The sequence below is a fragment of the Podarcis tiliguerta genome (genome assembly GCF_965153285.1).
Source record: "Podarcis tiliguerta genome assembly, chromosome: Z".
In the NCBI taxonomy this organism is placed as follows: Eukaryota; Metazoa; Chordata; class Lepidosauria; order Squamata; family Lacertidae; genus Podarcis; species Podarcis tiliguerta.
Window position 1 is genome coordinate 30458292 of NC_139553.1, and position 101895 is coordinate 30560186.

At 44.1% G+C, this 101895-nt stretch overlaps 3 protein-coding genes across 4 annotated transcripts; 2 read left to right on the top strand and 1 right to left on the bottom strand.

The window, feature by feature from the left end:
- Positions 1-526: 526 nt before the first annotated feature.
- Positions 527-7936, bottom strand: CETN2 (centrin 2). Its single transcript, XM_083424286.1, has 5 exons — positions 7712-7936; positions 5429-5587; positions 3407-3535; positions 2699-2836; positions 527-1376 (listed from the first exon to the last, which is right to left on the bottom strand). The coding sequence occupies exons 1-5, from the start codon at positions 7712-7714 to the stop codon at positions 1287-1289; spliced, it is 519 nt and encodes a 172-aa protein (XP_083280412.1). The 5' UTR covers positions 7715-7936; the 3' UTR covers positions 527-1286.
- Positions 7937-8114: 178 nt separating this feature from the next.
- Positions 8115-18599, top strand: NSDHL (NAD(P) dependent 3-beta-hydroxysteroid dehydrogenase NSDHL). Of its 2 annotated transcripts, none has more exons than XM_083424260.1 (8): positions 8115-8246; positions 8863-8961; positions 9296-9457; positions 10504-10650; positions 12973-13101; positions 13728-13870; positions 15393-15495; positions 16990-18599. In XM_083424260.1, the coding sequence occupies exons 2-8, from the start codon at positions 8941-8943 to the stop codon at positions 17320-17322; spliced, it is 1038 nt and encodes a 345-aa protein (XP_083280386.1). In that variant the 5' UTR covers positions 8115-8246; positions 8863-8940; the 3' UTR covers positions 17323-18599. The 2 variants fall into 2 exon arrangements, with proteins under 2 accessions (XP_083280386.1, XP_083280387.1); XM_083424261.1 differs by having other exon boundaries at positions 8157-8178.
- A 6742-nt stretch (positions 18600-25341) lies between these two features.
- ZNF185 (zinc finger protein 185 with LIM domain) lies at positions 25342-99065 on the top strand. Its single transcript, XM_083424210.1, has 30 exons — positions 25342-25438; positions 26600-27536; positions 53235-53312; positions 53906-54041; positions 55233-55307; positions 56440-56502; positions 57082-57120; positions 57990-58058; positions 59386-59454; positions 66337-66417; positions 67934-68017; positions 69752-69835; positions 71608-71688; positions 73544-73627; positions 74002-74085; positions 74239-74310; positions 76276-76359; positions 76680-76787; positions 79276-79374; positions 81784-81879; positions 82742-82840; positions 84250-84333; positions 87378-87632; positions 88919-89017; positions 89398-89484; positions 91001-91069; positions 92477-92557; positions 93063-93165; positions 93812-93910; positions 95974-99065. The coding sequence occupies exons 3-29, from the start codon at positions 53288-53290 to the stop codon at positions 93908-93910; spliced, it is 2409 nt and encodes an 802-aa protein (XP_083280336.1). The 5' UTR covers positions 25342-25438; positions 26600-27536; positions 53235-53287; the 3' UTR covers positions 95974-99065.
- Positions 99066-101895: the final 2830 nt, after the last annotated feature.

Sequence of the window (101895 nt, forward strand, 5' to 3'; positions counted from 1 at the left end):
TTGACTTCAAACGTATGAGTTCCTACCTTAATATTGTATTAAATTAATAAATTAATAGTGGCCCAGATGTTTGAGCTGCTGGCTGAGATAGCACTTTGTGGGACCTGGGAGTACAAGCTGTGCAGTCAGCACAGGCAGTGCAAAATGGGCTTTCTTTCCCTCCATGATCTGCTGAATAGTTGTACCAAAAAAAAACACACAAAAAAACCACACCCACCCACACCAAAAAATCCCAACCACCCAATGCATAGTGGTGAGATGGGCTTAGCATAGCCTTTACCTCTTAGATTCCAGAGTGTGAGCCACTAATGAGTTTTTAGTTGAGGGTACAGAAAGTAAAGACTTATGACAAGAGAAACAGGGCAGGAAACTCCATAGGAAATCCATTTCCTGCTCTTGCAATGATTGGATGTACAATCCAACACTGGGTGAGAGCCATCCCACTGCAGCATCAGCAATAGGATAATTAAATGGAGGTGCCCCCTGCCATCTGCCAATGTAATGTGTAAAAAAGAATACAGACAACTTTGCTGTCATGAACTATTTTATGTCATCTTTTAAATTTCAGCAGCACAAACCATAAGCATTTGGAAGAACTGTTACAGGCTCTTTCCAGCCAATTCAGGGATTCAAAACACACCAATTTTACATTCAATGCTTTTTGAAAAAGTGTAAAGGCTAATAAGTAAGTACACTGTTTTCTTTTAAATCAAGGCTTAAATACTGCAGGCACTGCATTTTAACCTCAACATCCAGAATCAAGTCACCTCCTAGAAGGCAGGGAACGATAAATGTGGAGTAGGTGCAGAAGCAGAACTGGAGCTATCCACTCTTTGGCATCTTTTCACTTTGGCAAGTACCAAGAGCCATACAATGCAAGCTTCAGATAATTAAAACAAGTTTTTAAAAAGAAACATCCTTGTTTCTGAGAATACCTAAATTGTCTCTACCAAAAATAAAATAAAAAAATACTTCCTTGCATGTAAGTCCAGTGTCCAAGTACACAACCTCCTTCAAAAGGCAGCTCAACCAAGGAAGCCACTTCACATTACTGTTGGAAATATAAAAGATGGATCTGAAGCACAACATTAGGAGATGGTGGTGATGGAGTCATTAGAGAAGGACATGGGCATAAAAAATGTGAGGGGTATCTCACAAAGCTAGTGAGATCTGGGCTGCTGCTGATCCCTTCCAGAACAAGCACCACGGAGGTCAAACTCAGGTAACAAAACCATGATGAGATTAAAAAACAAAACAAAAACCGCACACGCAAGATGCCAAGCATCTCAGTAGAGGCTGGTCTTCTTCATGATTCGTAAGAACTCTTGCTCATTGACCTCTCCATCTCCATCCCGATCAGCTTCATCAATCATTTCCTGAAACATGACAAAGAATCAAAGGCCAAACCCAGTGAGTTAAATGATGGTTGTGGAAGGGAAGGAAGAGGCATCTTCTTCTTGCAATAGGTTTCCAAAGGGGACTGAAAATACACTTTTGCCTTTGGCACTCATTCTGCCTCAAAATACATCAGTTTGTTCACCAGCAGCTTTTCATCTAACATACTGTTACCTAAGCATCCTAGTCATTCAGTTTGGGGAGATCCCTTTAGAACACTTGACAGTTTGCCTGGGAGTGTAGCATCCTGAATAAATTGTTAGACAAACTTCACTACATTAATCATAATTAACTTCAGTTCATTTACAAATAAGCTGAACTTCACCAATACTAGTAGTTGCAGAACACTATAGTTTCTTTCTCTTGAAAGCAAAAACACCCATTTATTCCTAATAATAATAATAATAATAATTTGTAAATAGGGTTTCCATCATATGCATTAGTTCAACACTTATCCTTTTAACAGCAGCATAAAACATGGAGATTAAACAGATAGTTTTTCCTGACATGGTGATAGTGGGAAAATATTCATCAGTTATTTTCAGCACGTCAGGCTGTTGTTAAAGGCACAGGATTGGGTCAGTACAAAAAGTGACATCCTTATCAGATTTTTATGCCAACCTTCTTTCAAGGACATATCCCACACACCCCTCAAAAAAATCTTCATATGCTTTAGTCTTCAAGACAATGACTGGATGAAAATCACACTGTAAGCTTTGTGAATGAGTGGGTTTCCCCAGTCAAAGTCCAACACTAACTAACTGCTATACCACAAAGGCTCTCAATAAAAAGGACATGTCCTTCTTCCTTTTAGGTAGACAAGGTGTTGAATACTCTACTTAGGTGAATCAGTCATGCCAGGGGAATTCCTCAGACTGCTTGTTGCAGGTAACTGTAACAATTCTTTTGAAAGTCCCCAAAGTATTGCAAGAGCTGATGGGGAAAGCAGCACCCCACCTCTTTCAAATATTAACATCATAAGAAGACCACTCCTGGATCAGAACAAGGTCCATCCAGTTCAATTTCCCCAAAGCAGCAAATCAGGTGTTCCCATGAAACCTACAAAAAGGACATGAACGTGATAGCCCTTCCCCTACTGTTGCCTGCCTGCAGGTTTTAAGAATCGTACTACCATTGAAAGCGAAGGTTCCATTTAGCTCCAACTTAAGTACAAATTTGCGATGCTTGACAGGCTACAGAATTTGAATGCAGGTGATTCGGAGCACTCTTAGTAAATGCAAGCTTGCTAAATCACTACATTGAGTGGCTTAAGCATGCATGCAAACAGACACACAGTCCAAACCTGTAGCTCCTCGTCTGTAAGATTCTCCCCCAGTTCTTTGGCCACACGTTTGAGGTTTTTGAAAGAGATTTTGCCAGTTTCGTCATCATCAAACAGCTTGAAGGCTTTCAGAATCTCTTCTTTTGAATCTTTTTCAGCCTTATTTTTTTGATAAAGATAAGTAAAATAGTAAGACATTTGTTTGTTACACATGAAAACAACCAGCTATTGAAATGGCAAACTGCTATAACTTTTCTACCCATGTAAGAAATATAAATATAACAAAAAGTAAATTAAAGAACTGCCACCGAAATTCTGAGTATAATTATATAGCCACATTACTGCAGATGCAAAGTTTAACAAATAAGAGAGAGAGAGTACTACATCCTTTTAGGGCACGCTCTATCCTCATTTGATTGTGGTGAATGAATAGACCTCTGTAAGAGGACTTTTATTTTATTTCAAAGAATCCAACCACTGCTATCCAATCAATAAAGGCCAGAGACTGACATCTATGTGGCTTTCCCAGTCACCTTAAAAGCAATTGATGTAAGCAAATGTGGATCTCCCACACACCCCAGAATTGGTGCCTTACAACAGGACAGAGTCCCACTTCCATCACAATTTTAGCACACACAGATGCAAATATCATAACAAGGTCCCTTTACCCCTCCCTCATAGACTTCAGAAAACGGCCAGATTTTGTGGCAGCTGTTTAGATCAACCTACCATTTTCTGGGTCATCACTCCTAAGAAGTCATGGTAAGTAATCTTTCCAGTTCCATCCTTGTCAATGTCTAAGATCATTTTCTTGATCTCATCTTTCTTAGGTTCAAACCCGAGTGCTCTCATGGCAACCTGCAAACAATGGAAACAGACTGGCATCTCAGCAGGAAAAGGAATAGTAAATACCTCAACTGTACACCATAGAAGCAGAATTTCTGCATCTGAGACAAAGACTATATATTTGCATTCTTGTCAGCAGACTTTGAGATGTACTAGTGTCAAGAGTATGGGTAGGAAAGGAAAGTAAATTTGTCTTAATGGTGTAACTTTGACAGAGTTCCCTTGCTGTTAACATACTTAGTGGTCAATACTGAGAATATCCACTGCTACATAAGGTAGGAATGGAACTGGGAATGGATCATACTGGGTCATCTGAACTGGCATTATAACAATGTACTCCTCCAAAAGTCTGGAGAGAAGGCAAATCAGCTCATGCAACTCTTCATTGGATAAGCAAACAACCCAATACCACTCAAAAACTAGAACAAAATTATTTGCTGTTTTTTTACCTCCAGATAAGATAGAGAGAGGCAATTCCTGGCAAACTAAGGATAATTTTTCTCAATGGCAACAACACTAACAATTCAAATAGATTCCAGGCCAGGAAACCCAAAGCCTCACATAAAGAATCTTCATCTTCCAAGATAACAACCAAGTCTAGAAAATCTAGAAACCTGTGCTCTTTTTTAACATCTCTGCTCTCTTAAAAGCTGAAATCTTCCTACGAGAAATGAGATTATGAATGGTAGTGATGGCCAAGGAGCCCTGTGCTTGCCCCAGAAGCCTGATTCTCTCTGCTTCCTGATATTCCATCCCAGTCTCCCAAGGGAAAATAACCTCATATTGGAGACAGGGATGAGGTCACACAAAGTGGAAGTGGAAGTCTCAATAATGGGAGAGACTCCTGGATTGAGTAAAGACAATGCCAGCACAGTGACACTAGCAGTATCTTCTGCCATCAGGAATCACAGAGATTACAATACTTCCAAGTATTCTATTTTGTACTGTTGAAAGGTTGAAGATGGAAGTATCCTCCTGTAGCTCCTAACAAGAAGTAATCCTTTGTATACCCATGGTATAAAGATAGGATGAAAAATTGTAAAGGCACATGTCTGTAACAAAGACACTTGACTCCATTAAATGAAATCTGAACAACAAGACCGTTCTAAGACAAATCTGGACACCACTGAGTTTTTCAGACTGTATTTACTTTAGCTGCTGAATTTGTCACTCAGGGGGAAAGGTTAACCTTATACTCTTTATCTCCTGTTTATTCCAGTCCTTTTAGATTCCCTCATTGAAATATCACTGAGGAGGAAAAATGTTAACCAAATGTAACAACAAAAGTATGATTTGCACAGCTGAGTCTGCATCAATCACAAAGCCCTCTCAGAGAACTGTCATCAACATATGATCATATAAATATGCAAGGTGTGTGAAAACAGCCAAAACAAGACTATCTGATGAGGGAGGAAGGGATGAACAGGAACAGCCCCAAGACCTATACATTGATCATTAAAGAAGTGGGATGGGGGGTGACGGATAATTGCCCCAAAGGAGAAATGCTTACGTTTTCAGGTATGCCTGTAACCACCCTTTATGTCCCTGTTGCCTCCTCTATTCTATTGCAAGCAATAAATGCAAGATAACCTTCAATACCTCTTGGGTATTTTCCCAATAAAAATAAAGCCACAGGCAAAAGTAGGATGGAGTAGACAAAAGTAGTATAATGAAGAACAATGGAGTAGAATGACACTACCCTTCTCCAGTAGCCATCCTATCACTTTAGTTCAGACTTCAACAACCTGGTACCTTCCAGATGTTTTGGACTACAGCTCTCATTGGCTAAAGTCAGCTCCACAAAGTATAATCCTCTATATGTTTACTTAGAAGTAAGCTCCGCTGGCTCAATGGGCCTTATGATTACAATCTTAAGACACATTTCAGTCATGTTTTTCTGCTTGCCTTCAACTCTTTCACATCAATGTTCCCAGTTCCATCAGTATCAAACAGATCAAAGGCCTCCCGAATCTCCTGTTTCTGCTCTTCAGTGAGCTCAGTCTTGGGAGCTGCCTTCTTCCTCTGAGGTGGAGCCCCCACTGGTGCTTTCTTGTAGCTGGAGGCCTTAAAACATATATCAAAGACCAAAAAGAAAAAAGATAAAGATAACATTAAAACACAAGTACATGATTTTAATCTTCCTGAACATTTAGGAGACATTAGTCAACCAAATGAATGAATGAATATTTCAGAATTCCAAACAAATGATCACATTTGTGTACTGTCTTCCCTGAAAGGAGCTCAAAGCATGGAATTCTTGTTCTACCCCATTTGAGGTAAGGTGAGGTTGAGGTAGACAAATGCCAAGTAGTGTCTCTCATTCCTCAACAGGAAATTAAAGATTGATTTCCTACATTTAAGGGCAATGCTTTAAAACCTGGCTATTTACAGCACAGAAGAATTACAAAGATTATGATTTCCAAGAGTACATGAATGACTAAGGGTAAACTAGAAACTCCTGGTCAAATCTTGGTTCTTCCATAAACAGCCTAAGTAAACTGTTATGTTTGGTTGTTGTTGTAAGGATCATCAAGGTGAGTGTTGCTTCTACTGAACATTATAAATCACTATTTACTTATTAAGTGTCAGGAATGCAAAATTGTTCGGGAGAAGCCATAACAGTTAAATAGGTTTTCACAGTACAATTCCATGCAAGCTTGCTCAAAATTAAGTCTCACTGGGCTCAAAGTGTATTTAGGACAGTAGTCCAAAGGGGCAGTGTTTATTCAAAGTATTTTAACCTGCCTTTCAAGGCAACTGGCCTTCACAAGGCAGCTTACATGACTCTAAAACACATTAAAATATACTTCCCCCATCCATCCACGCAAAAAGGGAGAGAAACCAGAAGCAGCTGAAGATTTATTCAAGCACAGCAGAATTCAGTTAAATGCAGGCTTTAAAAGAACAACAGCTCTGAAGACCATTTACGTAAGACCAGCCAAGAGGGGGCTGGCAAAGAAAACATCAGGGCCTTTCCGGTTGAATACCCTACCCCATTTATTTTAAAATTGTAAACAGCCCTGGGTGCCTTGGAAGAAATGCAACAAACACACTTTGAAGCCATGCATATTTCCCTGGACAGGTAGTTCCAAAGTGTGGGGCTACCACTGAAGAAACTGTATCCTTAGCACCCACCAGCCTGACAGCTTTTGCTGGCAGGCCAGAGGGCAGAACCTCTGATGCTGATAATAAAGCTTGGACAGCCTCACACAAGTGTAGGTGACCCTTCAGATAACATGGATGCAGTCCTATGCTGACTGTGGGTAGTTTGGCTGTCATCCACAGGTTGGGGGATTCCCCACCACCCAGTACATCAATCCTGTTTCTAACTGAAATGGTCAAACTGCTTCAACTGTCCTGCTACCAAGTGCCTATGCTGGATTATAGGGGTGTAGAAGCCTTTGGCCCTCCAGCTGTTGCTGAGCTACAACTCCCACCACCCCTGACCGTTGACCATGCTTGCTGGGGCTGATGGCAGTTGTAGCTCAGCAACATCCGCCCCCGCAAAGGCTTCCCACATCTGGATTACAGAGATGAATGCTGCTTCATGCCAAAACTAAAGCAACTCCCCCCCCCCCCCGCTGCCGCCATCAACACCTCGCTCCATTTAGGAAGTTTGCTTATGAGAGAGCAGGTAGGCTTCTCCCTTACATCATACATTTCTATGCACAGGGATTTAAATATAGACAGAAAACCATTATAATAACGAATTTGAAGGCTACCAGGAGCTGTCCCTACTGGTGCAGCGGCCCAGATGGATTTACTACCTTTGGGAGAGGCTGACCCTCAGCACAGCCTCCGAAAAAACAAGCACCTCGAGATGTTCACCACCCCCCTCCATCAACAAACAAAAAAGGAGGGGGCAACCCTCGAGTCCATCACATGGACCTAGACCAGACATCTTTGGACTATAACTCTCAGCATCCCTAGCGAGCAGGGGCAATGGTCAGGGATTGGGAGTTGTAGCCCAGCTACTCCCGGGGACTCCAAAATTGAGAAAGGCTGACCTAGACTATGACGCCAACCTGGGCTTTCACTTGCATAAATTAACATAGGAATAAACAAATCTGCATGACGGTTGCCTTCCCTGCGAGGGAGGCGGGGTTTAACGGCCCTTCTCCACTAAGCCGCGCCGGCCTCTCCCTTCACTTCCTCCTCCCCACCCGCTTAAGTCATAACCGCACTGACCATCCCGAGCCGGGACCGTCGGAAGCCGAGCCGGTCCTGAGGCGGCAGGAGGCGTGGGAAGAACAACAACAAAAAAAAAAAACCGCGGCGAGCTCAACTGTCACCACAACAGCGGTCCCTCTCAATATCGCGGCTCCCTATTGGCTCCTCTCCTCACGAGGTGGTGTGGAAGCAACCGCTCTCGCGATTGGCCGGCGAGTCGGGCGCGCTCGGGGGCTGTTATCCAACCCCACTTGGCTGAACTATATGCCGACGAGCCCTGCAAGGCGGGGCTTCGGTTGGCAGAGCCCGATTGGATCGAAATTGGAGAGACGCAGAGCCAATGGGAGAACGGTCCGGCTCTCGGCCGATTATCGGCATAGGGGCGGGGAGCGTGGTGCCGCGCGGGAAGGAGGAGCTAAACGGGAGAGCGGGTAGTGATTGGAGGGATGCAGAGGTGGGCGTGGTCCAGCATCAGCAACAACAGCGTAAGTGGGAGTAAGCGCTGCATCTTCGTGACGTGCGGCAGGTTCGGTCTGTTGGGGGGCGCCTGCAGGTAAGAGCAAGCTGTTGTCCCTGTGGGAAGTGGAAGATGCGGGGCCTGAAAGCCTGGTTTTAAATTGTGTTTGCATTTGTTAAGCTGATTTTTATTAGTTCTTGGGGTTTTTTTAATATCGCGAGCGTTTAATGCTTGCATTTTTATTTTTATTTTGCTTTGTGAACTGGGGAGTTCCTCTTATTAAATCAATATAATAATGAATATATAAGCAAGCGGGCAGTGTTGCTTTCTAATAGTGGAGGCTACCTTTCAACTTCATTGTTCTAATTAGCCATCTTGCGGCAGTGAGTTGCAAAAGCTGTGTTGTGTAAAGAAGTACACTCTTGCAAAATCATCTTATGGTGGGACTAACTGGTGGGACTTTGCTGTCCTAAATGTGGTGTTAGTGGCTAACTTAGATGGCTTTTAAAAATAGACTTATGACAGATTTGGAGAGGCAAGTGGGTTGTATTGGTGTTGACTAGTCAAATGTGTGATACATGCTGACAAAATCTTACTTCTGTTAAAGAGAGTAGAGCAGGCTTGGAATTTGTATCTTAGTCAGTTGGCAATCCTACTTATGTGAGATGAAAATGGTAGGCCTCCTGTTTGATTCACATATGTATTTCAACAGGAAAGAAAGTTTTGGAGTCACTGTGTTCATTGGGTGCTTCCTTAGAGTTTGCTACAAAGTCATCCATAGCTCCCAAAGATGGCAACTCGACTAAGACAGGTAAGCTGGTTTGTGTTCTTTATTGATAACTTGACTTTTCAAGGGAAAGTATTCTCACAAAACAGCTTATAATAGAGCTACTGTAAATGCATTTCTTTTTCTTTTTTTCAAAAAGCATCTCTTAAGATGTTTCACCACATTTGTTTTCTATGCATCTTCTGTAAAGTAGCACTGTTTTTCATTGCTTGGTTTTCTCATTGCTTGTGGCTGTTGTTCAGTGAATTATTTCCTGATGCTCTTTGCTCATTCCCAAGAATCATGCATGCAAACTCACATGTATTCAGCAATGCATTGGTCCCTGCTGATGTACCCTACCCTCTGCTTTTCTTTACAGTCCAGAAGGAAATGCACTGTGATTGGTGGCTCAGGGTTCCTGGGTCAGCACATCGTACAAAGTCTGCTAGAGAAAGGCTACACAGTTAATGTGTTTGATGTCCGTGAGGGCTTTAAGAACAGCAAGGTGCAGTTCTTCCTAGGTGATCTCTGCAACAAAAAGGTATGAGCCAAAACTACAGCTGTGCGCACAGAAGCAAAGACATGTCGGCACGCTGCTGCATCTTATTCATGCTTCATATTTGGAGATCTTTGGTCTGCTTGGCACTGCTTAAGGTGACCAGTGTTCTTTTTGGAAGACATATACATAAGGATGCAAGTGTGTTTAAAACTAGTGGGATGAAGAAGTATGATTCACCCTATTAATGCCTGTTGCTGACCAATTACTGCACCCGTGTGACTGAGCTATTGGGTAGCTCAAGCCCATAGCCAAATGATAAAACTACCCTTGGAGTTCTGTTTGACCTTTTTTTTTTAAATGCATGCAAATGTGAACAATTTGAAGGGAAGTGCACACACATTTCCACCACTCTGGGTGATCCCAAAGATCAGGCATAAGCAAACTCAGCCCTCCAGATGTTTTGAGACTACAATTCCCCCCATCCCTGGCCACTGGTCCTGTTAGCTAGGGATGATGGGAGTTGTAGTCCCAAAATATCTGGAGGGCCAAGTTTCCCTATGCCTGCCAAAGATGATTCTGTCCCTAATCTAGTGAAGACAGCTATCCCCTGCCTGCCTGCTTTCTTACAACCAGACATGAGGGTGACCTGGCTGTCAGCTTCTTCAGTTTCAGTGTTGCCATTGTAGAGCTCAGCATGGAGAAGGATGTAAGCAAACCTAGAAATAGTAGGCTCTGCCTGTCATTGGTTCTGGCTCCACCTATTGTTAGCCTCCTGCCCAATGGGCAGCAGAGCAGACCACTGCCCTAATCTGTGAGGTGTCATGGTATTTGAGTCTCTGCACTAAAGCTTCCTTTTTTTAACTCTCCTCATGGAGCTGTGCTTGAAAGTCTGCCCTTAGACTATGGATGTGGAACACTCCTCCCAATGTTATAGGTTTGCAGCTCCCATTATTCCTGACCACTGGCCAGGTTGGCGCAGGTTGAAACCCAACAACATCTGGAGGTTCATCATCTCTGCCTTAGAACCAGTTGTGGCTGTTGTGATTCTCCAGGTAGGTTGATTCTAACCTCCTCTTCTGTGCCTCCAGGATCTGCTTCCAGCTTTACAGGGGGTGACTGTCGTGTTTCACTGTGCCTCACCGTCACCTTCCAGCCACAACAGAGATCTTTTCTACAAAGTCAATTATTTGGGGACCAAAGCAGTCATTGAGGCTTGTAAGGAAGCTGGTGTCGAAGTAAGTGCAGAACTGGAACTTAAAGCAACTTGAATGAACCTGGTCAAGTTTTGTGGCTGCATGCACATATAACACTAAATCCTTCAGCATTATTCCCCTTCAGCAAAAGTTGTTAGTGGTTAGCTCACAGATGAGCAAGAAATCTATGGTTTGTTTCTCCAAAGTTTTCTTTTTGCAGTTCTTGTTTTGTGCCTTTGTACCTTGGTGAGGGATGCGGGTGGTGCTGTGGGTTAAACCACAGAGCCTAGGACTTGCTGATCAGAAGGCCGGCGGTTTGAATCCCTGCGATGACGGGGTGAGCTCCCGTTGCTCAGTCCCTGCTCCTGCCAACCTAGCAGTTCGAAAGCACATCAAAGTGCAAGTAGATAAATAGGTACCGCTCCGGCGGGAAGGTAAACAGCGTTTCCGTGTGCTGCTCTGGTTTGCCAGAAGCGGCTTAGCCATGCTGGCCACATGACCCGGAAGCTGTAAGCTGGCTCCCTTGGCCAATAAAGCGAGATAAGCGCCGCAACCCCAGAGTTGGTCACGACTGGACCTAATGGTCAGGGGTCCCTTTACCTTTACCTTACCTTGGTGAGCACCTGGGATTGGGATGCCCCAACAAACCATGGTTAAACAGGGCTGTTGGTTTGGACATAATGAGCTATGGTTAAAACAAGCCATGGGTCATAAGCCAACAACAAACCCTGGCTTCATGTTGTGGCTTGCTAAGCAGAAAAGATAGCACGGTTAGTATGCTGTACTGATCTGGGCTCACACATTCAAGCAAACCATTGGTAGGCCAAACAAACCATGATGCAGTGTTGTGTGTGTGTACTATGGTTGTAAGTACCGTTACTGAAAATGTGCAGGCAGACAGTAATCAGGGTTGGTTTTGATCAGTGATGTGGGCTTTCTGGAAAATGTTTGAATTGGAATTTTGCCTTCAAGAGCCTACTTACGTACAGTATCTATTTAGCTCCCAACAACAACTAGACACTTGTATCAAAGAGGGCAATAAAGTATAAGAGTAAAATAAAGCTCGGCTGTAGCATTCAAAATGGAGCTAAACCAAGAGAACAAATATTTCAAAACGGTACAAATTATTTTCTGCCAGTCAAAAATAGTTGAACTGAAATAATTTGATGGGGCGGGGAATAAATTTCTGCTAGTGTGATTTAAAGAGCTAAATCAAAGTGTTACTTAATATCACAAGACATGATAACTTATTAGCATTTTTCTTACATTATTTAGATTTTGTATGGGTGGGGAGACAGCTCTAAAAATAATCACTCTGCCTCAAAAGCTGCATGCAAATATATGTGGAATAGTCTCCTGAAAAAATAAATTGCTACTTTGATTATAAATGTGAGGGGTATTATAAACATTTTTTAATCTGGCCAATTCATTTCGTGTGTGGTAGGGGAGGAATTTACCAACGCTGATCTCAGTGGGCTATAGTGCATATAGGAGGTATTTTGTTCTCCCTTGGGTGGTTTCTTTCAAGTTGCAGGGGTGCCAACAAATCCTTGTGCACCTTGGTAGCCAGCTAGAGGAAGAGAACAGTGTCCCTTTGACATTACCCTGATCTCAAGACCTGGCAGAACAGAGAGGGAGGGATGAGCCTTGGCTGTAACTGAGGAAAGTGATGGGAGCTTGTTCCCGTTGTGATAAGCCAACACTTGGAAAGACCAGGAAGTCCTTACACCTCACTCAAATGTTTCCAAATCTCAGTGCAGCTTCTAAGAGAGTCCCATATCTCTGAAGTCAGCTTGGCAGCACAGAAACCCCTTGTGGTTACATGTCAGGATTCTCCTTGATTCTGTACTCTCCACAGAGGAAAAATGCACTTGCCAGTGGCAAGCTGGTGGGTGCATTTGTGGATCCTTGATTTCTCAGTGTGTCCATGAAACCCATTAGACTAGGAGGCTAAGGGAGTATGTCAGAATCCCCTTGCACCATCCATGCATGCCAGTACAGAGTGCCCTCCTTCACACAACACATAACTTAGAGGACTTTTGGCCACTAGATAGATTTAAAAGGGGTATTGGACAAATTCACGGGTGGTGAATGGGTGTTTCAGTGACTACCAGCAATCATGGAATGTCCAGTCTACCTTGGATTACTACCTGTTGGCTGGAAATGGCAGAAAAGGGCTGTTTCCTTCATGGCTCACTGCTACGCTCCCTGGAAGCCCCTGGTTGGCCATTGTGGGAAACGAAATGCTGGACAAGATGGGCATTTGCCCAGATCCAGTAGGAGTATTACATTTTTGCAGTTCTTGCCAAAGCATTCCGTGTATAACGCCATGTATTGTGCTTCTCCCCCCCCCTCCTGTTGCAGAGACTGGTGTTGACTAGCAGTGCCAGTGTGGTCTTCGAGGGCACAGATATTAAGCACGGAACTGAAGATCTCCCCTACGCAAAGAAACCCATTGACTACTATACAGAAACCAAGATTCTGCAGGAGAAGGTCTGGATGTCCTCTGTTTCGCTGCTGCTACTAGGCTAACAGATCCTATACGTGCTAAACAACATAGGGAGCCGTATCCAATGTAGGCTCTATGCAAGTGACTCAATGGTATACATGTTCCATTGGTGAACTGTGTTGTGCTAGTGAGATGTTGCTACACAAGAGAATGCGCAAGCAGGTTGCTGCTAACTTCCTTGCACTATAGATTGCGCAATCTGGTGTGCAACGAGTTTCTGCTAATGCAACTGTCATGTTGGATTCCTGTGCAATGTTACAATTCACCCATCTGCTAGTGCAAGGGCCCTTGTACTAGCAGAAAGAGAATGTTGGCTACAGCCAACAATCTCCTGTCTATTTTAAAAGAAAAACAGAATGACCACGAAGTGTGAAATCGTTCTGTTTGGAGTTCCAGGCATTCCATTCCTCCTCCCGCCATGTTGTCATTCTTTTACCTCTCTGTCCATCTTTGTGGGGCTGTTTTTACCATATCTGCAAAACTTAAGGATACCTCAAGTCTATTGAAACCTCCCTCTTGGGTAAGGTGACACTAACTACCCCATTTTAGATGTCCAGCGTATTTAGAAGGCTCTGAGCATTGATAGATAGCGCAGGCTTTTCTCTTGTAGGAGGTGCTGAGCGCCAATGACCCAGAGAGGAATTTCTTCACCACTGCTATTCGTCCCCATGGCATCTTTGGCCCACAAGACCCTCACCTGGTTCCAGTCATTGTCCAAGCAGCCAAGAGTGGCAAGATGAAGTTCATGATTGGGTAAGGAAAGTCCAGCCCCTTGAAAGTTTTAACTGCTCTGAATTTTGCATCCTGCTTTTATGACTGGTCCAGCTGAAACATGTAAGGAGCCTGCATCACCGTCATCCGTTTGAATGCTGCCTTCTTATTTATTTCTTTTCAGCAGCTTTTTACCTCTTTTTGGGCGGCTCTCACAAAGATTGTTGCAACAAGCATAGATTTTTGCAGCATCAAAAGATTTACATAATTACAAAAATGTAAGTAATCATGAACCGTAAATGTAAGCTTGTCAATGAGTATAGAATAGCGTCAAACAGTCCCCACATAATTCATAATGTCTAATGATAAAGATGTAAAAACATAAAGCCAATAACAGCAGAAATGGAGCATCTCAAAAATTAAATCTTGACCCCAACATAAACTCCTGAAAAGGACTCCGCCCAGGCATCCGGAGCAGCAAGGTCCTGCAGGGCTCACAGGTAAGATGGTCTCTGGCCTCTTCAGCAGTAAGAGCAGCTTTCATTGCTGGAGTCAGTCATTGCCCTGCCCTCCCAGACCAGGTGGGAATAGGTCAGCAAAGCAGGGAGCAGGTCTTGCAGGAATCAAAGTAAAGGTGACTGAGCTTCTGGACCCAGTTAGACGTGATGCTGTGTTGGGCTTTATTGGATGTGAAATGCCTATGAAAAGAAACGTCCTGCTACTATACAGTGGTACCTTGGGTTACATACACTTCAGGTTACATACGCTTCAGGTTACAGACTCCACTAACCCAGAAATAGTACCTCGGGTTAAGAACTTTGCTTCAGGATGAGAACAGAAATCATGCTCCGGCGGCGCAGCAGCAGCAGGAGCCCCATTAGCTAAAGTGGCGCTTCAGGTTAAGAACAGTTTCAGGTTAAGAACGGACCTCCGGAACGAATTAAGTACTTAACCCGAGGTACCACTGTACTTTATCTAAGCTGATTTTGAAGATTTAGACAATAATTTTCAGTGTGACGTTTCCCAACGCAGGTTATGTCCAAGTCAGTAATACACAAAATCCCACAAATTGGACATTATGTGGGTGTGCACATAACCCAGCAGTTCTTTGGCTGGTGGATGGAGGCCAGTGGATTCTTCCCTTCAGCTCTGCAGTTCCAGCACAACCATCATTTGGAGCCAAGTGATGTTTCTCACATGGAAGAGAAAGGGATGCTCCCTTCAGCTCCTCCTCCTCTGGCTGGTGGGTGGTGCCAAGCTGGCCTTTCCCTTGACATGATTCTCTTCCTGGACTGCAGTAAACCCTATGGTAAACAGGAGGTTACATGGGGACTGCAGTATTTTTGACAGGACCACAGCAGGGGAGGTTAGACTCTCCACACTCAAGCTGCTACTTGGTCTCACTGCACTGCACTCCAATGTACTTTCAAAGCAAAACAAAACAAACTTGCATGCTAATTGCATCCTAACAGCTAGCACCCCATCTATCTTGGCTCTCTGTTTCCAAGAGTTTTTTCCTTGCATGTTGGTGTTAACCTTCAACTTCTTCCTTTTCTCTGTACAGAGATGGAAAGAACTTGGTGGATTTTACCTTTGTGGAAAATGTGGTCCATGGGCACATGCTGGCTGCAGAGCAACTTGAGAGAGACTCTCCCCTGTGTGGAAAGGTGGGTCCTCCTTTTTCTCTGTGAAGGAATGCAGCTGCTACCCTCATTTTATGTTCTGTCGTTTCTTGTAAAATGGTTTTCTTTCCTGACCTGGATGTTCGGAAGTTCACAGCAGAGTCAAAAGTTAAGCCCAGGTACCTAATATAGTTAAGAGGAAATGAAACCTAAAAATCTAAGACAGAAAAGAAAAGCTCGACAGGTATTCATAATGGAGGGTTAAACAGGACTCCACTAGCCTTTGGATTGGCTAATAGTTTGGAAAGGGAAATAGAACTTTTGTGGCTAAGAGAAGCTGGTAAACAGAGATAAGTTGGTTGAACTGAAATGTAACATTAAGAGCTGGAACATTGGAGTGTTTTACAAGATGGTTGGAGCTCTATAGAGAAATAAGCTAGGAGAATGCTGCAGATAAGCTGATCTGAAGGGCAGAAATTGGTAAGTATTGGCTTGGCAAGCAATCTCATCTAGGATCAGCAGGATGTGATTTCCTGGTTTTTATTTTCTTGGATAACTGTCCCTTAAAGGCTCTTTTTTGTAACTGTTTTTTTTTTTTTTTTACAAAGAGAAACCTTAACTATGAACCAAATTTGTTTTGGTTTTGGCCCATATTAGTCATGCCTCACCTTGCTACCTTGCCACTGTTTGAAGTTGGCTAGGCCAGTTAGCTTCAAAAGGTTAAAGCACCATTGAATGGAGACAGCCAGGACTAGAAAATACCTACTTTGTGGCAGCACTAAGGCAGACAAGAAGGTGGAGCTAGTATTGTTTGTTTGTTTGTTTGTTTGTTTGTTTGTTTGTATACTGCCCTATACCTGTAGATGTCAGGGTGGTTCACAACATAAAATAACAATCTGAAAAACAGAAAATGCATAATAAGAACCAAAACAGCGACAACCCCATAATCCCCCTGATTGGCTTGCCTCCCTTCTCTTTCACGTCACTGGCTATGTAGCCTGATATTTCACACTTAAGGGATGAGAGAGGCAGCTTTCTCATAATGCTGGTTTTTGTCTTTTTGCACCAGTCTCATTTGAAATTCCCCAACTGTGATATGCACAGAAGCCGCCCAGAGTGACTGGGACAACCCAGTCAGATGGACGGGGTACAAATAATAAAATTATTATTACTATGCCCTCACTTGCCAGTGTTTTTCCAGAAGCAAACTGACCAGTTCATGATCTCTTACTTTTAGAGCATTGTCTCTCCATGCCTTTAGCTCAGGTGTGGAGAATTTTAAGCCTCCCAAGCGTTGCTGAGCTACAGCTCCCATCAGCCCCAGAAAACATCGCCAATGGTAGGAGATGATAGGTGCTCCTGAACACCTGTAGAGCAAAAGGTTCCCCATACCTGCTTTAGCTGGAAAGGACCCCAAGGATAGTCTACAAAAAGCAGAAGTAGCACAACTGCCGACTTCAGGATTGCAGCTTTAAAGGGGTGACAGGGAAAGGATGATTCTTTGCTCTTTGTTTCTTATCTGTTTGTGTTAACTCGCAGGCATTTAACATCACGAACGACGAGCCAATCCTCTTTTGGGAGTTTATGTCGCGCATCCTGACGGGCCTGGACTACGAGGCTCCCAAATACCACATTCCCTATTGGCTGGCCTATTACCTGGCCTTCCTCCTGTCACTGGTGGTTATGCTGCTGAGCCCCTTCGTCACCGTCCATCCCACCTTCACCCCCATGCGGGTGGCACTTGCTGGAACGTTCCACTATTACAGCTGTGAGCGGGCCAAAAAGCACATGGGCTACAAGCCACTGGTTAGCCTGGATGAAGCCGTGGCAAAGACTCTCAAGAGCTTCCCCCACCTCCACCGTGCTGCATAGCTGCCTGGAGCCCATGATAACATCTCCACAATCTCTACAGACTCTGCTTTGGCTGCTTTCTCTCAGTCTGGTTTCCCTAGAACACTTCTTGCAGGAACCCCAGTCTGAATTGATTCTGTTGCCTCAGCTGAGTTGCTGTGACCCAACATCTCTGAAGTGGTGGCTGCACAGGCTGAAACAAAACCTGATCAGTTCGTTAATTCTGCTTGATCAGGCACACTTTCCCAAGCCTTTACTCGCCTTAACCTTATTCAGAGGGAAGTAAACTGTGAAATACAAGGCTGGGGAGCTTGTGGACTTTCACAGTGGACTCCCCAACTCCTATCAGACCTAGCCAGCATGACCCAATGGTCAGGGATGATGGGAGTTGTAGTCCAGGTGAGCCATAATTTTCCGTACTCTTCTTTCAGGACAGTCACTTTTGTTTGTTGGGGAGATCTGTGTGCAAATTCCAGAGCTGGGTAACCCATCTGTATATCTTTAGGTGATAGGAGAAAGCATTTCTCTTTAACCAGGCCTTTGGCTGCTTAACATTCCATGGCCTTTTAAATGTGCTTGTGGGAGGGTGTGTGTGATTGGTTTCTTCTTGTTTTATTATGTATTTCATGTTCTCATTTTGAATTTTTATGCTGTGAGCAGCCCTGTGATCTTTGGGTGAAGGGCGGTATACAAATTTAATAAATAATAACAATAATATATTGGTCATTGTTAAGGTAAAGGTGGGAAATCTTGAGCTGATATTGCATTACAACTCACATCAGCACCAGCTGGGTGCTCGTAGTCCCAATAACATCAGGACAACATCAGCAGAACCACCGCTTGCTGTAATAAGATTATGTGGCAAATCTGTAAAGATGATTTGCACTTGTGTACCTAAGCTGTTCCTGCCAACCTAGCAGTTTGAAAGCATGTCAAAGTGCAAGTAGATAGATAGGTACCGCTCCGGTGAGAAGGTAAACGGCGTTTCCATGCGCTGCTCTGGTTCGCCAGAAGCTGCTTAGACATGCTGGCCACATGACCCGGAAGCTGTACGCCTGCTCCCTCGGCCAATAAAGCAAGAGCGCCGCAACCCCAGAGTCGGCCACGACTGGACCTAATGATCAGGGGTCCCTTTACCTTTACTTAAGCTGAGGCCCAAACTTTCTAGAATGTGACTGCGTAGGTTCTTTTTCTTAAGACAGCCACTGTGCATTTGACCAGATGGGAAGAGTTTGCTTACATACTAAAAGGTAAAATGCATTTCAGTGCAATTTCCAATAAAGTACACTGGGATATTCTGTTCTGGAAGTATCTGAATCTTGAGACAGTTTCTGCCTTCCTGAAATACGTAAAATGCATGTTGGGGTGTGTGAATCTGTGTTCATTGATAAATTGAAAAAGGGCATATGTGATGTGAGTGAGCATTGTGGCCAGTGTATCTCCTGCCTTCACGTTCCACAGTGAGAACCGCTTATAAGCTTCCCATTAGAAAATGATTTCCGTAATGAGAACCTTTGGATGCAACATCAACTTCTGCCTCTAGGTGGTGCTCGCTTGCCATAGTTGCTCTGTGGGTTCCATTGATAAAACTCAGTACAATACAATAGATGCTGATTATTTCTGAATTAAAGGCCTCTTGCCAAGTCACATACAATACTGCAGTTAAGCAGGACATTCCCACATTTTATTAACAGGGGTTGCAGTCACAGGTTTATCTAGTTTGCTGGCACATTAATGGAGGTGTGAAATCCCACTACTTTATGCTGTCTTCACAGGGCAAGCCTGTACACCCCTGTGCAAATCAATGTAGTCCTACGTTCTTAGATGAAAAAGTATCCCTTCAGATGCTTGCGGACCACAGCTCTTCTTATCCTGACCCTGCCCATTAGCTATGCTGACTGTGGCTGATGAGAGCTGGAATCTAACATCTAGAGAGCCATAGTCTACGTTCCTGGCCTTTAGTGCACAGGAGTTAACTAATGGAGTGTAGGAATGAGCAAGGTGTGGCCGTCCAGATGTTGCTGGACTCCACCTCCCATCACCTCCCAACCTTCAGCATTGTTGGCTGGTGCTCATGGGAGTTGGAGTCCCATATCAGCTGCAGGGCCAATGGTGGCTGTTGTTTAGTCAATTAGTCATGTCCAACTCTTCGTGACCCCATGGACCAGAGGACGCCAGGCACTCCTGTCTTCCACTGCCTCCCACAGCTTGGTCAAACTCATGCTGGTAGCTTCGAGAACACTGTCCAACCATCTCGTCCTCTGTCGTCCCCTTCTCCTTGTGCCCTCCATCTTTCCCAACATCAGGGTCTTTTCCAGGGAGTCTTCACTTATGAGGTGGCCAAAGTATTGGAGCCTCAGCGTCACGATCTGTCCTTCCAGTGAGCTCTCAGGGCTGATTTCCTTCAGAATAGATAGGTTTGATCTTCTTGCAGTCCATGGGACTCAAGAGTTTCCTCCATGTTGCCCATTCTTATTGCAGGGAATGATGAACCTGGCTTGGTACTGAAGCAGCAGTGATAAGATATGTTTCCTTATTAGAGCAACCTCAATCTATTTCACCCAAAGCCTTTTGGCTTTAAGCCAGAATAGCCTCTTGTATCCAGAGTGCCCTCTTGTAGCCACAAGTGTTTCTGAAGCTCTCCTTTCTTTTTAAGCAGGTTCATACCCTGAAGTCACACTTGCTGCAGCATACATGAATAATCTAGGGGACTGCATTTTGTTAAGGTTTTGTAGGGACTGTAAATAAACAGTTTTTTAAAAAAGAATTTGAGTGTTTAGGTTCAGAGAAGGGAGGGGGGAATTTTTATTCAGTTTGCATTTTAAAGAGAAACCTACCACATTCTTCAAAGCAGTACGTGAACTGAAACGCAGCAATCCTTTCAAAGTTCGCCATATAGTTTCCCAGGCCAAGTAACGTGTACAAAACCACATAAACTGGGTGAATATGCTCCCATGGCATAGACCCCGTGAGGAGCCTCGCTGCTGCATTCTGTACCCGCTGGAGTTTCTGGGACAGCTTCAAGGGCAGCCCTGCGTAGAGTGAATTACAGTAGTCAAGCCTGGAGATGACAGTCGCATGGATCACTGTGGCCAGGTCGGGGCGGGAAAGGTAAGGGACCAACTGCTTGATGCGGCGAAGGTGGAAAAATGTCGCCTTATTAGACAAACTTGTCTATACAAAATACATATTTGGAGAAACTTGCACTAAAACTGTGGTGAATTTGCATGAGGACTTAAAAAAGAATTCAAACTAATGTGGAGAATTGAACTTCAGGTTGGAAAAATGAGAAATGAAAAGAATCTGAAATTGATAGATCTGCCCATCCTTAATTATAGCACTCCCGAACAAGGAACTACAGAAGGGAGTAACTTCCCATTTGGAAAGCCAGAAAGGGGCATAAGAAGTCCCCTTTGTACACTGATCCAGTTCTCTGGGGTCTAACAACACAGAAGACAAAATATTTCCCAACCTTATTTAGCCCTATAACAACAGAGCTGCCTTGTGTTTCATCGAAGTTATGGGTTATACCTGCTCTGCTTAGGAGTTTGCCAGCCTTTGCCTGTGAAGGATTCATGCCACCAGGAAGCTTCTGCAGTGTCATAGGCATAGTTGTGAGGTGTGTGGAGAGCCCAGAAGCAAGAAAAACACCAGTTATGCCTATTGGGGGGGGGGGAGCGGAATAAGCATTCTTGTAACGCAGATCTCAGAGATCAATGATGATGCATCACATTTGGAAGTGGTTGTGCTAACATTGCGATGGGAGTGCCCAAAATTGTTGCAAAGCATCAGCAGTTATTGTTTTTTAAGGTGCTTACCTGGGTAAAGGTTTGGAAGAAGCATCTGGATTGCCAAAAACAAATGAGTGTGTGGATGGTGTCAAGAAAAAAAGATAATGTGGAGATTGGCAGTTCCTGTGAACACTTGTCCCCAAGTACTCTCAAAGGGCAAAGAAGCTAATCACAGTAAACCTTGAGGTTTTATGCTTGGGTGATACTGAAGAATGAGAGAAGGGGGATTGCGGGACTTTATATTTAAGGAATTCCATTCAGTCTTTCCCCATGAGTCAGAGTTACACCAAAGCTCTGTTGTGGCCACACCTGGGTGCAGAAAGGGCAGAGATGGGGCTTGGCCTTTGTTGTGGAAGAATGTGTTGTATCTTTCTCTGCAGGTGGAAATTGGCACAAAACCAACATAATTGCTGCATCCTCCACGCCTTGACCTGCTGAGTCCTAGATCAGCACAGCAGTTGCTTGTTTCAGTGTGTTTGTGTTGCCACCCAATACCCATTGTTTTATTTATTTGTTTATTTCATAAAATCTATATACCTCTTGATTGTTAGAAAACAAAAACAAATACCTCAACTGTTTACAAAAAGAATAAAGCAACAAAGGATTGGTAAAAACAATTAAAATGTTCAGAACAATTAAAACCAGCAATAAACTAAAAACACATCAGCATTCCAAATATCTGGGTAGGCTTGCCTTTTTTTCCCTTTTTTTAAAAAAAGGTTTTAGCAGCATCAAAAGAGTGCAGTGAAGGCACCTTCCTGATATCAATAGGCAAGCTGTTCCAAAGTGTAGGTGCTACCACACTAAAATATTACTTTCTTACTAGTGTGGAATGGGTATTGTGATAGCTATGTTACCTTCAGTGTTACTGGGAATCACAGGTGGGGACAGTGCTGTTGAGTTCATGTCCTGCTTGTGAGCTTCACAAAGGTAATCTGGTTAGAGGGACGTGGATGGCACTGTGGTCTAGACCACTGAGCCTCTTGGGCTTGCCAATCAGAAGGATGGCGGTTTGAATCCCCGCGACGGGGTGAGCTCCCGTTGCTCGGTCCCAGCTCCTGCCAACCTAGCAGTTTGAAAGTACGCCAGTTCAAGTAGATGGCATTTTTCTATCTCCGTCATATCAAGCAGTTGGTCCCTTACCTTTCTCACCCTGATCTGGCCAGTGATCCATGCGATGGTCACCTCCAGGCTTGATTATTGTAACTCGCTCTACGCGGGGCTGCCCTTGAAGCTGACCCAGAAACTCCAGCGGGTGCAGAATGCTGCAGCGAGGCTCCTTACGCGGTCCTTGCCACAGGATCACATTCATCCAGTGCTTTACCAGCTGCACTGGCTCCCGGTGGAGTACAGGTTTAAGATGCTGGTTTTGACCTTTAAAGCCCTACGAGGCCTAGGACCCTCGTACCTATGGGACCGCCTCTCCTGGTATGCCCTGCGGAGGACCTTAAGGTCCACAAATGACAACACTTTGGAGGTTCCAAGTGGCAAGGTGGTTAGATTGGTCTCAACTAGGGCCAGGGCCTTTTCAGTACTGGTCCCGACTTATTTGAACGCTCTGTCACAAGAGACTAGGGCCCTGCGGGACTTGACATCTTTCCACAGGGCCTGCAACACAGAGCTGTTCCGCCTGGCCTTTGGTTTGGACTCAGTCTGACCCTTATGTTTCCCTCCCCTTACGTTTTTCATTTATGGGCTACTATTAAAATGAGGCTGCATTTCAAATTGTATTTTAACCCATATTTTAATAAACTGGTTTTTTGGGGGGGGTTGTTTGTTTGTTGTCCCCCCCCCATTATATTTTATTGTAATTTTATTGGTGTTAGCCGCCCTGAGCCTGGCTCTGGCTGGGGAGAGTGGGATATAAATAAAAAAATATTATTATTATATTATTATTAGATAAATAGGTACTGCTGTGGAGGGAAGGTAAATGCCGTTTCTGTGTGTTCTGGCACTCTTCAGGGTGTCCTATTGCGCCAGAAGCGGTTTAGTCATGCTGGCCACATGACCCGGAAAATGTGGACAAACGCCAGCTCCCTTGGCCTGAAAGAGAGATGAGCACTGCAAGCCCATAGTCACCTTTGACTGGACTTAACTGTCTAGGAGTCATTTTTTTTAATCTGGTTGGACACTGAGAGCAAGATAATTGGGTCACTGGCCTGATTCAGCAGGGCTCTTATGTTCTCTGGGCAGCTTAAAAGTACATTTAAAAACAATATATGGTATCAAGGGAGTGGGAAGCAGCATAAAAATGATTCCGTCTAGTATAGGAAGAAAAACCATTAATAGATCTACAACTCACCAGTGGAAGTAGTAGGGGATAGAGTAATAGATGGCAAAGCCACACAAAACATTTAAAAATAGTGTTTGTCCACACAATGCACTTCAGCACATCCACAGATAGGTGACATGCAATTTTATGTTGGATTCCCCCCCCCCCCCCGCATTTTTGCCAATTGGAAAAAAATCCAAATTAAATGGGGCGGAGGAACACATGGTGCCATTTTGTTGATGACGTCCTGTGGTTGACGGACCTTTCAGATTTATGAGTATTACTGCTGTTATTACCAGCAGGTTCCAGGGTGGGTTGCAACAATTCAAAACTCAGTATTAAAAACCATTAAAATGAATAGCAGTCACAGGAATAAGCTGGATCATGAAAACACAAATCTTAGGTGTTGGGCCAGTACTATTGTGAAATCTGGGGCAATGCTAATAAATAGCAGACATTTCCTGTGCTTTCTTTGGATCGATGGATATGTTGGTTTTGCTTTGCTTTGCCCATTGGCCATAACAACATCAAAATAACCGCTTACAATACTGCTGAAGACTATTTGCAGAATTAAAAGCATGCAACTTTTCAAGCAGTAACAAGTTTAATATACAATCCAAATGAGACATTTAAACTATTTGCACAATCCTAACCATTTGCACAATTCTAACAAGGCATATGCTAAAGCTGTCAAAGAGATTATTGCACAACGGTGTTAGAAGGCAGATGAAAGTTGAAGATTAGTGAAATGGACCTGGGTCATTTTAATGGCTTTGAAGCTTGCAGGACACTTGTTGAACCAACCTTTGTAGCTGCTGGAGTCAAGAAGCTTGTTCTAGAACAACTGCATTTGTGTCAAAAAGAAACCATTCTGTTGTGCCCCATTTCTGGATATTTCATGGTGGTGTTAGAAGCTCCAGAATGCTATCTCCAAATTAGTTGGCTGTGCAATGGAATGACAGGTGGAATTCAGTTACGATGTACAAAGTGACACACAACCCCAAGGGTATTTTAACTTCCCAGGACACTAACTCTTCTTACAAGTGGCCACTCTGGAACCAAAGCAATTTCAGACTGTAACATCAACTCAGGACAAAGGATTGTTTATCACACTTACAAGCATTACTTGGCTTACTGATGCCAGGTTGTTTGTATTATTAACATTTTTGTGAATTGCCACTGTTGATAATAGTGTAATTCTCGTCACCTGTCCTTTTTTGTATCTCACTTCCTTCTGACTTCACTGTTTAAAAGCACCCCTACACTAGGATAATGCTTTGTGCATTTGATGCATGGAACTGTAGCTGACAAAGGTGTATGCCATTATACATGTTAGTCTTTAAGGTTCCACGAGACTCTTCTTGATTTTGCTAAAACTGAATGCATTTTGGATTGATTGTCAGCCTTAGCAAGAGGGCTGTCTGCTACCTGCCACTCACACTTAAGGAGGATAGAAGCTCTGTGGAGCAAGACTCGTGAAAAACCTGTTTGATTTCCTTTCATCAAATGGGTGGTTTGACTTCCACACCCTTCTTCTTGACTTTCAGCATCATTCACTCTGTTTGGGGAAAGAGGAGGGTGAAGGAAAGCAGCCTCTTGCCTTCTGCCTGGTGGGAGATTGACGGTTACTGAAAACAGCGGGGAATCCAATTAAGTTCTGAGGCTCTTAAATATAGAGCTGTTGGAAAGAGATTAGGCTTTTGCCTGATGTTATACTTAGCCTGTGAAATTTGCCACCATAGTGGTTCACTGAGAGGTCAAATAATCATAATTGTGCTCATCAGTCTCATTTAGAGAGCTTGAAGATTTATAACCAAAGCACAAGGGTTAGCAAATCAAAACACAAGAATGAACTCTCCCCCCCGACACACACACTTGAACACGCAGAGCAAACTGCACAAATCAGGAAAGAATATGCATCTCTACATTTTGCAAATCATGTCTACAAAACTTTTGGCTCCTTAAGTCACATGGGGCCCAGTACCCATGTCATTGCCAATGGCCAGATGATGGACAGCTCACCTGCTTTGTCCAGTTCCAGGAAGGCAGCCAAATGAAAAGTGGATTGTCTCTAGTAGGCTTCTATGCATGTCTAATGAACTAGGCTTTACTTGGCATGCCATAAACTGGCACTTGGATTTGTGGAGGGGGGAGTCAAGAGGTTGCTTTGGTTTTTCTTGTTATACGTGAGCTTCAAGCTTTCTCAAACCTTTAATGACATCATGCTTCATTTATGAAAGTGTTTATATCCCGCCCTCTCACAAAACATCAGGGCAGGGTATAGCAACCTAAAAATAAAAACCTTGAAAAGCGGTACAGAAGGATCTGTTGGCATAAAAAGTCTTCGAGATACGCATGAAAATTAAAAGTGAGGATGACTGCCCAATCATTGCTGGAAGAGTGTTTGAGCATGGGACCAGCGACACTTTTAGTAGTAGCAGCTGGTGCAGCTGTTGCTGTAGTTGTTACTTGATTTATGAACTGTTTCCAATGATCTAAAAAAAAATACAATTAAAACATGTATAAAATAATTACATAGATAGGAACAAAACAGCTGCAGATATATATTTTTTTAAAATGCAGGTACATGGAAAACTATTTAAAAATGGCAGCAATTGCATATTTTAAACCAACTTTCTGGATCTTCCTTGTGAACAGAAAAATGAAGCGGGGAGAGAAAATGAACATTAAGAATCAGCTGTTAATGTTTTCCTTAGTTTCTGATTTTTACATTCTTTGGGAAACCACATTTTTTTTGCACCTCTTTGTGGACTTTAAAAATCCAACATGAAAATCCATACTTACACTTTGTGTGCGCACTTTATCCTAATAAATGCTTTTCTTTTCTTTTCTTTTCTTTTCTTTTCTTTTCTTTTCTTTTCTTTTCTTTTCTTTTCTTTTCCTTTCTTTTCTTGTGCGCACATTTTGGTTTGGAGAACAGCATCACAAAATTTGTAGAAGTGCAAATTTCAAAGGCTAACCATGTTTCAGTTTGCATATTGGTCAGGGAAGTGCGAATTAGGTTTGCATTAAAATCTGTAGCTCAGTGATTAAGCACCTGTTTTGCATGCAGAAGGTTCCAAGTTCTAATCCTGGCATCTCTAGGTAGGACTGAGAGAGAACCCTGCCTGAAATCCTGAGGAGCTGCTGCCAATCAGTGTGGACAATATTGAGCTAAATGGGCTAATGGTCTGAGTTGGTATAAGACAGCTTTCTATGTTCATATGTCTTTCAGGAAAGGACCATACCTCAGTGCCAGAGCATCTACTTTGTTTGCAGAAGGTCTCAAGTTCAATCTCCTGTATCTTTATGGGAGGAGAGAGATCCTGCCTGAAACCCTGGAGAGTTGCTGCCAGTCTGTGTAGACAATAATGGGCTAGATGTACCAAATGGTCCGAACTCAGCAGGGGGTAGCTTCCTATGTTCCCAAGTTCCTACAGAAATAAGCTCCCTGAAGTATTAAAATGCCACAAAAAAATAGCAAAATAAGACAGCTAATTTCTCAATAGCCCTGTCTATGAAGGTTTTATTAACTTTTTGGTGTGGAGATTCTCGTGAAAGCTATGTGTCCGTCCCTTCATGGTTTGTAGGTTTAGGTTTGTAGGCCTTGGTTAACAGCAGCTGAATAATTGTACAGAACAGGAAGGGGGAATTGATTCTCAGGATGGCTGTTTGTGAACCCTCCTTGAGCGCCAAGCCTTACTCCCCATACAGAATTTGGCAAAAGCAGAAAAAAGTGCTACCGTGACTTGGTTTCCAATTCTCCTTGTCAGCCTTGGGTGTCTCTAGTGACAGAGGGCAGAGAATGTAAGGAATGTACTAGGGAGAGGCACCTCTTTGCCGAAGTGCAGGGGGGAGAGAGAGAGAGAGAGAGAGAGAGAAGGAGGGGGAGACTTTCTGCTGTGGAAAGAGAAACCTGTTTGATCCCCTGAAGGGCAAAAAAACACACACCCACATTGTCATCTCCCTCCCATAACAAGGCTGGGCCTCTTTTTTTGGCAAGGGCAGCCTGAGCTGTCTGGGACGCATTCTGGCTTGCCCACACCTCCGCCGCTGAGCGCATAAGGACTAGCAGGGAGAGCACTGCTCCAGCCACAGCTGTGAGGGCAGGAGTCCTGTTAAATGCTCGAAGACACCTTTGGAGAAGGGACCCACTGCCACTGAGGTTACAAGTAAGTACCACCTTTTTGGTTTCAAAGATGAGAGGGTTTCCTCTCTTGTCCTTCTTCCTCTGCTCTTTTCCTCCCTTCCCTTGATTATCCTTTCTTTGAGGTGGGAGGACAGTTTGCCACCACAGATCAACAGCTTCTGGAAAGTGACTTCCCCAACGCGCCACCTGTTGGGCTCGATGACCCTCGTGGTCCCTTCCAAATTTACGATTCTATGAGCTGGCCTGGCTTTGAACAGTTATTTGGGCTGGCATACTATATATTTAAAGCACATCACTTTCCTTCAAAGAACCTTGGGAACTGTAGTTTGTTAAGGGTCCGCTGAAAAAGGTTGCTGACCCCTGCTCTAACCACTAAGCCACACTATGCTCTCTATAGATCCAGCTTGGCAGGTGCTAGCATAGTCCATTGCTTTGTGTTAACAATTGCCATTTCCTCCCCTCCCCACCCCCACCCCCCACCCCAGCAGATTTCCTGAAATGTTAGCTTTATATTTTCCTCCAATACGCAGATGCAATGATGTGAAATGTTGCTGCGGTTCTTATTTCTTATGCAAATCTCTTCCTTGGTGCTCATTGCTATTTCTACTGATCTTTACAACAGCCCTGTAAGGTAGGCAAGTCCTGGAGAGGAGGTGGCGTTTGAGCCAAAAACACTGCAGCACTTTCTCTTAATTACAACACTTGCTGTGTTATATATACAGTACTGTGAACGTCTGTCTGCCATACAGCTGTTAGCATCATTGGTACAAAAGGTTGCTTAACTGGGGAAGTGAGAAAAGGATTTGGCATTATTTTGCCGAGGGGTCCTCTGCCCTCCACCTTGCTGGAAGCACACAACAGGGTCAAAAAAATGATAGAATTATGGAGCTGGAAGCAGGAGTGCCTGCTTAGCCCCCAACTGTGGGTGCCCAGGGCCGTGAGCGCCATGCAGCTTGCATGACCATGGTGCCAGAATTTGTGGGTGCCCAGTCCTTCATGGGGAATTTTGTGGGTGCTAGGGCACCCAGGGCCCCTGGGAGTTGGCACCTATGGCTCCAAGGCACCTTGGCAGATGCTCTATGAATATCTTTGGGTGGGGGTGCTCCCAAATAGACACTGGACTTTATCATCAGTAACCACATGAAGAGAATGTCAATTTTAACAGATCTGCAATAATGTAGGTGTCAGGTGTTTTCTGCTTTTTAGAGACATCCCTCAATTGGTAATGTCCAACATTCATTTTTCATTATTACTTTGCAGGCCTCCAGTGCCTTTTAACAGATGCAAAGCAGGCAGAAATTCAGCTGGTGAAGTTCACCCAACATTTATCTGTGGCATTTTTTAACCCTGTTGCAAGTTGCTTAGGGTAGCGTACGTCGTTTTCTCAAACCTATTCTATGTTCACAACATTCCTGTGTGGTTGGAGAAACACAGAGTGTGACTACTCCATGGTAATTCGGTGAGCTTTATGGCGGAGTAGCGATTTGCGTCTGCAACTCCCATTATGCAATACTGCCTTCTCAGTATGTGGGTGCAGTGATGAAGAACTTCCTCTGTGGGATTTCTGCCTGCTGTGCCACCGTTAAATCCTTGCCAGGAAAAAAAAAATGGTTCTCCAGCTCAGAGCTTTCACTTGTGTATTTAAACATCTTTTAAGTTGCTTTTCAAGGTCTTCCTATGGCAGCTTACAATGTACAATTCTAATTATACAATTCATAACTGTACAATGTTGTAGAAATCAGGCAAACAGGCACCAGTTGGCTGCAGTTTAAGAAGTGCATCTGCCTTCCTGGTGGTGGTTCTTCCCTCAAATTTTTGTTGAGAATCTGTCACAATAAGAAAGAAGGAAATGTCTGAGTAAGGGAGGAGATGATAGAATGGGCAGTGCTGAAGAGTCCCTCCCTCAGCCTCAATTTTCCACCTGATCACAAATCCTGTTATCTTCCCGTCCTCACACCCAGGCCTCTAAGTGTCATAATGGCAAACAGCACAGATGCTGTTGTGATAGCATCATAATAACAGGCCTTGTCCACATCCACGATTACCTTGTGTTTGCATCTGTTTGTGTTCCCAATTTAATTTGCAGCATCCGCATTACCTTCCAACAATACCAATCTCAGTGTTTTCCTTTTGTATCCTACTTGGTTCACAGATTATTTGTTTCAGTGCTTTTGGGCTGGTAGGCAATAAATGACCACTTTCTGCTACTGCCTTTTCTATTCCCACTACTTTCTCAATACTTCCATTTCTTTACCAGCTGTACTCAAGGAATCTCTACCCCCTTTCGATCCCTCGGGTATGCATGAAACTGGGAAACTGCATGTACAAGCAATATTACAATTGCATATCTGTGTGCTTTGGACATGCAGAAAGCAAAAAAATATATATATGCAAAACTATTGGCACATATGCCCTGTTGATACTTAATTGACATCATGAAATCAACAAATAAGAATGTTGGGAACAAACACAAAAGGGAATGCCCAGTCATATAATCAGGAATGACTGAAGTGGCTCCTCATATACAAATTCAAATGCACACAGGTGTGGACTGCTCCAGTCTACTTCACATGGGGGAAAGTGGGCTAATAGCTAAATAATGCTCCAATGTAGACAAACCCATAGTTGCACCAAGGAGTGAGGAAGTGGCTTCTTTTATACCACCCTCTGCATTCCATCAGAAAACCCCCACTTTTCTCTCTCCAAAAATTAAAAAGCCACAGATTCTCCAGCCCTGATCTAGTCCACTATCATTTGTGCTCCCAAAAGTAAAACTTGATGATATAGATGGTGTTCCCAAGCCAGGGCTCTCTATGTTCTCTGTCTGACTGCCTCATTTGGTACTGAATGCCAAATTCAATATAATTAAGAATCCATCAGCTTCCTCTATCATCTATCTATCATCTATCTCTATCATCTATCTATCATCTATCATCTATCATCTATCTATCTATCATCTATCTATCTATCATCTATCTATCTCACGACCATCATAGTAAACATAGCTGTGGTCTGAACCACAGAGCATCAGGCTTGCTGATCAGAAGGTCCGCGGTTTGAATCCCTGTGACGGGGTGAGCTCCCGTTGCTCGGTCCCAGCTCCTGCCCACCTAGCAGTTCAAAAGCACGTCAAGTGCAAGTAGATAAATAGGTACCACTCTGGCGGGAAGGTAAACGGCATTTTCATGCCCTGCTCTGGTTCACCAGAAGCGGCTTAGTCATGCTGGCCACATGACCCAGAAGCTGTCTGTGGACAAGCGCCGGCTCCCTCGGCCTACAGAGCGAGATGAGCACCTCAACCCCAGAGTCGACCGCGACTGGACCTAGTGGTCAGGGGTACCTTTACCTTTAAACACAGAGTAAACATATTAGTAAACATAGAGGCAGTAAATACAGAGGTGCCCAAGTAGCCTCTCCTCCACACACCAACCAAGTCCAGACATGCTTAGCTTCAATGAAGGCATTGTGTTATGTGTCCAAACGTAGGGCAATCTTGGAAGTGTGTGAGTGTGTGTACCTTGGCATTTCTGAAATCAGGGTCAGGGAGGAGCAGAATATGATTTCCAGTCATTTGCAAGTAGACTCTCGGTGCCTTGTACCACCCTTCTCTGCTCTTTCTCCTAATTGTAGGTGGAGAATAATCTCATGCACAAGAAACAGAAATATGCAAAGATAGTTAATCTGTACAATATATGCAGGTTAAAGAAGTGGGTTACCTTATCAAAATTAATGAATTGATAAGTGTATGGCAGGAGCTGGAGCAGCTCTGGAAAATAAAACTTTCAGATCTGTGATGCTGCTTTATGCTTCGTTATACCCGATGCTCCATTTTACTCCAAGGGCTCATCAGCCCCAGCTAGTATAGATAATGGCCAGGGATGGTGGTGGGAACTGGAGTCCAACATCTGGAGATTCACAGGTTTTCGACCTCTTATGTAGATCAATATCAGACATGCTCTGAATGCTGTTGATTCTGTAGAAGACTCAGGCAGGGGGGAGTCTTTTCCAGTTTTCTCCTGAGATGCTTTTAAACCTTCTGCATGCAAAATTGTGTGATGTATTCTACCACTCAACTATAATTTTCTCCATTTGCTGCAACCCACTCTCTCATGGTCTTATATGAAACAGTCTTATATTATGAAACAGTCTTATATTAACTCTAGCTCTGGTAACTCTGGTACCTACTGTCTGTAGGGTGTGTGTGACTTTCTCAGCCATGGGACATCCTTTTCCGGAGATGCCAGTGATGGCGCATGGGGCTCCTCCAGCATGCAAAGTTACACATCGCCACAAAAGAGGATAATACTGATTTGCAACACTCCCCTCCAAAATGTCCTAATGTATACATATGGATACAGATTTAGAAATACAGTAACTTCTTTAATATGAGTAGAACTAAAATGCATCTCATCATAGTGGGAGACATGAATGTGACCATATGAACTTCTGAGAACATAAGGAAAGTCCTGCTGGATCAGGCCAATGGTCCATATATTGCAGCAACTTGTTCCTGCAATGGCCAACCAGAGGCCTGTGGGAAACCTGCAAGCACTCTCTGGCAACTGGTATTCAAAGATATTAGCCTAGAACATAGGAAGTGGTCATATATGGAGCCAGATCATTGGTCCATCTCACTCAGTATTGTCTGTACAAACTGGCAGCTGCTCTCTTTAGTTTCAGATGCTGGTCTCTAGCAGTCCTACCTGGAGATGCCAGAGATTAAATTTAGGACCTTCTGTAGGCAAAGCATGTGCTCTCCCCTTGAGCTGTGGCACTTTCCTTGTGGCCTTTGTGCGCCTTCTAAGTCTGCTCTTTGGCTACCAACTGTGGATGGGCAACTTCAAGGCCTCTGCAGGTTTTCCTTCTTGCAGCTCTTGGACTGCAGAGCCCTTAGAGGATGCTTTCAAACCAAGGACTATCATCTGCGCAGCAGGACACTTGGCTGCCTTAATGCAAAGCAGATGCTTGACCACTGAGTTAATAGGCCCTCGTCTAGTTGTGCATTGGGGGGGGGGGAGGGATTGCTTTTCATTGAGCAGTGACTTCTCTGAAGTGAATCTAATAAGCTGCCTTCTGCGCTGTTTATTACAAAACAAAAACAAAAACTGATTGGCAGCAGATCTCCAGGATTTCAGGCATGAGACTTCCCCTGGAGATGCTGGGGACTGGACCTAAATTCCATTGCTCTATGCAAGCTCCTTTCCAGTGATACAGACACACACACACACCTCCCAACACTTCTTCTATTTCTGTAATTGGGATGGAAGGCTGAGTCTAGCGTGGGTAGCACTCCTCTTCTAATTGCTGTTCCTGCTAATGCTGAACAGAGTTTATGCCTTATTGATTTGATCAGATATGTGCATAAAATTGTGGGGTATGAATCATTTGTTTTGCTACCAGAGAACTTTGATTTATTAATCAGTTGGCTTATTATTATTCCACTTTCCTTATGGCCCAAACCCATCATCTGTCAGGGCAAGGCTGCATGTACATTGCTACTTACTCCAGCTCCAGCGCACTCCCACCACTGGTGATTGAAGCGGAGTACACATGACAATAGCCACATTCATAGTATCCTGTAGCTTCTTGAGAAATCCCCCTGTTTGAAGTGCTTTCCTTCAAACCATCTTCCGTCTGATTTGAGAACAGAAGCCATGGTGCATACGTTTCAGGCAGCTGTTGTGCATAGAAAAACAATTCGGATAACGCACATTAGATGAAGACATCCCTGCTGCCTCTCTGATCTGCACAGCAGTGTAAGAATACAAACCGCAATGCAAGGGAGGGGTGTGTGTTGACCTTACTGCGTTTCAAGCCACTGATGTGTGCATAACCCACACTTGCAGTTCTGTCATATACGAAGACGCGACTACCATTGGCTCAGATGGCTTTTAATGAAGAGTTTATTAGACATATTTGTTTTGTTTGGACCCGTACTGTATATTACCTGCTTTTCTGGAATGTAGTCTACAACAACAGCAGGGGTGACTGACCTGAGGAAGTAACCTGCCTGGCAAACATCTCAAATACTCACACACTTGCATGAGGCCCATACGGAATACCACTTGAGGGAGGCAGACTTACTCCCTAGTCCATCAATGTTACAGACCAGGGGTGAGGAACTTTGTTCAGAGTGAGGGCAGCATTCCTTTCTGGGCAGCCTTCTGGGGGCCACAGGCCATTGTTGGGTGGGGCCACAGGCAAACGTGGGCCAAGCAACACAGATAAATTTTACCATTGTACAGTAGGCTACTTTTGAGAAACACCCCTCCGTATTCTCCAGCCAGACAAGTGAAAGTTAAGATCAGAGTTCAAGGAACATTCCAGCCAGGCAAATACACTCACGATGTGAAGCAAGGCCAGGGAGGGGTGTGGCCTTAGGAGAGTTATAAGGGCCAGAAAGGTTGGCCTCAAGGGCCACATGCACCCACACTTGTAAGCGCCCCCCCCCCCTGCAGACCACCTGTGATTATTCCTATGGAGCAACATTCCCCAACCAGTTCATTGAGATTTTCCCCATGGTCTTCCAAGCTCTATTTTCTGCTTCCTAAAGTAACTTCATAGGGACACGGGTGGCGCTGTGGATTAAACCACAGAGCCTAGGGCTTGCTGATCAGAAGGTCAGCAGTTCAAATCCCTGCAATGGGGTGAGCTCCCGTTGCTCAGTCCCTGCTCCTGCCAACCTAACAGTTCAAAAGCACGTCAAAGTGCAAGTGGATAAATAGGTATCACTCTGGCGGGAAGGTAAATGGCATTTCCGTGCGCTGCTGTGGTTTGGCAGAAGTGGCTTTGTTATGCTGGCCACATGACCCAGAAGCTGTACCCCGGCTCCCTCGGCCAATAAAGCGAGATGAGTGCCGCAACCCCAGAGTCGTCCGCGACTGGATCTAATGGTCAGGGGTCCCTTTACCTTTAAAGTAACTTGATAGCTTCCAGCACTGCTAGTCTTCCAACTGGAATCTCCCTTGGATGTTATCCTGGAGTGTATATTTTGAATACTTTGAATGATATTTATATATATAATTGGCAGGCGGAGAATCTGATGCACTTCTAATTCCTTTTTCTTATCTCTCCTTTTATTTTCAGTTTCTATGACTTCTAATTTTTGCTTTCTTCTGTTAACTCTATCTGTATTTATGTTGTTTTGATGTTTCCTACTTTGGGTTAATGAAGATACACACAGGAAGGTGATGGATGGAAGATGAAGGGACTGGGTAGGGAGGAACTTCCAGGAGGGAGGGGGGAGGGGGGAGCTCCCAGGTGAGAGCTGGGAGGGCTCACCCTCCTTTGTGTGGAAAAAAAGGTTAAGAATACAACCTTGATAGAGGGCTTTTTATTATTTCCTTCCTTCCCTTCTTCTTTTTCCTCTATCTTTTCTCTCTATTTTATTTTTATTTAGATTTGTTTGGCTTTTATTGTGTTGAAAACTTTCAACTGATTATAAAAAGGATTCTAGATGGAAAGGGGCACCTCTGTATACTTGTAATATCCCTATTTAAAATGCTGGTGGTATTGACCTTTAAAGATTATTTGAAGGACTCCTTAAGCTATACAAAGTTGTCCAGGTCCTGAGGTCTGCTTCAGACACTCTGTCTGCAAGCCTACATGTAAGATCAATCAGATTGGTGAGCATAAAAGATAGGGCCTTCTTGGTAGGGGCTCTGTGGTTACAGGACGCCATCCCAAGCAGTATGTGTGTGTGGCTCCATTAGCAGAATAAACATGTGTTCAATAGACACTAAGATCCCAAAAGGCTCAGTACCTGCCTGATAACCACAGGAAAGGAGTTCCAAAACACTGGGGCCATTGCACGAAAAGCCCTGCTTGGGTTCCCATGGAGCAGGACCTCTGAGGCATGAGGCATTACAAGAGTGTATAAACCCTGGTGACCTCAGTGACTGCACTTGTATACCTTTCCCAAAGGTAAAGGGATCCCTGACCATTAGGTTCAGTCGTGGCCGACTCTGGGGTTGCAGCTCTCATCTCACTTTATTGGCCGAGGGAGCTGGCGTACAGCTTCCGGGTCATGTGGCCAGCATGACTAAGCCGCTTCTGGCAAACCAGAGCAGCGCACAGAAACGCCGTTTAGCTTCCCACTGGAGCAGTTTTTGTTTATCTACTTGTACTTGTACTACTTGACATGCTTTTGAACTGCTAGGTTGGCAGGTGCAGGGACTGAGCAACGGGAGCTCACCCTGTTGCAGAGATTTGAACCGCCAACCTTCTGATCGGCAAGTCCTAGGCTCTGTGGTTTAATCTACAGTGCCAGCCGCGTCCCTTTTCCAAAGCTATTCAGGGCTTTTTAGGCCGAAAGAATATAACCTGGTCCAGTAGTAAGGATTTACATTTAAAGGTGAGCCTACCTAATTCTCACTTTCCGAAACAGTACATGAATCAGAACGGAGCTGTCTGTCAAAATTTGCACTTTGCTGAATTTTGCAACACAGCTCTCCAACCAAGTAATGTGTACAAAAATGCAAATGCCAGAGTATAGTGTGCATTAAAATAAAATGTGTATTTTTTAATTATTTTTTTGCAAAAATGTGCGTATCAGGAGGAATTTGCCCTAAAATGCTGATGAATTTGTTATGACTTTAAAATTATTATGCGCTGGTGTGGAAATGTGGAGGATTGAATTTAAGACTGGGAAAATGAAAAACTGGGAGGAACTGAAATTGACAGATTCATCCATCCATAGAGTAGCTTATTGGCAGCCAGTGCAGATCCCTCAGCACAGATGTTACATGATAGTGATACAGATCTCTCCATTCTCTGCATTCTGCACCAGCTGCAGCTTCTGGACCAAGCTTAAGGCAACTCCATGTTCGGAGCATTACAGTAATAAAGCATCGAAGTTACTAATGCATGAACTGTACCCTAGAACACCAGGAATGTTTCAGCTGTTTTACTAGCCAAAGCTGGTAAAAGGCACTCCTGTGTATTGAATGGGACATGGGTGACGCTGTGGTTTAAACCACAGAGCCTAGGACTTGCCGATTAGAAGGTCGACGGTTCGAATACCCGCAACAGGGTGAGCTCCTGTTGCTCGGTCCCTGCTCCTACCAACCTAGCAGTTCCAAAGCACATCAAAGTGCAAGTAGATAAATAGGTACTGCTCCGGCGGGAAGGTAAAATGGTGTTTCCGTGCGCTGCTCTGGTTCGCCAGATGCGGCTTAGTCATGCTGGCCACATGACCCGGAAGCTATATGCCGGCTCCCTCTGCCAATAAAGCGAGATGAGCGCCGCAACCCAGAGTCGGTTACGACTGGACCTAATGGTCAGGGGTACCTTTACCTTTACTTTATGTATTGAATACACCTGAGCCTCCATCAACAAGGCTGGAATTTCCCTAGACTACAGAGTAAATGAAACACTGTCAGGAGCAGGTAACTGGTCTGTTTTCTAGACATGGGAACTGCTAATCCAGGGGCAAAACTAGGCTTCATTTCACCTGGATCAAAGACCCAGTTTGGCACCCCTGGGAGCCTCAATGGCACCCCTCTGGAGGATTCACCCAGGGCAAAAAAACCCAGCTAGCTCCCCTTCCCCAGAGCTACAGCACTAGCTAATCCAACATGCCTCCATTTTGCCAGGATCCAGACTCTGCTAGTTGCCTCTTATCCAGCCCTTGACTGTGTCCAGACACACATCCAATGCTTGCACAGCCTTTCCTGACTGAAGTGTTATGGGGGTGGGGAGTTTCTGTTAATGGTTGTTTTGCTGGTCTCTGTATTGTTTTCAGCTTCTCCTTAAAGCTATTTAAATGATATATGAGCTTGCCTCTTGTGGTTGCTTTTACAGTAGGTGAGCCAACCTGTGTGGGCTTTGCCTTAAAAGTCAGCGTAAAAAGAAAAGATTTTCACACCAAACACTGCAACTAGGGATGCACAAAGCTGCCAATTTCAGTTTATCTCTGTTTCATTTTTTAATTTCAGTTCTCCAAATTTCCACATCAATTTTCAAAATTTATTTTAAAAGGTACTAATGAAAATTCCTCCCTATTTTAGCATAAAATTTCTCCTAATGTACATGTTTTTCTATGCAATTTTGTCTAATCGACACATTTTTGGAAGCAATTTTCCTCAACATAATGCATTTTGGTATGCTATTTTTACTAATATATGCATTTTTAAATGCACACTTCACCCTAGTCTACACATTTTCGTAGACATTATTTGGCTGGAGAGCTACATTGCAATATTCAAAGAAGTGTGAATTTTGAAGGATGGCCATGTTTCAGACTGCATATTGTTGTGAATTAGGCAGGATCAGCTATAAAGGCAAACTATATTTTCTCCATGATCCTTAAATCCTGAAAGTGAGATGAGCACCGCAACCTCCTAGTCACCTTTGACTGGACGTAATTGCCCGGGGTCCTTTACCCTTTACATTTTACTATTTGGACCTTCAGCATGGGCAGGGGTTGCTAGCATGGCACCCCCGGGTACACCCATGCTCCCACAAATACCCTCGCACTGTTACAGGAGCCTCAAACTCTTCTCGCAAATGGGTAATTTTAGACTCTAGAGTTAATGGGCTTCCAGGCAGTAATGTATATGACTTCCACTTGTTTCAAATTGCATTATAGCCTGCCTGTTTAGAAGGCAGATGTGTATTATTTCAAAAAGCTTCAAAATGTGGCAAAGCACATTTTTCAAGTGTTGTGAGGGGGCTCTTGTACAGTGGGGCCCTAGACTTCTGCCCCAAAGCCCTGCCCTGTTGTACCCAGAAAACAGGGTCAGTGATTTACCATTGCAGCACATGGGTGGTGGCTGTTGTTATTATTGCTGTCACATTTCACTTCCATAGTACAGGCATATGAAAATAGATCTATGCAGTATGCAGAATCGCAATTAGAACCAAAAAGGCACCTTACATGAAATCAAGCATTATGTAATTTAATTATCACATCAGAGGCTAGGAAGCTGAAATCAAAGCAGAAATCCAAGTGTACCTCCTTAGGACAATTTCTAGAGTGTTGCTGATGCTCCAGTGTTGGGGGAGCTTCCTGAAACTGGCTGTGCAGGCTTGTAGCAGCCACAGGGCCTCCATCCTCTTTAGGTAGATGAATCTGTTGAATAATCATTAGGAATTAATTATAGGTAACAACAATAATTACCGACAGCTGAAGTGGGGCGAGGCACTTCAGAAATGCCAATAATAACTGGAATTTCTGCCTGTCAGAAAGCTGTTAGAGGCAACAAATCTCTATCAGGTATTGGTGGTAGCAGTCAAGAGTGGGAGGCAACAGCAGTCCTAATTAATTAATTAATAATAATAATAATAATAATAATAATAATAATATATTATTTATACCCCACCCATCTGGCTGAGTTTCCCCAGATACTCTGGGCGGCTCCCAATCGAGTGTTAAAAACAACAATACAGCATTAAATATTAAAAACTGCCTTCAGGTGTCTTTTAAAAATAAGATAGCTGCTTATTTCCTTCATATCTGAAGGGAGGGCGTTCCACAGGGCGGGCGCCACTACCAAGAAGGCCCTCTGTCTGGTTCCCTGTAACTTGGCTTCTCGCAGTGAGGGAACCGCCAGAAGGCCCTTGGCACTGGATCTCAGTGTCTGGGCAGAACGATGGGGGTAGAGACACTCCTTCATGTATACAGGACCGAGTATATATTTAGAGTCCTCCCTTTATCCTGTCTTTCAGAACTGCAGAAACCTAACTCTACCTCTGCATATGGAGCCTTAGGCACTTCCATACCCTCCAGCATTTCACCAATGAGAAAAGGGACGTCCAATTCAATAATAATAATAATAATAATAATAATAATAATAATATTTATAACCCTGCCCATCTGGCTGGATTGCCCCAGCCATTCTGGGTGGCTTCCAACATATATAAAACATAATAAAGCACTAAACATTAAAAAGGAAAACTTCCCTATACAGGGCTGCCTTCAGATGTCTTCTAAATGTTGTATAGTCACTTATCTCATTGGTTTGGGGGGTCAGATAACTCCATACCCTCCAATATTTCTCTGACAAAAATAGGGACATCCTAAGGAAAAGGGACATTCCTCCCTCTTAACGGGACTCTCCTGTTTGGTGTCCCAGCAGGGCATTCTACTTTCCTCCTGTGCTCCATGTTGTCTTCCTGCATCCCAACCTTCACTCATTCCTCCTTGTGCTGTTACTTCCCGGGGGTGTTGTTGTTTTTAAATAAATATTTGTTTATTTTTTTGGTAGCTCTGCAAACCTCTGGGCTCCATTTCTCTTTGTTCTTTTTTTTAATCTTTAATTTTCATTTGTATATATTACAACAATTATTCAATTGTAATTTTAACATTTCGAACTCTGACTCCCTTCCCCCTCTTTCTGTGGTTCTTTACATTTCTTTTCATCTCCTTGCATATCTCAACATATTCTTTTATATATCTATTCCCGTATCTCTCATATATTTTGAAACTGCAGGTTTTTACATTAATCCTGCCAATGTCTTAATCTGTTTACAGTTTGTAAATACTCAATAAACCATTTCCATTCCTTTCTTTTAAAAGTGTTATCTTGGTTTCTTATTCTTCAAGTAAGTTTCCCCTTTTCTGCGTAGTCCATTAACTTTTGTATCCATTCTTCTCTCATCGAGACCTCTTCTTCCTTCTATTTTTGGGCCAATAACATTCTTGCAGCTGTGGTTGCATACATAAATAAATTTCTATACTGTTTAGGTAGGTCTGATCTCATAATTCCCCAAAGATGCTTCTGGTTTTTAAAATAAATGTGTTCTTAAACATCTTTTTCAGTTCATTATATATCATTTCCCAGTAAGCTTTAACCTTATTACAAGACCACCACATATGAAACCAGTAAGCTTTAACCTTATTACAAGACCACCACATTTCTCTTTACATTTCCAGCACATATTCAATTTCTATTTATACATTTTGGCCAATATACTGGGTGTTAGGGACTATCTATATAACATTTTCATATAATTTTCTCTTAAACTATAACATGCTGTAAATTTTAGATCCACATTCCATAAATGTTCCCATGCACCCATTCCTATATTATGATCAATATCTATTCCCCAGTGTATAATTGAAGATTCACTTGTTTGTCCTTTGTCTTCCATTTCAATAACATCTTATACATTTCAGATAACACTTTAATATTACAGTTTAACAGGTCTCTTTCTAGTTGTGATTTTTGTTCCCCAAACCCCTACTTCATATCCTTTTTAAATACTTCATTCAAATGATGATATTGTAACCATGTTGTTAACACCTCTGATAAATACTTAAATTCTTTTAATTTAAATTTTCCACCTTCTTCTCTTAATAAATTTCTATAAGTTGCCCAATTTTCCATCATATTTTTCTTCTTTAGTGCTATGGCTTCCAAAGGTGAAAGCCATAGTAGTGCTTTGGTCTACAACAAGCTTTTATACTTATTCCTTACTCTATACAATTTTTTCCTGATTATATGGTTTGTAAAACCTTTACGTACTTTCGCCTTTTCATACCACAAGTAAGTGTGCCAACCAAAAATATTATCATGACCTTCCAAATCTAAAATATGTGTATTCTTCAATCCTTCAACCAGCACTGAGAAGATGCTTTATAATATAATCTCATATCCGACAGGGAAAAACCTCCTCTCTCTTTCACATCTATCGGTATTTTATATTTTATTCTCGGTTTTTCCAAAGCCTTAAACATAAAGTCCCAGAAGTCATTGTCAAATGCTTTCTCAGCATCTAAAAACATTAAAGCTGCTTGTTTTTTATTTCTTATTTCTAAATATTACATTATGTTTCTAATATTATCTTTCATTTGTCTTCCTGACAAAATCTGGCCTGATCTTCATGGATTACCTCTTTTAATACAGTTTTCAACCTATTAGCTATTATGTCTCCAAACAGTTTATAATTGTTATTCAACAACAAAATAGGTTGATAGAGATACAGAGCTGGTTATGAACTATCTTGCTTATGAAACAAAGTTATGTATGCACTCTTCCAAGAATCTGGTAACTCTCCTGTATTCAAAGTTATATTCCTAATATCTTTTAAAGGTTGTATTAGGTAATCTTGTAATTTACTTTATAATATATTGCTGTCCTTCAGGTCCTGGTGTCTTCCCTAATTTTGCTGTAAAATTGCTTGCTGTAATTCCATCATTGTGACAGGTGCATTCAGAAATGTCATTTTATTTTTTGGTATCATAGGTAGTTTGTTGTCTTCTAAATATTTACCCATTTCATCTAAATTACTTGGTTTGGCTCAATATATTTCTGTATAAAAACTCACAAACTGATCTCTTATTTCTTTTCGGATTTTCCACAACTCTACCTGCTACATTTAGTCTATTAATACAGTTTTGTTTTTTCTCCTTCTTTATGTGCCAAGCTAATAGTTTCCCTGGCTTGTTAGCTTGTTCAAATTGTTTCCGTTTTAAATATCTAAAGGTATTTTGATTAAATTAATATAATTAAGTTGTGCTTGATAAGCAAAATGTGTGTAAAATTGCACAGAAATAATTAAAAATATTAAATGATTGCTAAGTACTTGCAGTTATATCATTATCATCATCATTTGGCATTACCTGTCATTTTCAGAAGGTAACATTTAAATTCTTTGCTTTTCTGAAAACAAGCTTACGAACCTAAATGTTGCCCAGCCATAAAAATAATAGCAGATTTGAATTCCTCACACCCAAAAACATATTTTTAAGACCTCCCACTGAATAAATTTGCAAAAATCAAGTTTCACCCCTATAATGACACACCCTAACATCCATTACGGTCTGTCCTGGCTCCCTAAAGTGTAAAGGCACACCCTGAGATTAAAATCTATAATTAGAGAGGCTGACATCTCTATCACTTGGGTTTGTAGGGTTTTCTTAATACGCCCATATAAATTGATCAGGCAGTCACTATATATCTAGATGCCTACATTTTACTGACAGCAGACTACCCCACTGCACTCACTGAGAGATCTGGTATGGTCTAGTGGTTAGTGTGTCAGACTAAGTCCTGGAAGGTAGGTAAGGTAAAGGGACCCCTGACCATTAGGTCCAGTCATGACTGACTCTGGCATTGCAGTGCTCATCTCGCTTTATTGGCCGAGGGAGCCGGTGTACGGCTTCCGGGTCATGTGGCCAGCATGATTATGCCACTTCTGGCGAACCAGAGCAGCGCACGGAAATGCAGTTTACCTTCCCTCTGGAGTGGTACCTATTTATCTACTTGCACTTTGACGTGCTTTCGAACTGCTAGGTTGGCAGGAGCAGGGACCGAGCAATGGGAGCTCACCCCATCGCGGGGATTCAAACCGCCAACCTTCTAATCGGCAAGCCCTAGGCTCTGTGGTTTAACCCACAGCGCCACCTGCGTCCCTTAAGTCCTGGGAGACTAGGGTTCAAATCCCCACTCAGCCCTCAAGCTGGGTGACCTTGAGCTAGTCAATTACTCTCAACCAAACCTACCTTGCAAAGGATAGAATGAGGGAAGAGGAAGTATGTATGCCACCTTGAGCTCCTTAGAAGAAAGGTGGAATAGGAATGTCATAAATAAATAAAGTAATAAAATAAATTTATGAGTATGTGGCCCTACAAGCATCTCTGTCTGGCCCCAGGCTGCAGCCCCTCAACAGCTCTGCTTTGTAGCCCAAATATATTTGCTTGGATAATGCCACTGAGTTCAGATAATGCCAGGAGGATCAGGATATGTGCATGTAAGTAAGTAAAAACTATCCTACTCTGCTGAGCACTCAGTATTCCCTCCACTGGCACATGGCACTTGGAAGATTGCTCAGAAGTGAATGTGGCTCTCAGACTGAAAAAGATTTCCCAGCCCTGATATATAAGATGATAAGATTGTTCCATGGGCTAGCGGAATAGGTTTATGCAGTGCTTTTTTTCTTTAAAAAAATGTTTAGGGGTACTCTCATTTTCCTACTCATATTGAAATACTGCTCCTCAACGAGGCCAAACTTAGAGTCACAAAATGTTTAGGGGTATTCATACCCCTGCGTCTCCCCAGAAAAAAAGCACTGGGTTTATGGTCTTCGTCTAAGGGAAAGCTATGCCACCCTCTTGGTGTTACTACATCTGATCCAACCACCCCTATTTCACACCCTCCAAGTGTCCTGCTTTTCCAAGGACAGTCCTGGAATTACAGAAGCCATCCCAGTTTCTAATTTGATCCTGGAATGTTCCGGATTTCCTTTCTCCTCCTCTCCTCGTCTTGATTAAAAGAGGTGGAAAGATCAGACCCCCGCTCCTGTTCTTTTTGGAAATAGGAGCTGTTGTTCTCTCTCTGTTTGTGTGTGTTTGTGTATAGGTGCAAAAACAAAGTCCTGTTTATACTGAAAATACCTGAATCAAATGAAGAAAACAATGAAGCTGGCATGCAAAGCCCTTCCTATAATTTTGAAGGAAAATGTAGCCATTCCATGTTCAATTCTTTAATTGCAACGCTCCAGCAGCCAGTCATTTTTAAGGAAACGTGCATGCATTCTATAGGCGTGCTAGTGGTACCAACAAGCCACAACTTAGGGATGATGCTTGGTGGAGGCGAAATTCTTCAGAAGCCAGTTTCTGAAGATGCTGGTTCATATTGTTATATTGCCATTTATTGTAAATGGAGCCTTATACTGTCTACTCAGAAGCTAAGTCTCACTGTATTCAGTGGAGCTTATTCCCAGGTAACTGGGCAAAGACAGTGCAGTGTTAACATCACGATCCTAAGCATATTTACTCAGAACTAAGTCCCACTGAGTTTAATAGGATTTACTCTTTGGTATGGACGCGGGTGGCACTGTGGGTTAAACCACAGAGCCTAGGACTTGCCGAACAAGGCTCCCTTGGCCTATAGAGCGAAATGAGCGCCGCAACCCCAGAGTCGGCCACGACTGGACCTAATGGTCAGAGGTCCCTTTAAAGGTAAAGGTACCCCTGCCCGTATGGGCCAGTCTTGACAGACTCTAGGGTTGTGCGCCCATCTCACTCAAGAGGCCAGTGGCCAGCGCTGTCCGGAGACACTTCCGGGTCACGTGGCCAGCGTGACAAAGCCGCATCTGGCGAGCCAGCGCAGCACACAGAAACGCCGTTTACCTTCCCGCTAGTAAGCGGTCCCTATTTATCTACTTGCACCTGGAGGTGCTTTCGAACTGCTAGGTTGGCAGGCGCTGGGACCGAGCAACAGGAGCGCACCCCGCCGCGGGGATTCGAACCACCGACCTTTCGATCGGCAAGCCCTAGGCGCTGAGGCTTTTACCCACAGCGCCACGCGGTCAGGGGTCCCTTTACCTTTACCTTTTTACTCTCTGGTATATTCCTGATCCTCCTCCTCCTCCTCCTCCTCCTTCTTCACCTTTTTCCCTGAGAGAGAGACTCAAGGCAGCATATAGCTAAAATTTTATTTCATTCCGTTTATCTGTAGAAGGTGTTCTATACAATCCCTTCCCTCTCACATTTTTTCTTTACAACAATCCTGTGAGACAGGTGAGGCAGAGAGATAGTAATTGGCTCAAGGTGACAGATGTATATGGGTATATGACATCTACATGTGCGGTGAGATCAAATGTGGGAGAAGCTTCCTGATGTACAATAGATTGTTCCTATTTTCATCTGAGAGATGTTGGAGGCTCAGTCCACAACATCTCTAGGTAGCACTGGGAAAGACCCCTGCCTGAGTCCCTGGAGAGTCAGTATAGAGGCTATACTGAACAGGCTGAGCTAATGGATTAATTCAGCGTAAGGCAGCTTCCTAAGTATCTTCTGACTCCACGTGAGATGAACACCGCACCCCATAGTCGCCTTTGACTGGACTTAATCATCCAAGGGTCCTTTACTTTTTTCCTTTGGTAAACTACTCAGGGTTGTATCCAGCTAAGCCCACTGAAATTAATGCAACTCAGCTAGTCTTTCCTGTTGATTTCAATGGGGCTACTTTGAGTACGAGCAACATTGAAAATAACCTTCTGTTTTTATTTTTGGGTTTCAGGGATGCCCTGTTAAAATTTTATTTGTGTGAGTTGCTAGCATCGTTGCCTTGGTTCAGCTTCTTCCTCAGCATATCCAGAAGTTACATTTTTATTTGTTGTGTTTATAAGTATCTATAAACTGCTTAATAATAATAATAGAATTCCAAAGTGGTGCACGTAAAAACAATATACAGCAAATATCAATGATATACAAATAAAGCCAGCAAGGTTATATGTCAACTTATGTCTGAAGGTGGATTGGCTACTTGGGATTGATGAGTTTTTGGAGGAGAGAACATTGGAGATTTATGACATTTCTATGATGCTTGAGTTCACTTACAAATATTCAAGTTCAGCAAAGGTTGAAGAAGACAGCTTGACACTCTTACGAAGAACAAATCCACTCACTGTTCCCTCTGTCAGAACTCCAGAGATAACCTCCTACCCTTAGAAACTTTCAGCTTCGCAGAGCTCAAAGCCCACTCTCTAGCAGGGTGCTGCAAAATGAGAAGGCCAGAGCTGACACTGGACTTCATAAATGGAATGCTGATGGAGATCATGGGTGGAACCTGAAAATTAGGTGGAGCATCTGGAATCCTCAATGGGGAACAATCCATGTTGCAACAATTCGTTGTAGGTCACACTTATAAGAATAATGTTGCACGCAACCCCGAATTCTGATTCCAGGGGTTCCAGGCCCAGTGTTTGGTTTATTTAGAATGAGGGACCGCGGAGACTATGGTGTGCTAGGATATATGATTTATTTACACGTATATACAACCTGAACCTACAATGGAGGAGCTCACAGCATTAACCCATTGGAAATTCTTGCTTCTTCCATAGCCACCCATTTTTTAAAAAATAATTTTTTTATTAAAGGTTTTTCTTGGGTTACAAAAGTACACACATCATCTCTGTTTTCAGATCATAAAGCCCTTTCTACAGGTCAGTTATATTTGATGTGAGACATTAATGTTGTATACAGTATAAAATTGGGGGAGAAGAGAGGAGGGGAGAGAGGGGGTAGTAAACTTTCTTTCTTTTACAATACAGTGGTACCTTGGTTTATGAACATAATCTGTTCCGGAAGTCTGTACTTAAACCAAAGCGTTCTTAAACCAAGGCATGCTTTCCCATAGCAACCGAGGACTCAATTTACAAATGGAACACACTCAACATATTCTGCTTCCAAGGCAAAGTTCACAAACAGCGTTCTTAATCCAAGTTGTTTATCAACTACTGGTAAGCTGTTTTTAAACCAAGGTACCACTGTAGTGTACGTGCAAGGTTTTTGTATCAGCCTCATGTGGGTAGGTTCACTTTCTATTCAATTATTAGTTTTGATTGGCATTGAGAGAGGTTGGGGGGCCCAGGACATGGCCCAGGTTGTCTTCAGTTGACAGCAGTGAGTTGCAGAAATCAACCATGGCACTCACTCTGTGGCTTCTGCCTGCCCAGTTCACACACGCTAACTCCAGCTATTGTCTTTTTCACTGCCAGCCCACTCATTTACCCTATGGCACAGAGCAGCTGTCTTTGTTATGCTAACGCTACTTAGGTGGTAATGACAGTCCTTGCCTGGCTAATTCAATCCATTAGATTTTGACCCCATGCAGACTAAGCCCCCATACTCACAACAATACTAACTGCAGGTCTTCAGGGGTGTCTCTTGCTCCAGATGACTCACCAGCATTGGGAACTGGGTGTACACATTGCTAAAAAGCAGGAAACACATAGCCAAAAAAGAGAGTGGCGTAAGAATTGCATATGTTAATTTATTACTATAGATGCAAAATTATAAATGGGAGGGATTCAACATCATGCTGTTCTGATCATTCTGTCATTATAAACATTTCTGCCTCTTTCTCCCCCTGCACACTGTTCTGGGTATTCTCCTGACCCCCTCCAGAGCTAATTTGGGGGCGGATTGGGAGCACAAAGAGAGTGGAAAAGAGGAAACCCCATTATGCTGGTGGGAGCCCTTGCACACTGGTTTACTTGAATCTGGCCCAATGAGCTGTATCCAATGTTAGTCACAGAATAGACCCCTTGAAATTAAAGGACATGACTTAATTCCAATAATTTCACTGAGTAAAAAGTTAGTTGGATACAACCCTGTTATTGTAATTTAAAGAACAGTACAATGCAGTTCACTTTAGCAGGAAAGCCTGTGACCAGCCCACTGTTGATAGGGCATCTTCAAGAAAACTGTTCTCCCTTCTTATGGGTATTGTTAAACTAGGCTTAAACTGCATAGCCTTTCAGAAATAGGACTCCTTCAACTAGGATTGGGATTGAGAACCTGTAGCTTTCCAGATGTTGGCCATAGCCAGCACAACCAGTGGTAAGGGATGATGGGGAAGTTCTAGTCCAGAAACATCTGGATGTCCACAGGCTTCCTACCCCTAAAAACTGGAAGGCTGTCCTCTGCAAAGCGGGGCATCCTACCTGAGCTGCTGCTAGAAAACCACTAAGAGGCCACGCAACTTGGCACTTTTGTCCTTTCCCGTCTCTCATACAGACCCATGCTAAAGCAGCCATCTAATTTTTCAGAGACTTGACAATGTATGTACTAGCTATGCCAAGGCTCTCTCATCAACAGGTCTAGACTGCCTCTTTTTCTCAATTAAACTTGGAATAGCTCATCCCAGACACTCAGGTTGCACTGGAATTTCTGGCTTTGCAGATTCATGCAGAACTAGGCAGGTTGGAAGCACTTGGCAGGTATGGCTTTGGGGAACAACAAACAGCCCTTGCCGGTGCTCATTTCCCCTCCCCAAAACATGAATCATGAAACAGTAGCAAGCCCTGCCCTTTCTTGACAGTTTCCTCCCAGCATGTTACAGGCACAAGCACTCTGTACAGGAATCTTTCCTGTTCCACCCCAGAGACACTTAGCATTCTATGTCCACTGAACATAGGTACATTGGGATTTGTTTAGCTGTTGCCCCTTTAGGATTCCCCCATCCACTGAAGTTTTATCATACTTCTGTTCCTTCTCCTTCTTCTTTGGCGATCACTCGTAGCCGAGTAAGATTGTCTTCCATAAACATGGTTTTAACAATGAGTCCATAAGTGACTGTGGAGGCCAATTCTGGATCCACACGTCCTTCTACAGTGGGGACATTGGTCTCCAGACGGGAGTTGATCACGGTGTGGATTTGCCAAGCGTGCCTTCCTCTTAGCAGATTTCTCCCTTGCATCCTGAGTTCAAGTGCCTTCAAAGCCCATGACACCTTTGGTAAAGACTGTTCTCCAACTGAAGTGCTCGCAGGCCAGTGTTTCCCAGTTGTCGGTGTTTATACTACATTTTTTAAGATTTGCCTGGAGACTGTCTTTAAACCTCTTTTGTTGACCACCAGCATTGCGCTTTCCATTTTAAAGTTCGGAATAGAGTAGTTGCTTTGGAAGACGATCATCAGGCATCCACACAACATGACCAGTCCAACGAAGTTGATGTTGAGGAATCATTGCTTCAACACTGGTGATCTTTGCTTCTTCCAGTACACCGATATTAGTTTGCCTGTCTTCCCAAGTGATGTGTAAAATTTTTTGGAGACACCGTTGATGGAATCTTTCGAGTTGGAGATGGTGTTTATAAGTGGTCCATGTTTCTTGCAAACTTTACAGCTCTCTGTAGATTGACACTCCCCCCTTCCTGCTTTGTCACTGCATTTTTAAAATTTTTAAATGTTATGGATTTGTTAACAAAAAAAATGTGCAGGTATAAAGAAAGAAAACAAAGGATCAAAAAAATGTAGACCATAAAGCATCACAGCCTGGGGGGGACAAGAGTACAGCTGTTCCAAATATATAATAAAGCATTAAAAAGGTAAAGGTACCCCTGCCCGTACAGGCCAGTCATGTCCGACTCTAGGGTTGTGCACCCATCTCACTTAAGAGGCCGGGGGCCAGCGCTGTCCGGAGACACTTCCGGGTCACGTGGCCAGTGTGACAAAGCTGCTCTGGCGAGCCAGCACCAGAGCAGCACACGGAAACACCATTTACCTTCCCGCTATAAAGCGGTACTATTTATCTACTTGCACTTAAGAGTGCTTTCGAACTGCTAGGTGGGCAGGAGCTGGGACCGAATGACGGGAGCTCACCCCGCCGCGGGGATTCGAACCGCCAACCATACGATTGGCAAGTCCTAGACACTGAGGTTTTACCCACAGCGCCACCCGTGAACCCTAATAAAGCATTAGCTTTATTATTTATTATTTATTATTTGTATGAGCTAATAAAGCATTAGCTCATACAATTAACAAAATATATGTAAAAATAAAAGTTTTCTCCCCCTGTGGGTTCCATCATTACTGAGGTTCTATAAAGTCAAGATGAGCCAGATATTTGCATAGGTAAAGTTAAAGGGACCACTGACCGTTAAGTCCAGTCGCAGACGACTCTGGGGTTGCAGTGCTCATCTCGCTTTACTGGCTGAGGGAGCCGGCGTTTGTCCGCAGACAGCTTCTGGGTCATGTGGCCAGCATGACTAAACTGTTTCTGGTGAACCAGAGCAGCGCACGGAAACACCATTTACCTTCCCGCCAGAGTGGTACCTATTTATCTCCTTGCACTTTGACGTGCTTTCAAACTGCTAGATTGACAGGAGCAGGGATCGAGCAACAGGAGCTCACCCCGTTGCGGGGATTCGAACTGCCGACCTTCTGATTGGCAAGCCCTAGGCTCTGTGGTTTAGACCACAGCACCACCCACATCCATGATATCTGCATAGACACCCCATTTGTTGGTGGCAGGGCTTTTATTTCAGCCAGAACTCACCAGAACTCAGTTCCAGCACATCTCAGGTGGATGGCATTGCCATTCTAAGAGAATATGAGAGAAGTTCATGGTGAGCTACAGCACCTGTTTTTCTAGAAAAATGGCACTGGCTGGTGGCAGAATTTGCTTTGCATGAGTGGGCTTTGTAGTACATTTCACAGAATATTCTCTACAGAGTGCTCCAACTTCTCCAGCAGTTTGGGGATGAACCCCCAATGCATGAATGTAGCTTTCAATCATCCTTGGTATGACGGTTGCTGGGGTGTCAACATGCATTTCTCTCTTCTCATCCGTGACATGTTGGAGAGTGTGCCTGTAGTCTCAGTACCTCTGATACTTCAGTTCTTTGCTGTTATGGAAACTAGCATATTTGAGGGATCTGGGTGGGGTCCAAACCTGGTGCCCTGGCTAAAACAAACACCTTGGAATCAAGGCAAGTTTCTGGTAATGGGGAAATAAATTTTATTTCCTGCTTTCAGTGCTGTCGACACCAGTTCTTGACAGCTGGGCTGACACATTTACTGTTTAGGATTGCATTGTGATAAGGAAACAAACTAGTGCACAAATATGCATGACAGGACCGGGATGCCAAGCGGTGGCTAGGCAGGGGGCGGAAGTAGCAGTGCTTACTTCATCCTAAAGCAACGGGAGTGGCTCACTGTCCCTTCCATCTTATAGACTAACAGTGAACTCATTCTCTGAGGGCGGATCCTTACGTACATGAAAAAGGGTGGTAACAACAGGTTTGGGTGGCAGCCAAGGTTTGCAAAAGTGCGAGAAAACAGCCTAGGGCCAAAAACAGTGTGCTCAGTAGGCATGGAATGCTGAATGTCTGTTGTGTGTGGGGCAGAGGGTTGGAGCTAGAAGCTGAATGGAGTATCTTTGGAAGGGTATGGCTGGCTGGCTTGAGTCCTGAACAAGAGCACTCCAGAGTAACAAGGTCTTGTGCGTCCACCTTGTAACTGGTCAACACTATGATGATCAAAACTCTCCTCCTCCTCTTTTCTCCTACTTCCCACAGCTGTGTCCAGGATGTCACTGAATCTACACCTCCTTAGAATGGCTGAGTTCAAAATGTCAAGGGTTGTGCTGGCCATATGTTTTGCCTTCAGGGCTCCCTTCCTCCTTGAGTAGGTACTCTCCTCCTCACCAATGCTGGCAAACAGAGTTAGCGGTCAAACAAAACATGGAAGATCACAGACTCCCCATCCTGCTTGTTATATGAGGAAAGCTGAGCATTTCCAAAGCAGCTCCCTATAGCTGTCTTCTCCTCCCTCTTCCTTCCCTGACCCGCCTATTTGTGATTCTTAATTTCTCTCTCTGCAATCAGGATGAGCTTTAGCTCATTGCTAAAGTCATATCACAGACACCACACATTATAAGACGTTGCTTCCTCTCTCCGCTTCTATTAAGGTTTTTGAGTGGAATACTGGAACACACTTGCCAAATCCTTCCCCCCCCCCCCAAGCTGCTGAATCAGGAGCCCAGAGGACTCCCCCCACTCTGCATTTTGGAACACAAGCAGCTCAGCTGCAGGGAGAACACATGCTGATCTCAGCAACCAACCTAGATATTCTCTCTCCTTAGAGACACTCTTCTAGCGAGCTCTACCAACTGTTGATCTATCAAGACAAGAGGCCTGCACAGCCAGCAGTAGAACTCCATATTGTAGAATCTTGCTGACAGCTTATAAACCTTAGGAACACACACAATACAATCAATTGAGACATTTCCATATGTCGATTGCCAGTGGATGTGTTCATTCAGGGTGGTCTACAACGTGGATTTGTTGTTAATTGCATTTTTATTGCTTCTTTTATTTCTCATACATTGTTGTTGTTTTCTACTGCAATGTTAATGTAATTGATTTCTGTAGAACCCAAGCAACAACTTCCTTAGTTTATGGTACATTTCCTGACATTTATATGTTTCCTGTCTTGTACCTTGAGATAAGAATGCTTAAGAAGAAAACTCCATCTAGTTCAGCATCCTGTTTCCCTACAGTGGCCAAAGAGGTACTTCCGAAAAAAAACTGTAACACAAGAAGCTGCCTGATAGCAAATGGGCCTATCTGTTCATCTGTCTAGCTCAGTATTATCAACTGTGATTGGTTGTAGTTCTCTAGGGTCTTTGCTACCTCTGTGAGCCTTTTAACTAGTGATGCCAGGGACTGAACTTGAGAAATTCTTCATGCAAAGTCTGTACTCTGTTACAGAGCTGTATATCACTCAACCCCTTAAGCAGGCTAGGAATGAAATTGCTTCTCCAGCCATTGTTCTCCACCAACTGGTATCCAGTGAAACACTGCCATTGGTTGCTTCTAAATGGCCTGTTTACTTATTTTGAAGCAGGTTTACTGAACATAAGGACCAAAACCACATTCATTGTGCAACCAGAACTTGCTGGTATGCAACTGGACTCCACCTGCAAGATAACAACAATCAGGAAGGGGCCACTGAACATTGAGGTTTCTTTAACCATTGGGGCTAATAATTTCTTTAAACACAAGAGCTCCAAATTCCTTTTCTCTGTGCCCATATTTCTGTAAATCCAAGGTGGATTTACAAAACAACATTTGGATTTACAAAACAACATTTGGATTTACAAAACAACATTTATTGGGTGGGGGGGTTGGATCCCTCAGGATGTTGGACTACATGAAAAGCCTAAAGGTGCCCACGTGTTTTAAAATTTAAGTCTGTTTACAAAAAGCTCACATGAGCTCACATGCAAAGATAACATTTGCATTCATTGCCTCACCCACTTATGCACCTGGCCCTGTCCACCAGCGGCAAGCGGCCCCTGGAATGTTTTCCAGGATGGAATGTGGCCCTCTGGCTGAAAAGATGTTCCTCACCCCTGCAGTAAGTAATGCAACTGTTGGAAGAATCATTAAAAATAGAGTCCATTTTGTAGAAAGTTCAGCAATGCCTGCAGTACTTCCACTCCTCCAGTGTCATTAATAACCTGGATTTCATTCTTCCCTTCCCAGTTATATCTGCTGGCACAAAACTCTGAATATTGAGGAAGGAGGAAACACAAACCATGCTGTCCCTCGGCGTTGTGAAAGGTAATGAACTGCTGCATAATTATTACTCATTCCCAAGGGTTTAGAAGTTTGCAGCTCATTCTGCAGGGCTCTACTTTTAAGCTGCATAGTAAAGGTAAAGGGACCCCTGACCATTAGCTCCAGTCATGACCGACTCTGGGGTTGTGGCGCTCATCTCACTCTATAGGCCGAGGGAGCCGGTGTACAGCTTCTGGGTCATGTGGCCAGCATGACTAAGTCACTTCTGGTGCATGGAAACATCATTTACCTTCCCGCCGGAGCGGTACCTATTTATCTACTTGCACTTTGACATGCTTTCAAACTGCTAGGTTGGCAGGAGCTGGGACTGAGAACGGGAGTTCACCCCATTGCGGGGATTTGAACCGCCGACCTTCTGATCGGCAAGTCCTAGGCTCTATAGTTTAACCCACACCGCCATCCGCGTCTCTTTTTTAAGCTGCATACACTCCAACATTCTTCAGATGAAAATAGGGACATTTCTCACTGCCCCCCCCTGCATTTTTTGTCCCCTGCAACAGAGCATTTCCAATCAGAAGAAGGGCAAGTGTCTGCATTATGCAAGTGACTTAACTAACACTTTGTGCATTCATTAGATGGCGTCATTCTACCTAGCGATGAGGATCGAAAGAGGATCATCACCCAGATGAAAGTGCGGACAACACTGAAAGGGGATAAGAGCTGGATTCAGCAGAGATCGGACCCTGAGGAGGAGCAGAACCACAGCCCATTGTGAGTAGAGGCATTCACCTGCCTTGTCTGCAAGATTGCTGCTCCATCTGCCCAGTGCTCGTTCCAATGCTGCCAAAAGATAATATCTCAATCATCACCCAATTTCTCAGAGAAAAGTTCACAAGGGATCAGACTTCAGATTTTGCATTGTGTGCAGTGCTATTGAATATGAAGAGCCTTGTATTTTTTTAAAAAGGCAGTTGACGAGCAGCTGGTGTCTGCCAGACCACTGAGAGACATTGGCAAGCAATTGAAGATCCAGAGCACCAAAGATCCATTTATTCACTTTCCTCTGAAGGTGCAGCCTGTAAAGAGGGAACAACTAGGATTTTAGATTCTTTGTCAGCTATCTCATATGTAAGCAAGTGTATGTCTGAGGTTTTATGTTTGTCCTAGCACAGGAGAGGGTGGAACCTTCGGCCCCTGAGCCAATCGCCCAGCCAGGTTACAAGTTGTCCTGCAAAGCCATTTCTCCCAAACCACATCTGCCCGTCTATCAGCTGGTGTCCGTGCAGGGAATACACTGACAAAGCAGACCCCTGCAGACAAAAGGATTGAATCCCCACTTCACCAGCTGGTGAACACGGAGTTCAATCCTGAAGGGTGCTGCTTTGCCAGTTCATTCTCTGTGGGGAATATACTGACAAGGCAGAACCCCCTCACCCTTGTAAGTCAGTTTTGCCAGGTGGGGAGAAGTGCCCATCTATCAATTGTCTAGGGCTGGAGGAATCTGTTCTCTCATTTCTCAGTTTTCCATTCTCCAAATTTTGCAGCAATTTATAATCTTTTTAATTAGAAAAAAAAATCATGAAAATTCTTCAGCATATTAGTGTAAATTTCTCCAGATAAGCACATTTTTGTACAAGCAGTTTTGACCAATATACACATTTTGCAGAAGACTTCCTGTAACATGGTGAATTTTTGTATATTATGATTCTCCTGCTTGGAGAATAGCATCTCGACATTCGGATAAGTGCAAATTTCAAAGGATGGTTGTGTTTTGGTTCTCCAGACTTTATGGTGAAGGGTGTGTAATGAATAAATATTGATATAATTATAATCAATATTGATATATTGATTTAAATATTGTTAATAATAACTGAAAGAGCCTGAAAGCCTCTTTCACCAGGGCTGCTTCCACCACACTGATTTCTCACTTTTGCCTCTCTTTTCCCCTCTCCCGTCCAACAGGCATTCACCACTGAGGACCAGGGGCACCACTGGGAAATCTCCTGCCTCACCGAAGAGTTTGTCACCGACTCGCAGGTGCCTTTGATGAACCGCCTTCACACATCTTGCTTCCTTTGGGATCTATCCACTGGCGATTCTGTGTGGGCTTTGTAGGGTTTGAGATGCATTCTAGACTTAGAACATTTCCAGATGCAGCAGTGCCACATTTGTCCTAGCGGACCAGCCTCCACTAGAGAAAAACCAATGTATATGCACCGAGGGCCTTCTGGCGGTTCCCTCACTGCGAGAAGCCAAGTTACAGGGAACCAGGCAGAGGGCCTTCTCAGTTGTGGCACCCTCCCTGTGGAATGCCCTCCCACCAGATGTCAAAGAGAACAACTACTACCAAAGTTTTAGAAGACATCTGAAGGTGGCCCTGTTTAGGGAGGCTTTTAATGTTTGATGTAGTACAGTATTTTTTATTTTTTTTTTGGAAGCCGCCCAGAGTGGCTGGGGAAGCCCAGCCAGATGGGCGGGGTATAAATAATAAATTATTATTATTATTATTATTATTATTATTATTATTAAGAATGCTAATTACATAATAGACTTTTATACAGCTTGATGTTTACTTAAGAGGAATTGATTTTTTTTTAAATAACAAAATATACCCAAAAATATACTTTGCTTCCCCATACAGGAATGGTAGACCTTTCTCAGTGATAGAGCACATAAGAACAGCCAAGCTGGATCAAACAAAAGGCCCATCTAGTTCAGCATTTTGTTTTCACAGTGGCCAACCAGATGCTCATGGAAAGCTCTCATGCAGGACATAAGCACTCTTCTTTTGGCTGCATAAGGTCCCAGGTTCATTTGTCAGTTAAAAGGAACCCACATTGCAGAGCTGGAAGGATGCCTCTGCATGATATTCTGGGAAGCTGTTGCCAGTCTGAGAATATAATATTTGGTTAGATGGGTCAAGAATCTGACTCAATATGGTATAAGACAGTTTCCTTAATTTATATACTTCATATCATGGCAGTTGCCTCAACTGCTCAGCTACCTTCAAAGGCTACTAGGCAAACATCAGTCTACATAAAAGTCAAGTGACAGTAAGCTCTTCCTTAGCCAAATGCAATAGGACTCTAATTCCATCATGAATTTGTGATGGTTTATCCTGCTATGATGTCTTTTGTCATCTGGTAACATTTCTCTTCTGTTCTTCCAGATTAGCCTTTGCTGAACCACCTTCCCAAGCAGAACCACAGTCTCCAAAAAGTTATGCCAAAAAGTTAGTGACTCCCTTTTACTGCAAAAAGTACAGCACTTAATGGGGGAGAGGTGTATGGTTACCTTAGATAAAGTTTGGCATTGCAGGTTGTAGTCTGTGAATTTCAGATTGTGTATGTGTTTACTGTACTTCTCTGTAAAAACTAGATATCAAAGTTCTCCTGAACCAGGCTAGGAAATGAACATCAAGCAGTTGTAAATCCCACCTTACAATGAGAGAGGAACTTTTAAAAACCCTGCAATTCTCCTCTGGCTTCGATTAAAAGCTGAGCTGGAGAAGAATTTGCAGCTTCTCCCCAGCCAATATCTACCATCCTTTTGTATCCTCCCCAGCCCCAAACTCAGTAGTTCCTTCCTTTCTCAGGTAAAAAATAAATTGTACAGGATGGATGTAGTTCTTCCAATGTTTTTAAAAAACAAAACACACATTTCCCCAACAACTTGTTGACCACTGGGGCAAATGTAGTTTCCCCACAACTGCAGTACTTCTCTATGGAAATGTCAATGGATAAAACCTTAAGTGTTTGTCTCTGCATATTTTTCTCCTTTTGCCCATAATGTATTTCTGTTCTCTTCCTAGATCTCCCAGTGCCACATCACCTTCTGGGTACCTCATCAGGTGAGAGAGATGGGACTGGAAAGAAGGAAAGCATTTTGCTTTGGATATAGAATCATAGAATGAAGGAGAGTCCACCACCAAAAAAGTCAAATCCACCCACAAACAGCTCTTAATGTCAGAAAGTTCTTCCTGATATTTAATCAGAAATTCCTTTCTTGTAACTTGAATCCATTGGTATGGGTCCTGCTATGGTATGGTATGAGCAACAGAAAACAAGCTTGTTCCATCTTCTGCAGGACGGTCCTTTAGATATTTGAATATGGCTATCATATCTCTCCTCAGTCTCCTCTTATCCAGGCTAAATATACTCAACTCCTTCAGCCATTCCTCTTAAGGTTTGCTTTCCAGACCCTTGACCAAGGCAGAATACAACGGTACTATTATGTCTCTTAATAAAGACACTAGACTTCTGTTGATGCAGTCTAGAATAGCATTAGCTGTTTTTTTTGCTGCCGTATAACACTGTTGACTCATATGAAGCTTGTGGTCTGCTAAGACCCCTAAATCCTTTTCACATGTACTACTGGCACGCCAAGTGTCCCCCATCTTATATTTGTGCAGCTGGTGATTCCTGCTTAAGTGTGTTCTGGTGGTGCAGCAATAAAATTGCCAGCACATTTGAAAAGCTAAGGAGAGTCTGGTATAGTTTCAAACTGGTACAAATCCACCTAACAGTAACCTTGCCCAGCCCACATTTTACCAGATTCTTTGCAAGAATATCATGGGGGACTTTGAAATCAAGTTACACTATGTCCCTATGTAGATCAAGATATACAAAGTTCACAGCATTCCCAGATCCACCAAGCTTGTAATGTGCTGCATGATCTTGGACGTTACTTATATCTTTTCTCTCTCTGTCTCTCTTTTAGAGGGGTTTTCACCAAGACCATTGATAAGACTACTCCTTTGAACACAGCATCCAATGGCTCACAAAAGAGGTGTGTTTGATTAATCCCTGATCTTCGGACAGATACATGGCTTTGTCAATGAAGTCAAATCCATACAATTCAAGCACACCCCTTGCCAGAAATAAGGGGGGGGGGTTAAGGATGGGCAATCATTGCAGAACCATCAGAATATAAATACAGGTAGCTCACATTTGTCTAAAAAACAGTGCCTACTCAGAAGTAGTTATGATAGAATGGTAGAATTATAAAGTTGGAAGGGATTCCATGGACCTTCTAGTCCCATGGTTCCCAACGTGGGGCACCCCCCCCCCACAGGGGGGCAATTTGATTTTTTAGGGGGGGGCAATTCGAGAATGAGTTAGACCAAGTTAATGGCCTTTTAGGCTTCCTCCACATCTGGGGACGCGGGTGGCGCTGTGGGTTAAACCACAGAGCCTAGGACTTGCCAATCAGAAGGTCGGCGGTTCGAATCCCTGTGACGGAATGAGCTCCCATTGCTCGGTCCCTGCTCCTGTCAACCTAACAGTTCAAAAGCATGTCAAAGTGCAAGTAGATAAATAGGTACCGCTCCAGCGGGAAGGTAAACAGTGTTTCTGTGCGCTGCTCTGGTTCGCCAGAAGTGGCTTAGTCATGCTGGCCACATGACCCGGAAGCTGTACACTGGCTCCCTCGGCCAATAAAGTGAGATGAGCGCCGCAACCCCAGAGTCGGTCACGACTGGACCTATTGGTCTGGGGTCCCTTTACTTTTACCTTTACCTTTACCATGTGAATAGGAGTTCACTTTTTGAATAATAATAATAATAATAATAATAATAATAATAACTTTGTTATTTATACCCTGCCCATCTGGCTGGGTTTCCCCAGCCACCCTGGGGGGGGCTTCCAACAAAATATTGAAAATTCAACAAAATAATAAGAATTATATGTCCGGGGGGGGGGCAGGGGCAGTTCCAGGATTTTAGAGATGATTAGGTGGGGCATGGCCCAAAAAAGCTTGGGAACTACTGATCTAGTCCAACCCCCTGCAATGCAGGAAGGTTCAATGGGGCTTACTCCTTGGTAAGTGTGTATAATGCCAAAATTATTAAATTGCACTGTGTCCAAGAGTGTAACTGGATAGTCTTGCTGCTCACTTTATCCTGTATCAAGTAAAAATCTAGAAGCTTACTTAAAAGAAAGAAAGCTGGACATTTAGAAAAGTGGGGTGGCTGGGACATCTGCGGATACAAAACCTCAGACCTTTGACACTGCAACTTCTGCACCCTCACCGTTATATTATGAGGATATAACCCTGCAGACATATCACTTCTGTTTGTTCAAACCACTGATTATCTCTGGGCGTGTTCTGCTTTCAGTGCCAAGAGCGCCAGCCTGCCCCGCTTCAGTCAAGGGCATAAGATGAGTACTGAGGAGTACAAGAAACTGTGAGTATACCCAGAGGGGATTTGCTTCCCTCCTCTAAGAAACCCCATCTTGGTCCAGGCAGGAACATCATATGTAATGCTCAACAGAACTCAATCACAGGCAAGGAAGACACATTCTGATTGATGCTGGGTTTTGTGTGTGTTATTTTTACAAAAAAAGCCTCAAAGTGAATTGCCCCACATTTTAAAAGATCAAACTATTTATCCAGTGTTTAAAACTAGGTACGTAGAATAAGCACAAAATAAAAACCGAAACGTGTTTATCCGGCAACATGAATAAAAAGGATGCATCCAGCCCAACCTTGCTAAAAGAACAATGTTCATTTATTATTATTTAGACTCATATACCACCCTTCACCACAAGATCTCAGAGCAGTTCACAAGATAAAACCCTGCATATTTGCTTGAACATTATCACTTTCCACAATACAACAGCACAACCTGACAATTAACAAATAAAAACAACAACAAGAAAAAAACTTGGATTCTTTTTTGTTTTGTTCCTCTTTTCATGTCAGGGGAGATTTCTTATAGTAACATAGGAAATGGCCTCATACAGTGAAATATACTCAGAGTCGCAAAGTGATTTCATGCTCTTTATTCAGCTCATAGTGGTGAGGAGGAATGAATGAAAGTCCCCTCAAAGTATCTGCTTTATATACATTATTTACACAATGGGCTGCACATGATTGGCTAATTCTGGAATTCTACTGTAAGCCAATCAGGTTGTGGATTCACTTCTATCTGGAGCATGATTGGGTGGTTCCTGCCAACCAATCAGACTGCTGCATTGTTCTAGGACCAATCAGACTGATGCATTCTGAATCCTATTGTTCTAGGACCAATCAGACTGCTGCGATTTGGATCCTATTGTTCTAGGACCAATCAGACTGCTGCAGTTTCGATCCTATTCAACTCAGTACATAACACCCCTCCCCTCTAAGTTCCAGTCCTGCCCGGGAGGTCACATTCATAGTCCTCGAGGTACGCCGGCGGCCTACGTGTACGTTGCGGCCTGTGGTGTTCCCTGGTCCGGGGTTCAGGTTCTGGCTCGTGTTCCAAGGATGCTGGCTGTGATGGGCCTGTTTGGTCTGGCGCAACCGGCTCGCTCAGTCGTGGTTCTGGTTCCGGTGTCCTTTCGGCCTCGTGGGTCCTCTCTGTATTTACTGATTCTGCCTCTCCTGCTGGCCCCTCCTGCTCTATGGGCCTCACTGCCGCTCTGTTCCCTTGGGACTCCTCTGACCTTTCCTCCTCCTGGTTTTCTCCCGGGAATCGTCGCCGTATCTGGTCGCAGTGGCGGCGCCAGCATTGCCCCCCATCCGTTAGCACCTCGTATGACACGGGGCCAGTGACCCTGGTGACTGTGGCGGGTACCCATGCTGGGCCTGCCCCAAAATTCTTTGCGTACACTGGGTCCTGGGCCTCGAAGGTCCGGGGGTTCCTGCCTTCCCCCACCACTACCTCATCCTGAGCTCTATCGGGGTGAAGGCGGTCCAATCTGATTGCAAGGCGCCGACCCATTAGTAGTTCAGCGGGGCTCCGGCCAGTCGTTGAGCTGGGGGTGCTGTGCTGTGCTAGGAGGAATGTGGCAAGGCGGTACTCCCAATCCCCTTGCGTCATGCGGCGAAGGGTGTCCTTGGTGGTCCGCACCATGCGTTCTGCTTGGCCATTGGTGGCAGGGTGGAATGGCGCCGAACGGATGTGGCGGATGGCGTTCTGCGCTGTGAAGGTTTGGAATTCTCCTGACGTGAATGCAGTCCCGTTGTCTGAGACGAGAGTGTCAGGGAGCCCGTGGGTTGCAAACAGCCTGCGTAGTGCCCGGATGGCTGCGGATGTAGAAGTGGACGGTACCAGTGCGACTTCCAGCCATTTGGTGTAGGAGTCCACCACTATGAAGAATGTTTTTCCCTGAAAGGGCCCAGCGAAGTCCACATGCAGGCGTGACCATGGTGCTCGGGCGGACTCCCAGGACTGGACTGGGGCCCTTGGGGGATCTGGGCGGGATTCTTGGCAGGCCTGGCAGTGTTTGACCCAGGCCTCTATCTCTCCGTCGATCCCCGGCCACCACACATAACTCCTGGCCAGGGCCTTCATTCTTACTACCCCTGGGTGTGTCTCGTGTAGGGCTGTGAGGACCCTTTTGCGGAGGGGCTGGGGAACAACGACCCTGCTTCCCCATAACAGGCACCCCTTGTGGGCCGACAGTTCATGTTTGCGGGTTGTGTAGCCAGCGAATTCTGGCCCAGGGCTGTTGCTGGGCCATCCCCTCCACACCCAGTCCAGGACCCGGGAGATGACCCTGTCTTTCTTGGAATGGTGTGCAACTTCTTGTGCCTGAATGGGGCGGTCGGGAAGCAGCTCCAGGCTCATAACCTCTTGTGCAGGTGCTGGGTCGGGGCCTGTTTCCGGTAGTGGTAGCCTGCTGAGGGCGTCCGCATGGCCCATCGCCTTCCCAGGTCGGTGAATCAGTGCATACTGGTAGCTGGCAAGGAAGATTGACCACCTGAGGACGCGAGGAGACAGCACTTGGGGGGTCTGCTTTTCGGGGGCAAACAAGCCAAGCAACGGCTTGTGGTCAGTCACCACGGTGAAGGGCCGCCCGTATAAGAAATCATGGAATTTTTTTACTCCCTTCACAATTGCCAGCCCCTCCTTGTCTATTTGTGAGTAGTTCCGTTCGGTTGCGCTGAGTGTCTGGGAAAAGTATGCTACTGGTACCTCTCTTCCATCCGGGAGTTGGTGTCCCAGGACAGCGCCAATGCCATAGGGTGAGGCGTCGCATGCTAGCACCACCGGCAGCCTCTCGTCGAAGTGTGCCAAGACCGAGTTTGAGACAAGCAAGTCCTTGACTGCCTGGAATGCAGCCTCCTGGCGCTGGCCCCACACCCAAGGGGCCCGCTTGTCCAGAAGTCTGTGTAGGGGCTCTGCTACCGCCGCTTTGTGGGGAAGGAAGGAATGGTAAAAGTTCAATAGTCCCAAGAAGGCCTGAAGTTCAGTCTTGTTCTTGGGCGCTGGGGCATCACAAATGGCCCGTACCTTGTCCCCAGTCGGGTGGACCCCTTCTGCGTCCACCATAAATCCCAGAAAGTCCACCTGAGGCACTCCTAGTAGACATTTTTCCCGCTTTACCTTGAGACCCGCCGTCTGGAAACGGTGCAGAACAGTGCGGAGGCGGTCCTCAAACTCCTCTGGTGTGGGCCCGGCAATCAACACATCATCGAAGAAGGGGGTGACGCCAGGAATTCCTTTAAGGAGAGAGTCCATTAGTTTCTGGAATATGCCTGGTGCCACGCTGACGCCGAATTGCAGCCGCTTTACCCTGAACGCTCCTCTGTGCGTCACAATCGTCTGTGCCTCTGCTGTGGCCTCATCTACTGGTAGCTGTTGATATGCTTGGGCCAAGTCCAGCTTGCCAAAAATTTTCGACCCAGCCAGGGTGGCAAGGACATGGCTGACCACTGGCACTGGGTATGCATGGGCCGTGAGGGCCTTGTTTATGGTACATTTGTAGTCTGCGCAGATGCGGACCGAACCATTAGGCTTGACGGGTGTGACGATTGGGGTTTCCCAGGGGGCATTAGGCACCGGCTCCAGCACTCCTTGCTCCACGAGCCGGTCCAATTCCTCGTCTATACGGGGTTTCAGGGCGAACGGGACCCGGCGGGCCTTGAGCCTGACTGGTCGTACTGCGGGGTCAAGCTGTAGAGCAATGGGGGGGCCCGTATACTGTCCCAATTTCCCATCAAAAACCCCCGGAAATTCCTTGCATATGGCGTCCACGTCCACTTGTAAGCTAGTGTTGTTCACCCCGGTGACGGCTAGCCCCAGTGGTCCAAACCATGCCAATCCCAGTAAGCTAATGTAGGGGCCCTTGACCACAAGCAAGTCCAGTTGCCGCGTCCGCCCTCGGTATTGCACCCTGAAGGTCCCCACCCCCATTGTGGGGACCTTACGTTTCTGGAAGTCCCGGAGGGTGAATGGGGCCGGCCTGAGTTTGGGACCCCCAGTAGGACACAGTTTCCTTAAGGTCTTTGCCGAGATTATGGATAGATTTGAACCCGTGTCTAGCTCCATGCGGCATGGGGCCCCCTCTATCTGTACCTCTACATAAATTTTCTCTACGTTGGGGTAGGGCAACTGGTATACCTGGATGTCCGTGAGCTCCGTTGAGTTGCCTTGGTGCGTTGGGCCCCGGGACCTGGGGCTCTTGGAGTGGTCATCTGATGCCTGGCGTCGGGTAGGCCGAGCCCGACACACCCGGGCGATGTGTCCCGATTTTCTGCACTGCCTGCACTCTGCGTTGCGGAAACGGCAGGTCCTCCTCTCGTGACTTTCTCCACAGCTTGCGCAGTTCCCTCCTTCTCGTCGAGGCAGCTGTGGTATGTGGGCTGCTTGAGTGCGCTGCTGTACACGGTGCACCTCCTCCCTGTTGGATCCTGAGTCGTCGGTGAGGTCTTCGTGGTGGACCCTCGGTTGGGACGGCTGGCTCGGCCGTGCCTCTTGCGTCGACCTCTCAGCAGCTTCCGTCGCCAGGGCCTCCTCCAGAGCGACCTGGAACGTTAGGTCCTTCTTGGCGTAGAGGCGTCGTTGCAGCTTCTCATCCTTCAGGCCACCGACGAGGCGGTCACGAAGCATGTTCTCCAGCTCTGAGAAGTTGCAGAACCGGGCGGCTTGGCGGAGAGAGGTCACAAACCCAGTTATGGTTTCCCCAGGGGCTTGCCGCTTTGCGTAGAAGGCATTTCGACGAGCCACCACTGAGGGCTGTGGCGAAAAGTGCCCCTTCAGCTGTTCCATTATTGTTTTGTATGGAACTGTAGCAACGTCTTCAGGCGCAAGGAGAGCCCGGGCGATTTCAAACGTCTCCTCTCCACAGACGCTGAAGAATATTGCCCTCTTCTTGGCGTCTTCTTCATCGGTGACCCCTTTGGCTTCTAGGAGGAAGGTGAAACGGGAGGCGTACGCTTCCCAGTCTCCAGATGCTGGGTTGAACGGCGAGAAGCTGCTGTTGGTTGCCATTCTGAGTTCCTTGTGTCCCGGAGCTGAAGCCTGGATACACGGTGCGAGGCAGCGGTGCGGCAGGTGGCGGTGCTGCGGTGCGGTGTGTGGCAGTCAGCTCAGCGGGATCCCACCCTCGTCGCCAGTGAAATATACTCAGAGTCGCAAAGTGATTTCATGCTCTTTATTCAGCTCATAGTGGTGAGGAGGAATGAATGAAAGTCCCCTCAAAGTATCTGCTTTATATACATTATTTACACAATGGGCTGCACATGATTGGCTAATTCTGGAATTCTACTGTAAGCCAATCAGGTTGTGGATTCACTTCTATCTGGAGCATGATTGGGTGGTTCCTGCCAACCAATCAGACTGCTGCATTGTTCTAGGACCAATCAGACTGATGCATTCTGAATCCTATTGTTCTAGGACCAATCAGACTGCTGCGATTTGGATCCTATTGTTCTAGGACCAATCAGACTGCTGCAGTTTCGATCCTATTCAACTCAGTACATAACATACAGAGTCATACCATTGGTTCCTCTGGCTTACTATTGTCTACACTGACTGGCAGCAGTTCTCCAGGTTTCAGCCCTACCTGGAGGTGCCAGGAATTGAACCCGGGACCTTCTGTGTGCAAAGCAGATGCTCTGCAACTGAGCTACATCCTTTTCAGCTCCCTCCTACACCTGCAGCCCATCTGCTCCATATACCATGCCATTCTCAAGGAGCTCCTAAGCCCAGGATCACATTTCCAGGAGGAGCAGAGTGATGCAGATGGAAGGGTGAGGCAGGGAGGTCTAATTCTGGGAACAGGAGCTATGCTCCATTCACTGAATGGAAGCTAGAATCCAAGCCAAAGGCAACAAATGAACTAAATTCCCCCCGTTACTCCCGTTACTTTACATAACAATGATGGCAGTTATTTGTCAGTATTGGACAGCAGTCAGACATCCTGTGACACAAAGCGCCTTTTAGTTTCAGTCGCTCTCTCTCCATCTTTCATCTTCTTCCCAATGTTCAGTTTTGTTGCTTTGCTCCCTCCTTTTTTCCTTTCTCTTCTCTCTTTGGTTGTTCTTCAGCTCTCACTAACCACCATCACCCTCCTTGCCTTTCCCGCAAGCTCTGTGCTCCTTCTTTCACTTTATTGGTTCAGGAGAAAAGTAGGTATAGAAAGTACTCTTTGTTGAGAAAATCCCAGCAGAGATTTAAAATCACAAAATATGCAGTAAAGCAAAGGGTGGAAATATAGGCCATTTAGACCTTTAAAATATGTATTTCCAAATGATTTACAAAACAGTCCCCTCTTTCCCCAGCATAGGAGAAGACCACGTGTTAAGTAAGTTACAAATGGTTTCCTTACAAACTCTCCAAAGGTCTGGTTCATGTGCTTTTCCACACATCGGTCATGAAAGTTGCACAGGCAGCAAGGCCGGCCCACCCATGAAGCAAGGTGAGGCAACTGCCTCAGGTGGCAGGATCCACAGGGCAGGAGATCTCAGTGTAGGTCTTTATTCCACCCTTGTTCCTGACGTAGAACATCCCTGGTGGGGAGGAAGGTACCATGTCTTGGGCCAGCCCTTCATGCATTAATTAAACTTAAGCATGTCAGTTAGATGAGGCTGGTTATCTCGCATGCTTTCCCCACATCCTGTGATCTCACAGTCCAGATCATTCCCTCCCATTCCCAAAGTTCAGAGGGGCATGTGGATCCTTATGTAGCCACAAGAGGGAGGTATTGGCAGGCTTCAGAGAATCCAAAGTGTACTTTGCTATCTTTCACTGTGGTTGGGGCTGTTGTAGAGAGGTGAGGCTGAAGCACAGCTTCCTTCTGTGGCTGTTTGCTGAAAATAATAATAATCCACCTCTTCTTCCTTATACATGATCCAGGGCTCCTTATAACATCAAACGAGAGCTGTCCGAACCAGGTGACGTGCAGCCTTCCGTTTCCCCAGATGAGCAACAAAAGAGGTACCTCATCACAACTGCAGCAGACTGCACATTGAGGGTTATGTTTGAAAGCAACAGAGTTCAGTCCCTGGAGCTGAGAGAGCACCATCAACAATGAGCTCTTGTACAGCTGTGCATGGGGGATTTACGGTACAATCCAAATCCCAGACTCACCAGAATGGGGAGCTTTGGATCCAGCGGGTTTTGGGCTGCCCCAGCTGAGCCAGGGCTTTGTTGTTGTTTAGTCGTTTAGTCGTGTCCGACTCTTCGTGACCCCAGAGCACGCTAGGCACTTCTGTCTTCCACTGCCTCCCGCAGTTTGGTCAAACTCATGTTGGTAGCTTTGAGAACACTGTCCAACCATCTTGTCCTCTGTCGTCCCCTTCTCCTTGTGCCCTCCATCTTTCCCAACATCAGGGTCTTTTCCAGGGAGTCTTCTCTTCTCATGAGGTGGCCAAAGTATTGGAGCCTCAGCTTCACGATCTGTCCTTCCAGTGAGCACTCAGGGCTGATTTCCTTAAGAATGAATAGGTTTGATCTTCTTGCAGTCCATGGGACTCTCAAGAGTCTCCTCCAGCACCATATTTCAAAAGCATCTATTCTTCGGCGATCAGCCTTCTTTATGGTCCAGCTCTCACTTCCATACATCACTACTGGGAAAACCATAGCTTTAACTATATGGACCTTTGTTGGCAAGGTTAGCCAGGGCTACGTTGGCATAAATCTCCCACCCAGGCTGAGCTGCTGCAATGCCAGGGTAGCTTAAGTAGGCATAGCCCCCTCCCATGAAAGGGGCGTTCCAAGGGGGTGGCGGGAGAGAGGGAGATAATTGCACTAATTCCAAACATATTTCAGCTCAGTCACATGAACCAGCAACCTAGCAACAGTTCATATAGATTGGATTGCTCTGTTAGACCAGGTTCTCGTTCTTGCGTGTCTGACTGCACTTCTTCCAACTGCAGCTGTGGGCTCACATGATTAAATGCTACTTCATATGAAAAGTTCCATCTGCACAGAAAACCAGCAAGTTTTCTGTGCTCAAGGATTTGTTGATTTGTGTGGAGCTTTCAGTCAAGAGAGCCTTCACCTGCAGTCTGAAGCAAACAGTACAAGGTGGCCATATGAGACCACAGAGGACAGTCCTTGAAAGACTGTCCAGTCCAAGTCTGATTTAGAGGTAAGGGACCCTAAGAAAGGAGAGAAGGGGCTTTGAAGTTGCCCACCAACAGGGAGCAGCTGTTGCCCACCAACAAGGCAGCAGAGAGAGCAAGCATACAAGTCACCTAGTCAGTCTTGCCCACAGTGATTATTTCCAAATATGTATCTATAAATATAAATCAGTATATGCAAATTTCATACAGGCCTGTGTCATCTTTCTTTAGTCCTATATTTGTGGTGATGTATTTCATCTCTTTTGGCAATGTGTAAGATACCAAACCTAATGAGAGTAGTCTATACAGTTCTGTATATTCTGTGATTAAACTTTACAGATGTAGAAACTGGCATGTCCTACTTCCTTTCTCTCTTCCCCTCACAGGACTGAAGCTGCAAGCAGTGTGCTTAGGAGAACAGCCAGCAGGGAGCGCTCCTATGTCCTTTCTGCTGCTAAGAAAAGCAATGGGTGAGTTTGAGCGGAGGGAAGGGGATTTATTAACAAGAGAAACAAAAGAACAGTTCTTAGTGACATTTGAAGGTGTAACGACCTGAAACAGGCCAGCAGAATTATGACAGGATTTTTGAATTAACTCATTTGAAATTGGCATGGATTGGAAATAGACCAGAAATTGGCATGGGTTGGAAAAAGACCAGTCTCTCCACTGCTACCAAACACACACTGTATTTTTCGCTCTATAAGACGCACCAGACCACAAGACGCACCTAGTTTTTGGAGGAGGAAAACAAGAAAAAAAACCAAACTGAATCTCAGAAGCCAGAACAGCAAGAGGGATCGCTGTGCAGTGAAAGCAACAATCCCTCTTGCTGTTCTGGCTTCTGGGATAGCTGTGCAGCCTGCATTCGCTCCATAAGACGCACACACATTTCTCCTTGCTTTTTAGGAGGGAAAAAGTGAGTCTTATAGAGCAAAAAATACGGTACATACTCATTTTGTCAGGTTGTACTCTTCATAGTGGGACACAGGTGGCACTGTGGGTTAAACCACAGAGCCTTGGACTTGCTGATCAGAAGGTCGGCGGTTTGAATCCCTGTGATGGGGTTGCTCGGTCCCAGCTCCTGCCAACCTAGTAGTTCAAAGCACATCAAAGTGCAAGCAGATAAATAGGTACCGTTCCGGCGGGAAGGTAAACGGTGTTTCCGTGCACTGCTCTGGTTTGCCAGAAGCGGCTTAGTCATGCTGGCCACAAGACCCAGAAGCTGTACGCCGGCTCCCTCGGCCAATAAAGCGAGATGAGCGTCGCAACTCCAGAGTCAGCCATGAATGGACCTAACAGTCAGAGGTCCCTTTACCTTTTATCCTTCCTAGCACTATATTTAACAGTGGCATTCATGGCTCTCCAGTTGTAGTTATTGGACTACAACCCCCTGCATCCCTCAATATTGGCTTGGCAGGAGTTGGTATTCAACAACAAACTGGAGGGCCATAGGTTCCCCACCCGTACTTTAGATTTTACACAGGAGTTATGGGAGGAAAACAACAAAGAAGGTTTCAAGGATTCCTTTGAGGGGGTTGGGCAGAAGAAGAGGAAAGGTTGGCTGAAGGTTGTGTACTAACAGCATGGGATGAGGGAGCAGGCAGAGGTGTGTTTTTGTAAGGAAAGTGGTGGTGGCATTGCCACCTATCACTTTTATTCACAAAACGATGAATAAAAACACATGAGCAGTTGAGCTTTTGAAAGTTATGGTGACCTCAACTCACCCTACTGATGGGTTTTAATACTTGTGTGTTTTTAGAAGTCCAACGCAAGAGCCACCATCCTTTGTGGCCAAGAGGTGAGTTAAGGCCCCTCGTTGTCTCTCTACTTGTTCAATGGTCCGGATGAGGATGGACAACAAAGAGTCTTACAGCACCTTATTGACTATCCAATGTATTATATGGCACAAGCTTCTCTGGAGTGGAGTCCACTTTCTCAGATGCCAGCCCAGAAAAACTTATGCTATAATAAATTGAGTAGTCTCCAAGGCCGGGTGGAATTGTGCCTTTGTGCTCCTTTGCTCCATTTTTTTAATGTCCCCAATGAAATTGCTTTTCAAAAACAAACACACCAAATTGGGGTGGGTGGTAGGAGAACATAAGAGCTCTGTCAAATACGTGGCACACCTCACAACCTAAAAATGAAGTGTGTGCAAAGAGAGGGACAATGCAGCTTATACTTGGGGCTTTTTGTCTTCCTGATAGGATTGATCTAGACGATGACACAGGCCCACGCTCCAGAAGTCAGACAGTGCCTGCTTCAGGATGGTTCAGCCGCCGTGGGAAGAGGTAAGACCCTTTGGTCAATATGAAAGTGATTCTCACTTTAAATGTCTCTGCATGCCCACCATTTGGTGTGGGAGAAAACAGTCCCCCAATTGCATCTCTGGATAGTGGCCCATATTGCCTTATGGCTAGACTCTGATATCTCTCACCATGACTAGGGGATGGGCAAATCTGTAAATCTCGGCTTCTCTCAGTTTTCTAATCTTCAGTTCCCCTTTCCACATCAGAAAGCCACCATGAAAATTCATCAGCATTTTAGTGTGAGCTTCTCCCAATGCGCAAATATTTGAATGCAATCTTGCGTAATATACACAATTTTGTAAAGCAATTTCTCCATAAATAATACATTGCTTATGTTATTTGCACTAATATATGCATTTTTATGGACACTTTACCCTAGCATATGGATTGTTGCACACATTTCCATAGCAGGAGAGCTGCATGGAGAAGTTCGAGTTTCGAAAGATGGCTGTGTTTTGGTTCATGTACTATTTTGGCATATGCGAATTAAGCAAGTTCACATTTAAATGAGAATTTAATCAAATTTCTCTCCCATCCCTAATCAGGACATCTGTATCTGGCGGCCACCTTCCTTCCTTCCTTACCTGCTGTCCTGACCCTTCACCAATTCTTCCTTGCCTGCCTGCCTGCCTGCAACTCCCCCGCCTTTCTTTTTTCCTTTCCTTTTCATAGAGTTTATGTGCTGCAGTGCTAGACGTGTATTTTAAACAATAAAAAAATAGTTTAGGAAATGATGGCATAGTTTTGTGAGGAAGCAAGTAGCTTTGTTGCAGCTTCCGAAATTGAAAAAGAAACAAAAGACCTGCATTTGTTAGAGCAAAATGTGGAAAAAGTCCAGCTTGAATTCTACAATGTTGCCCGATTCTGGATTTTTCCAAATACCTGCTGCTGAGCTGGATTTTATTATTTAAACCAGGGGTGGGGAACCCCAAGCCATGAAAACTAAATGAAACCCTAAGGTGTTGCAATCTAGCCCATGGAACTCTTGGTAGGCCACACCTCCTCTCAGAGGCCACACTTTCACCTGACTGACATGGATCCTTGAATTGCCATAAGGCTTCTAACCTTCACGGAAGGAAGGTGGAGAAATGCTGTGTGTGTTGTTTAGTAATTTCTGCCTTTTACTTGTCAGAAATGTACTGTAGAAAAGTAAGCGTCACATCCATTATTCTTTCCACTTCTGCATCTGCCCCCCTGCCTACCACTGGCATGTGGCCCCCAGAAGGTTACCCATGAAGGGATGCGGCCCTTGGGCTGATTACCCATCCCTAATTTACACCCTGATATTAATGGTAGAAACCATTCCAAAGACAAACTGCAATTGGCTACTATAGAATTGGCTACTTTGAGCATCTACCATACCCTCCAATATTTCTCTGATGAAAATAGGGACGTCCAATTCCATAAGGATAATTTTACTATTTATACCCCACACACCTTACTGGGTTGCCCCAGCCACTCTGGGCAGCTTCCAACACATATAAAAACATAACGAAACTTTAAACATTTTTTTAAAAAACTTCCCTATATAGGATTGCCTTCAGACGGCTCAGGGGTCGGAAAACCCTCCAACATTTCTTCAATGAAAATAGGGATATCCTAAGGAAAAGTGGGACATTCCAGGATCAAATCAGAAACTGGGATGGCTTCTCTAAATTAGGGACATCCCTGGAAAATAGGGAGACTTGCAGGGTCTGGTGTACTGAAGACAATAATGCCATGGGCTAACCACTAGGCCTTCTCTGTTTTGCCAGCAGCACCAATGGGGAAAGAATAAGCACTTCAGGATCCCCACGAAGTGAGACAAGGGTGGTGAATGCTTCTTCTAGCACAAGGTTAGTGTAATCTGCATTACTATAGCAAGCAATGTTCGAAATTAGCCAGGCGGGAGGTGCATTTTGCACCTGGCTATCAGCCACTTGCGACCAAGTGAAGGTGTCTAGATTCCAGGATGGTACCTGACGTCTCCACTACCTGGAGGTGCATGCCTGGGGATCCTGGGATCTTGACTGTTTTCATACACTAAAACCACATCCTGTAGAATTCAGTTATATTTTATCTTCACAATCAGAATGAATTCTAGGAACCCAAATGCTTATTCTGTGCAGCCTGAGCAAGAGCAGTGAACAATGTTATATTTAATGATTGTCGCTGTTCTTCACTTATGCCACCCCACTGCCCTGCTCACAGTTGTGAAGACTATCCCTACATTATGAATGGTCTGTGTCACCACTAAGAAAAAGAGGCCGGAATAGGCCAATATATATGTCCCTGGATAAAGTGACTTCTCTTTTAAGTTGTCAGTGTTCTTAACCTAGTTCATGGTTGTCAGCTGAACTAACCAAATGTTTAACTGATCAATCACAACCAGTCCATTATTTGAAAAATAATACTTTAGAGCTGTCTTGCCCCAAAATGGCAACTAGACAGTCCAATATGGCAACTGTAACCTTGATTTAAGGAGCCACTTGGCACCTAGGTTGTATATCTGTTTCTAACATGAATAGCAAGTGGTGAAAACCAAAATAGCCTAAGAAATAAGTGTGTCCTTAACTCAATTGCCCCAGAGGATGGCCCATTAGCTGTCAGTTTCCTCATTGCCCCTTGTAGAACCACCAGGGAGAAGGAGGCCCATCGCTCACAAATACCTGTAACTCAAGAAACATCTCCCTGGAGTCTGGGATCTTGACATGTGGGTTTGTTGTGAAATGCGTGAAACAAGTCTTACTAAACTGCTTATACCAAGCTCTCCATTAAAGCAGGGGTTGCTAACCTGTGGCCCTCTACATGTTGCTGGAATACAACTCCCATCAGCCCCATCCAGCATGGTCAAGGATAATGGTTACTGTAGTTCAGTAACCACCCCATTCCATATTAGAAAGACAGGTACTGAGCCAAATCAGGGCCGGAACATGCAAGGTATAGGACATATAGCACATGATGCCAAATCATGAGAGCTCTGCTGGATCAAACCAAAGGTTCATCTACTACTCAGATACCTCTGCAAAGCTCACAAGCAGAACCAGATAATCTGTCAATTGTGCTTTTTCTCAGTTTTTAGTTTTTCTAATCCTTTGCCTTTTTTATGTCTTCACATAACATTTTCATGCCGCTTCCTCCTAACACACATAATTTAGAATACGATTTTGCATAATATACATATTTTTGCTAGCCATTTCCGCAACATAATGCATTAAATTGATGGGAGTTTCCTAACGATTCTCAGTTCCCTTAAAAGCTACAGTTCCCAGTCAGTTCCCAAACAGCCATGACTGTTTAAAGTGGTATACATTTTAAATGTATAGTGCAGAGGAGGCTAGAATGATCCTTTGAAATTTGCACACTTCCCATATTTCAACTGTCCAAATTTGCACAGTTCCCATGTGATGCTGCTCTCCAAAAATAAAAATACAAATCCGCTCCAAAATGGGGAGGAAAAAAAAAAGAAAATGCATTTTTCTTCTCCATCCTTATTCAAAAACAAGATATGAAAGTGGGATCCTGGTCTATTGTTGCTCCACAGCAACTTGATATTCAGTGGCAGGCTTCCTCTAAACCTGGATCAGGCCCATTTTATCTACAAGAAGAAAGTGGTGTTGGAGGGAGAAGAGCTGGGTGGAGGAACTCTGGGTTTCAAAAGGAGAAAACCTTAATGTACTTGCCCTGTGCTGCATTGTTCTCTTTTCATAGCTTCGATTCAGGGAATAGCAGAAACCAAGCCTCCAGTTCCTATTCTGAATCCTTGTTCAAACAATTCAGTTCTTTGGAAAACAGGTAAACAAAGCTCCTCTCTACATTGACTCAGACTGGGCAGAAATCAAACAGATATCCTAGTTAAGAACAGTTCTTGGCCAATCTAGTTTGTGGAAATGATGTCTCTTTCTCCAGCATAGATACCCAGGCCTCAGTTTCAGTTATATAAATTGCAACAAACTGACCATGTTTTATTCATACTCAATGTTTTCCTGTATATTCAGGGTTGCAGTGAATGTTATACATTTGTGCCACGGGTGCAAAATAGGGGTCAGTGTTCTGCAGAACCTTTGAGATTTCTTCCACACGCAGAGTTCAAATCCCTTCTTCTTACTCTAGCTTACTGTGCCCAGATATGCTCCTGAGGACATAATTATTCTAATTTCTTCTTCCAGTAACAAGCTGGATCAAGAGAGTAATCAGATGACTTCCTGGAACAACTCAGCTCCAAAATCTCCTGAATCTCCTTCACGTAGAAGGTAATAATCTGTGCAATCTTAATTTACTCATAAAATACAGGCAGCTAAGTAGAGAACTGCTCTTCCTGGTAGAACTGGCATTCTTGGTTGGAAGGAGTGAGAAAGAAATGAATTGTAATTAATTTCCAACTGCTTATGCTTTGATTTCCACAGTGAGAAGAATGAACGAAAATCCGAGGCCACACGAAGTGCTGAAACACCTCGTGCCGTTATTTCTGAGGACAGGTAATCCTCCTTGTGTTGCTCTATCCTAAACACCTGTAATTCACGTCCACATTTACTGTGGAGGTAAAGTGTTTAGCTTATGTACACTGTTTGCACAACAGTGTCAGAGCGTAATTTCCACTTGCGTTCTTTTACACTGGCTAATCCTATGCATGTTTACTTGCCCCTCTACTAAGTGTGTTTACGATTAATGCTGCTGCTTTTTTAAAACAACGGGTGTGAGGAGTTTTTTCAAGCCATGGGCTGCATTCCCTTGTGGGGAACCTTACAAGAGCTACATGGCACCGATGAGCAGGATCAGAGGCAAAAGTGGGCAGATAATATAACATAAGAAGAGCCCTGCTGGATCAGGCCAAAGGCTCATCTAGTTCAGCAGCCAGGTGCCTATGGGGAGCCCGCAAACAGGACCCAAATGCAACATCACTCTCCCCAGCACCACAAAAGCCAGGTGTGCAAGCACTTTCCCATCGAGGCAAGAAAGAGCCATTATTACAGTTCCAGCCAGGTAAAAGCACTTGAGGAAAGCACAGAGCAGTGGGCATTGAGGGGCATGACCTGGAGAGAGTCCAGGGGGCTACGTGTGACCCACAGGCCAGAGGTGCCACCAACGTGCCCAACAAAAGTGTTACACTGCATAGTGGTCAGAGTGCTGGATTGAGAATTAGGTTTAATGCCCCGTCCCTCCACAAAGCTCACTATTCCCCAGCAGAATCTACCTGTCAAGGGCTGTTGTGAGGATAAAGTGGGGATGCATATTTAGACAAACGGTAATTAATAACTGGAATACTTGCATTTTATATTTCCAACCATGAGGGTCATGGTTATATTCATAATTAAAGCAGAAATGCAATATCAGAAAGGATCAGAAGCACTAAAGATAGCATGTATAAAATTTGGAGAATTAAAATCAATATACGTTCCTCTCAAGGTTTTAAAAAATAAACTAGAAGTTTATCAAGCTGCTCTCAATGAACCTTCCCTAAGTTTTTGAGGCAGCTAATGCATATCTAGGTATTTACTTATTTTCAGTGCTGTTTCATTCTGGGGGTCCTCAAGGGCACACAGTACTGGCACCTCTTTTTCCCTAGGAAAAAAAGCACTTACAGTAACAGCTTCATAATGAGTACCGACACCTTTTTTCGCTAGAAGATAAACACTGCTTATTTGATATTTAGATTAATGCCCTACCCCTCAGTCTGCTACAAATTTATCTCAGGGAGATAGTATAAATATTATTTGATGGTTGGCACTGGATCTATTTTTTTTATTCAGCAGAGAGTAAATTTCTTCCTTGGTTCAGAATATAAGAAAAACAACAACAATACAGGCAATATATCTTTTCCTATGTGATCACCAAAAATGCAAAATTAACAATGCAATTCCATATATGTCTACTCAGAAGTAAATCCCAGTAGTACAGTGGGGCTTACTTCCCAGAAAGTTGTACAGGGTCACGCCCACAGCATACATTCAACACGCATTTAATGCAACGTTGCTTCCCCCAAAGGATCATGGGAATTGTAGTTTATTCCTCACACAGCTACAGTTTCCAGCACCATCGACAAACCACAGTTCCCGTGATTTTGCGGCAGATGCCATGTGCTTTAAAGGCATAGGGTGGATTGTATCTTTAATCCTATTGAGCATCCACTTGATAAATTTTATACTTTTATACTGGCTTTTTTATTACTCTCTAAATTGGGAACAGTTTTCACTCTTAGACTGCACATTCCCACATCCCAGGAATAGCATGGCAGTGGTAGGTGGAGCCAGAGTAAACAAGAGGGTGGAGCAACAGATGTATTCGTTCACTAAGCTGTATTCCAGGCACGCAAATGTTGGAGTTTTCTGAATATACACAGCCCAACATTCCTGCATAGATACCTGGACTAACAGAAAACTGGTTGAGAATGGAATAGTGTTTGTAGGCCTCTTATCAACCAGATGCCCTCTTGCCATCCACAGCTGGGAAACAATAAAGCCCCAAAGTACAACTGTGAGTCAAACACCTCCGCACATCGTCATCTCCCCAGAGGCGAGCCCAAAGAGGTAAGAACCTCCTAATTCATTTTTGCTGGCGCTCAATCAGAAATCTGTCCCGTTTTGTATGGATTCTTTGAGAGATTACATGAAAAGTTCACATTAAAATTGTACATGCTGTTAAATGCGCCACTGTATGTGTTATTATTCCATGTATTTTTGTATGCATTTCCACAAAACTCTTTCAATGAGCATTTTTTGAGCGTCTTAACTGCAGCAAAAACTGGGCCAAATACATTCCTACTTCCAAGTATGGAAATCACCATTAGTCACATTTGACAGTCTGTCTGGCCAAATGTCCTCACAAAGGTTCATTTGACTTTCCTTAGCAGGCCCACCTCTCATTATCGAACCAGAGATGCTTTCTCTACACCTGAGACTTATCTTCAGTCCATGTCTGGAGAACACCTGCGTGACATAGATGTTGGCTCCCCAAGGTAAAAGGGCATGGCTAAAACTTTGGAGGTCTAAAGATAATGTAAAAGAGTGGCTTCTTTTTAGATGATAATGATTAATTTGCTTGTTGCATTTTTATCACACCATCCTCCAAGAGGGTTAGGGTATTCTGTGCGGTATGTCTCTCCCTTCCACCAGCTTGTGATATCTAGACTTTATTTATTTATTTGCAGTATTTATGGCCTGCTCCTCAATAAATATTTTCAATCTAAGAGCAGGGAGCAAAGTTAATAAAATAAAGAGAGGAAAAACCAAGTAGACCAAAAATTTTAAAAAATTACAGGTTCAATGAACAACAATTTAACAATTCTGTCATAAGGTGAACAAGCTTTAAAACTACAATAACAAAAATTAAAATCCCCAATTTAACCAAATACTTAGGTAAAAGCAAACACAAGGCATTCAAGCAGATATAAATAAATAACCTGTGGGTTTAGCAACAGTTCCCACTCTGTTGTTCACTTACAGCAGCCCACTCAGTCCTGCTCTCTCTCACATACAAAGACACTCTCACATTCTGTGCCAACAGACTCTGTGGCTTTTAAGTAACTTAACCCCTTTTCTTCCCCCACTCCAATCCATCCAGGCTCTCCCCCTGAGTGGTATGAATTGGTGCCCACAACCATCCACAGCAAGAAACCCCACTACAAACAGAGAAAACATGCACAAAAAGAAAGCAGGTGGCAATGTGCCATAGCTGCTGTTTGTCTGCCAACTTTCCTAGTCCTGAGGAGACTAATGGGCTCAAGGGCAGTAGTGTGGCCAGGGGGAAATGTGCAGGTACATTGGCTGGTGTCCATGCTCTGGCCCCCTCGTTCCTTTCCTGTCCAGCCAGCACTAAGAGTGTTCAGGGACTTCCAGGACACCCCCTTCCCTTCTCACATTTGCCATTCCAAATATGTATGGGCCATCTCTTCATTTTAGTGGGATATGGGTGAAATTATTTGAATATTTCGATTACTGAACATATGGATATTTTTGACAGTGGTCACATGGGTATCCTGTGCAATTTTATTTTAATTTTAATTTTAAAGCTTCTAGCATTTGTAGAATGAGACAAAAGGTACAGGCACTATTTTTCACATTTTTGCTGAAAAGCTAGCCTGCTCCCTCCTTTCACTTTTTTACTACATCCGCCCTGAAAAAATGGGATTCGAACCGCCGACTTTCTGATCGGCAAGTCCTAGGCTCTGTGGTTTAACCCACAGCGCCACCTGCGTCACGCTGAAATCCCCACCTTGCTCTGTTCCAAGGTCCTAAAATTAGCCTGCACCCGAAAAAAAGGCACGATAATTGCAATTTCAGCAGCTGCCAATTCACCCCTAAGAATGTACATTGGAACACCTCACAGTATTCCAGTAGTTCATTGAGCTCAGTCTTGTCTGCACTGATTGGCAGTGGCTCTCCAGGGTCCCTCCCAGACCTACCTGGTGGTGCCAGGAATTGAACCTGTGATCTTCTCAGATGCTCTACCACTGATCTATACCCCTTCCCTACTCCCTCAGGTAGGTTAAAGCTGAATCTGGCCCAATTTCACTTACTGGATTTCATGTGCAGCAATGGACCTGGGTCTTCTAAGTCTAGCGCTCTAGGTCTGATGCTCTAACCCCTACAACACCCTATATATATGCCCAGGGTCACCAAACGAGCTTCCTAAGCTTAGTGAAGATTTAAACTGGGTCTTCCCTGTTCCCTTTTTTACCTGGGAAGTTAACACAGGGAAAAGAGATGCATGAACACTCGAAAATCCTGCTGGATCAGACTAAAAGCCCGTCTAGTCCAACATCCTGCTCTCAAAGTGGCCACTCAGATGCTTGTGGGAAGCCCAGCAGCATGAGACAAGTGCAATAGCACTCTCTCCCCCACTTGTGTTCCCCAGCAACTGGCATTCAGTGGCAGCATTCCTCCTTTGATACTGGAGGCAGAATATACTGTTGTCATGCTCAGCAGCCATTGACAATCCGTGTTGCTTCATGCGTAACAAAAATTCGCTGGATGTTTTCTTGGCAGATCTGCCCCGGCTCACAAAGAGGGAAGCTCCACCAGGGAGGCCAAATACGGGAGCCCGAGTTCACGAGTCACAGAATTCACACAGATTTTGTGTGAGCATGGAAGGGGAAAGTGGGGAGCAAACTCAAAAACAACAACAACAACAACATTTATACCCCACCTATCTGGCTGCGTTTCCCCAGCCACTTTGGGCGGCTTACAGCACATATAAAAACATAATAAAATATCAATCATTTAAAACTTCCCAATACAACTTCAGTAAGGCCCCCAATTGCATTCAAGCAGCACCTAAAGTGCTTCTGAAAAGACTTTAGAACAGCAAGATGCTCCCTGCGCATGGGCTTACAGTTTAATAGTCACAATACAAATGAAAAAGGGGATGAGGCTGGAAGAGGAAAACCAACAAATCCAGGCACTGAATATTCATCTAACACCGAACTGTATTTCTGCCTCTGATAGGGCTGGCTCTTTCAATAGGGACAGCACTGATACTCCTTCTGGAGCAACATACAGTGTTCCCACCCACTTTGACAGCGATGGGGATGCTGGCTCAAAAAGGTACATAGGAAAAAGTAAAACTGGCATTTTGGCTGTATTGTCATCAGCCTTCTTCCCAGAAGGTCAGAACCAGGTTTCGGCTATCTTAGGTAAAGAGTTCAATTGTAGGGAAATAGTCCATATTCCCCCCTTGATGGCGGGGGGAATCACATCATCTTGGAGGAATTGGCTATCATAATTAGGAATGGAGTTGGGAATTCAATTCAGTATGCTTTAAAAAGCAAGCCAACCTAATCTGCACTTCCCAAACCAGGACTGCATTTCCCATCTTCCTGATAATTTCTGCATTTTATATGATCTTTCACATGACATAAAAGCCACTTGTGGAAATCTAGCAGAATCCACAGGGAAATTTAGTGCTCATATCTGTGTTAATTTCCTACAGGAAAAGAAATCTATTTGCTACCTGCTAACCTGGAAAATTACGGGGATTTTGATCTATAATTTCCCCATGATTGTCATGGATTGTGTCGCCATCTGACAAAATTTGGGGTGGTATTCTAGCATACAGTTATTTACTGCCGTTTTCAAGGATAAAATAATGGAGGAACAGAAGCACGCAATGTGGTCTGCTATTGTGTCTTACCATGCCTGGTGGTGTGAATGAAATTTAGCAAGATATGTTAGTATATCAATCAAACAGCTGCTTCCTGTCTATGGATTGTTATCTACAGGGAGGCCTGCTTGGCACCAGCTTGTCCTTGTTTCAGTGCCCAGCAATTCTTCCCTCCCACCCTGTGCATTTGGGCAGCACCAACGATTGGATGTTTTTACTCTGGCTGTGTCTTGAATATACTTATGTATTTTTATCACTGCATTTTATTATTGTTGCAAATTGCTTTTGGGAGGTTTTTTTTTTGGGGGGGGTTAATTTATAAATTCAAGAAGCCTAACCTCAGCTGAAGCAATGCTCAAGGATGATGGGAATTGTAGTCCACCAGCATTTGGAGGGCTACTGGTGCCCCATCCCTGCACTGAATGGTCCCTACACACAGCTACTCAGACTTCCAGAAAATTAATCAGAGATATGTTGTCCTAAAGGTTTGTAAGCCATGCTAAGAATTAGTGTCATTGGTCCTGCAGTAATTCATTGTGTTCGTGTGGCTTAATTTAAGGTTGCCATATGTCCGGATTTTCTCTGACATATCCAGAATACTGCAGTCGGGAGCAGTGTCTGGGCAGAAATCAGCCAAATGCCTGGGAAAATCCAGAATGTATGGCAGCTCATACATTCTGCATTTATAGCACATGATGCTCCCCCTAAAGAGTCCTAGGGACCGTACTTTACTCTTCATTGTGCTACAATTCCCAGCACCCTTAACAAACTACAGTTCCCTGAATTCTTTGCGAGAGCCATGTAGTTTAAATGTATGGTGTGATTGTAGCCTTTGTCTAATGGGAGCAACGCGCACCTTCTGGCAATTTTATGGATGGCAATAGTTTTAGAATGGACTGGAATTGGCAGCTTACCCAGTCCCAGGATGGGCGGTGGTTGCGGCCTGTTGCGGAGGGCCTCGAGTCCCAGGGAGCAATGCTGGGCGAGGTGGCCAGCCGTTGGGGAATCCTGAGGCTGGCTGCTTGGAGTGGCAGGTGTTCCTGCCATCTGGTTATTTGAATTCTGGCCCATCTGGTCAGACTGAGAGGGCGGGGCTTGTAAGAGGACCCTAGTGGAGCAAGCTTCTCTCCCGTCTGCCCCTAGCCTACAGAAATGCTGGCTGTGCCCACACATGGGACTGCAGTCAGGTGAAGAACAACCCTCCCTTTCTCCACCCCATTTAGTGATGCTGTGTGTTTTGTATGCCAACCTTCCTTCCTTCCCAGGGCACTGAGCTTACTGGCATTCCTGTGGTTCAGTAATGGTTGCCATTTCCGGAGCTAGGAAGGAATTTGCTTGCAAACAGATTGGCCCCATTTGCAGGTTTTGCCTTCCCCATAGCAATAGTTGCAACTTGGCTCGATAAGGCATTAGGTGGTATCCTTTTAGTCTAACATCAGGCCAGGGGTGAAGTGGTGCATCACCCCTACGTCAAAACTGTGTGATCACAAAGTACCCCGTTAAAGGGAGCTAGGTGGAAGTTTCTGTCCAAAAGCCAAGGCATGGGGCAGATGGGCCCTAGAGCTTCCTTTAGCAGCCTGGGATGGCCATCCATGTAGACCTACATCTTGTGGAGAACTCATTAACCCCAGGCTCGACCCTGTCATGTGTCAGCCCTTTACCTGGAGGCTGAGATAATAGACATCCAGTATCTGAGTCAAATCCTACCTACACCTCGAATCAACTAAGTTGTGGCCAATTTTAAATCCGAGAACATTGTCTTGTCCAGTTTGTTCACCTTCTAAGGCTAGGCCTTGCTCCCTGGGGAGGTGTCACTGCAAGTGGGTCCGCAACCGTCTCCTTTCTTCTTGCAGATCTTTCTCTGACTTTGAGAAGAAGGCTATGCAAGAGATGGCATATGAGAGTCCAAGTGACACAGAATACAAAAAGGTGGAAGCTCATCTGGCAAAGTAAGGAGGCAGACAACAGAAGGTTCCACCTTCGCTACTTGATATGGTCGGGGCAAAAGTCAGATGAGCTGCTTTCTTTAAAACTTTTCACAGAAGCAGTGAGAGGAGGACCCTGTCAAACCTTCCCTTTGTTGAAGATATTTTGCAGCTCCACTGTCTCTAGGATACCAATGGCATTTTTCACCTGCGCCTTTGTTTCTTAAAAGCAACTCTTGCTTCTGTAATCTATATATAAGTGGGTCCCTGCAGCGCTATGTTGTGGTGTGGAGTGTTTGTCTCCAGAGTTCGAACCACAATGTTCCATTCCCTCTCCCACTTTATTTTCCAGTTTTTTTCTCCAAAACTGTCAATCACTATTCCATACTTACTGAGCATGCTCAGTTTCCATTATTTATTTATACTTAGGCTACAGCCCTAATTCCTGGCCAGGGCTTGATGGAGTGGTACAGCCACAGCCCTGCCACACACTAGGCAGAGCAGAAGGTGTGGTGGAGGGAGAGAGGAAGGAAGCCCCTTTGCTGCACGAAAACCTAGGATTGAAAAACAAAACAAACCCAGAACAAGTGATGGCATGGCCCATGGCAGTTCAGGGGGCTGGATTGCTCTCCCATTTATTTCAGATACTCCTTTTCCAGTCTTCATTGCCAGATTTACATTAAATCAAATACACATTAAAACAAAGCAGGCAGGAAAATACACAAACTGTCACACAACCAGCAGAGATAAACTAGTGTGGCAGTCCTATGGGAAGCTTGCAAACAAGACCAGAGCTCACCCTACAACTGGTATGAGGGGTATATTGCATCTGTATTCTTTTTTTAATGGACAAGATTTGCAAATGTTACTGTCTTTCGTCGGTCAGATCTGGTTCATGGTCTAGTGAAAGCAGCCTTAGTACCGGCATCCAAGGCGAACTACCGAGAGCTGCCAAAAGGGATGAGTCAGAGCTGGAAAGTGCAAGGTGAGTGCATGGTTCAAGAGCTGTTCTTGCTGCGATGGAGTATCACTCTGTGAAAAGGACATGCCTTGCTCACAGAATGCTCTCGGAGGGTTCTCTCCCAGATGGAACTCAAGCAGGTAGCATCAGTTTCTTATCAGGAGCAAACTTCACTGGGTCTACTGGAGTCTCCGCCACTGCCTGCATATTTCCTCTGTTGCAGGGGAAATAAATGGATCTTTTGGGCAGGGAAAGGAAGGAGGAATAATGGAGATCCTTCCCCCCTTTGTAATTAAATGTGAACTTGCAAAATTCACACTTCCCAAATCAATACACAAACCAAAGCCAAACTATCCTTCAAAACTTTGCACTTCTCTGAATTGTGTGATGCAGTTATCCCACCAAAGAACCCGTACACAAAAGTGTATATGAATAAAAAGTGCATGGGGGGATGCATATGCTTGTGAAAACAGTGTACATAGATGCATTCTGTTTGGGGGAAATTGCTTGCAAAAATACATATACTAGGCAAAATCGCATACCAAAATTGTGCATATTAGAGGAGGTGCACATGACAATTATGAATTTTCATGCAAACTATAGAAATAAATAAATGCACAAATGTTTGCAGAAATGTGCCAAACTGAATTTAATATTTGTAAAAATCAGAAAAGGAGAGAAATGGAAATGGACATATTTATCCCGTCTTAGAAGGGAGAAAGCTGTGGCAGTGCTTGCAGTTTTGAAGTGAACAGGCTTCTCTGTATGTTTTCCACAGTACAGTGGCACCTTGATTCTCAAACTTAATCAGTTCTGGAAGTCCGTTCCAAAACCAAGGTGCACTTTCCCATAAAAAGTAATGCAAAACAGATTAATCCATTCCAGACTTTTAAAAACAACCCCTAAAACAGAGATTTAACATGAATTTTACTATCTAACGAGACCATTGATCCATAAAATGAAAGCAATAAACAATGTACTGCAGTCACACAATCAATCCATCAGTAGCTGAACTGGGTTCCACACAGTTACAAAAACAAAACAAAAAGTGCCACAAAAACAAAAACACAAAATAAATAGCAAAAATAGACAGACCTCAGCGTAACACTCAAAACAGAAGTGTGGCACTCAAATCGGAAGTGTGGCACTTAAAACAAGAAGTGTGGCACGCAAAACGGAGCATGTTTGGCTTCCCAAAAAAGTTTGCAAACTGGAACACTTACTTCCGGGTTTGCAGTGTTGGGTTCCGAGTTGTTTGAGTTCAAGGCGTTTGAGAACTAAGGTACCACTGTATTCTATATGCAAGGTCCCACTTCTCTCCAACTTGCTCACAAGGATTTGGGCAGGGATTGTTTTTCACAGCAATGGAAAGTTGGAAAGCATGGTTTGCGCACACATACATATGTTTATATCCCCTCTTATTTCCCTGGCAGGTCCAGTTCTCTCTCTACAGAGAGTGGCGTTGCCACTCCGGAAAGCCAACAAGGAGAGCATGGGACAGATTCGGACACATCAGGGTAAGGAAACATGGAAGGCTGCAGTGTCCGCAGAGTTGCCATTCCTCACTGATCTCATAGTTTCATGCTTGAGCTGTGGCCTGGGAAGATGCTGCATTACCAGAGAGCCTGTAGCTCTCCAGATGTCAATGGACTCCAGCTCCCAACAGAAACATAGAGAGTCCCAGGTTGAAATCTTGTGTCTACCATAAACTGACTTAGGTGGCCTTCAGCAAGCTAGTCTCTTTCTCTTTCAACCTTGGCATCCACATCTGCAACATAGGGAATAAGCATTCAAGGTGAGCCCTGTTAGATCAGGCCAAAGGCCCATCTAGTCTAGTTCTTACAGTGGCCAACCAGATGCCTGTGGGAATTCTGCAAGTGGGATATGAGTGCAACAGCACTCTGCCCACCTGAGCTTCCCAGCAGCTGGTATTCAGAGGAGCAGTGGAGGGAGAACATCACCATTGTGGCCAGCAGGTATAAATAATCTTAACCTCTTTTAAAACCATTGAGTATTATTTACATTTCTACTACAGCAGGACTTACAGCAGGGAACCTATGACCCTCTAGTTGTTGTTAGATTACAGTTCCCATCACCCCTGGTCATTGGCCATGCTGACTGGGGCTGATGGAAGTTGGAATCCAGCAACACTCGGAGAGCCACAGGTTCCCCATCCCTGTTGTAAAAATATCATTTCCCACCCCCACTAGTGCACTGTAGGGTTGCCATTCCCAACTCCCTGCCTCTTATCCTGTTCTTTAAGAGCATCCTGCCATGAGAAAACAAAGAAAACAACACTCTTTCTCCATTGTTTTATTGTTCCACATGCACCTACTTGATTTCTATGTCTGAGGCTGCTGTGAAATGGACAGGAGTAGGGCAGGGGCCAAGCAATGGCAGGTAATGTGAGAGTCTCAGTTAGTTAGTAAATGTACATAATGGGTTGCTGCTGCTGCTGCTGCTGCTGCTGCTGCTGCTGCTGCTGCTGCAAGCTTCTGATAGATTTTATCTCTCCACTTAAGAGGATGAATACATTTTATAACTTAGCCCACAACACTTCCGTAGCTGCGCGTCCACAGAAGACGGCAAGCAGGAATTGCGTGCTCAGTGCACACCCTCTCACGAGTTACGTCAGCATGCAAAATTGTGGTTTATGCTGACGGCATGTTAAATTTGATGGTTTATTTCACCACAAACAGGGAAATGCCACATGCTGAGTATAAGCAACAGGAAGAGGTAGTAGAGCATCTGCTTTGCATGCAGAAGGTTCCACCACTCTAGCAGTGAAGAGAGATGTTTTCAGGGCCTTCTTGAAAGCCTGTGCCAAAGGGGGGCATGCATAAGTCATTCAGAAGGGAGTTCTGTGACGTTCTGTTGCACACATCAGCCTCATCAGCCATTCCAGTAGGCACACAAGTAGGGCCCTCAATGCAGATCTTAGTGTACGGGCAAGGTCATGATACCGACCTATGTCATGAAGGTTAGGACAGTGAAATAAATATTCACCTGCTATGACTTCGGTTCAGTTGCCTCTTGTCTTTTCCATGTTTGGCAACAGAGAAAGCAGTTGCTTCACTTTCTTTCCTTGTTATATGAAAGCTGCAAATCATTAATCTTCATCTTTCTAGATTCAGCATCTTGAGTTATTGAGTCCCTTCCCAAACATTCTGGCAGTTGATCTCATTTGTTCCTGTCTTGTGAATCCATTTAAATTTGTTTGTGTTATAAATTTTACACCTTTCTTAAAGCAACAATCAAAACTGGGTGTAGTATTCGTATTTTTCAACTTGCTTGTCCTGTGGAATTGTGCTATCTGCACTCTAGTGCTTCCTGAGATGAAGTTTCTCTTGTTGCGTTATTTTCTTCTGGCATATTTACATAGTTGGGTCTTCTCATTTTATATTACTGCTTTGCTGCCAATTGTTTTAAACCTAATCCTATTATTCTTATTGTTTACAGTCCTTCTCAGTTTTGTGGCACTAGCTAATTTGACAAACACGCTGACAGAAGAGGTTAATGGGAAATCGGAACATCACTTAATCTCAGACCGGCAATAAGCATATTGTGACCTATTGTGTGTTTTGTTAATCTGTTAGAAACCAAACCACAGGTCAGATTTTCAGTCAAAATGAGAGGAGGATATTAACTTCTTCATATGTTGTGTAGGACTGTGTCAAGGCCTTTATTTAGAATGTGAAATATCATGTTCATGGGGCATTATTTACCTTTCTACAGTCTTTTCATCCATCTTCCACTGAGTTCTCCAAATAGATGCTGGTAACTCTGAAAGTTCCTCATCTAGTTCTTTCAGCATCCATGGGTATACCTTTGCATCCTGCTGATCTGAATTTATTTCAAATAGCCAAATATTCCAGAATAGCAATCTCGTTTAGAAAAAAACCAAAACATGTCTACTGAACAAACTTCATTAGATTTCATATTTTGGCTATTTGTTTTTATTCTCATTAAGCTTTCGTTATTCTTTAGCTCCAAATCCAGCTAAAGTTAGTTCCAACAGTTCCATTAAAAGCAAGAGTGATTCGTTGGGACTAACTTGTTCTATTTTTTCTATAGGATTTAGCTGATCTGGTAGCTTAAAAAAAAGGTGGTGCAGCTTATCTTTCTGGCACTTTCCCTTATTTTTCAGACTGGTTAAAACTTCCTTCTTTATCACTTGGATGTGAGATCTATTGATTTCTGCTTTGGATTGCTGCCTTCTTTGTTCTTGACTCTTCCTCCTCCTCCTCAGCATTAAAATAGTTTGCAATTTTGCAAACTATTTCGCTTTGTTAGCACCACCAGATGTTGTGGGCTTCCTTTTCCTCCAGCTGCTTTCCATCTGGATAAATTTATCCACCGTTACATGCCAGGACTTACAAACCATCTTGCTGTCCCCTCAGCTTTGGACAGAGGAGACAACATTCTTTCTTGTAAATCAAACATGGTGCTGAGAATCTCCATGTTTTATGGATGAACTACTCCAATAGTTAATCATGGCAGATAGGCAACAGAGTCATCCTCTGAGAGATCTTGCTATGATGACAATTAGGATTTCTTTCAGTCTCTCCAGGGGGGTTACTTTGGGCATGTCAGAGACAAGTCATAGGATGCCAACCTATATGGACAACCCCAGTGTGTTGGAGAGAGATCACAGGAGATCGTCATATCTGGATTGCCAACCCAACAATACCATCAGATCAGAGACTAGGCATGGGATGTCATCATATCTGAGCAACCAGCCATCCAATGCCAGAAAGTTGGAGATCAGTCATGAGATAACATCATACCTGAACAACCAAGCATTCAACAGTGGAAGGTAAAGAGGCTTTGAGCAGTCCAAAAGGCCTAAGAAAGAAATCCATAGAGTACAGTAGAGTGAAAGCTGTGTGGGAATTGGACCTGGGAATCTTATAACCTGGCTCAGATCAGTTGGATTCTGGTCTGTATAGTAAAAAGAGTCTTCAGAAGTCAGTGGAAGCAGTAACTTATGAATCATCACAACCAGATACTGTAACATGATAGAGGCAGGATATGCAAGAACACCAGTGGTGATGGCTTCAGAATAGTAGGGAGGAAAAATCAGCTCAGTTGCTATGGATAGCATTATTGCAATAGGCATCACCATTATCCTAACCTTGCTGATCCCATGCTTGTGTGCAATCCTGTTCAACCCTCTGCGAGCAAAACAGTGGTTTAGCTGAACTTCTTCTTATCCCTGCAGCATGCTTGTCCTGCAGAACATTTTGAAATATGTGGCTGACGTAGTTACTTCTCATGCCAGAATTCTATGCACTAATAGCAAACTCATTCTTCAAGTATCCATCTTTGTCCATCCAAAATGGAACGTAAGAATAGCTCAGCTGGGTGAAGCCAATGGCCCATCTAGTCCACTTTGGTCTTACACTGGTGCATCAGATGTCTGCGGGAAGCCCACAAGCAAGGCCTGAGGGCAGTAGCCCTTTCCTCTCCTGTGGTTTCCAGAAACGGGAATTCAGAAACACACTGCCTTTTGACAGTGGAAGCAGATAATAGCCATAATAGTTAGTTCTAGGCTTGAGGGAACATCAAGGTTTATAGAAGTACAATAAATCCTCTAATGTAGGGGTGAGGTAATCCAAAATGGGCAAATGGGGACTTAGCATGTTCAGTGATCATGGAATACTGGCTGGTTTGTTAGGGGAAAAGAACGGGAAATTGTGGGAGTGGGAAGCAGTGTCCTGGAAAAGGACATGGCTGGCTTCCAGGAGCATTATGCAGTGCCATATTTTGTTGGTGGTGACTATTATCAGAGAAACATGTTCACGAACTGAGCTTAATGTGCTTTAGAAGCACAAAGCAAAAGGCAAAGCATATTTTACTGGAACAACTAAAGGTTAATCCAAAAGGAACAGGGGCATCTGCATAATGAATAAAAATGTATATGTATGGATCAAAACAAGAGCCTTAATTTCTTTAAAATGTAGGAATGGGTGTTTTTAATAATGCACATGTACTTTGATAGCTCTCTTTGGTTATTTAGAGACAACCCATAAAAGGCGTCATCTCATTTGTTCTTACATTTCTTGCTGTTTTGCTAACACTGATATATCTGTTTCTTCCCAGTATGTCCTACTACCCCTTCAGAGATGGCCCAATAATTGGCTCCCCAAGGAGCCACAGGGTGCCTTTCTATAAGGACATCTGTGACACAGATATCAGAAGGTAAAGATGAGGTGGTTAAACAGGTTGTTATTCACCCATAACAACCTCCCAAAGCTTTAAATATATGGTTGCTGGCACAGATATTTGGCCCTAGTTTGTTCATAGTGCTGGGAACTGTATCTCCGTGAGGTTCCCTATATCTACAGTTCCGAGGATCCTTTGTGGGAAGCCATGTGCTTTAAATTTATGTTGTGACCGGTGCTGATGTTTCTTGGACTCTCTACACCTAGCCCTTGTATCAAACATTCATTGATGGCTGCTCAGGCAATGAGGGGATACAGCAGGGATGCAACTCTGAATGTCTACCCTTCTCTAACACATGCCCCTGAGCTGACATCTAATTAGATGTGCTGCTTATCTAATTTCCTTTCCCTTGACAGGAATTCAGATGAGAGGGCTGCGGCAGCTTCCTCTCGGCTTAAGAATCCTTCGGCCTCTGGTTATGACTCAGACCCCACCACATCAAGGTAAAAAGCGGAGGTCAAGAGGAAGCTAGTTTTCATGGCTACACACTCCCACAAGTCGTTGTACACTGCCTGTGACAATAATACAATGACAGAACTGCTTAGTGGTTCCCAGAATGTGGCCTTCATTTCTGCACTTCCAGAATCTCGCCTTCATCTCTATGTTCTAAGGAGATCAGGATATTATACAAGTTCCCCTTTCTCCTAAACTGATTTGGCACTACAACTCTGTCTGGTAGATTAGACTGAGGACTCAGCTACTTTGGTAAAGATAAAGCGCTGTGGAGTCCCGTTTTTCACCAATGGGATTTCCCTATATGAAGTCTACAATGTGTTTAACTGAATCACCTTTTTGATGTGTCTAGATCCAGCCTGAGAGAGGTCATGGCTAGCCCAGAGTCACCTGAGAAGGGCTCATGAGGAGGTTGCACTGGCTAGCTTCACCCTTCAAACAGCCCTCCACCAGCCATAATATGGCACTGTGGAGGAGTCCAGGAAGCATGAGTCTATGTGGTGCAGAGGTTAGAGTACTGGACTGAGATCTGGGAGATAGGGGTTCAAATCCCTACTCACCCTTGAAACTCACTGGGTGGACCTCAGCCAGCCACATCCTCTCAACCTAACCTACCTCACAGGGTTGCTGTGCAGATAGAATGGGGAAAAACATGTATGCCATCTTGAGTTCCTTGGAGGAGAGGCGGGCTATAGGTTTAACAACCTAGTAGTAGTAGTATTCATCGGTAGCCATATATGGCCCCTTTGCACTGCCACCAAACATACAGCAAGGCTGCTGCATGCATCATCGGCAAGGGCAGGCAAGGGTCATTCATTGCAACCTTGTGTGCCCTTCACACATGCTTTCAGACCATGAGGGGATTCATTGGAACACCCCTCTAGTGACCTTCATGGCTTAGCTAGGGATCTGAATGTGGCTGTTCCTGCTCCTTGTCTGGCACTCTCTAAACCAGTGGTGTCCAAACTTTTTTCAAAGAGGGTCAGATTTGATGAAGTGAAGGGCCGTGGGGGCCGACCAAAGGGCCAACCTTTTTTTTTGGATTGAACCGGATTAAACAAACCGGCAGGCTAGATTAGGCCCCCAAAATGGACTTTGGACATGCCTGCTCTAAACACTGTATATCACGGACTCTTAGACTGTCTTATCTGAAGTAAACTTTGTTATTCTACTTCTACAAATATTTATACTCCACTTCCACCTTGAGGTGGTTTACAGATGGAACCTGCCCCCCTGCTAAAACATAGAAAAAATATCATTAAAAACAATTAAAAATGGATAGAAATAATATGATATAGATAGATGATAGACAGATCATAGATAGATAGATTTAGATAGATGATAGATTAGATAGATATAGATAGATGATAGATATTGTTGTTTAGTCGTGTCCGACGCTTTGTGACCCCATGAACCAGAGCATGCCAGGCATGCATAGATAGACAAATGATAGATAGACAGATGTATAAAACAACCTGTTCAAAATCCGTTTCTTGCCATTTTTAGCAAAGGCCTTCTCTTCGTGAAACAATCAGTCAACAGCACGGAGTTGTCATCCTCACCACGTTACAATAGGTAAGGGAACGAAATATGGAGTGGATGGGTGCATCTAAGATTGCCTCTGCAGCATGTAAACCTATACCATTTTTATGTATGGATAAATCTGTGTGCAAAATGTTTTGTTAGTTTGCCTTTGGCTACTTTGGGTCTGATGACCCAAAAAATGGTCCCACACATGCAGAAGATGCCTCAGATAGCTCACCCAGATTTGGTGATGTAGTAGATGAGAAAAGGCATGGATATAGGAGGGGATGAAGCAAAGAGTTGCTTTGGAGAGCTAACATCTATGTGGGAAATCAGAAATATCTCTGACTTCCCCTGGATGTTTCCAAATTAGAGCCTGCCTTGGAATTACCATCCTTTGTTCACTCACTTTTAGCAGAGCATCTAGACAATATCAGTGTTAGGCCATTGCAGACCAGTGCTTTCTGTATTGTTCACCAGTGCTTTTTCAGTTCTGATTTATGATATTTTATGTTTGGGTGCAATAAGATGCAAGTCTTATTGCACTAACGCAGCCAGTGTCAACAGAAAAAGTTGCTATTGAGGCATTGGGGGCTCCTTTGCCTTTAATTAAAGGTTCCGGGTTTGCCAGTCTTTATCCTATTGATCCTGGCTGGGAGACTAGAAATGAATTACCCTTGAAAAGCTTGTCTTAATTGGCTCAGTGTCCTGTCCTACAGGGGGACAGCTTTAAATAATGATTTCCACTCTTGTTCCCTTTTCTTTTCTATTTAGTAAAATAGTAGGACACTGAAGAATTAAGAAAGGCTATTGCATGAGGCAGTTAGTAATCTTTCTGCTGTGGTCAACAGAGAGTTTCCAACAGGAAACCTTTTTATTAATGTTAGAGGACCTTTCACTGAAGGTGGCTATATTTGTGAGTAAACATTATAGAATAGCATTGTAATAAAGGTTGTGTGGGATATCCATTTTAATTCAAAATGGAAAAGCCTCCAGGACATTGGGTACTCCAGCATAAAAGCAACCTCTCTCAGTCTGCCATAATCTCTCAGTGTTGCTTCTTGCAATCTATAAATATTTGTGTATTTAAATGATCCTCCTCGTATGCAATATTTGATTGCAAAGTCACTTGAATAACACAGATAGGGTCCAGAGAGAGAAAATCCTGATCACACTTCAATGAGGAAAACTGAATGAAAACAGGCTATAGTTTAAGGATAAAAGAACAGAGAGGTTTATACATAGCAGGGAGACATTCAACCAAGCCTACAGAGGAAAAGCTCCTTCAGAACTACACAGCCAATCAGGGCATGTGCTCCTCAGCAAATATCATGCCATTCTGCCTACTTGCTAAGTAACACCTCCACCTGTCCCCTTCTTGGCTAGATGACTTTAACACTAAAATAATTAAACCTTAAGTTGTACATGTAATGTTCTATTCTTACCTTCATCCCCCAGTCGCAGCCTGGCTGATTTGTCTGAACTGGAGAGGACAAGCTATAGCAGTGCTAGCTTTCTGAATAGCAGCCCCCCGAAAAGGTAGGACCGTTTGTCAACCTGGAAAGCTTCAGTATAACAAATAATTACAATGTCCAAGTGATAATTCCTACAAAGGGACAACATTACATACTTTGGAACTAAGGGGCAATTTTTAAAAAAGGTTTTTTATATAAGGAGCCTATTGGGTTGCTCACACAAAGTTATTTTCCTCTTTTTTCTCATGCATTTTTTTCTTCTTTCTTGCACTAGATTTAGATTTTAAAAAAACTTTTGCACAAAATTGGAAAAGCAGGAAATCTGGGGAAATGCAAGATGTTGTTTAGATGTAGAGGCTATGAGTTCCATGGCCTTGTGTAGGGAAGGCAAGAAAAATACAGCATTGTGGACAACTGAGGATCAGATCTCCTGATGTTTGTTTTTGTTCACTTAAATCAGTCAAGAGGAAGGCTTCAGTCAAGAGCAGTGACACTTGATGGGCAAGTTGGTGGTGGTTAACCCATTCCCCTTATATGCATTCCTAAGTCCTCCTCCTCCTTTACTTCAGGCCAACTGAAGACATCTGCACTTATTGTGGCCGTGAGATCCGCAACTGTGCTAAGATAACCATTGAGAACCTCAGAATCTGCTGCCACGAGTACTGCTTCCGGGTAGGTCCCACTTTTTGCCACAAGTCATGCGTATGGATCTATATGGCAAGGGAATAAATGGGGAGGTTATATCATATGGGAACCACCTCACACTTATTAATTGGAAACCTTTGAAAACAATAGTATACAAATATCAAGATGTCTTATTTCACCACACCAAGACCAGGCACAAAAGTAGGGTATTGGTTACACAATTAATTATCTGCTATGGGTCCCTGAGCTCTGTCAGTATCTGGTACAGTTTGGCAACCCCAGACAGAAGGACGAGGAAGGAGAAAGAGCAGCTGAAAGCTGAAAGCTCGGCAACCGGGGTGGAGGAGAGAGAAGGGAGGACCTTCCTGTGTAAGATGGGGAAGCAGATCTTCCAGCTGTCTCCACCATCCCTCCTGCAGATGATAATTCAAGGAAATTTAGCATTCGGTGTGTTTCAGAATCTTCACAAACACCTGTTCTTTGTGTGGCTGTGTAACTGATGTGCAATATTTGAAAATATTAATAAGCTTGCTGCCTGTCCAACCAAGATATGTGAATAAATATCTTCTTTTGTATGCTGCCACCCTACCAGTGTGGGATTCTTCTGTATAGATCCTTCTTTTTTTTTTTGGCATATTTCAATTGCAGCTATTTCTTCTTTCTCTCTCCACAGTGTGGGATTTGTCACAAGCCAATGGGAGATCTCCTGGATAAAATCTTCATTCACCGGGACATCGTCCACTGTGATAAGTGCTACGAGAGGCTCTTCTAAGTGAGTGGGGCCTTCTCTCTGAAGCATTAAAATGGGATGGAGAGGTAGAGGACAGGAGGAGGGAAATACAGTAGTATAGTATACAGCATTGATCTTCAACCTTGGTTCCCTTGACAATGTTGGACTACAACTCCCATCATCCCTTTCCATTGGCTAATCTGGCTGGGGCCAATAGGAGTTGCAGCATCTGGAATGAGACCCATGGTTGAAAAAACACTGAGGCAGAGGCTAAATACCGAAACAGAAATATTGCTGATTATATCTACCTATCTATAACTTTTAACTAGTGCTGTACACACGTGGTCTATATAGGAATTTTTCACCCTATCTGTAGGCTGAGTAATTTAGGGGACATTTCACTGAATTTCATTAGGGGAAGGAAAAATTGTCCAACGGTTTCTTTCCCTTCTCCTTTTTATTCAAAGTTTTTTTGAAATTTGCAGGGAGGATACATCCCACCCTGCAATCACCCTGCAAAAACCAATCACCCCCCAGGATACAGTAAATTCTCCAACAGTTTCTTACAGAGCAGACCTCACTGTAAGTGGTAGCAATAGCACAGCTTCTCCCTCCTGCAAACACACATCCATGGCTTAGCAGCGGCAGGATCAACTCTATTGGCAGTCAGGTCACCATTTTGCGCCCTTCACAGTGCCCTGGCCTTAGCTGCATTTTGAAACATTGTGGGAGTTAAATGGCAGCCAAAACACACACACACACACACACACACACACTTTAAAAAATGGAGTAAAATGGCAGAATATATATATTTTTTTGTGAGGTAGGTGTGGGAATGGGAATTTTTTTTTCTTTTCTTCTTTCTTTTCACCTCAGCTTAACTTTAAATTCAGTGGGTTGTTTTACTTGGGAACGGCTTTGTGAAGTTAATGGACCTAAGTCAGTCATAGCCATTCATTTCAATGGGCCTACTCTTAGTATGATTAACACTGGATACATTCCCTGTCCCTGACATCAGCAACATAGGGATAATAATGTCCTGCATTGTCGGATGTTACAGGTAAGGAATGTGGGATACTTTCAACACTGTTAAGGCATTCCAGGAATGCTAATGATATGTTTTGTCGTTGTCACTGTAACTGCTGTAATTATATACTAATAATATGCTTGGCACCGATGATGCAGGCACAGTGTGGCTGCGATGCATAATGTAGCTGCATCTGGATCACGTAAACTACTTATTACTAGTTCCTTTCCTCCAGGGAAATCAGGATAGTATACGTGATCCTTTTCTCTCTTGCCCATTTTATCCTCAGGTGAGGTGAATTAGGCTGAGTGTATGTAACTGGGCCATAGTCACCCAGTAAGCTCCATGGCTGAGTGGAAGGATTTGAACCCTGGTCTTGCCAGTCTTTGTCTGCCCTTCTATCTCCTCCCTCCAGGAGGTAGGGCCATAGCTCACTGGTAGCTCACTTTGCAGTTAGAAGGTCCAGGTTCAATCCCCAGCATCTCTAGGTAGGGCTGGGAATGTCTCCCTGCCTGAAACCTTGGAGAGCCATTGCTAGCCAAGGGGGACAATACTGAGAGCTCAGCCATGTTTCCACTTCTTGCATGCCTGAAAAAGCATTGCCCTACTCCTTCCCCAGGGAAAACTCACTCTGTAGTGCTGAATCAGAGTAAACGTCAATGCGGAGGAAACATGAATTTGATCCAGCTAAATGCTAAAGAGCTGTTTTCCCCTGGGGAAAGCAGTGGGAGAAGAGGAAGTGTGGATGGGGCCTGAGTTAGATGGACTAACTGTCTTAACTCAGGATAAGGCAGCTTCCTACATTCCTATGGCTGCTCTGCTGTAGCAGCCAATCTGGTTGTCAGCCTCCCCCCATCTTTGGCTATTGACTGGCAGCAGTGGCAGCAGCTCAATTTTGCAGTAGTTGCCTGTATGCGGTGGTATATTGCCACTGTGCTGTTTTGCACCACTTGCTGCTGCTGCTGCTGCTTCTCCTTCTTCTTCTTCTTCTTCTTCTTCTTCTGCAGTGCCACTGCTTTGCTGTGTTCATTGCCTAACCAGTTCATTAACGTCCATTCATTCTCCAATTTTCTCTTAGATTTCCATCGGCCAGAAGAGCCTAACCCAAGAGAAGGCCGTAGCCCACACGGGCCAGGATGATTTGACTGCCTTCTGACCAGCAAACATCTGTTCTTCCTCTGCTCTTATGTTACTCTTCTTTAGCCACCTTCTCCTAGGGAAAGCAATTCACACTCACTCATTTAACTTTACTACCCAGTAACGGGCAGGCAGGTCCAAAATAGGAACAAAAAGCCAGTGTCACCAGTCAGAGAAAAGAGTGTTGGGAAATTATAAACTGCTGAGCACCTCCAGATCATTTGTCTTTGAGAAGATTTGTTGGGACACATTTCATTCTGATAAACTTGTCCAAGTGCTAAACTGAATGAGATGCAGAGGAGGAGACATTGTCCCTATCTTCCAGAGACTGCTCTTATTTTCTGGTATTAATCTCTTTAAAAATCCTGTCTCTGGTGGCTAAGTTATACAATGTTACACCAGGCAATTGTCATTCTGCATGTTCCAATGCATTTTCCCATCAGTACTGGGGGGGGGGGGGACGGGACCAGGTTATTTTTTTGGGGGGGGTGGAGGGTAGGAAGCAGGTTTGTTGCACGAGAGCTGAATCATATTTAATTGTGCCGCCTGAATTTGCTGATATGTGATTGAATTCCACCTGAAAATAGTGACAGCCTGAAAACATCCTGTTTTGATTTTGGGGTGCTTTTAAACAAAATCAACATGGAAACGTGCACACCTGGGAGGGCGGCCATATGTCCTAGAATACAACTTTCTGTTTGAAGGACTGTCTGATCCAAGCTTAAAGGAAAAGTACTATAAGAAGGCAGATCTGCAGAAACCTTGAAGTAGCCCATCAACAGCACCTTGACAGCAGAACTGAGCAGGCATAGGTCACACCGTCTACCCCAATAGGCTATAATATTTCTATTATATTAATTCTTTCTAAATTAGTAGCTAGACATACAAATGAGCATGTGCAAATTGTATGCAAATCTGTGACCTGCTCTTTTTGTGCACATATGATGCATTTCCTCTTTTGGAGCTATGTGGAACTAGCCACCCTTGGCACATACAGAATGGGCGTAGCTCAGTTCAAACATGCCTTATATGCATAACGTTGAACTCTGCCATTTCCAGGTGTTTTGTTTTTAAAGGATCATGAACAGCAGGTGATTGATAACATATCCCAAGATCCTGGACAAATACTGTCATGCAACACAGATATTTACTGAGCTAAGAGGACCCATGTCCCCATTCATTATAGGGCAGCTTCATATATCCAGTAGCTTTCCTTCCATTCCACCAAAATTGCTTGTCTGGAAATGAAATGTTGCTGAATGTGTTTGAGTTGCATTGTAGCTAATCTGTAAATGCCCTCAGTTCTGCTCTGGGTTTGAATATTCTTAAGCTTTTTCTTCTTTTTTAAATACAAACTGCTCAACAGGTTATTCACAGGGTAAATGCATACAGATGTACAGCTGGCAGGCCTACACAATAGTGCATAATAGTGACTGCATGAAAGGTGTTCCCTTGTGTCATCATTCTTGGTGTGAGAATAGGGTTGTGTCCACATGAGTGTCCTCATTTGACTTGTGAAATATTGGGAGATGCAGTGGTATAGTTAGGTAATTTTAGACCAGGGTCACCGAAGTGTCATCTTTGGATGTGAAAGTGCCTTTGATTCACCTGGGCCCACAAAGACTCTTAAGGTCCCCCACTCGCTGCCTCCATCATCATGAAGTAGTGTGGGTGGTTGTCTTTCTCTCTCTCTGAAAGTACATAGAGTTGAAGGAAGGAGTGAGAAGAGTGTTGATATTTGGGGATAAACTGACCAGAATGGGTGTCATTCATGGCAGTTACTAAAAAAAATCCATATAGTAATGTGGATTTTTTTTTTTTTTTACAAGAGACATTGGGGTAGGAGTTTAGAGATGATCACTGGAGAATAGTGTGAGGGGTGTGTGCCTGTCTGGTTGAGAGAGCTCCAGTAGAATATTAGTGTTTGTTGTGGCTGCTAATTAATAAGATCACCATCTTAACTCAAGATATTAAACTTATTACAGCACCTAAAAATAGTGGCGACCGTTTTAGACTCTAGACATAATAGTCTTCTCATGGGGGGCTTTTTAGATGGTAATGCCTATTCCTTCACTTCAGAGAGTGGTTGGTCATTTTCCCTGCTGAGTGACACCCTCTACCTCTGCCCAAAAGTACTGCCGAGCACCAGGGTGTTTTGGCTGGCTCATTACAACATTATGAAGCAAATATGCTGGGGCTCATCCACACTCCCTTTTGTGCCTCATTTCTAGGCACAGGTCTAGTATCTCCAGGTCCAGGTAATTTATTCCCTCCCGGCACTTTCCCCAGGAAAACCTGGCAATCAGATTTTCCAGACTGCTGTTTGCTCTAATTCAGTAGTAAAACACACATTTTCCTGGGGAAAGCATTGGGACAAAACAAAAACATAACTGCTTTGACACAGACCTGGAAAATCCAGACCTGTGTCCGGAAAGCGTGGAGCACAGGTAAATGTTTATGACCTTTTCTCCTAAACTACTTTTTTCCTCTGATTTTGAGCCTCAGGCTATAGCTACTTAACTCTTGCAGAAATTTAAGGCAAAACTCTTGCAGAGTTTTCAGCAAACCTTTGCATGGTGAATTGCTGTATTCATCAAACCTTTCATGTTCAAGTTTCGAGATATTAGATTTTTCCTTTACATGCCCCTCATATGTTTTAAAGATATGCCTCCAGTTAAAATACCTGCTGCTCCTGAAAATTACCAATTCTTAGTACGCAAGCATGCAATAAAACCTTGTGACTTGGGCAAGATCTTTTGTTAGAAGTCCATGGTCAATATTTAACTTCTAGGCTGACTTCTTTTTCTGCAGGCTTTAGAGCACACATTTTTATCAAGCAACAAGTAAGATTTCAGAAGCTATTTAACTGATTGCTTTATTTCCTCAATGACACGTACCGCTGCAAGCTGCTTTGGGAAGGGAGATATAGGTCATATAGATGTTTTGCTTCATTGTCCTTGCTAACCTATTTTCTTTGAACCAAAAGTTTAATCTCTACATAACAGTTCTTCTAATAAATATTATGTGCAGAAAGCTGACTTGAGTTCTTAATTGTCTGTGTGATATATTTCCTGGTGTTCCAGAGCCAAAAAGGTCCTACACAGCATTCATCATCAACCTTTGGTCCCCAGATTTTGTTGGTCTATAACTCCCACCACCCATTACTTTTGGCTAAGCTGGCTGAGACTGATAGGAGTTACAACATCTGGACTGAGACCCAAGATTGAAGTGCACTGATCTAAAAAGTTCACATTGTGGCACAGAGGAGACTATTGGTTTCCAGAGGAAAAGCACATTTCTCATTCTTGTGGCTCCTGAGAACTGTGGCAATGTGTTATTTTAAAGATGTGGCAGCTAAGGGAAATTTGCAAAACTGCACAAAATGGAGAAAGTGGGTAGATTTATGTCTCACACCATTGTCTCTATCTCTACCTCCCTTTACCATTAAATTAATTAGTACTAGATTTAGGAATGGGGGGGAATCCTTTGCACAATACATGATTCACTTAGGCAACAAGATGGGGAACAAGGCATAGTTCCCCAGGTGGCAGAGCACCTGGCTTGCATGCAAGAAGTCCTAGGTTTAGTCCCTGGCATCTCCAAGCAGGGCTGGGAAAGACTCATGCTTGGAAACCCGCAGAGCATAATAACACAAAGCCTGCTGGATCAGACCAAAGGCCCATCTAGTCTAACAACCTGTTCTCACAGCAGTCAACACCAGATACCTTTGAAAAGCCCACAAGCAGGACACGAGTGCAACAGCTTTCTACCCTCCTGCAGTTTCTACTGCCAGTAAATCTAGACTAGGAGGAGCCAAGTTGGTACCCTCCAGATGTTTTGGACTACTACCTGCAACATGCCTGACCACTGGCTAAACTGGCTGGGGCTTACTTGGCCAGCTGCAACACAACAGCCCTGCAATACTGTCAGTTGAATCTTACTCTGGTAGATGTTGCCACCCGCTTTTTCTTTTGGTCACCTACAGCCCCAGAACCAAAGGGGGGGGGGACTGGGGATGCACCAAATCAATTAATTTAACAAATTGCTGAGGAGTTCACCCTGTACACTTTGGTTCAACCTACACACAAACTGCTTGGGGGCAGGCAGGGGTAGTTTCCAGCTGTTTTATCCCACTTGGAGATCAAAGGAGCTTGCATTCTTCCAAACATCCGAAAACCCAGGGATTGAGACCAACACATCCTGTTTTTCCCAGATGGTTCTCTTATAAGTTGAGTAAAGGCAGCAGCCCACACACCTCAAGTCTCTTCCCAGATCTCAGAAGGATGTGCTGGTCTCTTAAAAAGTAGGGGGAAAGCAAGCAAAAGGGCAAAATAGAATACAGTACGCAATAAATCAGAGCACTGTGGATTTAAAATTGGACAGCTTAACCTATTAACTACAATACTTTTAGTCTACTTATGAATAGATTGCAAGGATGGTCAGCTTTCTGGTATGAAAATCCTGGTCTGGACCCTAATGGTAGGAGGGAAACAGCTGCAGTAGCCCTCTCCTGCTTGTGACCTCCAATAACTTAGAAGTATCATATATCTGTCATGGCTAGTAACTACTGATAACTTTATTCTCCAGGATTTTGCCTTATCCCCTTTTAAAGCCGGCACTCAAAAGGCTGGCCAGCATAGGAACACAGGAAACTGTCTTATACTGAGTCAATATTATACTGCTTTATACTGAGCCATCTTCAAATATCTTAAGGGCTGTCACACGGAAAATGGACCAAGCTTGTTTTTTGCTGCAGTGGAGATTAGGACTCAAACCGATGGCTTCAGTTTACAAGAAAGGAGATTCCAACTCAACATCAGGAAGAACTTTCTGACAGTAACAGCTGTTTAGACAGTGGAACGGTCTCCCTCAGGAGGTAGTGGACTCTCTTTCATGGATGTAGCTGGGGGGGCAAGGGGGCAGCTGCCCCCCATCAAGTAAAACAATAGAAATACTTAACTAACTGACCAATCACATTGGTTCTACCCCCCCCCTAGCGAAAGTCCTGCTCCCCCCAACTGGCTGTGCTCATGCTCTCTTTCCTTATAGGTCTTTAAGCAAAGGGGGAATGGTCATCTGTCAGGGACACTTTAGTTGAGATGCCTGCATTGCAAGGAGGGGTGGACTAGATTACCCTTGGGGTATCTTCCAACTCAATGATTCTATGTGCTCTTTTAGGGAGAGATTGTGTCACCTCTTTTCCAGTGCAGACTAGCTCATCTGTGAGTCTTCTCCTTTCCAGCCCACCCTGCTATGTCATGCAAAAGAGCAACCGATTCAAGTGGCATGCATCTTGATGGCAAACGGAATAAGACTTTGGAATAATGAAAACAGTTAGCACAGGCAGAACTGCATCTAGCTCAGTATTGCCAGTATCACTTCACAAGATTTCAGATGGGTCTCTTTGAGCCCTCCCTAGAGATGCTGGGGTTTGAACCTGGAGTCTTCTACATGCAAAGCAGATGCTCTACCACGGAGCAGGCCTAACCACCTGGCATCCTTGGTTAGTTACCATGGGCACAGCTGCCCCCCCCCCCGATCAAATAAAACAATAGAAATACTTAACTGACCAATCATGTTGGTTCTGCCCACTCCACCCCCGCAACAAAAATCCTGGCTATGTCCATGGTAGCGACAAGTGTCCTGGTAGAGCAAACTGCTGATGCCTGCCACAGGCCACAAGAAGGCTGAATCCAGCCACCATTTAAATTTCTCAGAGCATCCCTAATGTAGTGCCACTTTGAGCATTGTGGGATACAGAGCGGGACCTTGGCTCCCTTGCACACTCGGCAAAGAGATGTATTAGCGCCTCCAAAGCCAGGAGGAGAGACTATGGACCAGAAACTCCAAAAAGTTTGTTTTT

Excerpts from the sequence above, each read along its gene's own strand:
- CETN2 (XM_083424286.1), bottom strand. Across the intron at positions 2,837-3,406 it reads GAGTGATGACCCAGAAAATG|GCTGAAAAAGATTCAAAAGA; the intron begins GTAGGTTGATCT and ends CAAAAAAATAAG. Across the intron at positions 1,377-2,698 it reads TTACAGACGAGGAGCTACAG|GAAATGATTGATGAAGCTGA; the intron begins GTTTGGACTGTG and ends GTCATGTTTCAG.
- NSDHL (XM_083424260.1), top strand. The coding sequence starts at position 8,941 with ATGGCAACTCGACTAAGACAG. Across the intron at positions 8,962-9,295 it reads TGGCAACTCGACTAAGACAG|TCCAGAAGGAAATGCACTGT; the intron begins GTAAGCTGGTTT and ends TTTTCTTTACAG. Across the intron at positions 13,871-15,392 it reads AAGATGAAGTTCATGATTGG|AGATGGAAAGAACTTGGTGG; the intron begins GTAAGGAAAGTC and ends TTCTCTGTACAG.
- ZNF185 (XM_083424210.1), top strand. The coding sequence starts at position 53,288 with ATGCTGTCCCTCGGCGTTGTGAAAG. Across the intron at positions 58,059-59,385 it reads TCCAATGGCTCACAAAAGAG|TGCCAAGAGCGCCAGCCTGC; the intron begins GTGTGTTTGATT and ends TTCTGCTTTCAG. Across the intron at positions 82,841-84,249 it reads TCAGAGCTGGAAAGTGCAAG|GTCCAGTTCTCTCTCTACAG; the intron begins GTGAGTGCATGG and ends TTTCCCTGGCAG.